This window comes from Lampetra planeri, chromosome 34 (assembly GCF_965212315.1).
Source record: "Lampetra planeri chromosome 34, kcLamPlan1.2.h2, whole genome shotgun sequence".
Classification (NCBI taxonomy): domain Eukaryota; kingdom Metazoa; phylum Chordata; class Hyperoartia; order Petromyzontiformes; family Petromyzontidae; genus Lampetra; species Lampetra planeri.
Genome location: NC_136140.1, coordinates 5,172,460 through 5,316,638, shown reverse-complemented (window position 1 = coordinate 5,316,638; position 144,179 = coordinate 5,172,460). Strand labels below are relative to the sequence as shown.

Sequence of the window (144,179 nt, the reverse complement as noted above, 5' to 3'; positions counted from 1 at the left end):
AACGAGAAGCGACGACTCGGCCGTGGTGGTGGTGGCGACACTGCCACCACGTGTGCCGTGCCGATCCCTCGTAGCTCGTGGGTCCTCCTGACGGCGCTTGCTGCAATGGTCTGTTGTCCGTCAGGTGCGGGAGATCCGTGTATGTCCACGCATGCCTTCGTAGGCTCCGCCAGAGTCGGATTGAACAAAAGAAATCACCGGGCACGGGCCGTCAGAGAAAATTGTGCAATAAATGTGTTGAAAACTGCCGTGTGTGTGTTTTTGTGTGAAACGGTGATATACTTGAGTGGAAAATCTCGATGCAGAGACGTCTTTTTGGCTTCAGTATACAATTGCGTGAAGTATCAAAGCACGCATCTGCCCATAGGCACGTTCAGTTAGGGCCCGTGCTCAGCATTGCTGCTGGATGCATTGTGCAAGTAAGTTCATTTTCATCGCCCACCGTAATACTACTCGTCAGTGTGGCTCACTGACGAGTCCGCATGAGGCTGAAACTCAATGGCATTATCCCATCATGCTGCAGACTGGCCCAATGCCTCTCTCAAATGTTCGTACGTCAAATCGATGGCATCGTTTCGTCGTTAAGTTAATTGATTTCCACACACACACACGTGTCTCACGCCGACAGTGATTTAGCTCGCTAAAAACATTCATAGCCACGTAAACACTTACACAATTTTTGACGATATCTGTCATTGCACGATATTGTGCGTGTGTGGGTCGTGGATAACATACATACCTAAATAAACATGGGGAAGTGTTATTTCCACATCAAATTGAACATTTGTGCTATTCGTCGGCATATCAGCCTCCAGAACCACCGTTCAACGGCAGCATTTGTTAAAACTGACAAACTATGGACTGGTTTTTGCCGTCTGGGTCTCATCAGGAGAGTAAATCTCGTTAAAATAAACACTGCTGTGTTGCCAGTTTCTATTGGCAAGAGTACTCCACTTAAGCTATGGGGCCTAAACAACAGCATTGCACTAACAACTCCGTTCACTGTTGTGCATTTGATAACTGCGATAGTGCCATTTGTTTAGCAGGCCTGGCTGCTGATGGGATCTATAACGTCTAAAGCAATCTTTCCGAGCTTTCTGATCAAACATGCTGCTGTATCATCTTTGGGGACCTTTTTTGGCAGGATCAAGATGATGAAAAAATGGATCGGCTTTACCCTTTCCTCGAGGTGTTAAGATGTTCAAACATTAAATAGACACCTATAACTTTATATTATTTGTCCATAAAGCCAATTTGTCAGTTTAACACGTAGGCTTTCGCGACCAATATCGTCCATAATATAGGTTTTTTGAGTTTTTGTTTAGATCGCGTAAATATAAATGTGTCGTTAAACCCGCCACCACCCGACACAGTCAACTAGTAAGGGTTGTCACGTAAACAGAACGTGCCAATTCGTCACTAGTACAGCACACCGGTGTGTTGGAGAGCCAAGCCACAACATTTACAATCCGAGTACGACGTTTCGCCAGTAATTACAACCAGCTTCATCAGGTGGACAGCCACGATTTGTGGAGAAATCCTCCTGTTTCGTTCCTGAAATAGAGGGATAGATGTGATGACGTCACTTGTCACAGTTAATTTTTTATTTTTTAAAAATTGTGTATGTAGAGATGGACTTGTGTCGATTTTATACGTCTTACAACAACAACAATAACAATGTATAACGCGCGCAATTTTCACTTCCCCAAAGACAGCGACCCTGAGGTGTGGAGCCCAGCCCAGTTCAAATCATCGTCATCAGAAGCTGCTTTTGCTTCATTCATTTCCTTGTTTCATTGGGCACTCAGCGCTGACAAATGAGACGCGTAGCTCCATTAGAGGAATACATATTCTTTGGTTATTTCGGTAAAGTCACGTAGATAGAAAATAAAATAAAAAATTAAAGCAAAAACCCACGACGTAGAGTGATAAATCCGACACGTGTAGATCTTGGGCCACTCCCGTTATTTCACCGATTTGCTGAGCGATCTTTGACGGACCGAAGCATTAGGGCCGCGTCACCGATGCCGCGTATTCTTTCACCGAGTCTCAATTTTTAATCGCTGTCCGCGTTCCTTTGTTTTCTTTAAACCCCGTATTTGTACAGCTGCCGCCCCTGCAGCGGCTCGCGTGGAAACGGACGTTTGTTAGCATTAAGTAAAAATATTCCTGCTTTAGCCTGAACAACATGTCAGTGCGCTGGCGGAACATCGCCTGGGGCACTTTTGAACAGTTACATTGACAACACTTGCGAGCGCATGAGCGCTCGGCTATACCCGGACCAAGCGAATTAAACACCCAAAGCAATGGTTGGTATTCCCTGTCAAAGGGATTTAACATCGATGTGCGTTGGCGCACAGCGGCGCGCCTGTTCTACGGCCGTTGCGTGATGCCTTGGTACATTTTTCGAAACTCGAGGCCACTTTTATGAACACGATTGGCTCGAAAATTCAACTCCAGCGACACGGCAGATTTTATTTTAAAGCCACTTTTTGTTTTAACTGAAATCAGTTTTTGCCAGCGAGCCCCGTGTGCAGTGGGCAGTCTTGGCAGAGGCTTCTCCCGCACTCCCACTGGGCGCAGTTATGCAGTCGCGATGGCCCCGCAGTTGCTGTTCGCTTGGAGAGATCACGTACCGGAAGCCGCAGTGTAATTTGGAAAGGGCATTTTGACGAGGCTTGCGAGTCCTGGATCATCAGGAGGAGGAGGAGCGCTTTGCCGGCACATTCAGCCAGCGCGCGGTCTTTACGACGCAGCGAAGAGCGGGCTGTTCAAAGGCAAAGGGCAGGAGTGGCCGCTCTTTGGGATTTTACAGAGCTCGCATCATCATTCATCAGCCATGATTGCTGCTGGATGAATGAAGGCCCTGCCCAAGCCTTCGCTCTATTTAAACTAGTTTGTATTTTATTTTACCAGGTAAGGCCAACTTAAGCTACATAGCTATTTTTCAGAAGCGACCTGGCCACAAATGATAGCTCAATGAAATGGCTTATCACGCGGGAATTTACAGCAGCCGCGTACTCTAAACGCACGCTTCTAAATGTGGATGGAACAACCGAAGGACCTGGAGAAAAATCCACGTCAGCACGGGGAGACACACAAACTGCAAATGTACAGCAGGCGTCAGGGTCAGGATCAAACCCACGACCTCCTGTACACCAGGCGAGGGAGATAACATCTCGCCACCGTGGCACCCCAAATTCACCACGCACCTGCACACGAGCTTGACGATTCATCGCACCATCACTACGAGGATTGTCCTGGCGAGCTCGTTTCTCCCCTCTGGCTGCAACTCCGTTGTTAGTATTCACACCATTGGAACCTCCTTTGCCAGTAGCAAAATATGATAATTGTTTTTTTTACCATTTTATCTGGCAATAAAACTGACACCTTTTTAAAAATCAATTTCAAGGACAGTGCATACATTATTACAGTTGTGTTTTTTTGTTTGCATTCCGACCGCAGGTATTGTGGTCAATGCAAACATGACTCCTTGTAAAAAACGTGTCAGTTTTGTTGCCAGATAAAAGGGTAAAACATCAATGATCATATTTTGCTACTGGCAAAGGAGGTTACAATGGTGTAAATGCTTGCCCCGAGCTCTCATACTCTGATGGTGCATTGTCCTTGAGTTGTGCTCCTTTTGGCGTCATCTGGTCCAACACCATGTGAGACTAGGCTCTAAGAAAAGCTGTCTCGGGTGTGGACCAATCAATTTCAAGGACAGTGCATACATTATATTATCAGAGTTGTGTTTTTTGTTTGCATTCCGACCACAGGTATTGTGGTCAATGCAAACATGACTCCTTGTAAAAAAGGTGTCAGTTTTGTTGCCAGATAAAAGGGTAAAAAAAAATTATCATCCGTTGTTAGTCTCAACCACTGGTCAGCGTTCCTTCTTGTGATATGTGTTGGATGAAAATACACGGTATGAGCGACTGTTTACACTTAAATTCAGCAATGCATTACATTGGAATAAAGAGCACTTATCCATTTATATAGCAGTTATAGCACTTGCCACATCACTGTCTGTATCAGATTGCCCTGAATCTAATTGCAATAAGATTATATACATTAGCTATACACTTTATTTAAAGCCAGTTGAGAGCTCATGGAGATCAAAACTCTCTGATTTATGGGAGACCTGGGTTAAACAATAGTAAACATGGAAGTTATAGAACGCAATTACAAATCACAGAAAATAAATTACTGGATGGCCCCAATCGCGTGTCTTGTTGGTTATGGAGGTTGCTTGACTAAACTTCACCAGGCTGGTATGTCTGTATGTTGAACTTCTTTCGCACCGTACATGGCCAACTGTTTTCATTGGAGGTGGTCAGTACAGGTTGGTAAAGGGTGAGGTACTAAGATAGGTTCAAACCTTACTCACCACTGATGTTAGCCGTGGCTGGGAATTCAACTCAGGAATTCTGCTTCACAGTACAGCGCCTGTACCACAGTAGGACTACTGTTACACCCGTGCACTGTACATATTTAAATACACAACGCGATAAAAAATAAAGTCCCAAACCACAGAACAAAAACAGAAAAGTAGATGCATTGAGTTCAAGAATGTAACTTGAAAGTGCAAATCCAGTGTTCAACAAGGAATGCTAATATGAAGAAGAGAAAAAAAATATCATGGGAATGGAAATAATAATGCGTTGGGGTGTTTTGGAAATGAATATCCAGAGGTATAAACATTTGGCCAGTGCTTTAAAAAAAAACATTTATAAATTCGGAACGGAGAATTTAATGACTTTTTTTTAAACTACAACAAGGTCGACATTGTTTATAAGTATAATGTAGAGACATTGTTAATCCATGCAGAATGAGCATTGTATTAAAAACATAATTTACGGATGAATAATAACTACGTCATTGTTCATGGAACCAACACTGAGTCAAGGACTCGTTTTCAGGGGGGCCCTGCTACATTGAATTTGAGTGTTTAGAAGTGAGAAAACTCACGTGCGCTCGGGGGGCAACGCTCCATCCCCGTATAGATGGAAACATATGGCGATTAGTCAACCTGCTGCACTGCCTTCTGCTGGTGAGCCAGGGTATGGCACTTTCTCGACGCCCATCAGAAGGGAGTTTGACAACATCTGAGTACGATTCACCAACCCTCGCTGACTCAATCCACAGTGCTGTGTCACAGGCGTGTGCCACCAATTTGTATCGACCCTTGGGACATGGCAAAGGCATTTGGAGGCAAGTTTTAGGCTTCGCAGGTTTGTGGAGTTTAAAGTCTAATTACTTGACCGTGAAGGCAATGCATCAGATAAAACGTTGAAGATAAATGTGCACGTTCAAGTGTTTGATGTATTGGCATCATATTGATAATAAGAGGTAACAAGCTACATTTTACAGCACATTATGATGGACAGAATAACTCGTATCTTACATGGAGCGTGTACGTTAAACAGTAATTGACAGCCCTTTGTTAATCCACTGCTGGATGAAGACATACAAATGCTGCCTTTTATGGGGGTTGTTTAACCATACTTCACCACATCGGTCATTGTGGTTTTGTGGATAGGATTGGGGCCAGGACAGGTTTAGATTTCACTCATCGCTGATGTTGGCCGTGACCTCTAATTGACTACAATTGCCAGATTTATTGCGCAGCGTGTTAACCACTGCGCCACCGCTCCACCCACTGGAATAAATACACATGTAGCGAAATAATTGTTTACGTAAAACTACGACTTAAAAGTTCTCACGGGCAGAATTCAAATATGTGTGATTTACTCTACGTATAAAACATTGGCGAAGATCAATGCATTATCGTGGACAAAGGCGCTGATGCTACCACACCTCGCAAACGCGTTTATACCCTCCATAAAATTGCACAGCTGCTGCACAGTAGACGCGTGACCTCCGAGATCTGCCCTGATCCGTATCCCACCATCTGCTCTTCGGTCTTCCCCTGGACTCTTGGAGACCATTCCAATGCCTGTCTGCCTGTCTCGGTAATTATCAGCCCTGTCCCGTTCTGCACATGTACGTACTAGCCAGTGCAGCCAGTCAAAAAATTAGAAACTTAATTTTTACTTAAGGTGGAGAAAGCCGATGAGCAATGAAGCTCGTTTTTACAGATGTCCAGTCGGGGCATAAAAAAATGGTACAGAAACAAACAATGCAAAGAAAAACGATTGGAGTGCAAAGTACAGAAAAGGAGAGCAAATCACTAAAACTAAATACATAAAATAGATAAATTACACAAGTTAAAATTGAATAAGTGCACCAATTCCAATTTTTTTTTGGCAAGGCAGCAAACAACAGCAAGAACAGTCCCAGACCACACCAAGACAACAACACAGTCAGTCCTTCAATACAATTTCACATTTTACGACACGTGGGTTAGTATGAAAGCTACAAGTCACATTTGCAAATGCGGTTGTATCCAGCACTAATCTTCTGCTTCACGATATTTTTAGAGAGAAGATTTACGATGTTAAGGGAGGACACGATGTTGTTCCAACACTTTGGTGCTGCATCGGCAAAGGCTTTGCCATCGATTCTTATTCGTGGGATAGTTTAAAGGGAATTATACGGACCGCTTAGGGTTCCTGCGTTTGACAATTGGGTTAATGAATTAGCGAAGCATAGCGCAGATTTGCCAAAAAAGGATTTCATGGACGGACAGGGGCATAGGTCTCTCGCATTAATAATCATTTTAGACAGAATACTCAAAACATTACTGTTGTTGCACATGCGAGTGGTGAATAAAATAGTGTTATTGCCTGTCATAAACCTGGATTGCTCAGAGTGTGCGGTGTATAATTTACCGTCTACTGTGAACGTGCACGAGGCTGTGTGTGTGGTCTTCGGCAACATTGATTTACATAGACAAAGCGTGGCGTTTGTTATGTTCGGGACAAGTAAAAACACGGGGTAACGCTGACCCAGACACATCAGTACATATTGGCCTGGATGTTGTGTTCTTACTTGGCACTGTAGAGGTGTATACTAAAAAAAAGTAAACCCTTGTTCACGTGTGTTTACTTACTTACTGAGATTTAATGTGTCATCTTGGAGGTGGAGTGGTGGCGCAGTGGTTCGCGCATTAACTATCAGAATCCAGCGACGCTTTGAGTTCGATTCCTGGCCACACTAACATTGGTGGTGAGCAACATCGGAATCATTGGGCCTGGGTGCCAATAAATCGATATGAATTGACCAGCATGACAAAACACGGCTAAACTAACACACGGGAAGGCCTTCATCCAGCAGTGGACAAAGAGCCGTACGATATACCATCTGTTCTCCACGTGGAATCCAGTGTCAAATCGGGAGGACACCCTTATCGCCCTTCATATCCGTTATACCATTAACTAATTGCATCCGTAATTAACTCATTGCATCCGTAAATGTACAAACATCTGCAGCACAGTCTACCCTGTACACACAATGCCCGACTATACCTGCAATCCGGCATTAAACAGTTTCGTGGAAGGCGGTATCTCCCGTGTGTGTGGTTGGTGTTGGGATGCGGTTTAATACAGGTATTGTGGTTAATGCAGACATGATTCCTTGTAAAAAGGTTTCAGTTTTGTTGCCAGAAAAAAGGGGAAAACCACTATTATTATATTTTGGTACTGGCAAAGGAGGTCTAATGATGAGATAAATGTTTTTATATTTTTATTTAGGGCCCCTTTATAACATATGCTACAGGCCCCGCACTAACTTCATCGGGCACTGGAAGAAGGAGACTGTTGTGATCTTTGCTCATTGTCGAGGTAACACCGAGGGGTTACATTGTTTTCGTACACTTTGTCGCGGGTGATTAAATCCCCTTTGTCAGTCAACCCCGAGCACAATAAAACATCCCAGGCTGAGCTGGACTCGCTCAATGCGCATTGAGTCCCCCAAACTGGTTTGCCTGAGACATTTCAAAGGGAGTGTGGGGTTTGGGCACGTAGAAAGAAAAAACACTCAGAGGGTGGCACGTGCCACACAGCCAACGTTGAACACACTATAAACACGTGTTAAGCACTCGACAGTGGGCGACAATGCAATCTGCTGTTGTCTGTCGTAAATTTAGCCGTTATCTCCCCCGAGAATGAGGAAAAGCTGTGATTCCCATCATTATTGTGTTGCTACATTAACCAGCCTCTCTCCACCTACTGTCTACGCGTTGATATATTGAATGAAGCGACGCAAATTAGCAGATCGGTCAGCGTGTGTGTGCGCGCGTGTGTGTGGGGAGCGGTAGTGTATTTGTTAGCGCTACGCCGCGCTACGAACCCGTCGACCCGAGTTCGATTCCCGCTCACGGCCACCAACACCAGTGACGATTATTTGAACCGGTCCGTGGCATCACCTAGGTCGACTCAGCCTCAAATGAGAACGCGGTGCGTAAACATCGCCAATGGGGAGACAAAGGCGGCTGGGCGTGGTGTTGGGTCAATCACCCCCTCGTGTGCCGTGCCGGCCTTCACAGGTGCTCGCTAACAGCACTTGCCCCTACAGTCTGTTAAGACCGATCGACCACTCCCACGCCCCCCCCCCCCTTCCGCTTTGAGACCCCCCAAAATGGGTATTGTATCCATATGTTCGTCGTCCAATCCACCCCCGCACCTCCGATTAGCACGGTTGCCTACGTACGGTGCGAAAGAAGCTCGACATACACACGTACGATACTTATCAGATAAAACACACTGAAAGTTGAGCGGGGCTCTATGTAAAACGCTTGAAATTTCGGGACTAGCTCCCGCCACTCGGGAAAGTTTCTTGATTTGCCTTTGACTGGGCCGTTGAGCTCAACTCGCCGAGCAAAGTCTGAGTCCACAGGTGAGGGAGACATCTCCATTGGAATTCGCATTTGCTGGGGGGGGGTTTGTTGTTGCTTCCCCGGGAAGAACACTTAGATTCATAGCCTCGCCTGCACGAGGGTTGGTTGGCCCGCGTTCTCATCATTGTTGGTGCTGCAATAACATTGGCAGAATAAGCTCTGTTGAAGGCAGACAAAATGTTTTGAATAGCTAGACCTGACCCCCCCCTGGTGGTTTATGTGTTTTGACAGCAGAGCGAACGCCTGCATCGCAGTCCACCCCGCCCCCCCCTCTTTAATCTCGGTGTTCATTTGTGTTTTGGCTCCGCCGTGTACGTAGACCAGACATTTCTCACGTTGCCCCACAGAAATTATTTTGGCTTTTATATATATATCAAACATATAACCCCCCCCGCCCGCCTCCGCCTCCATAGCTGCATTCGCCTTAAATTTCGATTTAAAGCTTTCGTGACTGCAGGAATTCATCTTCTTGGTTCTTTCGGTAAAGTCACGTAGAAGGGAAGTAATAAAATAATAAAAATAAAACATAATAAAATAATTCTCACGGCGTTTCGGCCACAATGCAAGCAGCCGTCCTTAGGTGAAGAACAGGTCTGTCGACAGCGTCTGAGAATTATTTTAATATGTTTTATTTTTATTATTTTATTACTTCCCTTCTACGTGACTTTACCGAAAGAACCAAGAAGCTGCATTCGCATTGCTTCTTATTTTGTATGGCGGCGGCGGCGGTGGGAAGTTGATCATCAACTCTTTGTTTGAATATTCGCGTCGAGGTTGGAGGGTGAGCCAGTCGAGGGCTTCAGGAGGTAGCCTCCTGGCGAACGAACGCCATGGGCGCAATGTGTCACGGTGCGCTCCACGGTTGCAGATCGGTGGCCAGGGACGCGCGGGCCGTTGTGGATAATTTCTCGCTCCGACAAAACCCCCCCCCCCCCCCGTCATTTTTGCCTCGCCTAATAGGGAACGCCATATTGAGAGCAGGTGCTAGAATCGATTCAACTTCGTCGCATTGTGGTGAACATTGCGGCGAACGACGTGGGCTCTAGTGGCTGGAGATGGATCGCATGGACTCACGTAATTCTATTCATGTATCGTGGACTTGAGAATCGACAATAATTGATCAATCGAAGCATCTCCTGTTTAAAAAAAAAAGTATTCGAGGGACTTGCGTCTGAACGTGAATCTGAAGGCAATTACTATTCTCAACAACAAAGCTCACATTTCACATTGGTCAACTGTCTTGTCAGCTGTAGGCGTGCAACTTGCTAGAGCCATCTATGTTTTTGGTTCACGTTCATCCTGTACATTTGAAGCATAGCACCTGCGTTTTAGTCTGACGCGTGACAGAACCAAAAAAAACAAACAGACGCACACTCGGAGAAAAAAAAACACTTTCGGATCTCGATTGGCAAGCGTGCGAGATGTCAGGCTTAACGACTCTCTCTAAAGGCTGGCCGCTCTTCACAGAACCCCCCCCCCCCCAGATCTTCTTTTGAAGCAGTGCTCACCGCACCCAAAAACAGGTTGCACGGAACCGTTGCGGACACACAAACGCCTTTTTTTCTCTCTCTCGCTCTCTTTCATTTTGATGCCCCGTGTGCACGGCGTGGCATGCCGGTGGTATAATGTTGCACGGAGGTAGGGTGGCATGCAAGGACGGTGTAGCGTGGCACGCCCCGTATCGCACGGCACATTTTACGTGGAATGAGTACATCCTCAGATATAGGGGCGGCGCAGTAGTTAGCTCATATCGCGATAAAGCGAGTGACCCGATACGTGTGGCGAGTGATATCCGAGCAGTTCCTGAGGCTCCGCCAACCCACGCCGCCCACCCCCCCCCCCCTCAACATTCAACCTTCGAACAACTTGGTGAAGTATGGTGAAACAAGCCCCATGACTTGAACGGCGTGAAAGTTACAGACTGTATTTAAGTGAGAGAAAACATTGAAAAGGATAAACCGTCACCAATTTGAGTCATATTTCGTCACCAGCAACATTAGCCATTATCAGTCCACTGCTGATTGTAAACCTTCCCAAGCCATAGCTGCTATCTCTCATGATCCTGTGATGCAAGAACCCATCCAGCACCTGCTCATGATCTGATCCCATCACCGAAAGTGGTAATTTAATACAGTTCACATGCATCTTTATTCTAACTTAACAACACAGCTGAACGCGTGCGCTTGGACAATTTCCGCATGTCTGACAGGATCTGCCACAATGATGTTTTTTTTATTTCTTCCACCAACCCAAATGAATCCTTCAGTTACACCACAACAACAAAAACACCACGTGATCGCAAACACCTGATTACTCAAATTGACGGGTATTTGCCGCCTCTACTTGATAAGGGTCCGACGAATCGAGTTCGATCTTTCATCTGACAGGTAAGCCATCCGGCGAAGAACATCTGCGGAGGGTTTAGAGGCTTTGTTGTGTCATTCAAAACATCGCTTAGAACTGGATGCTACAGTCATGGGCGAACATTTGCGGGGGGGGGGGGGGGGCATGCCCCCCACCCACCAAACTGGACACCTTTAATAATTTATTTTCAGTAGTTTACAATAAAGAAAAGCTAATGATGTATACGCACCCGCGATTACTAATATGAGGGACAGACAAAGCGAACCCCTGTCACCCTCCAACCCCACCAATCATGGAAGTGAAACTAATCTGCAGCCATGGCCACGGTGGTTATATTTTCGGTGGTTTAAGCAAAGCGTGAACCTCTTTTTTTCACGAGTTCTCACGTGATCGACTGGGGGGGGGGGGGGGTTGGCTTAGATCGCGTAAATATATAAATGTGTCGTTAAACCCGCCGCCACCCGACGCAGCCAATTACTAAGGTTTTAATTATTGATGATATTGGTCGTGAAAGCCTACGTGTTAAACTGAAAAAAATGTGCGTTTTTACTCAACGGTCGCACAGGGCAGCGTTAAGGATGTGTAACGGGAGTGTTTTTTTCCATCTCAAATTGATTTGGGTGACTGAGTCATAAAATGGGACCTCAAACTGCATGGATGGCCAGGGAAGAGGTTTTTTTATGGTAAATTACAAAGGGTTTATAGCGTAAAGCTTTGTGTATTGGAAAAAAAATGCTCAGAGTTCCTCTCTAACTTCTCCAAGAAATAGGTCTTTGAAAAACACTGGCAAAATGCCTCTATTCATTTCACCATTTAACATCTGACTGTGGCCAAACACTGACTCATGAATTAGGGCCTGTATTTATTTTTTTGCTTAGCCTTGAGATCTTTTTTTTGTTGCTTAAAACTGCCTTGTTGCGTAGTGCCTGAAAACTTAACTGCATGCAAGACAAAGTTCACCATGTAGCCTTTAGAGACTGTTAGGGCAAGTGCTGTTAGAGAGCACCCTGTGAAGGTCGTAACGGCACACGAGGGGGTGGGTGGCCAGCACCACGCCCAACCGCCTTCGTCTCCCCAGTGGCCATGCTTACACAGGTACTCGTTTGAGGCTGAGTCGACCTAGGGGAGGCTCAGGACCGGTTCAAATAATCGTAACTGGGTGTTGGCCGTGAGCGGGAATCGATCTAGGGTCCTGCTGTTCATAATGCAGCGCGCTAACAGCTGCACCCACCACTGTATCCATATTACACACACACATGCCTGCACGCGTTTGATGGAAACTGACTATGATGCATCCATGAGCGTTTTGAGTGTGATTTTTCTCTAATTAAATTGGTGCTGCAGACACTGTCTCCTCTAATTTCTTACGGTTTCAGATGGCTGGGCTGAAAGACTTAATGGAGTAGCTTGAGCATTTATAAATTGTGCCTTGTCGCAATCAACTCTGCAGTGTGTCCGTATGTATATGGGTTGTAGCAATCAACTGTACAGCATGCGTGTGTTTTTATATATATATGCATGGGCATACGAGTAATGGAAGTGTCATGGAAGTAGAACAATACAAGTCTATGTTGATTAAAAATATATATATATTGTTGCAATGTATTTTTCTAATTAAATAAGGAAGCTCCACATATATATGCCAAAGCTGCTTTTTTAAAGTGACTCAAGCGTGAACAGCACATTGTGACGTGGACAGGCGATGGTAGTAAAGTGACTAGATTATTTAATGAATCTGTGCAGCGCTTATAGCATTAGCCCCTTGTACGAGTGGATTTTTAAAATCTATATTGTAAACTGATTTCTAAACCACGTGCTGAACACTTTTACATGGAATCGGTCCAATATCCCCAATACAACACCCTCCTGAAACATTATCTTGAGACTCAGTGAGATTGTCCGGTTTAAATAAAGTTGAAAAATTATCGTTGTTCCAGGGATATGTTCCTGATTTTTATTTATTCATCTTCAAACAAATCCAAACCCAGGCCTAGGTATGACATTTTGGTGGATTCCATATTTCTTTTCGATTTCGAATGATCCGAAGAAGTGATATCACAAAAAGTGGCTGCTGATGCTCAGGAAGTGATACCACTTCCATATTTTTCTGACCAAATGTGCCATTGCCTGATGTTATTTGCACGAAGCGCTACACTCATGTTTTCTTAAATTGTCAATATGTAAAAAAAACCGCTTACAAACATTTTTGACACGTGGAATTTATGCTAAAAATTAAAGCTCCATTATTAATATTGGAAATAATTAAAATGATTACATTTTGTGCATAAAGACTGGAAGTTATTAAAATGTAATTAATGAAAATAAAATACAAAATGGAGCCTAAAAATCTGATACGTGAAAAAAGAAAATAAATCAAAGCTTGTCCCTATTATAAACTATTGAGGCTGCATACTCACAGTGTTCTTCAGCTAAGTGTGGGAAAAGCACCAAAATGTTTCAGTTTTGTTCGGCAAGTGGACATGTTAATTCACTCACTCACTATCTCTCATTCATTTCCTCGTGGTCAGTGCAAGAGTGACCATTTCTGGTTATCTCACTGCGCCATGTCCTGCACTGCGATCCTCTAAATCCTCGGTGTGTGTGTGATGGAAAGTCCTTGGAACCAGTCTGACATCAAATCTCGCGTGCTCTCTCTCTCTCTCTCTCCAAATGTATTATTTCGTTTACTCGTGCTCAGCACAAAAGTGTGTTGTCGAGCGCTTGACGTTTTCCGGCGGTCTCGTTGTGCATGCCGTGTCCCGGGCACTGTGAGTCGGGCTATGTGCGTGATGGCAAGTCTTTGAAACCAGCCTGACAGCAAGTCCTGTGTGCTCGCCAGCCAGACATCTCAGGCGGCCAGCCATGCACCATTGCAGAGGCTAATAACGCTTCCTCTCCCATTTCTCCATCCGCTACTTCTGCAATTCACTTGCATCTCTCCAAGCTAAACTAAAAACCCATTTGTTATTATTTCTGTAGCTATGCAACCTGCTGTGTGTATTTTCTTCTTTACATACAATATATATCAATTCCGGGCGGAGCAATCGAGGAGTTGTTAGCACACTGCGCTATGAACCCAGCCACGTGAATTTGATTAATTTCTAAGCACGGCTAAAATAAGTGACGAGTGACATCTGAACCAGTCCTGGGCCACCCACTTCTCAATGGCTCTATATGTGTATATTTTTAAAAAGTGTAAATTCTTATTAGAAATTCTCCTTTTACCAATCTCGCACGAACAATAAGGTGCATAACTACTTCAAATGCATCTAGATTGAAAACCCATTTCCTTAGATCTGCTTTTTGTGTTTCGTTTGTTCTCCACCCCCCCCACACCTCCAATTAGCACGTACAGTGCGAAAGAAGTTCATACACACAAATTAAAATAAATTAATGTACATACTATAAACGTGCACCGCCCATCACTAATGTTGGGGGTAGAGAGGTGGTGTGGCAGTAAGTTCACACACTGTCCTATATGAAATCACTTGGCTGGGCCCTACCATCGCCAACCCACACTGACCAGCGTGGGTGGTGTACAACTGAGGAACGAGCGTGTGGGGAGGCATTCCTCCAGCAGTAGATTGACAATAGGGCTCTAAATTAATTCACATAATTATGAATGTGTGTATCAATTCATATAGACTGTTGATGTCACAAATACACGCTTTTTTATACACAGAAGGTCTCAGGACAGGGATATTTTTCTGAGACATTGTTCAAATATAAACAATGACCTATCCCAGTGGTGAACATCAAATAGCAGCAGCAAGGTGTTATTTGCCCTTAACATCGCTCATTCACATTTTTCCGAATGTGCGTCTTCAAATTACAGGCATATTATATCCGGCCACATTTTCGCAGCCGGAGAGAGCGGGCGGCTCGCAATTGGAAGGTTTTGAGTTCAACTCCCGGTCGGACTCAGCACCTTCGTTCATCCAGGTCCAGAAGAATGATCACCACTTTGTCGAGAAGTCAACAGAAGTTAGAAGTTCAGAAGTTAATTTCCACCACCACCACCACCACCACCACCAACTCAGGGCTGCAAACAGGAGATGAATGCCGCCCAATGTTCACTTGCAGTGAAGAAACCACTTTCAACACTTTGGCTAACATTTATAAGAATGTGGAATGCGTGTGCAGTCTAAAGTGGAAGAGCTGACAACCTGACCGAGATATAGTTCAGCTGGTCAAGTGGAAGAGCTCTGAATAATGAGGCTGTGAGTTCTAATCCCAGCAATGATTCACTCGGCTCTATCACCTCTCAGGTGTCGGTGAAATGTTTCACCCTCGGTTTAATAGAACGCATGCAAAATAGGCACCTGTCACAGAAATGTACATTTTCCACTATCCATTTCAAATCACTTACAGAAATGTGGATTGCCCAGTGCACATTTGCACAATGATAAAACTGACTTTGACAGAGAACGGTGGCTTTTTTTCCTTCAATTACAGCATTCATACTTCATTTGCTTGTTTAACACTTTAACAAACTCGGCCAACTAGGGCAGGAATGACGATTATTCGCTGGTGCTGCATGGCCTGCTCAACAGATTAACCCAGACTCAAATTAGAAACTAAAAGAGAAAATAATTAAGTAAAAATAAAACATAATAAAGGAACTGTTTTCTTTGGCCATCGCCACTCCAATAAATGCAAGCACAGTTGTAAGAGGTTTTAAAATGTCATTGCAGCATTAATGCTTGTCTCGTATAATCGTTTTAAATAAAAAAAAATTGGGTGTGGATGAGACATTCCATAAAAAAAACTCTTAAAAAATAGTCGATGCCAAAATCGTTCAATTTATCACATTTTTTTGGAGAACTCTCTTGGAGGTGAATGGGTGATTCAGGGGTCAAAGCTGAGTTGGCACTGCTGGGATTCTGGGTTTGACTTTAGGATTATCAGCCACCCGTGAATGAACCGGGTTGTCAAGTGTAGCGAGTTGATGATCTCAGCTGGGTCACCGATGGATGGCTGCCTAAAAAAAACTCTTTCACATTAAATTCGTTTTTTCCCCCAACTAAATTTGTCTAAATTCAGCTCAACTTCTTTTTTTTCAAAGTATTGCTTTAAATTCCAATTAGTTCTGACTCAACAAGGGTTGTAAGAAAGTGTGCTCCATAAAACATCCGGATAACTGAGGTTACTCGTAGAGGTCTCAGAGGTAGTTCTAAGATATCACCTTCACGGGCCATTGCGTCACATGGTGCGTGTCACTGTTCTGTGAGACTTGCAAATTGATGAATCCGTTTCACGAAACAATGCTTAAATAAGGCACTGACTCTCTGTTCAATTCACAAGTGGAATAAAGAGACAAAACTAAATGGATTTGAGCTGTCTTCTATTTTTAGTGTGTCACCACCTTCTCAGCATAGTGCGTGTGTGTGTGTGGTGACACAGCTTTTGATATAGTGATGCGATTTCAGGTCTTGTGCCAATCCACCACAGCCCGCCAATGTTTAGAGGCAATGTAACGATGATTGATCAACTAAATTGTATTTGTTATGCTCACAATGCACGCATCGAATCTCACAATGCATGTATGAATCAAGCGTTCACGATTCATACAAATTACATCAAAATGACACGCAAATGCTACGTTTAGGGCGAACGACGCGAACAAAACTGCATCGACGCGACGGGATAAAACCGAGACGCGAAAAAACACGACGTGATGAAAAGCACAGACGAACACAAAAAAAATCACGAAACGCGTCGATTCATCGTCGCGATTCAAGCGCAACACATCGCCCGGCGAAGCTGGGGGAGACCCGGGCCCGTCCCAGAGGAGGAGGATGCCGCCTCCGATGATAGCAGTTGTTTCTTGCTGTAGTTGTCCCACCTGATGACGATTGCTTGTGTTGCGATCGAAACGTCGTGATTTGTTTTATTTTATTTCTAACTACGTGACTTTACCTGAAAGAACCAAAGAGTAGGAAGAGAAAAAGCAAAAAAAAAAACGCTGTGGGGGGCGGCTTTGGGGGGGCGACCCGAAAGACCCCTCCCCCCGCCTCCCCCCGCCCCCTCCCCCCGTTTCTCCCTCCACCACTCCCACCCTCCCTCCCTCCCCCCGCCTCCTCCCTCCCCCCGCCTCCTCCCTCCCCCTCCTTCCCCCTCCCCCCGCCCCTCTCCTGCCGCCTCCTCCCTCCCCCCGCTTCCCCCTCCCCGCATCCCCCTCCCCTGCCCTCCCTCCCCCCGCCGCCCACTCCCCCCGCCCCCCCTCCCCCCGCTCCCTCTCCCCCCGCTCCCCCAGCCTCCCCTTTACCCCGCCCCCCTCCCCCAGCCCCCTCCCCAATGGAGATGACTCGATGTGCGGCAGCCGAGTAAATCTGCCTGCCCGCGTGTCTCCAAGTAAAATAAACGCGTACCAAGTCTGCGACGCGGTTGTTCTATTGAGGGTGTAATGCTGTAGGAGTCGGTCACTTATCTAAAACAATTATTATTTCCACGCCACTCCATCACTTATGAAAACTATTATTTATGTCGCCCCCCCACCGCACTCACCTCCCCTCTCCTCCCCGCTTCCACTTATCAGCATCAGGAGTATTCCACCGATTAGCACGGCTGGCTACGTGTGGTGCGAAAAAAGTTCAACATACATACAAAGACAACGATCCCCCCCGTATAGGCTTCACAGACTGTTGGGGCAAGTGCTGTTAGCGAGCAACTATGATGGTGCGAACAGTACACTGGAGGGGTCGGTAGTGAGAAACACGCCCAACCGCCTTTGTCTCCCGAGTGGCGATGTTTACACACCGCACCAGGTACTCATTTGAATCTGAGCCGACATACGATTTCCATCCATGGCCAACACCAGTGACAAGTGACATCAGAACAAGCGTTGCCCATCCGCCAACCCTCCTACGCCAAACCGCACTGACCAGTGTGGTGAAGTAGGGTTACAAAAAGGCATGACTGACATAGTGTGTGGAGGCCTTCACTTAATGCTGGATTAAGAATGGCTGGAATTTATTTTATTCTGTCAGCACCACGGCATTAAATGATGAAATGTGCATTTGGTATTCTCCCAGCGAGCAATCCATTACCCAGTGGCACAGAACTTTTCCGGAAGATAGCATCACAAAATGGCTAATAAATGATGACTACAATGGACCTTTTTATCCGCATGAATAACACACATTTTACATTCCTCGTTACAGAAAAAAAATTGTCTCATGCCAGTAAAATGAAAAATATTAAATATCAGAGCATGAGTAAGCCACATCAAGTGAAAGACCAAATCTAGCCCCGTGAGTTTTATTTGTTCATTCTCTTTGAGACCATCATCTCTGATATATTTGAGAACCCAGTTTATACACAGGCAGCGGCTCAGATTGTAATTTAGATCTCAATGGTCCTGGCTCAATACCCTCATCTACCCGGCAGACTCTCAACAAACTGACGATGAGTATAGAAGGGGAAATGTAGATGCGGTGATTCACTTTTTTGTTGCTATTGGAAATTTGTGGATTTACAAAAGTCAAGACTGCATGTCGTTTGGGGTCCCCTGGCTGGTATAACAACAGTATTTCCTGCATAGTAGTAGAAGGGGGTTGCATTAACTTCATTTACAAATCCGTGGTTTTATCATGATAGTGGGCAGGGTTTGTTAGATTGTTTCATTTTGTGTGGAATTGGGCGGGTTTTTTCTCAGCTGCTGTGCACACATAAATATACTCTTTGGTTTAGTTTTTTTCGTTGCACTAAATTTTGGTGATATTTGGCCAATTTTGCCTACAATATTGGGCATACTTCAGTGCGTTTTCTTTTTTACACACAAAGGTATTAACATCGGTGGTGAATGAAAGAGCCCGGGACTCCCTTCGACAAATTGCACTAACCAGCCTGGTGAAGTATGGTCAGACAACTCCGATAACTGGTAAAGGCCTTCATCGAGCAGCGAGGCTGTAAATTGTGTAAAAAAATGAACTTCAGCGTTGGTCGAATACACTTATACGCGGGTTGAGTCCATTCTTTTAACAAATAGAAAATAATTATTTTACTCCTTGTCGCCACTAGATGGCATTCATGCTAGCGTTATGGCTGTTTCCCCCAGAATGACGCAGCAATGGTGGTACGTGAGCTTGCAAATGAAAAATGCCTTGTTTGGGTTACATTGTGTAAATGTGCCTGTTGCATTAGCCACGTTTTCTTGGGTAATATCCCAGTAGCTGTAAGCCCGCACGGCTGGTCCTAACGTGCACTGTGGGCAAGGGGAGATGCAATATTAATGTGTAGGGCAAGGTGAAATACATAAAACTATAAACTATTTTTTTTTATTTTACCAGGTAAGTAAGACACACTAGGCTATATAGCTCTTTTTTCCAGAAGCGACCTGGCCACAAATAATATCCTAACGAAGTGGCTTATCATGTGGAAATTTATAGCAGCCAAATACTCGAAATGCACGTTTCTTAATGTGGAGGCAACAACCGAAAGACTCCGAGAAAAATCCACACGACCACGTGGAGGGAGAATATGCAAACTCCAAATATACAGCAGGCTTCAAGGTCGGGATCGAACCCACGACCTCCTGCACACCAGGTGAAGTAGTTAACATCTCGCCGACAACCTGGACTGCAGCAGAGGTGGAATATAATACTGAAGTAATTCAGGCCCATAATTCAGCTAATATGGCCAAATGGAGAACATTTAGAGTTGCTATTGAATGGATTTTGCATTTCGTTTTTTATTTATTTAAAAGCAACCTAGTTTTTGTGAAATTTTTTGTTCAATTTTTTAAAATTAATTTAAAACATAACCGCCGATGATGATAATAATGATGATGATGGGATGGAGTCGTGGTGCAGTGGTTAACATGCCGTGCTTCGAACCCAGTGACATGAGGTTGAGTCCCCAGCCGTGGCTAACGTCAGCGGCGAATGATATCTGAACCGGTCCTGGGTATTTCTCCTTTATCAACCCACATTTATCAGCGTGATGAAGAATGATTAAACAACCCCCCTCCCCCATAACCAACTCAGTATGGGGAAGGCCTTCATCCATGCGAGGATTGACAAAGGGCTTTAAATTATAACAACCACTGGCCACCACCCCTACCACTATGAATCATTAACAGGAAACAAAGTGAGATCACTGCGTTGTGGTTTGGTGGTTTTGCGAAATGTTCCCTAAATATATTTGGACAAAAAAAAAATTAGCACGGCCAAATTGACACTTAGCTGAGTGAGAGAATGCGGAAATTCGGCTGAACAGCTGCAGCGAAGAGTGCGTTTCTTAACGGGTTGACCATGAATCGAGTAACTGAATATTGTGACCAAGATTCATGTAGTAGTAGCCTGTTACACGCTCACACGGAAAGCGTCCAAAAATGTGGTTATGGTTTGCTGTGCGCATTAAAAACACACACACACACACAAAATTTCGACTTAAAGCTTTCGCGACTGCAGGGATTCATCTTCTTGGTTCTTTCGGTAAAGTCACGTAGAAGGGAAATAATACAATAATAAAAATAAAACGTTATAAAATAATTCTCACGACGTTTCGGCCACAACGCAAGCAGCCGTCCTCAGGTGAAGAACAGGTCTGTCAGACGCTGTCTTTCCGACAGACCTGTTCTTCACCTGAGGACGGCTGCTTGCGTTGTGGCCGAAACGTCGTGAGAATTATTTTATAATGTTTCATTTTAATTATTTTATTATTTCCATTGTACGTGACTTTACCGAAAGAACCAAGAAGACACACACAAAATGTTTCCTTTTCCCGTATTTGGATATAAACGATCCGATTTCTCATCTGCCAATTTTATGAATGACAGCCTACAGATGTTGTTATCTCAATGTCTTTCTTCTTCTAACGGTTGCAGACCGCTTGGGAAAGCAATGACATAATTGGCATCGCTGAGATCAAATGTGCTTTTTTCTTCAAACTATTTTAAGATAACATAACACTGAGCGTAATGTACAGCCGTTTGACGGTCAACTTCTGGATGAAGTCCGCACGCTGCTATGCTGGATAAGTGCAGCTGTTTGACCAGACTGGACCACGCCGTTCAGTTCATGTCGGGGAAGGTGAGGTAGAGACCCCAAGACTCGTTCGGACATCACTCCCCATCGATGTCAGCCATGGCCCCTTCGAAAGCACCTTTCACCCGGAGATCACAGGTGGTTATTGTGCACAGCTGTCAAATGTAAAACAATCGGACTCGCCAGCAGAGACGACGTCGCTGTCTTGTGAGACATTTTGTATCGCTTCACTGCAGCAATTAGTTTTTAATTTGAACCAGTGTCATCCTCGACACGCTATGATGTGTGTGATGAGAAAAAACAATTCCAACCCTTCCCAACCGTGAAGCGTGTCTGAAGGTTAATTGTTGACAGCTGATTTTTTAAACGTATAATTTTCAAAAATATCTATGAGCGTTTGAGCTTCAAAGAAAATGTTCCATTGCTGATTGTGGACCCCCCTCACCTCCCCCACCCACTACCCCCTCCTCACCTCCCCCACCCACCCCACCTCAGCCCTATCCTCCTCACCTCCCCCCACCCCACCTCAGCCCTATCCTCCTCACCTCCCCCCACCCACCCTACCTCACCCCTACCCCTCCCCCTCACCTCCCCCCACCCCACCTCACCCCACCTCACCCCTATCCCCCTCACCTCTCCCCAACCACCCTACCTCACCCCTACCCCCCTCACCACCCCCCCACCCACCCCACCTCACCCCTACCCCCCTCACCTCCCCCCACTCACCCTACCTCACCCCTACCCCCCCTCCCCTCCCCCCACCACCCCACCTCACCCCTACCCCCCTCCACCTCACCACCCCCCACCCACCCCACCCCACCTCACCCCTACCCCCTCACCACCCCCCCACCCACCCCACCTCACCCCTACCCCCTCCCCCTCACCTCCCCCCACCCACCTCACCCCTACTCCCCTCACCACCCCCCATCCACCCCACCTCACCCCTACCCCCCTCCCCTCACTTGATGAACATTCGTGAGGTGGGTCGCGGCATCTCGGGTACCGAGAGAAACTGTGGAGGAAGACCTTCATCCAGCAGTGGATAAACAATTTCCGATGAGGATGATTCTGACGATGTTTGCTCTGAGAGTAAACGAGAGAGTGCGGGGACACACTGATGAGCGGTTGGGGTTGCTGTGTAAATGCCATAACCTGTTGGGGTTTTTTGACAAGCATTTTCGTGACAGGAACTATAGAAACCAAAGACTTTTCTTCCTGCAACCCTTTTGTATCCGCTTCACCATTAACCCAGCTGCAGCTTGGAAATGTGACTCGGTTCCACGTTTATAACGCACAGCTGTTAAACCTTGTAACTCTTCAAAGGCTTAATAGAATTCGTAGAATCGGGCGTACGCGCCTGGGTCTCAGAGGGATGGTTGAAACGGAGGTGTGTCTTGTCAGTAAATTGTCCATTCGCCAGGAAAACTGGGATTCGGATGACACGTGAATTCGATGACGAAGAGCTGGTGAGGTGGCTGGGTTCTTCCGAGTGGAGGGCATTGATGAGGTCCCGGGTTTGAAGGCAGGTGTCAGCTGCCTGTGATACCGGATCCTCAGGTGGAGGGATTAAGCACAGTGTATCCCTGGATACCCCCTGTACATCTCAAGAGAATGCCGAAGTGAAATATGCCAATGAAGATGGTCTGAGCCCAGTCGCAAATTATTGTGCGAAAAAAAAAGATTCTGACTTTATAAATTGGTTATTTCATTTGGCTCAGTTCCAACTGACAATTGAAATATTGCTTTTACTATCATGCTACGAGGATTACCTTCATACGTAGAGTTGGTCGTTAAAGCGCTGCCCTCCACTTAGTGAACGGGTAACTCTGTGATATCCGCTTCTGTTCGCCCAACACCAATCGTGAAACACTGCCCTGCGAGAGACCTCGTCGCGTGCACACTCTGGATAAAATTGGCGGAAAGACGACGTACAATAACAAGAAAACAACGCAATCTCGGTCTCGGCATGACGTGGCAAGCGGTGTTACCGAACCGGCGGCTGGAGCGCGGCGGTCTTATCGGTGGGGGCGTTCGCCCCAGTGTCGGATTATCCTCGTAGCAAAAGGAGCATAATGCTACGGACCCCGCACTTTCAAAGGCCCCGCGTAAAATGCTTTCAAGCTAGCAATTCCGTTCCAGTGATTCAGCACTTGCTCTATTACTATAGTACTATACTGCCTTCATTTTTTTTAATGAACGAGTGGGTGTTTAAGGTTAGCGATTTGTCGTATCATCTGGCTGTGTAGCAAATTAAAAAAGTACAATGACTTTATTATGCACGTAAAAAAATGTGTTATAATATTTACGTGTTTTTATTTATTTAGGGCCCCTTTATAACATATGCTACAGGCCCTGCACTAACTTCATACGGCACTGGCTCGCCCTGCCGTGCCTTGCAGGATTGGCCACTGGCTGACATTGACAAGGGCAGAGAGCAATGGGCACAAGAGCGCATTAGCAAACGCGTGCACGCCGTGTCTGTCAGAGTTCCGAGCGCAGGAAGCACACCAAGGTGACCTCGACTCTCCGTGTTTTTATTCGCCTCTGCTGGAGTGCGTGACCCGTTTTCCTTTTTCTTTGTCTTTCTTCGGCAACAACACGGAGCTGTATTGTTCCCGACGTCTTTGTTACACCTGACTAATGATGCTGGAGAGGTTTAATGTTGTTTAAGGGGGTGGATGTGCTCCGTTGCTATTTTTTTTTGGACACGGCCCATTGCAGTTGATGGAAAGCCCGGGCACTCTCATTAGCTGTGGTGCTGCAGGTCTCGCAAAGCCAGAACGTCAGTAGCCGCATCACTCATTGAACCGTCGTGATAAATTATATTTTATTTGTATTTTATTTTTCTACCTACGTTACTTTAACGAAAGAACCAAAGAGTATCACTCATTGGGTTTTTTTTGTTAATGTGTGTTGAGCTTCTTTCACACCGTACGTAGCCAATCGGAGATGCGGGGGAAGGACAATACACCAAATACAAAAAGCAGTTGTAAAGAAATTCATTTCAATCTCGATGATGATTTAAAAGTGCACAGCTCCAGTGGCTTCCTGACATCGAAAGGAAGAGCGTTCCAGACGGCCGCAGAAGCGTATCTGAAAGTGCGCGACAGCGGCTGATCTGACCGTAGGTTTTTGTGAACGTGCACTCGTTCAGATGCTCTCCCTTGGAACTCGGGGATCTTTCTGAACGTCTTCCAATAGCTTGTACACACGAGTGTCCACACACACACAGGGCCTCATGTGACTCCATATTCGCGTACACGCCCATGGGGTTAGTGCCGGATTATCCTCGTAGCACAAGTAGCTACACACGTGTAGTAGTTACACACGTGTAGAAGCTACACACGTGTGTAGCTACACATGCTACGGGCCCCGCACTTTCAAGGGCCCCGCGCTAAATTCTCTCAAGCTATCAATTCCGGTTCAGTGATTCTGCACTTGCTTGATTACTATAGTACTATACTGAATTCAACTCTTATGAACGACTGGGTGTTTGAGGTTAGCGATTTGTCGTATTAACTGGCTGTATAGCAAATGAAAAAAATACAATTACTTTACTGTGCAAGTTAAAAATGTGTGTTTTAATATTTAGGGCCCCTTTATAACATATGCTACAAGCCCCGCACTCGCTTAAACCGGCACTGACATGGGGCTATTCTGCATCGAGCCTGTCCATGTTGCGCTGTATATATTTAGAAATAAATAGATAAGCACCTAGGTTACGCCACTGTTGCCTGGTTACATATTTGTTGGCTCTTCTGAGGTCTTCGTTTATAGCCAACTGCATGCAAGATTAGTTTTAAATATATATTATTTTGGGTAACGGGATAAACATTAACGCGCACGCATTTGAATTTGAATTCGCTTGCATGGCGCCGCCGTTACTGGAGCATCACATTCCCCATATGAGCGTGCAGTTTTACACACAAACTCCAGCCTGGATGTACAAAGGCAAATAGAGTTTCACACGCGAAGCCCACACATAGACCGTGGGAGTAGGTGCCCTTTGTCGAGATCCTAATGACCTCGGCACGGCGCGCTTAGAGGACGATGTGCCTGCACGGATCCCGGCCGCCTTTGTCTCCCCCAGCGGCGATGTTTACACACCGCACCAGGTACTCATTTGAGGCTGAGTCAACCTGGGGGAGGCACAGGACCGATTAAAATAATCGTCACTGGTGTTCGGCCGTGAGGGGGGGTAATCGAACCCACGTTCGCCGGTTTCGTAGCGCAGTGCGCTAACCACTACACTACCGCTCCCATTATTGCACCAGCACGAGCAAAGCCCAAGATCCCCCGTATAGCCTTAACAGACTGTTGGGGCAAGTGCTGTTAGCGAGCACCTATGAACGTCGACACGACACACGAGGGGGTGGGTGGCCAACACCACGCCCGGCCGCCTTTGTCTCCCCAGTGACGACGTTTTCACATCGCACCAGGTATTAATTTGAGGCTGAGTCGACCTAGGGGAGGCCCAAGACCGGTTCAAATAATCTTCAATGGTGTTGGCAGTGAGCGGGAATCGAACTCGGGTCGTCAGGTTCGTAGCACAGCGCTCTAACCACTACACGACTGCCCCCCCCCACACACCCACACCTCCACACCTCCACCTCAACACACACAAGTACACACGCTTGGACAGACCCTGGCTTATTGGCAGTCATCATCCTGCAGGCTGGGTATAGTTTACATGGGCAATGAAAGAATAATTTCCTGGTTTGGAAAAAAGAGAGAGAGAGAGAGAGCGAGGGATAATTTACTGCACAATCGTCGATTGGACTTCCTCTGTTGAGTGAAATCAACAGGGCCGTTCAATCTACACGTGTAACTCGGGACCCCCTTTTTTTTTTTTTACAAATTTACTACCAAGTGGAAGCAACATTCACTGCAGGGGGTTGCTGCCGTGGCGTTACGGGTGAGCATGTTGGACTTTGCAGTCCAGAGGTCACCGCCCTGTGTTAGATCTCCCGCCGTGGTGGCTGAAAGGAGCATCACCATAAACCATCAGGCGAGCTTAGGTCATCCTTGCTGCGGCTTTCGGCTGGCCATCGAACAAAGACGGTCGCTGGGTCGCGCGTTTTCAGATGCGCTTCTGCGGCCGTCTGGAACGCTCCTCCTTCCGATATCATGAAGCCACTGGGAGTTTACGCACTTTTATATCTTTATTGAAAATTCACTTCTTTAGCGCTGCTTTTCGTCTTTAGTTTGTTGTCCTTCCACCGCGCCTCCGATTAGCACGGTGGGTTACGTACGGTGCGAAAGAAGTTCAACATAATGCAATGGTGGAAGTTTGCCGTTCCGAAATGTTCCTTCGCTTTAGTCCATCCGGCAGTGGAATTAAGCAATACCGCAGTCGATCCGCAGGTCACGTGTGGTGGGGTAAACAGGAGGGTGCTTCCACGTCTGGCGAGCGTTTGAGAACGACCTCTGGATGAACGCTCTCGGGTCTAGAGAGAGCTTCTCTCTCACGGAAGACTTTTTGCTCGTGCTGGTGCGAGCAAACACTGGCAAGTGTGCAACTTTAGCTTCTACAGCTTTTTTTTTTAATAAACACTCATCGATGGAGTTGACCAAACATTCCAATACAAGACCACAGAGCGTGGTCCATCGTAGGTGCAGGATTTCTGGCTGCCTTCCAGCTTGTCGGCGGTTTTCTGTGCACCTCTGTGAGAAATCCGAGCGTTGCGTTCGAGGTGCAATTTGTGTGAATGACGCTCTTTATATATACACACACACACCCACAATATTAATTTCGCAATTCATTGCCTACATAGTTATGTTTTTGTTACACCAAGAATCATGCTGCAGCGCTTCTTAATTAACAGTCTTTGAATGCTTCTGTTTTGTTTTCTGTATTGCCCCCCCTCCCTCGACCCCCCTCCATCGCCTTTGACCCGACAACATGCAACTTCAGTGTTCTGTGGCACATCAGACAGAGAGAGTACGAGGTGGTGGAGGGGCTTGTGTTTTTTGGGGAATCTTCTGTTGTGCTAGCCCTCCCTACCTTTGAGCTTTAAGAACATTATGTCAGGGGCCTGGCTGTCGAGGCTGTTTGTACACACAGACACTTAATGAGCCGTGGGCTATTCCTCGCCACGCTGATGCCCCCTGCCAATGCCATTCGTTCGGCTTAAAGTGAACGCAGATGTAAGATACCTCGCACCTCGTTGCAGAGGCTCGTGGTTTGTATCCTGTAGGCCACTCTAGTTAATGCTGTGGAGCACATTAACCGTAAACAAAAAAAACACGCGCCATCTGCTTCACGGCGGATGTAAAAGTTCCCGCGACACCGTTTGAAGAGGAGTACGGGATCGAGAGTCGCGGTCCAAATTTGCCAAATGTGAAACATTTTAGCTCGCAAATGAATCTTGATTCGCAAATTAATCTTGATTGGGAAACACAGCAACCGTATAACCCACATGATAGGACACTTCTGAGAAAGAGTATTTAGACTCGGTGAGGCTTTCCTGGGTAAAAGAACGAACGGTAATTGTGTTTACAATACTCCATAATCAACCAAAAAAAAAAGAGGGGGGAGCCGTACCATCCTGCCGAGGTGAGTTTGTCCCTTGAAATAACGGCGGTTGCACTGACTGTGAGGGAGGAATAGCGGCCATGGGTGGAGTTTACGCGGGGAGGGGGGGCACGGGGGGGGGGCAAACGCCCCTCCCAAACTGGACACCCTTATTGATTTATTTCCAGTAGTTCACAATGAAGCAATTTTTTTTGATTAATGATATGCACCCACGATTCCTAATGTGAGGGACAAAGCGAACCCCTGCCCGCCTCCCCGCCAAATATAGGAAGTCAAACTCCGCTCGATGACAGCCAGAGATGACATCCACTGTGCAAAACAGAGCAAAGGAATCAGCTTGTGTGCTGCTGCTAGATGGATTGTTACGTACGGACTTTTTCCGCGCCGTACGTAGCCAACCGTGCGTATCGGAGGTGCCGGGGGAAGGACAACAAACTAAACACAACAACAAACTAAACACAACAACAACAACACGCAGTTGCAAAGAAATGAGTTTTAAATTTAGTATAGTAGTGTAGTGTATAGTAATGTAGTGTGTTGGTATTGTGGTTTGTATGTAGAACTTATTTCGTGCCGTACGTAGCCAACAACAAACTAAACACAAAACGCAGCTCTAAATACATGTGGTTTTCAATTGAAAGATTGGAGGATTGTGAAGGCTTGGGAATGCATTTACTCAGCAGCAAATTGATAACGGCTGATGGTGACCTGTTTATGCTGCGATTGACTTTTTCGCCTTGCGTACAGCAGAATTTATAACGATAAGTGACAAACAATTCGCAATTAACTTTTACGCGTCATTGTTTTTTTTTTATTGTGCTGACACAGCCGCATCATTTAAGGGAAGTGCTCTTAGCAATAACGTTTGTAAACCAGCTGTGTTTGTATATCGAGCTTGACTCTGCTAATGCAGCCCAGAGTGTAAAAAAACCGGCCAAAAGTTTGCTTGCTTTAACGCTTACCGCCGAATAATGTGATTCTACAAGGCCAATCGATCGATAGATCAAATAAATATTTAACTTTCATCTGGACATACTGAATGAAGGTGGATTTATTTAAGACTGAAATTTTTTCATTAATCACTTTGGTGCCATCGAGGGCTATTAGGTGGCTAGTGAGCCCCATCTCACGAGCACCCTGAGAGCTTCCCCACTGCAAGCAGCTGCACGTTCCATTGACTTTCATGCGGCAATTCAAGTGGTATTTATTTGGCATTAAAAAAACGCTGTTTGTTCTAGGAACTTGTTTAACAAGGAGGCCTGAATTCTTGGTGCTAAACTACATGATCTCTGAGAAATGAGACGCATGCATCTCATGCTTATGTCTGGAGTGAATCTACACCAGGCAAAGTGCATCCTACAATCGCTCCGTCGATGCCACCGCATTTAAAGGCTGCCTAAAACAAGTAAAAGGGAGCTCCAGAGAGCCACTCTACAGAGTATTTTGTCCGACTAGTCCACTGGCCATACGTCTTAGAAGAGGTGAAAGTACCCACATTTTGGCCCACCACACGCTACCTGCCGATACCTCAACCGTGCTGTATCTATTGGTACAGTTGGGGTGGGGTGGCGGGGGAGGCAGTGGGATTTAAAAAACAACTTGCCCATTCATCTTCTTGGTTCTTTCGGTAAAGTCACGTAGAATGGAAATAATAAAATAATAAAAATAAAACATAATAAAATAATTCTCACGACGTTTCGGCCACAACGCAAGTAGCCGTACTCAGGTGGAGAACAGGTCTGTCGAGGAGACAGAGTCTGAAAGCTTTAAATCGAAATTTAACTTGCCCATTGTGTTAACTGCCGATGGGCTCTAACCGGTGCCCTTGCAACTGGATTTCGAGTGCAGCGTGCTGACCGTTAACACCACGGCGGAAAGTCCTTGTAGAAACAGGAGCTATTTTTATTTCGGCCGAAGTTAAGCACGGAAGGAATTGGTTTACAGGGCCTTATTAATGCCAACACGAGCTTACACCGAGGCAGCCCCACGTGCAATTTGCGTCTCATCCTAACGCCATAAAGGCAACGCGCCGGGCCTCGTGGGACCCAAGTCGGGGGGGGGGGCGGCAGAGAGATGACAGCTGTACCGCCAATGGAAAGCCCCACGTGTTTGTTTAGCGTGCGAGTTGGTGAGCAGAGAGGTCGGGCGGGTCGACTCACAGGATCCGGGCCAGTGGGTCTTTGATGAGGGGAGAGGAGCTGGTAAGGGAACACTGGCGGTGCTGTCTGGCAGCAGCTCTCCACACTTGCCAGGTGTTAGGGCACCGCATCCGCGTAGTCGCGGCTGACCCCCCTCACCCCCCTCGGGAAGCCTTCAAACGGTGAGCAAACGCCGCGAATGCTGAGCAGGTCCCCATGTGCTGCACGCGGTGGGGTGTGATCACGGGTGAAACAAGCAAAACGGTCTCTTTCCGAACCGTAAGCAATTTGTTTATTGACTTTTTAGTGATCGATCGGAAGAATACAATGGGTAGGGTCGCCTCGACACATAATTCGCCAACTAATTGTCATCGTCGTCATCATTAGGTATGGTCCATCCACTGCTGGATGAAGGCCTCGCCCATGAGATCGCTTTCCCTCATGGTCTCACAATGCCACAAGCCATCTTAAACTAAAAAGTATTTTTTTTTTATTTTGCCAAGCAAAGCCCACTGAGCAATATAACTGTTTTGATCAGAAACGACCTGGCAACAAATGATAGCTCAACGAAGTGGCTATATACGTGGACATTTATAGCAGCCAAATACTCTAAAGGCAAGTTTCTAAATATGGAGGGTAAAACCGGTGGAGGACCCAGAGAGAAATCCACGTGACCACGGGGAGAACACACAAACTCCAAATAGACAGCACGGGCCAGGGTCGGGATCGAACCCACGGCCTTCTGCACACCAGGCGATGTAGTTAACATCTCCTAGCCACCGTGATGATGAGAGAGAGAGAGAGACACCGCAAACTCTAAATACACAGCAGGGGCCAGGGTTGGGATCGAACCCACGGCCTTCTGCACACCAGGCGAGGTAGTTAACATCTCCTAGCCACCGTGGCACCCTTACTCCTGCACTTGCACTGACATCTTCGCTCCGTCTCTATGGCGGTCGTCATCTCTGGGGCGAAATTCCTCCGTGTCTTTTGCACCCCCCCCTAACTATTGTGTGTGGGGGGGGGGGGGACTGGAGAAATGAACTCTGCTGGGATTTTTTTATCGCGATTTTCTTTCAGGGTGAACAATGTGCACCGACGTGCCGAAAGTGAACGGGGAGCTTCACCACCACCACCACCACCACCGCGACGACTACGACATCGACGCAGCCACCCGACTCGCCGGTGCCAAATGTAACGGGGCGAATGAGATCGAAGCCATCGCCAGCTTCGCAAACCACAATCCCGCCGCAAAGGCGATGGCAACGACAACACCGACGCGACGAACGGCAGGGGCGACGGGAAGCAGAAGAGCAAGAGGTGTTTTGTTTGTTTGCCACGCGCAGTGAAAAAGGCAACCAAAACGTTGCGTCAGTTGAACTTCTTTCGCGAAACCCGACGTGGCCAATTGCGCGAATTGTCAGTTTAACACGTGGGCTTTAAACTAGAATTCGAAGCTGTCGTGACTGCAGGAATTATTCTTTGGTTCTTTCGGTAAAGTCACGTAGAAAATACAATCAAATAATAATAATAATATAATACGACGTTTCGGTTGCAACACAAGCAACCATCATCAGGTAAGAATGAATGATACAACCCAGACACGGGAACAGCATAGGCAAACATACATGCAGAGAGAGACACACACAAAGACACACAGAGCGAGCGACCAAATATTATCCATTAGAGGGTTTTTTGTTGCGTGCTAATTATATTCATTCTTCAACATTACAGTCATTGCCCGGTGAATATCCCTGATGTGCATTCGAGAGACCGGCCTGTTTTTGATTTGCAGTCTCGTGCGATCGGGGGGTGGGGTGGTGGGTGCCTCGGCATCCCGAGCGCCTGTGCCCCTTTGATCCCGTTCCGCCCTGCAAAGGAGTTTTTTTTTGGGGACACGTGCGCGAGGCGAGCAAAATCGATCCCTGATGGTGCCGCGTATCCGACGACGTCACGCGCGATCTCGTCAGTGACGGGGGGCGACGGGATCTGCGACACCGTAGCCGTGGTCGGGAGCGCGATCGCGCTGCTCTGAGCGATAGATGTGTACCTGGACAAAACCGTGGCGAGTCGCGCCTTTGCGAAGTAGGGCTCTCTTTCGATTTAAAGCTTTCGTAACTGCAGGGATTCATCTTCTTGGTTCTTTCGGTAAAGTCACGTAGAATGGAAATAATAAAGTAATAAAAATAAAACAATTTAAAAGAATTATTTTATTATGTTTTATTTTTATTATTTTATTATGTTTTATTTTTGATAATTTTATTATTTCCATTCTACGTGACTTTACCGAAAGAACCAAGAAGATAGGGCTCTCTTGTTTCAAACCGTGCACATCATAGGGCCCCTTTGCGATCATTTTTTTAAATTTTCAAGGCTTTGTCCGATTTGGCTGTAGGGGTGAATCCAGGTGGCTGTGTTTTGAAGGCAGCATGCAAAGCTTCGATCTAAAGCACTCTTTACTTTCTGTTTTATACGCGAAAGAATATGAATATCGAGTAATTGTGCAGTGGTTAGCGCACTGCGCTATGAACTGGCAAATCCGAGTTCAAATCTTGTCTACGGCTATGAGTGATATCTCAACCGATCCTGCACATCCCCTTCACAATTTGCCAAATTTGGTGAAGTATGGTCGCATAACCCCCATGGTTAATGTTGTGTATAGAGTCCTTCATCCAGGATTGAACTGGCAAACAGCTCTACAGGAACTCTTCTACCTACGAACATTCGATTAAAGAACTTTCAGAGATACGAACAAACCTGACCGTATGTTCAGTTGCCTGTTCGGACCGAGAGTCGTAAGTTCAACTGTTGCGCAATAAATGGTGGTGGTGGCATCTATATTTCCAGAACATGAAGAATTAGTGGCATCTACATTGTCAGGAGATTATACAACTTTTAAAGCCATTCCCCATGTTTAGTGCACATGCCGTTCAAAATGTTTCGAATTGGAAGGAGTAAAGTTGGACTTACGAACAAATCTATATATGAACAGATTTCTGGAACCTAACTCGCTCGAAAGTAGAGGAGTCCCTGTAATAGATGTTATTTATGATTATACCGATAGGAGTGGGCGTGGAGAAAGAAGACCTTCAGAGGCAGACCCCATAAGAGTGGGAATCCTGCGATGAGGAAGCGGATATCGTCTTCCAATACAATTAGGATTCTTATTTTCAGATAGGTTTTTTAATGAGTTACCATTAATTCTAGATTTGAAGCTTTCGTGACTGCAAGCATTCATACTCTTAGGTTTTTTCGGTAAAGTCACGTAGGTAAAAGTTTTAATTTAAAATTAATAAAAGTAAAACGTCGTGATTTTTTATTTTATTTTTATTTTACTTTTATTAATTTTAATTTTAAATTTTTACCTACGTGACTTTACCGAAAAAACCTAAGAGTATGAGTTACCATTAGCTTGTAACAAAATTAATGTTTTTTTATTCATCGTATATCATTACTTATTTATATACTGTACGTACGTTATTTAAAGATTGTCTGTGGAGAGCAAATGTTTATTTCTCAATGGAAGCATAGGCCAAAAAGCCACCAAACAGCTAAGATGGTAAACCTGCTATCAATTACGAACATTAAACAATTCAACGGGTAACTCTCGCCGTTAAATTCACAAGAATAAAAATAATAATGTAACTTCCCACGCTGTGTTAGTCATGGGGATTATTTGACCATACTTCACCAGGTTTGTCAGTGCAGGTTAGCTAACGTGGGAGTAGAGGTGGGGGGGGGCAATTTCACAGTACCGGTTCATATATCACTGTTAATGACATTAACCGTGGCTGGGAATCGAACTCAATTTGATGGGTTCACTAATCACTGTTCACCTACCCAAAGAAGTATATTTGTGCGTAGATACATAGTAACAGTACGCGGCATGGAAACAATTTCGTTCTCACGGGGAACTTCGCTGGCAATGGGCCATGATATACGCAACATCCTAAACTAAGAACTAAGCTGAACCATTTTTATTCAAACGTAGCTGTTTTTCAGAATCGACCTGGCCACAAATTATATCTCAACGAAGGAGCTGATCGTGTGGAAATGTATAGCAGCCAAATACTCTAAACACGTCTTGATTCTAAATGTGTGGGGGGGGAGGGGAAACCGGAGGACCCAGAGAAAAATCCACACGAGAACGGGGAAAACGTGCAACCTCTAAATATACACTCTTAGGTTTTTTCGGTAAAGTCACGTAGGTAAAACATTATAATAAAATAAAAATAATAGAAATCAAATAAAAAATCACGACGTTTCGGAGACAATACAAGTCTCCGTCATCAGGTGGGACCGTCACAGCTAGATTTATTTTTATTTTATCATTAATTTTTTACCTACGTGACTTTACCGAAAAAACCTAAGAGTATGAATCCTTGCAGTCACGAAAGCTTCAAATCTAGAATCTAAATATACAATTGTCAGCGTCGAGATCGAGTCCACAACCTCCTGTACACCAGGCGACGTGGTTAACATCTCGCCACCGTGGCGCCCCTGCCTTGCTAAACGGCGCGACTCGTTATCTGGAGCTCCGATGCGACTGGTACTGAATGACACAGCGTCAAAACGTGCATTGACATTGGCCAGGGATGGTAAGAATGCGGGTAATTATTAAATATTGTGCGAAAGGGATGATTTACAAGGCCGTCACCTGCATGCGTTACCACGCTCATCATTCACAATCGCAAGACAAGGGGTGTTTTGTGTGTTTTGACTGCTTCCAGCAGGTGGCTTTTGAATTTCAAGTCCATTTGTCAATGTTTAAAATTCTTGCTGAAAGTTATGGGAGACGTGAATTGATTTGGAATTTGGACACTTTGCCGCTTAATGAATGCGATTTTTATTTTTACATCGATGGCTCTTTGTCACTCTACTGCTGGATGAATGCCCTCCGTGTCGGTCGTGGGGATTTTTTTTTGTTTAAACCAAACTTCACCGCGATGGCCAGTGTGGGTCTATGACACGCGGGGAGGGAGGTTGTCCAGCACTTGCTCAGATGACGTGGAATTGAACTCATGTGACTGGGTTTATAGTGCAGGGCGCTCCAACCAGTGGAGTCTTATCACTCACTTTCTCCCAGTGGTTCTGAACCTCTGTACGATGGCAGCCACTCCCCCCCCCCAATATCAAGCCCCCACTGGTCCTCCAGTCCCCCTGTCAGCCACCACGCCTTGCCTCTGGTCACTGAGTCCGCAATACACAGAGAGGTCACACGTGTACTCTGCAAGTCAACGCAGTGGTAGTTGTCTCGCGTTGTTTCTAGATTTGAAGCTTTCGTGACTGCAAGGATTCATACTCTTAGTTCTTTCGGTAAAGTCACGTAGGTAAAAAAATTAAATTAAAATTAATAATAATAAAATAATAAACTCACGACGTTTCGGAGGCAACACAAGTCTCCGTCCCACCTGATGACGGAGACTTGTGTTGCCTCCGAAACGTCGTGAGTATATTATTTTATTTGTATTAATTTTAATTTCATTTTTTTACCTACGTGACTTTACCGAAAGAACTAAGAGTATGTCTCGTGCTGTGTCTTGTTGTGCGTTTGTTGCCCCCAACGTGGCGATGACATTCCCCGGCAACTATCTCCGCGTATTCTGCACGGCATTCATGCCGCAGTTTGCGTCCCCAAGCCGACCCACCCGGCCCCTCCACCTTAAATAGTTTGGGGGTTGAGAACCATCAACGATGAAATTTCCACCGTTGCCATCCCGAAATATGTTAGCAGATACTCTTGAACCACTTCACGGTTGAAGACGTAATTTTCAACGGGCATTTATGTCCCAGGCACAATTCTATGCTCAACAATAAAATATTTAAAAATTATCATGAATTATTCAGCTGCTTTTCGATTTAAAGCTTTCGTGACTGCATGGATTCATCTTCTTGGTTCTTTCGGTAAAGTCACGTAGAAGGGAAATAATAAAATAATAATAATAAAACATAATAAAATAATTCTCACGACGTTTCGGCTACAACGGCTGCTTGCGTTGTAGCCGAAACGTCGTGAGAATTATTTTATTATGTTTTATTTTTATTATTTTATTATTTCCCTTCTACGTGACTTTACCGAAAGAACCAAGAAGATATTCAGCTGCTGTTTAATACACATCTAGGTTGTATCCACACACACACACACACGTACTTATATGGTAACGCAAGGTATTTTTAGAAACATGGAATTTGATGACTTTGCCAGATAATGACGATTGGGAGACACGGGCTGATGAAATGGCGCGCCGGGTGGGTGAGTGGTGTGCGCGCGAGTGTTTTTCATATTTGCTCTCGCTCGGCTGACTCTTTGAATGAATCCGTCAGGAATTTCGTTGCCGGTGTCTGGGTACGTACCGCTCCGAAATTGTTACGGCTCGCAGGAATGTATCGCGAGAGCTATTCGATCGGACGGGGCGTGAGTTACGAATGAACACAAAGTATTCTAGACGGCTTATTAGGTGGCATGCGCGTGTGGATTGTGTCCTCCCGGCGTCCCAGATTTAGAGTAGATAGTATATTATTTTATTATTTTATTTATCTCACTGCTTAAACTTTCTTTATGCACATGAAGGTGAGGTTTCGATTGAAAGCTTTCGTGACTGCAGGGATTCATCTTCTTGGTTCTTTCGGTAAAGTCACGTAGAAGGGAGATAATAAAATAATGAAAATAAAACATAATAAAATAATTAAGTCACGTAGAAGGGAAATTATAAAATAATAATAAAACATAATAATTTTTATGTTTTATTGTTTTAGTATTTATTATTTTATTATTTCCCTTCTACGTGACTTAATAAGAATTTTATTATCTTTTATTTATTTTATTATGTTTTATTTTATTATTTTATTATTTCCCTTCTACGTGACTTTACGAAAGAACCAAGAAGATGAAGGTGAGGATTAAAGTATTTCAGTAAAAAAAAATAAGCTTTGACAAGCGGTTTCATGGGTATGCACCACCCCTTTCTTTTTGAAATGTTTAAATAAGTGAAAAATTCGTGGCCCAAACCGCAAAAATTCTGTTGAAGCAAACATTGCTCGTTTGTTTTGCGGGACTGTCATCACAAAACAAACATCTACAAAGCATCCCCGTTGAGCAATTCGTTATTCGCGCTCCTGCAGGTGGATACAATTGCAGCGATGCAATTACACGTGCACAACATTGCTGTGGGAAGGGCTTCCTCCAGACCAGGCAAACATGCGACTCCAGAGCCGCATGCGACCCTTTAAAAACTGCGTCGTGACGTTCTCCATTAAGGACCATCGCCGTCTCGTGTGGACATCGCATTGCTGCTCTTGAAATGTTGAGTTTTTATTTTTTTTACCGAATTCGAAAAAAACTTGCTCCACTTGTTATTTTGCTTGCCGACCTCTGCCCTGGACAGAGCTCTCGAGATAAGCCCCCCTGGGGGGGGGGGGGGGTGGGGGTGTATATTGGCCTACTCTTTCACGCTGGCCTTGAATGACGTTGGCGTGAACCGCAGCTAATCGCACCTTGCGCGATCTGCGAATCGACAAACTGCGGCGTCGCAAATTGTACAGCTGTGAGTGGACAGTTTCAGTTTCATTTATTGTGTATAGCCCTGTGAGCCATTCGGCTCTTGAATCGGGTGCAACCGCAACAAACAAAACACATGCACAAGAAAACATCTTAAAGTGACTATGTGCAAACAGAAAATCCAAGAAAAAACTGCAAAGTCTTCCAGAAAAAAAGCACCATACACCAACGCTGTGTGCAAAAATTCCAGTGGGATGCAAGTCAAACAACAACAACAACCACAAGACAACTTAGTTTAAAGCCATCATTCTAACTCCGTACTACAACAAACAAACATGGCCAAACCAAAAAACGTTTCGAAATCACCAAAATAAAGGCATAAGCAATGTAACAGTGATCATAGGAACTGTGACCGAAATTTCACAATAAACGACATAAACAACCTGTACCACCAAAACCCTGCAGCCATAGCTGGCTGCATTAGTCACTTGCACCATTGTGTCAGGAACCTGTCTATTGGTGTGATTTTTGTTAATTGTGAACTTACTAAGCGATATCAAGCACTGGTAAAAAAAAAAGTAGATTGTTTTTGTTAAGATCACATTCTTTTGTACTGGAAAATATTCACGCGGTAATGTGTTCCTCTGCGCATTCTGATCCAGCCCCTTGACGGAGGCCGCTGGGTTAACAAATATTTGCTCTAGGTAATTATAATTACAATACTATGACTCATTAGTATGCTTTTGTTTATAAAGTTCCCTACACACCAGGGAGCTTTACACGTAATAAGCGACTTACATCACAGCTTAGGTCGCACATTCGAAAGGGTAACCCACAGTGGCAGCTGCCTCTGTGCAGCACAAGGTGATTCAGCACCCGACCAGCAAGTAGGCAATAGTCTGCCAGTAGGGGGGTGGGTGGGGGGGGGGCAATGATTGCTAAGTACAATCCCAATTGGGTAATTTGCGTGTAATTCATCGAATTTGTCAAATTTGGCCCGTAACGCCGGCACATTATGGCCTACTCGTTTCGAATAACATCGGGGTTGCGTTGACAGCCACTGTGAGGCATATAACGCGTTTGTTGTGATTAATTCACCCGCAGACGATAGCCAGGGTGGCCTGCAGCAAGCATCCACGAGGCGCGTCCGCTGGAACATGTCGCTGCCACGTGACCATCACGTCCCCGTCTCCTGCTGCTGATGTTTCCACGGCCTTCCTCTCCGTCCTGCCGTCTCCTCCCCTCCTCGGTCGGTCAATCGGTCTCTGTTTTTTTCTTCTTGGTTCTTTCGGTAAAGTCACGTAGAAGGGAAGTAATAAAATAATAAAAAATAAAACATAATAAAATAATTCTCACGACGTTTCGGCTACAACGCAAGCAGCCTCTGTTTTCTTCCACGAGCGCTGATGCCATTGATTTGTTTTTGCTGGATTTCTGTTTGGTGGCAAAGCGTTACCTGGACGTATACAAAACTAATCTGGAGAGAGCCAGGCTCACAGAGGGGGAGGGCAGCAGCTCTCACCGTGCTGTCTGACTTTCAGCTCTCTGCTCTTGTGCCCACGTTTGTTAAATACAATTCCATCCAGTTTGTGCAAACGGCTGTTGAATGATTCTGCCTTCATTGCAGGAAGGCTCCGTTCGAGTGGCATAAGCGGTGACCTGTGGCAAGGAATGCCCTTGTGTCGGTCTGACAACAGCTGTTCAGCATGAATACGCACGCTTTGTGTACCGTGACCTGTACTGCTTTGTTCATTATCATCACGGTTTATCCACTGCTGGATTAATCCCTTCCCAATGTTGTGACTTCTCTTGTAGTCTCGTGATGCTAGAATACATCTAGCTCATGCTCGTAATCATGAATAGTTTTTTTTAAAAGGGTGCCGTTCACATAGAATCATCGAAGAGCGCTTGACACATCTCATCTCACTTCAATAGTTCTGTTATAATAAGTATTGTAAGCCACCTATTTATCTATCCAGGAAAGCCACATTGAGTCAGAGGACTCTTTTTCGGGAGAGTCCTGCGTTGGGCTTTTATTTTAAGATATGTCAGACGAAAGAATGTTTATTCGCGTGAGGGAAAACTGAAACAACGGGAGAAAACTCACTCTGCATCCCCGTACAGATAGAAACAGATGGTGATCAGTCCACTTGTCGCCCTGCCTTTTCCTGGCGAGTCGGTGTATGGCACCTCGACCCCCTATGGGAATGAAGTTTCACAACATTCGTGTGATCCACCAATCCTCGCTCACTCCACAGTGCTGGATTGCAGGCGCGCGTAGCCGCCACCACCGCCCGGCAAGTGACTTCAGAAGTAATTCTGGGACACACGGAGCCAACCTCACGACCATCCTGCCGTGTTTACTTCCACGCATGATCTAGGCAGGGCTAGGTGAACACTCTATGAATTAAAACATGTTTTTATTTAACCAGGTAAGGCCCACTGATCTATATGGCTCTTTTTTCAGAAGCGATCTGGCCACAAATGAGAGCTCAACGAAACGGCTGATCGTATGGAAATTCATAGCAGTCAAATACTCTAAACGCACGCTTATAAGTGTGGAGGGGAAAACCGGAGGACCTGGAGAAATTTCCATGCGACCACGGGGAGAACATTGGGTCGGGATCGAACCCACGCCCACCTACATTCCTGGCGAGGTATTTAAGATCTCGCCACCGCGGCACACTCCACCTCGACCGCCACTTCGCCCGGTGACCACGGGGCAATTGGAGAGACGCTGATGCAGAACGAAGTGCTTACAAATGTCAACGCGCGCTCCATCTCCTCCGTGACGCGTGACCTGCAGCAGTGGACCACGTGGACTTCGGGACTCCACTACGCCCGTGGGCCACACTGAGCCCTGCGTGACCTTGTCAAGCAAACCCACCAGTCCCGTTGATTTAAAGCCAAAGTCGTCAGCCACTGAGCGAGCGTTCGATTCACGTTTGCCCGACGCGCGTTGTTGACGCGGCTGCGCCCGAGGCTTGGCAAGGGCAGGGTTCGTTTCGCGACCGCGTTGCGATTTCTCGAACGCGATGAAACTCACTTTTAGTGAAATACAGGAGATGAACAAGCCAGTCCATTCATGGAGCCTCCACGTTGTTAGGGGAGGTGATTGTCCACGGAAAAGGGCCCACGCAGACACAACAGCGGTGTCCTCCGACCAAGCGCACGCTGATCACCCTGGTATGCCGCCTTTGTAAAAATAACACTTCTCTGAAAGTATTTGTTGCCAATCTTTCCTCCCGAAACTACACAGACGTTGACAAAGCTGCGTGGCGAGATTCCTCGAGATTTGTTTGGATGGATTTTGTAGTTGTTCCTGCAAACGTGCAAAGTGTCCGCGGGCAGACGGGCAGATTTAATATTTCCCAGGCATGGCAAACGAGTATCAGTTTCCTTAAAACTCTACGAGAAGGCAACATTGGGTTTTATGCTCAAAAATTCGGTCCGGGCGTCTTGAGAAAAGCCACTTGCATGCTGTGTGGGCTGCAACAATGGAAAGGGAGGGGAGTGTGGGGGGGGGAGGATTAGGAGGGAGTGCTCTGCTCGTGCGCTTGAAATTCAATAACCGTGGACGGTGGGTTCTCATTTGCCACGAGGCCATGCCACCCCCCCGCACGTCCCCTGTTCAAACACCCCCCCCCCCCACTCGCCTTCTTTTAATCAGGACAATCACTGCGATTGTTATCACGCTCAGCGGATCGAGTGGCCTGATGAAATTCGTGACTTTAATGCGACGGTTTTATGCTCAGGCCAGTGAAGGGCGACGCGAGTCGCCGTTTTTTTTGGGACCATTGTTGGCGCGTCGGTCGGTAAACCTTGTCAGGCACCTTAACCCCCCACCACTTCGCTGTCTATTTTTTAAAGCGTTGAAGCAAAACAAGCGAGGGTCGTTACCTCACAGCACAATAATGGCTTCTTTATTGAATCAAAATAAAAATGCAAATTTGTGAAGATTTTAAGTAACATAATAAAAACGCAAATGATATGCCCTCTGCCAAAATATTAGTCCCTCCGCCTAGAAAAATAAAAACAAAAAGTATCCCACCAGCCACATGGCCTTCTGGGAATGCATAATTTCACAAGCATTGGTTTAGCACAAGCAAATGGGAGCTTAGATATCATACTGCAGCTTAAGTGAAATGCGGTTTGGATCGCGCATTTGTATTTATGCTATCATAATAATTAGACCCTTTTTCCCAAGAGAGTCCTGCATTAATGTTTGGCCATTTCCATTTACGAGAAGAAATCGGAATGCTCGGACAAAACTCGAGGTGGTAAACACCCACGGCTCCACACGAAGAGATTCAAGCATCCGTTGTTGGACTGCCATCTGCCTACCGCCTCACAGCTCAAATCTACCCGGAGCTGTCATTCCCAGGTGGTCTCTCATCCAAGCACAAACGAGGCTCAACCACGCTGGGCCTCTGAGATCTGATGAGATGCGGTGTATTAAGGGGTGCCGCGGTGCATAAGAGTGCGCAAGAGCGAGAGAAGTGCCATTGCAGATCGCGAGCACGACCGCGTGAGCATTAGCTACTATAATCACCCAGAAATGTCTGTCCGTCCCGCGCGTGACGGCACTCCACATGAGTCCCTCCCCGCCCGCGTGACGTCACTCCACATGAGGCCCAGCCCCCCCCCCTCATTAATATTCATGAGCGGGTGACGTCACTCCATATTCCGCACCCCTCCACAATAACCATGAGGGGGTGACGTCACTCCACATGGGACAACCCCCCCCCCCCCCAATAATCGTGAGCTGTCTTCTTGGTTCTTTCGGTAAAGTCACGTAGAAGGGAAATAATAAAATAATAAAAATAAAACATAATAAAATAAAATGGATTTTATTTTATAAAAATGGATTTATAAAATGGATTTTATTTTATGTTTTATTTTATTATGTTTTATTTTTAAATACCGAAAGAACCAAGAAGATGAATCCCTGCAGTCACGAAAGCTTTAAATCGAAATTTAAAATCGTGAGCTGGACAATTTTTCTATTGACTTAAAGCTTTCGTGACTGCAGGAATTCTTTCGAACATGAATTTTTCTATCGAATATTCCAGATTTACCGCAAAATACACTCGTCTGTCGACGGACAAAAACAAAAAATCTACTTCATTTATTAATTGCCATTCCCCACGAGACAGCCGAAAGTCCATTGTCGTGTCGCAGCAGCAGCATTCGTCACCCCCGAAACTCCGCGCTGCTCCCGTCCCTCGCACCCGCCCGCCTCCTCCTCTCGCCGCGCAGAAGTGCGAATTAATAATGCAAAGGGCTTGCTGGTGGGTGGGACCCCATGGCGGCGTCAATAATTGCCTCGCATTGAACTGCGAAGCGGCGGTGGCGGTTTGACCTCGTAAGCAAGCGGTGGGGCAACTGCATCTGCCGCGCGCGCTGGCCTCGAAACGTGGAGACGCACGCACAGTTGAGTGTCTTGCGGAGCGCGACATTTGCGCTGCGAACAAAACGGCTACTCGACTCGGTTCATATTCTTGGGTTTTTTCGGTAAAGTCACGTAGGTAAAAAATTAAAATTAAAATTAATAAAGTAAAATAAAAATAAAATAAAAATCACGACGTTTCAGAGGCAACACAAGCTTCCGTCTTCAGGTGGAACCGTCACAGCACGCTTGCTGTATCAAGTAAATGAGAGATTCCAAGAGATACTACCCCGTATATATACTGGTTGAGGGGGGTGGATGTACCAGGACAGGCCCCCTTTTAATTATTATGGTAAGGTGCGGCTAGTCTACATATTTTACTTTTATTAATTTTTATTTTTTACCTACGTGACTTTACCGAAAAATCCTAAGAATATGAATCCTTGCAGTCACGAAAGCTTCAAATCTAGACTCCTTGCACGAGACGCCGAATCCATTCGGAAATCTCCCAGAGCCGTGAGTTGTCGCCCCGTGTATCAGAGAACGGCTGCAAAGGAGATTCTTTTTTTTCTGTCTCATAGTACTTATCCAACAAAAATGTTTTTTCAAGTGAATTTCTTTCATCGATTATATTGTAGGAGTTGTACTTTTCAGCACGCTATTGTGATACTGTCTCATAACAGTTAAACTGATAATTATAATTTTGAGAGGTAGATTTAGCCAACTTACGTATAAAACCAAATGTATTATTTTGATTTGAAGCTTTCGTGACTGCAGGGATTCATATTATTGGTTCTTTCGGTAAAGTTACATAGAAGGGAAATAATGAAATAAAATAAATATAAAACAATCAAAATTCTCACGACGTTTCGACTGCAACACAAGCAATCATCATCAGGTGTGAAATCCACAGCAAGAAAATTTGAAAAACGTGGATTTCACACCCGATGACGATTACTTGTGTTGCAGTCGAAACATCGTGAGAATTTTTTTTGTTTTTTATTAATATTATTTTATTATTTCCCTTCTACGTGACTTTACCGAAAGAACCAAGAATACAAATGCATTATGTTTTTTTTGTGGGCCTTCGTGGCAAGTCTGAGACCATCAAGTTATTCAGGATCAAGTATAATTTTTTTGCGTTAGATCGCGTAAATGAAAATGTCTCGTAAACCCACCTCCACCCGACAGTGAACAAAACGTGCCATTCTATTACTACTTCAGCACACCCATACCCACAACATGTGCAACTTGAGTATGACGTTTCGCTGGTGATTACAACCACCATTGTAAAGTCAGTTTAATCACAGCATTGAAGCCACGATCTCAGCGGTGCTGACTCAGCGGTCTGGCCTCTGAGCCACTGGATCACCTTCTATGACTCATTTTTATTGTACCTTACAGAATTACAGATAAACATAGGTTACTAGGTGAACCCAGTGAACCCACCCATGGTGTATGGGGTTTTCTCGTTATCTGGTTTCCTCCTACAGCAAGCAAGCAAATTATATATAACATGGTGAGAATATGCTGAGATCATCCTCTCTTTCAAGGCAGACTTGCGTCATGAAAGCAACAGCGCGAGTAAAAAAAACATTTGGAGCAGCATTTTAAGTAAATATTTTCAAGAGAAAGAGAGATGTTCCAAAGCAACAATTTAAACCGAGAAGAAATGGACAAACATCCGAATGTAGGAGGAGTTTGAGAGTTTTGAGAGCAGGTGAGGCTTTTGTTAATAAAATAAATGACAAAAAAAATTAGGTCGGTAGGAGACCATGGAGTTCAGAAGTCATTTTGTCAACGGAGACCTGAAGTTTAAGCACATACGGTACAGCAACACCACAAACGCATTCCCACGTGTAATCAAAAACTAAAAGTGTAATCAAAATAAAACATCCCATGACATTATTAAAAATAAATATTATAAAACTAAAACAAGAACACACGCGTAACAATGCGTTGGCATTTGTGCTCTCCGAAGGGTACGTTGGACCATTGGTTTGAGATAAGCGTGTTGTGAATGTGAGCATGTGTTTGTGCAGGAGCTCATAATAATACGAGTGGCTGCTTTCACGGACAAGGTGATGACAACCACGCCACGTCGCGTGTCTGAAAGCAGAAAAATAAGAAACGTAGTCATCGCCTTTTATTTCCTCATCACTGCATCTGCTCTAGCGGTCCTTACCATCGAATACATTCTTGATTCAGGCAAAACAAATTTGGATTTCTCATGCGACTGAAGTCAACGAAAACTTTCCTCAATGAATATTATTATTATGGTGGCCTGTTATCCAGCACTGTGGAGGCAGGGACGGTTGGTGGGTCTCACACAAATGCTGGGAAACGTGTTTCCCATGGGCATCGAGGAGATGCCATATCCTGCCTCGCCAGGAGAAGGCGGTACAGAAAGTGGACTAATATCCATCTGTTTCCATCTGTACGGTAGAGTGTTGCCCGCCCCCTCCCCCTCGTGCAAGGCGAAGGTTTTCTCCCACACTCGCATGAACACTCATCGTTAATTGTCTGAAAACATCTTAAAATAAAAATCCAAACCGTTTCCCATCTCTCCACCCTCTGCCTTTCACAACCGGTTTGGCCTATGTTGACGGTGTGTAAGTGCGTCACAGCGTGATGTATCGGGCTCTCACATAGTCTCGATAAAATACGTATTTTAAAAAGCTCAATGTAGAACCCTCGTAAGAAAAAGAGCCGTATGACTCAGTGTGGCCTCCCTGGATAAATAAACAACGTAAAGAAATACAATTAATGCAGAACATCAACATTGTGATGTGACAAACAAAAAAGCCGCACTCATGAAAATAAGCATCGCATCGGTTTGATAACGGGTAGTTTATTTTACCCAGTATGACATATATGTATAACGATGAAGAGTGTCAGTCCAAGGAGGGAACGTGGCGAGGGAGAAAACGTGTGTGTAAGACGATCTATTCAAGTTGAGGTTTTTTTCTTCCCATGACATATTTGTAAGCGAATAGGTCCCAGCCGTTCCATTAAAGGCTTTAAAGTGCGTTGCGTGCAAGGGACCAAAACGTGAGTAAAGAATAACCTCCTCATGACTCAGACACCTCCCAGGCTTGCTCCACAGCCCAGGGTCAGAGTCTCTCCGAGCCTCATGTCATTTGAATTGGTCACAGCCCGTATTGAAAACGGCAAGTGTTTCAAATCACACGGTGCCTCGGTAGTCGTAGTTTTGCCACCTGTCCTGGGGTTTCTTTCCCAGGATCGTCTACTTTTCGAGGTTAGCTGCCCTGGGAAAATCTGTAAATCTTCCACCCCAAAAATTTGCACCGTTAAAAGTCACGGTTTTTCGTCAGTTACTTGAAGTTAATGTGGGATGTTCGTCTTCCCACGATATGTCCCCGGTGTTTTTGTACTCACCGTGTGTCTCAAAGAACACGTTTCCCAGTTAAATCAAAGGCGCTTAAAACGACGTCGTAAAGTGTAATTGGCCTCTGTGTAAGGAGAGGTTCCACGATTATAAAGTGAATTCACAGTGCTGGCTGTGGAAATCATCGACACGAGACCGAGTGGTTCGCCACGTGTGGTTTATTTGTTTGTTTTTGTTGCCCGGCGGAGTACGGTTAAGGGAAATTCATCAGCAACGACGCAATTCATTTACTTGCGTTAGCCGTGCCTTATAGTGTAGCTCACAGCTTTGCGTCCATATACAGTGAGTCCATAGATCGTAACACATTTGGAATAACATTTCAAAGAAATCGTTTCAAGAGGACGACTTGTTCCAAAACAACGGTGATACTAAGTAGACGCATAATGCAAAAAAAAACCTACCCTTATTTAAACAGCAATTGGCCAAGCATCCAATTGTAGCAAGACCTTTTCGAAAACTGACTAGAGAGCTGGTGAGGATTTTATTCACAACATTTCTCTCGGTGAGCCATGCCCTTTCTCAAAGACGTCAGCGATCATTGCCTTCCATTGAGCTCTGTCCACGGTGACACCCAAGAACGTTGCATTAAACACTCCTTCCCCCCAGTTGTATGCAATTGTTCACATTGCTCATCTAGTGAATTCACTGTCTTCCCCGGATTCTTGTACATCCGATTGTCCCAAACAAACATTTTCTATTAAGTTCCTTGTTTGCTCATGATATGTCCAATAAATATAACCTGCCTTTCTCGCGGTAACATACATGAAAATAATCTATTATACAAGTCAACATCTGCACGTCACATTAATATGCACAACGTTACACTATACCGCTGTGCACGTATCGTCATGGTGAGCAATGGTTTATCCACTGCTGGATGAAGGCTTTCCCAGGCCGACGTAATGCCTCACGGTCCTGCAATGGCACGATCCATCTCCTGTGCACGAAGCGACGTCATCGCTCTCGCTATCTCTGCGCAGGTCAACGTCTCCAATTCAGCTGTCATTCCATCGCCAGGCTCGTCCATGGGCAGCTATCTAAAACTAACTCAACAGTTTGTTTTCATCTTCTTGGTTCTTTCGGTAAAGTCACGTAGTAGGGAAATAATAAAATAATAAAAATACAACATAATAAAATAATTCTCACGTCTGAATGAACGCTGTCTGTTCTTCACCTGAGGACGGCTGCTTGCGTTGTGGCCGAAACGTAGTGATAATTATGTTATTATGTTTTATTTTTATTATTTTATTATTTCCCTTCTACGTGACTTTACCGAAAGAACCAAGAAGATGAATCCCTGCAGTCACGGAAGCTTTAAATCGAAATTATTTTATTATGTTTTATTTTTATTATATTATTATTTCCCTTCTACGTGACTTTACCGAAAGAACCAAGAAGATGAATCCTTGCAGTCACGAAAGCTTTAAATCGAAAGTTAGTTTTTAGTTTTTATTTTATCAAGCAAGTCCCGCTGAGCTATGTAGCGCATTTTTCAGAAGCGAGCTGGCCACAAATGATAGCTCAACGAAGTTGGCTTATCGCGTGGAAATGTATAAGACCCATATAGTCTAAACGCACGTTTCTAATTGTGCAGTGAGAAACCGGAGGACCCGGAGAAAAATCCACGTGACGACGGGGAGAGAGATATGCAAACTGCAAATTTTCAAGCCGTCAGGGTCGGGATCGAACCCACCACTTCCTGTATACCCGGCGAGGTAGTTAACATCTCGCCACCATAGCGAGATGTCCTGCACAAGTCCACTTAATTTTCTTTACAATCAATATTATGTCTCCGATTGGCTTAAGTTCACTGATCCACGTGTTCCTATGTCTCTGTCTCTCGGTGTATTTTCCAAGCATTCACCATCTCAGTGACTCTTTATGCCCTTTTAAACTCTTGATCCATTTGTCTTGGCTGTGTCTGTGTTACATTTTCCCCGTACATTATTATAGAGTGTGTGTCCGTGAAGCGTTTTGCATGATAAAATACGTATGTAAGCAGACGTTTGAACTATATGGATGAAATCTGGGCAAAATATGTGTTACATATGAATGTTAGATATTTTATAAGCTGAAAGACTCTAGAGATTCTTCAACAGCGTGCAACAGAAGCATTGACAACAATCAACATCGAACACCCGAGACCCTCTAAATCTTTGCTGAGATGTGAGTCGCCAAGCAGCAGCAAGAACATGTGGTATGTTAGACATTTAGAGGGACGAGACTCACCGTGCTAACATCCTCATACGACCAAGTGTACAGTTTCATTGACCTAGCTGAAACGGCTGATAAATCATTACTCTTTAATCGAAGATGATACCATCTTTAATTCAATTATTATAACGACAACAAGAATCGCACTGCTCGTAAGTAATGGTTGGCGAAAAAAATTTGACCTTTTCAATTCGCTTCAAACAAACGGCGCCGTAGTTCCGTGTCCGTTTACCCAAACGGACATCACGTTTCATTCTAAAGGAACAAACATGTTGCCCGTTTTAATTCCATTCGACAGAGATTTGGATGGGAGGATAGCGATGGCACTAATCTGCCATAAGATGGCTTAGAGCCCATGCAGCGCATCTTCTCTAATGGGCCGCGCAGAATGCGTTTCTGCGGTAACCTTGTTAGGCACGGATTTTTAAGGGTAATGCACTTGGATGCACACATGCTACTCGGGGCACTTAGCAGATTCATTTAGTGTTGACAAATCCATTCATAATACATATGCGGCTGGGTGGGTGGTGGTGGGGGGGGCGAATCTATACAGAAGCGAACGCAATGGAAATGTTGGTGTGCGGGTTTACTTTTTTTCCGCCCCTCTTGATGCCGCCGGAGGGAAGGGCACGCACACACAAAGCCCGCGTGTAACACTCCCATGCGTCAAGGGGCCAACGTCAAGGTTAGCTACAAACTCACGTCCGTGGCAGAGAGGAATCCGCAGACTCACTGCTGATCACCGACAGTAGCAGCTCACCTTCTGTTTTTTTTCCTTCCCCGAAGCGAATTAGATGTGATTTTCAAAGTGGAATGAACTTAAACACGTCGCCGCAGACAGCCAGATAAACGTTGTATTCAGATTATACATTTTGTGGCTTGGCTTTCCAACACCACCCGGTGTGCTGTACTAGTGACGAATTGGCCACGTTCTGTTTACGTGACAACCCTTACTCGTTGTCTGTGTCGGGTGGTGGCGGGTTTAACGACACATTTATATATTTACCCGATCTAACCCCCCAAAAAACCTGTACTATGAATGATATTGGTCGCGAAAGCCTGCTACGTGTTAAACTATATTAATGTCGAGTACCAAAGTCGCATATCTGACTCGCCGGGGGAATGCGGGGGGGGGGGGCTGACGTGTCTATATATCGGCGGACATACGATGTGGTCGGACGCGTGAACGTCTGTGTTACTAAATAACAGTGGCACCAAATTTCGATTTAAAGCTTTCGTGACTGCAGGGATTCATCTTCTTGGTTCTTTCGGTAAAGTCACGTAGAAGGGAAGTAATAAAATAATAAAAATAAAACATAATAAAACATAATGTTGTTTTATTATGTTTTATTTTTATTATTTAAAAGAATAAAAATAAAACATAATAAAACATAATGTTGTTTTATTATGTTTTATTTTTATTATTTTTTTACTTCCCTTCTACGTGACTTTACCGAAAGAACCAAGAAGATGAACAGTGGCACCGCCACGCGTGCGTGCGTGTGTAGCAAGTGGGTCGCTGGGCAGCAAGGAGGGCGAACCGCTTCAACCGTCGCGCGCTGCTGCACCGGACATTGGCCGCAGTGAATGTGCGCGAGATTTAGGACGCGTTATTGGGTGCGGAAAAGGTCTGATTTGTGAACATTTATCGCAAATTGCAGCGCACGCCCTGGGCGGTTAATTAAGTCCGGGCGGTATTTATATATAGCGGGCAGATAAGCGACGTTGTGTTGCGTTACCTATCAACGATTTATATATATTTACACAATTTAGCAGAGCACTTGGTTTTGCTTGACATCGTCACGTGCTATCCACTAAAGCACGCGCTACCTTGATTCACTTTTTAGAAAGAAGGAAAAAACAACGACAGACTTACAGTGTTGTGATGATATCTAAATCCCACAGTGGCACTTAAATGAAATGGAGCGTATTGCTTAACCTTGACCCCTTTCCCTTCACGAGCTTTGTTCTCTTGACGACCGCGTGTCTTGTCTAATTTGTTTCCTCGCAGATGTTTTTTTTTTCCGAAGCCACCAACGGATGGTTTTTAACCCAGCCAGAAGAAAAAAAACCTTAAAAAACCCCACGTGACTCATCCGCGCGACAGACAGAACCGCCGTTTTCACGGATGCTCATCAAGTGATGCACGCCCATCGCACACGACGGAGATGAATGTGTCCCAAGTCAACGTGTGCAGGCATTCGCCGTGGGTTTAGCGCAGAGGGCAGGCTTGAGCAACATTCGTAATTCAGTGCAATAAATAAAATCATGTCCTGTGATATTCCCTTGCAGAAGGATTATGATGCAATTTGCATCATTCATCGAAGTGTGCTTTGGTAATTTTTTTGCAATGTATTTTGAGAAAATATATGAAATTCTTAACAAATATAGAACATTAAATTTTATTGTTTTATATTTTTATCTTTTTATTGTTTCCCTTCTACGTGACTTTACCGAAAGAACCAAGAATATTACATGTTTTTGTATATATATTGTAATACAAAAATAACAAAAACGTAAGGCTCATTGTCAAACCAACTGCTGGATGGAGGCCTCTCACTACGCCGTGTTGTTGGTCTTGTTGGATCACACTTCACAAGACAGGACAGCGCATGATGGTGAAGGAAAAACCCAGGGCCGCTTTAGATATCACTTGCCACTGATGTTAGCCGTGTTCTAGAACAAGACTCAGGTCGCTAGGTTCACAGCAGGATGCCACAACCACTTTACATGTATATATATATCGTTACTGTACAGCCCTTTTTGCTAATCCACTGACTGATTGAGGGCCATCCCCACACCGTGTGAGTCACGGGATTATTTGACCATACTTCACCACGCTGGTCAGCGCGAGTTAGTAAAGGTGGGGAGCGAGAGACAGAGCACCACAATAACATGATGGTCACCCATCCGTGCGATATCCTGGCTCAAACCTGCTTAGCTTCCGAGCAGAGATCCGTTGAGATCGGGAGCATTGCGAGTGATTTGTTCAAACGCGATGCAGCGATCTAGAACAACTGGAACAATATACTTGTGCATGTAGATCGCACACTACGGCATCAGTCGAGTGGATGCCCAGTTTGTATTACACGCGTGTGATGATTGGAGTGCAGGGAGAAGTCCTTGCTTGCTCTAGGGAAATCGCACGTTTGCCTACACACAGAGGAGTGCAAACACCGCGGTGAAATTAAGCCAAAGCTATGGTTAGAAAGTACTTTGGGCAAAATGGCCCACAGTGACACGTGCCTCACGTATTATTGGATTGTTTTGATGAGAAGTTCACACGTCAACGACTGGATTAAGCAGCGAGGACAAAACCAAACACAGAAACATAATCTCAATGTTCATGATATATTTAGATTTAAAGCTTTCGTGACTGTAGGGATTCATCTTCTTGGTTCTTTCGGTAAAGTCACGTAGAAGGGAAATAATGAAATAATAAAAATAAAGCATAATAAAATAATTCTCACGACGTTTCGGCCACAACGCAAGCAGCCGTCCTCAGGTGAAGAATGAATGACCGTCCTCATCTGAGGACGGCTGCTTGCGTTGTGGCCGAAACGTCGTGAGAATTATTTTATTATGTTTTATTTTTATTATTTTATTATTTCCCTTCTACGTGACTTTACCGAAAGAACCAACAAGATGAGTCCATGATATAATTTGGGATTGGTGGCACACGCCTGCAATTCAGTGCTTTGCAGTTCAAGGGTTGGTGGACCACATATAATGTGTGAATACTTAAACATTCTGGGTTGGCCAGGAGATTCCAGTACACCAATTGGGATTGTAAACCCATCTGTGCGCGATAACCTCACGTGTGTTTTTTCTATAGGTAATCTGGTTTCCTCGTGCACACGCAACATATTAATAAAAATAATAATTGCCCGAATATCGCAATATAAGACTCTCCTGCAAAAAAATATTCCTCATTCTGTAACTCAGTGAAGCTTTGTTGGATAAATGAATAATGTAAATTTCCTCAAGGCCACTAGATCCCATAGGATACATATTTAACAGACTCCTACAAAAGCCAAATTGAAGCAGTGAAGGGCTCTTCCTGACCAGAGGAGATTATGAAGCTGAGTGATGTTAAATGACTGAGCCATCGTGAGCGAAGATTAGATTCCCCTTGTTTTGCGGGAGGACTCACATACATCTCTTCCCGATAAAGAACGTCATCATCACAGGCACGAGTTAGACACGTTTTTTGTTCGCGTCCACATTCTATGCCATCCTTTATTCCTCTTTTCAAGCTAATTGCTCCGACCACTTTTGGTTTATTGCGGCGGTTGAAAAAAAACATGCCGTCGTGTTGCGCCGGCTCCCAACATAATCGGAGGCTTTGTGGAGTGGTAGTGCCAGTCTCCTGGTGAAACTTCCCACAGCCGCTGTGTTTTTGCTAATGAAATAAGAACAAGCTGAGGAGCACGGCATGCCAAAACGGCGAGTTTTGGCAGTGAGTATTTTACCTTAATTAGTAAAAAAAAAACAGAAAGGAAAGAGCGCCGAGCTTCAAGGGACGCATCGGAGTGAAGAGGAAACATCATTTAACAGAAACATACGTTTCTCCGTGAATAAGGATGTTTGAAATGGCTCGTTTTGTTTTATTAGTTTAAATAATGTTTGTGGAGAAATATGAAGCAAAAGGGAACGTGGAGGAGTGAGCCAAAGCATTTGGAGGCATTCATCGACGAGTGGACTGAGAATAAATTATTTTTGCATGTGGACATCAGACAGCTGGATGGATGGTCTCGCGTGCCCGCTGTTCACCATAGAGCCATTTTGCATATGTTTGACAATGCCATTCCCACAACCAGGATATTACACAGAGCATGCTCTATGTTGTAAAGTGGACGTAGATCCTGAAAGAATGAGGTTATTTTGTGGGCTAACTTAAATGAAACTTGTAAAAAAAAAAATCGGGACTAAGTTACAAAAATAGACTGTAGAGTTATCTAAGGTTATCCAGTTCACCCTTGTAAAAAAAAACGAAAGGTCACCAAACTAATAATGTGGTTAAAACAAGGACATGTTTCATAAATGTTGCACAAACAACTAGCAGCGGCGTACATGCCAGATGATTATTTGGCAGTAGGAAAACACTTTAGGCCAAAGCCCTGCTCCTCAACAGGAAGAGGACAGAGAGATCGACCGACTCAAGAAAAAAAAAGAACTCGTGAAAATTTAGGGTGAACAACTTTCAATCGGCAAATTAGCAAATTTTCCATTCAAGTGGGCCCTTCATTCCAAACCCCGTAAATGCACTCATGTTGCGTGTCTACCAACGCCTCCGGGCCCCGATTACACACGCGGTATCCGCGTGTCTGATACCCGCTAATGACCAGATTACACACGGCTGATGTGGACGAGGCAACCCCCACCCCGCTCTGCTGCCATCTGCTCACGCCGCTCATCCCATCAGGAGCTCTCCATCCTCAAGAGTCGACCCGACATCACCGCCTCCTTGCCCAAAGGGCCCCCCCCCCCGCCCGCCCAGCCCAGTCTGCCATAGCGGCAGGCACTTGCTGCTAATGCTGCTGCTGCTGCGGGGAGGGTGTACGTCGGAGAAGTGCTGTGCGGGCTTGGTTGGCTGGGGTTCGGGTGGGGAGGTCGGGGCAGGGAGGAGTGGGGTGGTGGTGGTGGTGTGTGGGATGTGGCAGACGCTGTGGGGTGGAGCTGCTCTCCCTTCTCTCCGAGCCTCGCAACTTGACTTCTGGTACAGTAGGAGCGCTGCCCATACACACACACGCGCACGCGCGCGCGCGCGAGGGGTATCTGTCGTCTCGTGCGTAGGGATTCGCCGGTGAGCCGGGGTAGGTGCGAGACGGTGTTCCGTGCGCGCCCCTTTTGTCACTCGCGACTCGCGGTGGTGCTGCCCGAATTTTTGAGAACCCTGCTTCGGGAGTTTCTTCGAAGAGCGAGTCAAGGTAAGAGGGCTGTCGGCCTCTTCACTCTGTGATAGAATAAAATCGAGAGTTACCTTGCTTGCCTGCCTGAGTGCCTGCTGGAATTATTTCAATTTAACGGTGGACGAAGGATGTGGAACACACGCGCAGACGTGCTAAGCGGGCTGTTTCGTGGGAAATACTGTTTTAAGAAATATGTAGACACGCGTATGTATGAATAAAGGTATGTCATGTCTCTTGTGAATGCTTTACAATCTACGTTATAATGGAATGTGAATATGGCCCTTCGGTGATGTTGATAAAAACAGCTATTCCCATTCATTACGAGTGGCTTAAGGGGAATTTTAAATGTGTGTGTTTTCAGCTTTTCAGAAATGTATATTTCAAAGAAGTTAACGTGATTTCCCTGCTCATATGAGCACGGAGGTATTTGGTGCGCTTCTCCTGTTTACAGGCATATGGCAGCGAAGAGTCTATTCACAGAACAACCACGGTTGACTTCCTCCCAAAGTGGTACTCGTTTTATCAACCACAGAGGGATAATGGGCCGAATCAACCCCGGACTAGAGATTTTAACTCGAAAACTTCCAATTGCGTACCGCTCGATGTGCCGCTGAGCCAACCACCGTTCCATAGCGACACCTGGTTGGAAAGGAAGCTCATGAAAGTATTCTTGATTTATATAACATTAAATAGACCGTGTTTAATAACTTGAGAATCCCACTCAAGTGTTCACAACAGCAGGGAACTCTTGGAAAAAAACCCACATGTCTTTCCTTCCAGCAGGATGGAACGCATTGCTCACAATAACAAACAGGGGTTTTCATTGCAAATGTGTTGAATAAAGTATGTATGTGGAACTTCTTTCGCACCGTACGTAGCCAACCGTGTTAACCGGAGGCGCGTTTATATGCGTGTGCAATGTGCGTCAAGATGTATAGAGGTTTCCATGATCCGCACGGTTGGGTATAAATGGCTCTGCGCCCTCACGAAAATGATGCATTCATGCTGTGGGGGCGGGGGGGGATGGTGGCTCTCTCAGGGGCATGTGTAGAGGAGGGAAAACCCAGAGCAGTCGAGGTGGCCGCTGGGTCTAACTAAGCCCTGTCTGGCTCGCTACGGCCTCGAAGGCCGTGCCTGGCCGCGTGCCAACCAAGCCAGCGCACCCTTCACTAATGGGCACTGACAGAGCAGCGCAGGGCACGCCGGTCCCGCATTACGTGAACAAATGGCACGGTCCTAATCGTGGCAAATACAACGGCGAAGCGCAGCCGATCGTTGTTTTTGTACTTTGTGTTGGTAGATGTTCCATTCTTTTTTTTTAACGCCGCTCCTCCTCCTCCTTCTCCTTCCGCCCTGTTTCACACCGCCCTCGGCGCGTCCTTTCGCTCGCAAAAGTCTGGGGCTCTCCTTGGTTCTTTCGTTAAAGTCACGTAGAATGGAAATAATAAAATTAAAAAAATGTGACATAATAAAATAATTATCATTATTATTTTATTATGTTTTATTTTTATTATTTTATTATTATTTTATTATGTTTTATTTTTATTATTTTATTATTTTCATTCTACGTGACTTTACCGAAAGAACCAAGAAGATGAATCCCTGCAGTCACGAAAGCTTTAAATCGAAATCTGGGGCTCTCTTTAAGTCGAACGCGCGACGTTGTTGTTGTTGTATGCCTCGAGCTGGGCTCTCCTTGCAATCCGCGTGTTCGTCACCGCCCGCGCGCTCCGCAGTGCTCTCTGAGTTCTGCATCGCTGAGCTGGAATGAGTGTACGACAAGCCCCCTCCCCCCCCACACCTCCCCACAGCCATGCATTTTAAGTGGCTTCGTATTCGTAGCCGTGCCCACCTCGCAACGATGATGACCCCTGAGCGGTGGTGGCAGTGGTGGTGGGAGGCGAAAGCCAGGGCCGTTAATTAGATTGAGCGGCCGTTCGCCCGCCTCCCCCATTAAGAGTTGTTGTATACGCGGCTGGTGGCCGTTGTATAATGATGCTCTTGCTGCTGCTGCTGCTGCGTTCGTTAACGTGAGCGTCAATCTCAGCACGCTGTCTTCTGTTTAGAGCACTCTGCATTGTCTCGCCATGCGCGTGGGCGTGCGTTGGGTACTCGGAAGGAAAAGCGACGGGACGTGATTTGATTTTCTGCACTTCATTTATGGACACAGGACGCTTTTGTAAGTTTTATGGTTTGCTCGGGATGAACTTTAGCCTTTAGTAAACTTGAACTCGACTCCTGTGACACTGTACGGTACAACATTGCAATGTATTTGTCATTAAGTCCTCGTGCAAATGTTTTGAATTTGCATGCACGTAATTTGGGTGCAAGATGATAGCATAAATACAACTTTTTTTAGCGTCACTAAAGTAGTTACATTTTACAGATTTATGGAAGGGTTTATGGTGCGTTTGGGGCCGTTTCACTGGAAATAAGTTCAACATGCATACATACCGACAAGATTTGCATTTTTTCCACATCTTTAGCTCTCAGTTCCTGAAAAAGCTCCCAGTGCGTGGGAGTGAAACGTCGGACATAACGCTGAACCAGCATGCGGACATAACGCTGAACCAGCATGCGGCACGACCCGTAAACACATCGGTACAGCTATGCAGCTCAACCCGCCAAAACCCACGCTCCGTATTTCTCCTTCACATTTTAGATGTATTCAAACACCACGTGGGCGACACGCCCGATTGTGAGCACAGCAACGTTGCCCCCCCAAACCCCCCCAACAATCTGACGAAAATAAACATCTGACCAACAAATCAATCGGGCCCCGTACTGCCGAACGTTCACCAAAAAGGAAGCAATGAGACAAACACACCACCTTGATGACGACCATGGCACAGCAGCAGTAGCAGCAGAAACGCAGATTCGGTGTAAAGGGCACACCACGCACACGGAGCATGTTGCACGCAGCAGGAGACAATCATCTTCTTATGAGTCTCTACAAACGTCGACACTGAATCGTGGAAATTTGCCGCGCGACAATGAGACCCATTCAGGCTGCTGGTCTTTTGGAGGTCTGCGTCGATCAAACGCCGGATGTGTGTGCGCGCGTGTGCGTGGCTCACGGTTGCTGATGGTTTGCCGTTAATGATGGTGGTTGCACAAATACCTGCCAACTTTGCTTCGCTCACCTGGTGGAGGTGTGGCGCTTAATCCGCAGTTTCTATTGTCCTCCTGGGTACAGGTGCGTCCTGCTTGTCATAGCTTTTTCGCACCCGCAAGGGCGAGTGGGGTTTATTTTATTGTTTATTTTTTAAAATATATGTCTGACTGGTGAAATAGAATGACGATTACTCAAGCACGCACCGTAATAGCTTATGCAAGGGAAGATTATAGGCTTGTTCTGGTTGAATAGCTGCAGGTTGTAATTAAGCCATTTTTGAAAGGCCATATCCATCTGACTTACATCGCGGAACCGTGAGAGAAGGAGACGACTTTGAGAGGCCTTCATCCAGCAGTGGATCGATCGTGGCTGACGATGATTGGTCTGAATGACAATGCAATAAGGCATGTTCAATTAAGCCTTAATCATTTTTATTGTGTACATCTTCAAAACTATTGTCAAACCTCAACTGCAGAAAACTAAATAATAATGATTATTTACTGCCTGTTGAAAATCCACTACTGGATGAAGGCCTCAGCATGTTGTATCGGTGATGGGGTTGTTTTGCCACGCTTCACCATGCTGGGTAGTCCGGCTTGGGGCAGGAGGGGCCCGAGTTCAGTTTCAGATATCACTCGCCAATGATGTTAGGTGTGGTCGAGAATCAAACTCAGGTCTGGAGCACGCTTTCCCACAAAAATCAGAAGAACCCAAACATTGCCAATAAGCCAATCGGGTTAATATTGTCTATTGTTGCAAATAAGCGACTGAAAATTGCCGCGATTCAGTGCACCAGCCATTATGCCACTGCTGCCTTCACTGACTTAATAGGCAGCACTAAGGACTAACACATGACCCCATTATAAATATTTCTGCGCCAGTGCATCCATCCGATTTCCATGACTATTTTTAGGCGAATGCAAGCCGAAAGCAATCGATGAAAATGCGCGAGGACTTACATTTTTAATGCACCTTTCACCGAATAATGCGAGCATCTGTTCGCTTACATGCTTACGCGTGCACACACAGACACATGATGCATTTCGCCGACACTAATTGCAGGTATCCTCTGTCATGTGCGCCAGAACGCTGCGACGCGTTCAGGTCGGGTACAACAGGAATCCTAGCACTCCTTAAGTGCCTACTACATAACAAGCTCAGATGCATTCCAGTTTCAAAGTGGCTATCAGGAAGCCTGATCGAAATTCCAAAAAAAAAAATGCTTAGGCCCGAGAGGGCCCCCCTAGACTCACTATAGCTTGGGCCACTCCGAAAATAAACCACAAGGGCAAGGGGGGTTGTGTGGGCGAATTGCTCTCTTTGCGTAAATCGAGCTGCGAACGCGTCCGTCTTCCAGCTGGTGATGTCACTGCATGCAAGTGTCTCGCTCGTTCCGTGTGACTTTTGAACCGGTGGCAATTAGATTATGTCATCTTCCCACGCGTGTCCATGTCACTCGGTTGAGAATGATGAACCTCACATTTATCTGCCTGTGATTATAGACTGCATTTGCGAAGAACGAAACCCCCCACCCCAAATTAGCATTTCATATAAGTGGCAATTTTAAGATGTGCCAATTGATGGCTATGTTTAAACGAGACCATTTACCGTGGGAATTGCTAAATTACCTTTTCCTGCCATTACGCTAACTGGCACGTAACTCCCTTCTGTGACTAGAACACATTTCTGAGCAATAGCTGCCTGGCATGGGTCATTTAAATGATTATGCGACATTTTCTATCAAGCACAATACGTTACATTGCAACACGTTAATTCAAAAGTCACAATTTCATTTAGCGTATTACTGGAGCAAATTTATATTTATTTTCCTTGTGGTTCAAATAAAATGCAATTTTTGGATTTAAGCAATACCCAACAATGCAAGCGCTATCTCAAGATGTTGTACATAAGAAGGGCAAAACACTGGGGGCATATTTCATCTATAGGGAGAAATGGCCCTTGGGTTATAAGCAGAGAAGAAACAAGGACAGTGTTGAAACTGAACTTAAACAGGGGCAGGGAGTCGACAGCATGGATGGCTGGGGGTGGGGCAGGGAATTCCAGACCGTGGGTGCAGCAGAGGAGAAGGAGTAATAGAATGACATTCAACATTCTCCCACAGTTATCAATGTCACATTTTCACAATATGACATTGCTTCGTGTGTAACCCAAGCATGTTGACCGCACGGCAGCGTCTTGATGGAAAGGCACACACTGTGGCTTTTGTAGTCACGTGTTCACCTTAGTTCCAGCAGTTAAACGGTGCTTCTCAAAGTTGGAGAGCACTGCTTCTAGAGTGTCGCAACTTACAACTTACCTTTATGCTATATTAACTTTATACTGCATTAACAGTGTACTTTACGGTAAGAGTTGGCACGCAAGCATACTCGCTCATACACAGACGACGCATTCTATGTGAATGAGCAGAGCGATTTTATGTTGGTGAATTGCTGTTCAGCTGATGCGGGGCTCAAGAAATAAGGAGCAGAACTCGAATGAAAAGTACTTCTTTTTTGTGCTTTAAGCAGTGTAAAGTGGCAACGCTCCAATTTTGACCCTTTTGTGCCGTGTTTACTGGCATTCAACTACCACTAATAATAATGTACAGACCCTCTGTTAATCGACTGCTGGATGAAAGCTTCCCCCACACTCTGTCAGTCGTGGGGGTCGTCGTTTGACCACAATTCACGATGCTGGTCAGAGCCCATTGGCGAAGTGGGGGCCCAGAACCACGTTTCAGGGTTTTAATCAAAACTGCGATCGGACATCAAACTCGCATTGCCTGGGGTTCGTAACGCAGTGCGCTAACGGCAGCAGCAGCAGCCACACAGTGGCGGTGACGCCACCACGGCGCCTGTGCCAGCCGAAGTGCACTTTTAGGTCACGTGAAAATGTCAAAAGACTCACCGGCAGGTGCCGTGGGTTGACGGATTGAATGATATACCACTGTTCATACTCTTAGGCTTATTCGGTAAAGTCACGTAGGTAAAAAATAAATTATAAAAGATAAATAATAAAAATAATAGAAGAAATAATATGAATAAAATATTTATTCTATTATTTTTATTATTGATGTTTTATTAATAATTTTTACCTACGTGACTTTACCGAAAAAACCTAAGGGTATGAATCCTTGCAGTCACGAAAGCTTCAAATCTAGAATTAATACCACTGTTCCACACACTCCATCGCTCATTGGTAGTCATGGCGCACTCTATTTACTCGTAATTTGCCAAAATGAGGAGCTTTCCGCAAGATCTCTCTTGGCTTAAGCCGCTCTGCCAAACACGCGGCGGTACAAAGTGTAGCTAACGTGTTTTGGGTGGTATGAACGTAAATGGCACGAAGCGACGTGGGGGCCAAAGTACAGCTTGTTTTGTTGTTTACGGGAAAATAAAGCAATCTGCTTCCAGGTTACAACTGATGTCGTATCGTATGACTACAGGCTGCCCATTGTTATACTCACGATACCCGAGGACTTGGCTGTATTTATGTGTTCCTTAGCAAATCTGCTTTCAGCAGTTTACCAGCTAAACATTTGTCCCATTGCCAACCGAGAATGGCATGTATTTTCACGATCATACTCTGCTTTGGAGAGCTCACGTTGAAGTGATGCTACGGCACACTTGAGTCGCGTCCAAATACTTTTCTTCCTGTTGTTGACAAATGTGACCCGTATTTGCCGGTTGACCTTTGCAAGCAACATTAGTCATTAGCGGAATGGCAAGTCGAAATTCCATATTAGGGTTTTACTGATTACCAAAGAAGTGATGTTTGCTTTTGAAGCAATTCTTAATCATATGCGTGGGCGCGTCTTTGTACTTCTCCAATTCCACCCCCCCTTTTAACTGTTCTGAAATAAATAAATAAATACAGTCACATGCTGCGTTCACGCCCATTGCGTCAGTGTCCTTGCTATGATATCCTCCCCTCTTGCTTCCCTGTAAAGTCACCGTTCCGTACTTGCGGTGTTCCTTGTAACAAAAAAAATGTGGCTCTTAAAGTCTGTTAAATATTGGATATATGGCTCACTGTACAACCCAGTGAGATCTGAATATCTCATGAGGTCATGGTCTGGATTTTATCCACAATTTATCTTTTTTTTACGAGAGATGATAAATTATGCGTGTTATATGGTGTATGTTTGTTTGGGTTAATTCTTCTTTCAAGCAAAGCACCCTGGCGTCAATTGCAGAATGTTTGAACTTATTTCGCACCGTACGTAGCCAACTGCTCTAATCGGATGTGCGGGGGAAGGATAACAAACTTAACACTAAAAGCAGTTATAAAACTATTAAGTTTTAATCTAGAAATTAGTTTTTAGTCCAGAAGCTGTGTAACACAAAATGCCAGGGATTGGTGCCATAGCGATCTGATTCTTTGCCGATGTTTACGAGAGATGGGCAATGACATTGTGACCTTTTTTGGCATTTGTTGTAATGATAATAACATTAATAACATGCGAACATCACGCGTGCGATTTTTAAGCCATGCGTCAATCCATTTCTGGATGAAGAAAAGGTTCCGTTATCATTGGCCAATGATGTTGGCCACGGCAGAGATTCAAACTCAAGTTTGCTGGGTTCAAATGGTGCAATGCGTGAAGGACCGCTGGACTGCTCCACCCCAAGAATAATGGCAATTATTTACCCAGAGAAGCCTGTGTAAATAATTGATTTACGCAGGCTTCTGCGGCCATCTGGAGCGCTCTTCCCTCCGATGTTAGGAAGCCACTGGACTTATATGCACTTATAAAGCATTTAGATTTAAAACTCACTTCTTCAGATCTGCTTTTCATGTTTAGTTTGGTGTCCTTCCCGCGCACCTCCGATTAGCGAAATAAGTTTAACATACATGCAGACTCTGTCTACTCGACAGACCTGCTCTCCACCTGAGGACGGCTGCTTGCGTTGTGGCCGAAACGTCGTGAGAATTATTTTATTATGTTTTATTTTTATTATTTTATTATTTCCATTCTACGTGACTTTACCGAAAGAACCAAGAAGATGAATCCCTGCAGTCACGAAAGCTTTAAATCGAAAAATACATGCAAGACTCATTTTCAGCAAGTTCTTGCACTGGGGATGTTTGGCCAATACAATTAGTGAGTGTTTGGCTCTGTATGGGAGGAAGTTTGGAGTACTGGGAGAAAATCACACCTCCTGGCCACCGTGCAGGCCCGCAGCTACAGCACCTGGCATGACCTGGTGGTCAACCATTTGGATACTAACCAGAAAGAGCTTGATTATGTAGAAGGCCAATTGCCTGGAATGTTACCTATCATATATTATGTTCCTTTCTAAAGCCATAGTGTTATTGACGACAGTGTTGGATTTGTTTGTGCTTTGCGCCTGTTTACCAACTGCCAATGCGGTATCACCAAATAACAAAATACTAACTGGGCTCAAAATCGGCTTAGCTTCTGAGATTCTCAAATTTGTATTGATCTGGTAGAAATAAAATCAGAAGGTCATCATCGCAGAGATTGCTCGTACCCGTTGTGCCTTCCCTGCCATGCTCTCCCTAAAAGCTGCCACAATCCTCGCTATTTTCAGGTTTGAAAGAAAACCATAAAAATAAAACCAATAACAACAAAAGACCACTCCTAATCGCCAAGTGCGATACCGATAAGCTTAACAATGTCACATTGTGGGAGCGTGAGCTGTTGTTAGAATCACACATGCTCACCAAAGACCTCTGGGCATGCCAGCGTTCTCTGACCTCCCGTTCTTCTTGGTTCTTTCGGTAAAGTCATGTAGAAGGGAAGTAATAAAATAATAAAAATAAAACATAATAAAATAAAATAATTCTCACGACGTTTCGGCTACAACGCAAGCAGCCGTCTTCAGGTGAAGACGGCTGCTTGCGTTCTTCACCTGAAGACGGCTGCTTGCGTTGTAGCCGAAACGTCGTGAGAATTATTTTATTTTATTATGTTTTATTTTTATTATTTTATTACTTCCCTTCTACGTGACTTTACCGAAAGAACCAAGAAGATGAATCCCTGCAGTCACGAAAGCTTTAAATCGAAATTTGACCTCCCGTTGTTCGAAACCAGCGCGGCATTCATGCGTCCGTGATTATTGCTCTGACTTTGCTTGGAATTTTACATCGGAGGGAATCTATCAAGCTGCGCCATCATGTTCATCAAGCAATGATCTCCTCTCGTCCGTTGAAGTGACCTCGGCAGTAGCTCTTTGACGTTATCTTCCAGGGCCGTTTTCCCACACATGCTCATACACTGCTAGTTATAGAGTTCCGAATGGAAATCGCTTAAACTCACGACATTAATTCTAATCTTGTAATAAATAAATAAAACATTTGAGGAAATTTTTGATAATAATTAAATAGATATAGAAATACATCTGTCACTTCTTGGCTAGGCCCCAAAGATACAAATGCAACTCAATTTTTTTTTCTTGTTTTGTCTGTTATCATCATGACTCCAACACAAGTTTGACACTCAGAAAAAAATCATTTAAAGTTATGCTCAGACGCGCCACCCATAGCTCACTCTAAGTGATGTTAAAATGTTATCGACTGCCATGCCAGTGACATTACTAGAGCGCTACAACAGCGTGCCTGATCACAATACTAAATGCAATTGTCTGATTAACGAAGCTTCAACCTTGTGTCAGATAGATAGCCTTCAAAACACGACCCACGTTGTTATCTACACGATAAGAGATTGTTCTTAATTAGACTGCCTCTTCCTTCAAGCAAAGTGCCCTGGCACGGCTTTCAGAGGTTGTGACACACCAGAGGGCACAGGGGAGGATGGACTGGTTGCCATCGTAGTGATTGTCACTTCCTGCCGGGTAAGTTTTGCCTGGAGCGGTGCCCATGCAGCTGCCACGCGCGATGAAGACGATTGCTGACAAGTGGAGGAAGCTGATGGGGGAGGGAAGGGAAGGCGGGCGGGGGGGTGAGCACGTGGAGTTTTTGTTTGCACGCCGATGGCTCCCTTCAGTGTCAATGAAGTCAGTCAAAGCCAATGGACGCCCGCTGGCCGTGGCACAGCCCCCGTGGCGGACGTGCGAACGTTGGCCCAACGGTCTTAATCAAGTGCAAGCGCGACGACGTGGGGGGCAGAGGGGGGGATGCGACGTGTCTGGTAAACGCTGCGTTGCCATCCCACGCCGTTCAACGCAGCCACCTCCGCCTTGCTCCAGCTGCTGCAGCGGATGAGGTCCGTAACCCCCTGGGCAAGGCCTGCTTTCTTTGCCTAGGTATCGTCAGCAGAGGCGTGCTTTTTTTCTTCTTCTTGGTTCTGTCGGTAAAGTCACGTGGAAGGGAAGTAATAAAATAATAAAAATAAAACATAATAAAATAATTCTCACGACGTTTCGGCCACAACGCAAGCAGCCGTCCGCAGGTGAAGACCATGTCTGATGACGGCTGCTTGCGTTGTGGCCGAAACGTCGTGAGAATTATTTTATTATGGGTTTCTTTTTATTATTTTATTACTTCCCTTCTACGTGACTTTACCGAAAGAACCAAGAAGATGAATCCCTGTAGTCACGAAAGCTTTAAATCGAAATTTAAGAGGCGTGCTTGTTATGCGAGATGTAATCGGCAAGAGCACTCCAAATAAACTATCACTTTGAGAAAAAAATCAGATTTGTAGCATGCAGATGTTGCTGAGCACCCTGCGCATTGTGATGCACGACCTAGGGAAGGCGTATTCCTGTAACTTGTCAACAGAGACTGAGCGAGTACGTCGACAATGGGAAAGGGTTTGAGCATGGGATGAATGAGATAGCACACAATCGGGTACAGCCAAGTTACAGCATTCTAAGTTACATAATGTTTGGTGTGAGATGCGATCCACATGTAGACATCCTCGAAGGAGGGTATGCAATTGTGCTGTACATTTTCTGACTTTCGCTGGGCTTTCGTTAAGAAATTAGAGAAATAACGAATGTTATTTGTAACAAAATTGCCCTGATTTTATTGATTTAAAAAAGTAAAAAAAATAACTATCTTCCAATATCGAATCCTGTTTAATGGTTACTACTGGAGTCGAGGCAACTCACAGCAACATGAGGGGCCGTCCACAAATGACGTCACACACCTGGGGGGGGGGGGTGTCAGACATTTGTGACGATGTGTGACGAAGGGGGGGGGGGCGGTTTGAGAAATGTGACGTCACATCAAAATGCGCAACTTTAAATAAATATAGACAACACGTTCTACTTAATTAAATAGACTTTTTAATAGATGTTTTCTCCTACACCATCAGAGTGCAGCGCCACATTAAATACGCACTACAATGACAATAGTTTAAAGCGATTTGATGCATGTTTTTTTTTGGGGGGGGGACAGAGCTTTGTGACGTCATATTTGAGGGGGGGGGGGTCTGACCTTTTGTGACGTCGTGTGACGAAGGGGGGGGGGGTCAAAAATCGTAAAAAATCGCGTGACGTCATTTATGGACGGCCCCTGAGGAGATATTTCTCAAAAATTTTGGTTGTGAAGGGCAGACGTGAAGATGCACGGTGAGATGATGAAAGCCATCGCACATCGTCAAAACCACATCGCCTTTGTAACAACCCATGGGGAATGAACTGCAGGAAGACGATTAAACGCTTTAATAATTCACGTCCAAGTAGTTCACAGAAAAAGAGAGAATATGTTGTTGGAGTTAACACAGCTGGAAAACACACCAGAATATGGGTATCTTGGGCAAACATTTCAGGCCAGATTATGATCAAAGTGAGCTACATTGTCTTATTTAACTTCTCATATAAATTAGTTTATTTAGTGGTAATACTGTTTGATTAATGAAGGGCTTGTCTGTTATCCAACAGATACTGTGAGGTAATAATTCAATACTCTATTTCAAAACTAGTCAATGGAAAACATTTTTTTAAATGTGATTCTCATCAGGCCACTTTGTGTTAAGTGCAGTCTCCAACTCTTATACTGGTAGGAACCTCCTGTTTACACCAGCCCACAGGGGATTATTGTGTCTGTCCGTCCGTCGTGCGGAGAGGGGCTGGGTGGGGAGGGTGGGACTGGGTGGGGGTGGGAGGGGTGGAGCTGGGTGGCGAGGGGCTGGTCACCCCGTGGTGCCCTTATAAATCTCAACGTTTAACCGACTCACGCCGGCTTGTGCCCGCCCTCACAGTCGGGCATATTTGCGGAATACACCACGCCGCCGTTGACCCTGGCCATTGACCGAGCAACCCAACGTTCCTACCAGCTCCCTCCGTAGGAATGTGTCCATCCTATCTCTTTGACCCCTCTTTATTTAAGTGCTATCAAGAATGGTCATTGTCCATAACATCACCTCATTAGATATTTTTTCTTTTAAGGCCACAGTGTTATGTCGATGTAAAAATGTTGATGAAATTAAAGAGGTGCACATAAGAAGGATGAAGCGATTTTTTAAAACGCACATGTGACAATGAAAGCAACATAGTAGCAATGCACCTCAAAAAGAGGTTGTTTTTTTACTGAGTGGGCATTGCATACTGTGGCATACGTACTCTGACAAAGAACATGGAACAAAAACGGAAAGGTTCATCGAAGTGGCACAGAGAGATTCAAATTTATTCACTGTTGGAGTAGATTGTGTAGGTATAGTGTGAATTTATTGACTATAAACTTCCACCAACCTGACAAAGGCCAATCAAATAAAAGTTGTCAAGAGCGCAAATATGGCAATTGGTTTATTTTTGTCAGCAAACCAGAATGTTGAAAATCAATATTTTGACAATTTGGCACACGGAGATGCATGCTGGGAACTGAAACTGGGAGGACAGAAAGAGGCACGCGTGGGTCAGAGTAGAACCACAAATTAGTGGCATCACATTGAATGTCAAGGAAAGAAAGTGGGCTTGGGCAGCACACATCTTCAGGAGGCATGGTGGCTGATGGACAAGACTGGTCATTGAATGGCAGCCGAAAGGGAGAATTCCTGAGAGGATTGCAATTGCAGTGACAGATTGGTGTGATCAGCCAGCGCTGGAGAGAGATGGATTATATGGCATCTACAAACCACGAAGGATGGTGAGCAACTCTGAAGGTCTTCATCCAGCAGTAGACAGATCATGGCTGTTGATGACTGGAGTCATATACTTCGCTCTACACACAGTTTTTTTACAGACGTGTCTTCATTACAACTTGCAATTTGTCACGTGTAGCTTACGTCAACTTGAAACATATTAACTGCACCGAAAATCAATGTATTAGCCAAAACATAAAAAAAAACTTCTAAATAATTGTTGTGCTCGAGAGTAGGCGAAGTTTTTTTGGACAGCCATCTACATTTTCAGCCCCATCTGTCGCTGTTCCAAACGAACTTCTTTCGAATAAACAATAACGGGGCCAAAATGCACAACTGCGTCACGATATCCATGATGGACGGCATGACTCCGAGGAGACGACACCCCCCCCCCCACTTGCCATTTGATACGGGCAGGAAAGAAGGGAAGCTATTTAATACGTTGGCGCACGAAAAGAATGACCTAATGCAGTTAATAACTCATGTTGGCGACAACAACGACTTACATATGCACTGCTATCACACATGCAGGGCCGGATTACCGCATGGGCTTGATGAGCTTACAGCCTTGAATCTCGAATTTTGAGGGCCGGGCCTCCACCACATCCCATTTACATGCACGGCTCTGTAACGGTTGAAACGCAATACTGTAAGCACGATCATTCCTATCGGTAATTACTGCCAGTTACGCGCCGAAGTGTCCCGTTGAACTTTGATTTAGCTTCACCATTCGCACGCCACTTTTACAAAACTGGAACTGAAGTGACGGAGCTTCATGACAATCGAGTGGCTTGGCGTCCGCGCACGTGTGAGGGCGAAACTGCATAATAATTTAATATACCAATAGTGGCCCCCCAAAACATATATATTATCCCCGGCCCCCCCCCTACCCCTTCTGGATTACAGGAAGGCAGACGCTTCCTGCGAGGGAATGGGGTGGGGGGATTACGGCCGTTGATGTTGGAGGTGGCGCTTGAAGCGACCACGCTCATCAGCGATGTAACAACAGTGCGAAGGAACGAGGAACACGGCCAATAACAAGAAAAAAAGCAACAAGGCCAATAAAAGCCAGCGTTGTGCCAACGTGCAGCATCCTCTCAAAGGTTGTGTCGCAGTAAAATGTAACAGCCATGTTGACTCCGGAACAGACCTGTGTAGAGGTCAGACTGACATTAAAACAACTTGTAGCTCTTAAAGCTCTATTACCTGACAGGGGTGGTTTAACTTTGTTTGCCCCAGTGATGCTACTGGGCTCTGTTAAAAACTTTAAATACGTCTGCGCTCGTATGAGGTTAAGGGATGCACCCACCGTTCCTGTTCGAGTAATATTTGTGTTTCGATGTGAATGCCCATTGTGTGAAATTACAATTCATAAATCCCCTTTGTTTAAGCTAATTGATGTTGTAAACTATGGGATATTATTCGTTAAGTTGGTTGATGCAACTTGGCACTAATTAAGAAAACAGAGGCCTTCTATCAAGGATCCGAGTTAAAAGTGATTCATACTTAATATTTTGTCAGATTGCCACGTAAGGAAAATGCCAATGTGTGTCGTACACCCTCCTTCCACCTGACACAGCCAACAAAGTTGTCACTGAAACAAACGTGCCAATGTATTATTGCATCAGTACACCAGTGTGTGAGAGAGAGAGCGATCCGCACACGTTTAACAATTTAGCAACGAGCATCTACAAAATGGGACCTTTTTTGCCAGTATCAAAAATAGGGTTTACCCTTTCTGGCAATAAAACAGGTGTTAAAATGTGCAAACACTAAATATCAACATTTTGCAACGAATTTTGTTTGCATTAACCACACGTACTTGTCGCGGACATGCAAACAAATTGCCTTCTTTAGGACCTCGTCTCAACAGGCCCTAGTCTCAACGCTGTCTCTGGTGTAGGCCAATCCGTTTCAAACACAATACCATATATTGTCAGAGCGCGTTTATTTGCATGTTCACCACAAGTACGAGTGGTGAATGCGAACTTGAATCCTTGCAAAAGGTTTCTATTTTGTGTTTGAACATCTTAACACCTGTTTTATTGCCAGAAAGGGTAAAACCCATTCTTATTTTTCACATAATTCAATAGACGTTTCGCTGGGAGTTACAACCAGCATCGCCAGGTGATTTCCAGAATTATAATAAAATAACATTGGCCGCGAAGGCCTGTGTGTTAAAATTTCCCGAGTCGCTGTGTTGGTGGTGGCTTCTTCTTCTCTGCTGCCCCTACAGTTCCCCCCCCCCCCCCTATCAAAAAGCCCCTCACGCCATGCAGGTCAGAGGGTCTATTTGACCATACTTCATCACGCTTGGTTAGTGCGGGCAGGTAACGTGGGAGGGCAGGTGAGGGCTGCTTCACATATTGCTTTGCCACTGAGGTTATCCATGACCCTGAATTGAACTCAGGTTGCTACCGCAGTGGACTAACCGCCGCAGCACCACTCTCTCTGTACGAGACAAGATCACTGAAAACTATAATCACACGGGCAAAGGCACCTAACAGCTATACTTGAAACGTGTGGAATGCCTTTAGCAACCAATCAAAATGTGAATAAATCTTTAAGGCTCTGTCTACAATGGCCACATTTGGTGAACTGCATGTAACATTCCTCCCAGCTGTAATAACGGACTTGTATTTGTGCAACTTGCAGTGCCCTTAAATAGAGCAACGTCTTGGCTCAGGTTGTACAACCTAGCTTCGTTATGCGTGGCATATCCAGTGAGTTGTATTTATGGATCCTTTACGCAAGAGACGCAATTGCGGCTTAGAAGGCATCGGCAAAAAGTGACCGCATCTGTGCGTGCGTGTAAGCATGGTGCAAATTCTCCGCTGTTCCCACAGATAAACGGAGGTCTGCAGCCAAACAAATGCTCTTTGTACAAGTCTTATGTACAGCCCTTTTGTCAATCCGCACTACTCGATGAGGGCCACAAAGGTAATCGGGGCTGTTCGACCATGCCATTATACCATTCTGGTCGGTGTGCGGTGGTCAAAGGAGAGAACATGACTGGTTTAAATGGCATTCGCCACTGATGTCAGCCGTGGACGTTATCTCAAATTTAGGTCACCGCGCTCGTAGTGACGTGCACCAACAGCTGGGCCACCACCTCTCTGCGGATAGAGCGTGTGCATTAAATGTTTACATAATTAAAAAGAAACCCTGCGTGTGCGTGCGTGTATGGGGAGTGGTAGTACAACGGTGAACCCGAGTTCGATTCCGGCTCACGGCCAACACCAGGGACGATTATCCGAAGCGGTTCTGAGCCTTCCCTAGGTCGACTCAGCCTCAAAATAAGTACCCGGTGCGGTGTGTAAAAAAGTATCGCCACCATGGAGACAAAGGTGGTGCCGGCCACCCCACCCCCTCGTGCGCCGTTCCCGCCTCTATAGGTGCTCGCTAACAGGCACTTGCCCCGACAGTCTGTCGGCTACACGGGGGATCTTTGTCTTTGTTCGCGCGCGCGCGCGTGCGCGTGTGTGTGCGCGCGCGATTGCCTTTGCGTGACTGGCATGAGAGCGACGCGATAGCATAATCAAGTCGTGTGTCAGTCACCACTGGGCGCGCGTTGTCTCCCGCGTGGGTTGGCAGGCATCGCCGCAGCGCGGGTGCGCGTGACCCTTTGCGTCATTTTTTTTTATCTCTCCCAAGGTGGCCGGTGGGGGGGGGTTGGGGTTGGGGTGGACCCTGTGCAGCAAGGACCCCATAACTCCGTCAGCCCTCGCCGCTTCATTCAATCGTGACCCACGACGTCCTTACGACTGGTTGAGTGATGCGCGGTGCGAGGGACGTGCGGTTCCCACTCGGGAGGGCTTCGTGTTCTTTTTTACCCGTTGGGTTTTTGTTGTTGTTTGTTCTGTGCACAATACACATGCATGTATATTTCAAGGTTTGTTTTATAGGTCCATTAAGAATCTTTACATTGTAATTGATAGATGGGAAATGAGGTGGGTAAATAGGTAGGTGGGTGGGTAGATAGATAGCTAAATTATTAAATGGGTACATAGGTAGATAGGTTAGTGGGTAAATTAGTAGTTACGTGCATAGGTAGGTACATAGGTAAGTTGGTGGGTAGGTTAATCAGTGGGTGGGTGGGTAGGTAAGGTGGATAGGTCGGTATGTGAGTGTATAGGTCAGGGGTCGGCAACCAAAATAACAAGAAGTGCCATTTCTTTCCAATTCGGTACAAAATTCAGTATTTCAAGAGCCGCAATGCATCTGAGTACATACTGTACTCACGTACATATCGTCAAGAAGCAGCCCGTAAAGAGCCGCATGCGGCTCCGGAGCCGTAGGTTGCCGACCCCTGGTATAGGTGGACTAACAAACCAGGGTCTGTAGCGAGCACAAGTTAACGTTCTGAGCAACAACCAAACCAACAGTGTTCTTGCACAGGGTTTGTGAGCACAGGCTCACGTGTTGTTCTGGTGAACATGCGCGTTCAGGGACGCACACGACCCTGCGTGCAGACACAAATGGAGGCACGCGTGCGATGGCCTAATGTAAGCACACGGAAGTGCAAATAAATCCATCATCTTGTCGACTCCCCATGCACAAAACTTGCACATGCAGAGATATGCAAACTACGCTTGCAGTCACCGTTTTAAACAAAAACAAAGTAAGAGGCACATCAGTCTGCAGGAATGTGTTTACATGAAAAGCATTTTAGATCTGAAACCATTTATCTATTTTTTACATAATAGTGACATTGGAATATTCTATTTAGCTGTGACTACACTTTAACAACTTCGAGTGTTTCTAAAGTACTGGATGTGTCATTAAAGTAAATTGTTATTCACGAACACTTGTACCAATACAGCAGAAAAATACACTCATACAACACCTGCAGTATTTTCATTCTGCAAAGCAAGAACATTTCATTGAAATAGATGAAACAAGTAAATTGAACTTTAAAAAAGAATGGAACTACTTTGGAACATTTTCAGCTGCCAAAATAAATATAACTTTGCCTTTTTTTTTTCCATGGATTGGATATAAATGTTGATCTTTGTCCAGCCGAGTGCATTTTAGATCAACAATGAAACAAGTTACGTGTTAGAAACACATTTTTCCGGCCAGGAGAAAAAAAAGTGGTTCAATGAGGAATGAAGAGGCTTTCTCTGCAGTCTAATTAGCAGCACTGCTTCACTGTTGTATTTCTGGAAACAAGTTTTGCTTTTTTTTTGCGCAGGCGCCGTGGCGGCCAGAGGGCCCTGAGGTGGCTGGGAGATGTTAACTACCTCGCCTGGTATACAGGAGGTCGTCGGTTCCATCCCCACCCTGATGACTGAATATTTGGAGTTTGCATGTCTCTCTCCCCGTTGTCGTGTGGATCGTTTTCCGGGTCCTCTGGTTTTTTCCTCCAGATTTAGAAATAGGCGTTTAGAGTTTTTGGCTGCTTTAAATTTTCACTTAATAAGGCGCTTTGTTGAGCGATCGTTTGTAGCCAGGTCGTTTCTGAAAAAAATATCTGTATAACTCGGTGGGCCTTACCTGGAAAAATAAAAATAGTTCATTAGTTATTTTTTATACCTGCGGTACAACCAAAAAACACATCAGAGAATGAATCGTATTGTTCAAAACGAATTTCTACACAAAGCTTTGCATACACTTCCTCACAGTTCTACGTGGGTGATTTTGAAATCTTACACAGCCACATGGGGTTGGTGAGGGGCTTTTGATGAATCACGAAATATATCCACCCTCTGCCATGTGCTCCGCATGATGCAAGGAGGTGCTAGAGGGTGAGCTGCGTGTCTACAACATTCTCACCCACTCCGGATTAATGGATTTGCACCACGAGACCATCACAAACCGCGCTGTCTGCGTCGGAGACGAGGGCAAGGGGGCGGCCAGCGATATCATGTTGACTCGTGTGGATTTACTATTCACACGAGGTGGCGAGTCATAGGAGCCTGCATTGAGGCATTACTTACAAAAACCCAAGCGTCGTGCAACTACGGTTGCCACCTGTCCTGCTTTTCCTAGGATTATCCTCTTTTGATCTCTGCCTTTTGAAGCAGCCGTCCTGGGAATTCTGGAAGCTTTTTTCTACCGGACATGAAACAACCCGCTCCGTGCAATGCGTTTACGCGCAGTTCGGCACCCTTTCCGGCATTCCGAGATATTCTGTACTCCAAGGCATGTTCCGGTTTTCTGTACCTCAGAGGTGGCAACCCTATATGAAAGGCGGAAGGGGAAGCGAAGAATCGCTCCGTTACTCGATGACTCCTTGACCCAAGGCGACACGAGGCGCCAGTTCACGTGGCGAGCTGCTGAAATGTGAAGGCTATAGCTTTCCCGAAGCGGGCTTGAATTTAGACATCTGGGGGCCGGGCAGGCAGGGGGGTGGGGGGGGGTGCCAGTCCTCTCAGCGTTACACGAAAGATGAGCTCAGAGCGGAGCTGAGAAAAATTAGGAGGCATACGCCACAGAGAGGCCCCCAACGGGATACATTCGACTTACCTTCGGCCTCTTTGAAAGTTAGCCATTTGCGTGGAGCAATTGCAGCGCCCCGAGCGTATACCCTGCCCGATAGAGCCGTGGTGCCGCTGGTTCGCACACCGTGCCACGAACCCAGGGTCTGTAAGGTTCAAATCCAAGGTCCCGGGTAATTATCGATGACGAGGTGCTATCCGTACGAAGCTTGGACACCCCTCTACACACCTCCGATGAGCACGGTTGGCCACGTACGATTTTTAGGGATGGCTACGTACGGTTCGAAAGAAGTTCAAAATACATCCGTGAATGATACTTACCGACGTGGTGAAGTATGCTCAGACATCTGCCAGGACTGGTGTGGGGAGGTTTTTTTCGTCCAGCAGTGGATTGACAAAGAACTGAAAATTAAATTGACATACTCTTTGGTTCTATCGGTAAAGTCACGTAGGTATACAATAAAATAAATTCAATTCAATCATGACGTTTCGATCGCAACACAAGCAAGGGTCATCAGGTGGAACCGACAACAGCAGTTGTCCTGCTGTATCGGTTCCGACTGATGACGGCCGCTTGTGTTGTGCCCGAAACGTCGTGATTTAATTTATTTTATTTCTACCTACGTGACTTTACCGAAAGAACCAAATAGTATGGATCCCTGCAGTCACGAAAACTTCAAATCTAAATAAAATTAACATTCATATTTAAACAGTCATATGTAAATGTCGCAGTATGGGGGGGGGGGGGGCGGTGGGGAGTGGGGTGTGTGTTAGCAAGCGCACGTGATGACAGCAAAAAAAGGAAAGATATTTGTAGGTGTACATGTATGTGGAGTTAAAAGGACAGCTGTTATGGGCATTAGAGAGGCCTCACAAAAATAGTCCTGTCATCGCACGCAACCGGTAGTGGTGGTGTAACGGTGCGGGAGGGCAAAGGTTCCTTCTTTGCGAATGTTTTGATCCACAAAATGACAGCGATCGTGCTTGGTGTCTCTTCGTATGGAAGACAAGATACTTTGGTTTGACACTACTTACTGTGCACAGTTTGAACATGTAGTTCAAGTGTTTTTCTAATTACATTTTTTTGGAAATATATACACTTTTAAACGCGTTTATAATTTTGAGGACTTTACTGTTTGTGGTGAAAACGTGGTTATTTTGGCACTTACGTCTTGTGAATGAGGCTTTAAAGTTGAATATTGCTCTCTGACCAACGGCAATAAATACAAGCATCGATTTAAAAAAAAAGAATTCCCGTACAATCCTACGCTATTGCAATTTTCAAGTCTTGTGAGAGTGCGTGAAATACAATGCGGCTGGTTATAGATGACGTCACGTAGATAGAAAATTAATAGATCACGACGTTTCGATCGCTCAAACAAGCAACCGTCAACAGGTAAAACAAACACAGCAGGAGGACTGCTGACGTTAGCATCGAAACGTCGTGATCTATACATTTTATATCAACGTGACTTTACCGAAAGAACCAAACAGTATGGATTCCTGCAGTCACGAAAGCTTCAAATCAAGATTTATATGAAGCTTTTGTTTTATAGCGGTGAAGACAAAAAAAAACGGTTAAATGTTAGGAGGTGCATAGGATATCACTTTAGCAGTATTACTATTATATCATGAATGACTTCAGGCCATGACTTCGGTGGCCACGGACATTGCACGTAACATATAAATAGATAAATGAATAAGCAAGTTGAAACATTGTCCGCCTCAAGTGGCCGTGCGAGACTTTTTTCGCCCCCTCCGAGGAAGATGAAGAAGAAGTTGAAGGTCGCACGCCACCTCGAGTTGCGATGCAAAGAAGAAATGTACACTCGAGCGGAGAGAGAGAGCTGGCAGCAGGTGCAACATAATTTTTTGCTTGTTTATCGACAAACGATAGGGGAGCGTGGGCCAAAGGGCAGACAGATGCTCCCACCTTGGGGCGAGGAGTTGTCGCGGCCGGCTGGGGATCGCTCTAGGGGTATAAAGCTGTGCCCAGGGTTCAGGCTGGCCATAACCGCTGCCTGCGGCTGACGTTGTTATCATTGGGGACCTTTGGCACCCTAAAAACTTTGTGTCATTCGTTACTTGACGAAAAAATGTCGGCGGAGAGTTGTTGTTGTTGTTGAGAAGAGATTTCATAATCCTGTCGGATTTGTTGCCTTTTTCGGTGAGTTGCCTGGCGCGCCTGCAAGGGTGAATTAAAATCTACTCCAACGGACTTTTTTCACTTTTACTCTTTCTTTCTGAAAGGTTCATGTATCATCAGGTCAGCACCCCCGTGGCCCAGGTTAATGGGCTGTCACTGATAACGAAACCCTGACGAGAGGAGCGTAAATAAAAAAGAAAATCCTAGGAAAGTGATGAAGCGAAGGTTATGAATCAAGGTGTCGCTGTCACAAGCCCCGATAAAATCTCCACGATCATTGGGTGTCCCACAGGTCATGTGACTAGAGCGCCCCTTTTTTTTCTGTAGAAATATTCCCGCTTGATTTGGCCAAATTCCTTTGCACAGAAACCCTCAGAGACATCCTTTTAAAGGAACAATCCCTGCCAGAGCCTTTAAGTAATTCAAACAATCTTAAAGGAATCAAATGGGATTGTATAGGCGTTTTGTGTTCCTGTCAGGGCCAGAGAAGGGCATTTTTTAAATACCGCAATACTCTATACATCTAGGCTTGTAGGGCAGTGTTGTTTTGCATCATTTTTTTTCGTGCAGAAACACCGCATGTTATTTTTTATTATGAATGTAATACACGGAAAAGCAAAAGAAAAACAATGCAACTCACAAAAGATCAGGATTTGTCGTTAGTTGTCAAAGTAGCCTCAAGCGCGACCATATCTGTTTTCTCCATCTCGATGCGTAATCCATTTTGCAAATCCCTGAGACCTTTCTTGGCGATTGTTAAAATAAAAATAAATAAGTACATGCATAACTTAATCCAAGGCATCTCAGAATGTGATAATCTCCTCGAATCCAGACAAGCATTTTTGGGCCATTGGATGTCAGCGAATAACATTGCTATCAGGGCAATTTCTACGAATAGGTAATCGCAGTTGCTTTCTCAGCAGGGTGCCAAGTTGTCTGACATTACGCACATGACAATTCTATGGATTTTTGGGCAGCCTTTTCTCTTGACTGAAGTGCCCTCTATTTTCCCATCAGCGACTCAATGAATGCCAAGGCACCTTGTGGGTTGAAACACAAACAACGACGCTTTCGGACATCAACAAGCAGCTTGTTATTGTATGTACTGTATGTAGAACTTCTTTCGCACTGTAACGCAGCCAACTGTGACTAATTTGAGATTATTGTGCGGCTCCTTGAGTCCATTAGGTCATGGTATCCATGGTAATTATTACATTGTACGCACGGTGCCTGTGGCACTAAATGTACTAATGGACATTAATTCATTGTCAATCCAAGTGGGTCAAACATAGTACCCGCCATTCAGGTCCATTTGCCTAATGTTTGCAGTCACTCCCAATGAGTGTGAGGCATTCCTCTGGGCTTTTCCTTCCATGTCAGCGGCACTGTTGTTGTTATCTTAAGGCGTACCGGCTGAAAATAAATACGATTAATAATGATATAAAACATTACCCAACGTTGGGTTTAGAGCCAAGAGCACAACCACGTTTCCCATCACGGCGTCCCCTTTCCCAGCACGGCGTCAATCCCCCACCCCTCCCTCCTCCCCCCGAGGTGAAATTGTACATGGACTGAATTTTCTGGTTAAATGGGTCGCTTCGACCTTCCAATGCCCTTTGTTCAGCCCCAGGATGAGCGTATGATTGATCGATCGACTGACACGATGGTATGCGGTGTTTTCAGTGGAAATTTTGGCCTCTCGCAAATGTGTTTTTTTTCTTTCTCCTTACGGGCATTCGCCCGCGCAGCATGGACCCAAGTCTGTCACGTGAAAATTTATATTCCGCCAAATACTTTAAACGCGCGATTCCAAATGCGGATGGGAAAACCCAGAGGACCCGGAGAGAAATTCACGCGACCACGGGGAGAACACGCAAACTGCAAATATACAGCAGGCTTCAGGGTCGGGATCGAACCCACGACTTCCTTACTCTTTGGTTCTTTGACTTCCTGTATACCAGGCGAGGTAGTTAACATCTCACCACCCTGGCATCCGATGTGTGGCGACCTTCTTGGCCAGTGAACTGAAACGGCATTGTGTCCGATGTGCTGTGAGCTTCTATGCCCGTGAACTGAAACTTTGTACACCATGCCGGACAACAAGCGGTGTAACGACGCATCGAACCACCCACGACCTCCTGTTTCACCAGGCGAGGTAGTTAACATCTCGCCACCGTGGCGCCCTATGCCTCGCTCTCGTCGAGAAACGCAAACGCCTCTTGCAGAACACCATCCCACCGCCTCTCTCCTGTCAGCCGTTATCACGGCCGCGAGTATTGAACGTGCAAATTCATCCCAGATTATTGGTCGGCGCCTCTTTGAAGCTCGCTTCTTGGAAAGGGTCACTTTAATTAAACATGCCAATCACGTGGGAGAGGTGCATTAAAGCAAAACCGTTGATATATTCATTGCGTTCGAATCCACCAACGTTTGGATCCGCTACCCAGAAGGCACTTGCATAATAGCGTTCCGCTACAAACAGCCATGCACGGCTCTCAGCGGCTGCTTCTTTGCCAAATTAAATTGACATTGTACAGAAGAGGTAGGGGAAAGGGTATTAAAGAATTAATATATAATACGACCGGCTTTAAATCACGTGCACAGACACGCATTGTACGCGATAAATTTAATATGAGCGAGTCACGGCACATTTTGCTACCTCAGTGTTAGACACGGTGGATCGGCGTTTTTCTCAACGGCGGTGGTCGACTAATACGAGCGAATAAAACGTAGCCGCTGGAAGGAACGTGCCTTTTGTGATCACGGACATTTACCAATGGTCTCTCAAGATAAAATGTTTAACTGTAATTCTATTTTTGTAAGCGGTTCTCTCTGAAGTGACCTGGGTGTATTTTGTTTATTCCCCCGGGTCTAAGGAGGAGCCGTCGGTACCAAAAACACGATTTAAAAAAATGTGAACCCCTCATGCGAACATACATCAGACGATATGAAAAAAAATAAGCACGCGGTGCTGGGTGTAGAAAATAAAAGACCAAGGTCAAGCCAACAACAAAACCTGACTGCAGTCCTCCAGCATCCTGAAACACGGTGTTTCCATCCCATTCCTTCCTGTGAAATTGACAGACCTTAATTCTAGATTTTAAGCTTTCGTGACTGCAAGGAATCGTATTCTTAGGTTTTTTCGGTAAAGTCACGTAGGTAAAACATCAAAATTAATGAAAATAAAATAAAATTACAACAAAAATCACGACGTTTCGGAGGCAACACAAGTCTCCGTCATCAGGTGGGACCGTTGCCTCCGAAACGTCGTGATTTTTGTTTTTCATTTAATTTTATTTTCATTAATTTTGATGATTGACAGACCTTGAACACCTGACCATCGCCATCATTAATGTGGCCTCGTGCAATGCCTTACAATGGAATACATTGCATGTTGAGTCTCCAGAAGGCGGCATTGTTCATGATGGCCGCGAGGTGTTTTTGGACAGTGCTTGCACACCACGGCTAAGGCAGCCTCTTGATTTAGATTTAAATACTTTTCAATTGCACGTGCGGCTTAAACAGTAGTAGACCATTGGTCAAGTACAGTACTAAATCTTGACTTAAAGCTTTCGTGACTGCAGGAATTGATATTATTTGGGTCTTTCAGTAAATTTCGATTTAAAGCTTTCGTGACTGCAGCTTCTTGTTTTTTTCGGTAAAGTTACGTAGATAGGTTCAAAGAAAATAACAAAAACATTTATTTGAACCTATTTACGTGACTTTACCGAAAGACCCAAAGAATAAGTCAGTACTGTATGTATATTGAACTTCTTTCGCACCATACACAGCCAACCGCGCTATTTAGAGGTGCAGGGGAAGGACAACAACTAAACTCAAAAGAGCAGTTTTCAAAAAATATATAGTTTTCAATCATTTGCTGTTCGACGAGACGCTCAGTTCCGTGATAAGATCGCAGTGATTTCCTCAAATCCCCTTTCCGTAGTTTTTGTGTTGTGCGAGGGCTCAGCACGGCAGCCTAAATGGGATAGAATACCGGGGACCTAACGTTTGCATACGGGCAGTTTCTGATGTCAGGGCTCAAAGGGTTCGCCAATTTATTTTGCTCTGCGCCAAAGCTGTGGGTCGACACATATTTAAATAACGTCACCATATTTTATTGAAGTGCCCTGCACGGAATGCCGCACCGAAGCCCATAGCGTACGGGTTGCCATCGAGACAATGTTCTCCTCGGGCCCCCCGTTGCCATAGCGAGTGGTTGCGCTATCGTCTTCCCCTTTGTGTTCACACACTTGAGGTGAGACGGAGCAAATGATTTAGTTATTCCCTCAGCCAACAGCGACGTGACCCCTCAACTTCTTGCCGTCACAATTTGCCTGAATCCCGAGAGGGCCCTACCGAAAATCCTGGGACCTGCCAAATTGCGTGCTTAATGGGTGGTTTCCAGAGCACATTGACCTGCTTGGCTGGCCGGGGCAAACCGCGGGCTTGAGAGCGCGCACACGCACGCGTCCGATTCCAGCCAAAAAACTCTCCCCGTGGCTTGCGGAGCAGGGCGAATAATTGCGAACCAATGCCCCTTCCCCGCACCCCCGCTGTTTCTGCTTGCTTGTTGGTGGGATAAGTGTGCCGAAACACTCGGCGGAGCTTTAAGTCCAGTGTGGTTAGTCAGAGAACCACGTGGTGGTCCGCCGAGCCGCGCCAGGCTTGGCTCGGCAGGGAGAACGCGGGGCCAGAGGACGCGAGGCTGTGGCCAGCGGTTTGAGATATTGGGCAAGGGAATGGCGGATAACACTAACACATTTTTTTATGGGTAGTAAGTGTTATTTTCTAATTGCTTATGCCTCAAAAGTACAGAAAGTGGGTATTATTCCCCACAAACTTTGCTTTTGTGACCAGGACAGTGATATTTAGAAATTTACCTATTTTCAATGAGAAAACGGTCGAATTTGTGTCTTTTCGTTCACAAAGTCAGAAAAAACAACATACGAATCAAAATATGTATTTATACTAAAGTAATAAAAAAAATGACTACAAAAAGATTTAGAAGTGAGTAGTTTTTCGAGATTTTTCGAGGTAATAATAACGATTATTATTTGTAAATGAAAGAGAAGCAGCCAAGGTGGGAGGGAGGGAGCTGAAGCGAGAGAGGAAGAAGCCGTAGGCAGGGGTGGGGGGGGTGCAGTGCAGCGGTATCCACGGGGGCGGACGCGAGAGACCGAGGCAGGGAGAGAGGAGGAGGAGGAGAGGGGGGGAGGCTGTGGCGGCAGGCCGCCTGGAGACTTTGGGATTTCCGGGAGCGTGAGCGGCGTGTGCCGTTCTGCCAACGCGCCAGGAGCGCCACTTGCGTGTAAAAAAATGGGTTTTTTTCTTCCCCACGGCGAGTTTTCCCCGCTGCGTTTGCTGCGTCCAGCACTCGCGCGTAAGCAATTTGGGAGTTTGATTGCCTCTTCGCCACACGCGGTTCCTGACGCCCCTGTCATATCTCCACGTCAATTCCACGCCTCGTACGCTGAGCGACCGCTTTTGCCTTTCCATGAAAAAATAAAAAATCTACTTTTTTGCCGTCTTGATGTTTAAGCTTCAATCTTTTTTTAAGCTTCTCTTTGCGTCGCGTAATTTCAGACGCGGGTCTTTGCCATCGTGCGAAACAGGCGTCAGTGTGTCGTTTGCTCACAGATCGAGTGAACGCGTTCATCAACAGCTGACACCGAGAAGCGATGAAAAAATGCATTCCAACCGCTCACTAATCTGCTGTTAATGTTGCGCGAATGTTTACCAACGATCACACTGTAATCGGTGTTCTCAATTGTGGTAATCTGTAATATCAAACACGTAACTATATTCTCTTCAGTCCATAATTGTATTTAATAACAAGTTTTCCTTTTTTTAAGTATGGTAAATATACACGTCTGACGAGTAACAAACCTCACCTTTGTCTGCGCGTGAATATTTTTGTTCTCCGTCTGTCAATTTAATATTTTTTTCCCCCCTAAAATAATTATTGCAACCATTCCCGTTAAAAAGCTGCGAAACCTCTTGCGCTATGCGCGTTTCCTTTTACTGGAAGTCGGCGTGAAGGGAGCCTGTGTGGCGAAATCCGCGGCTTCGCGAGACGTGTCCATCACTTGTCGGCAAGTGCCGGGGGGAAAAGGAAAAAAGAAAGGCTGCAGCCCTGCAAATTGCTCATTCCTTCGCACTTGTAAATGGTGCCCACGTTGTTCAAGGCTGTCATCGGCTCCGCGACATGTTTAGCGAACACAAACATCGAGTACTGGCTGACATTTGAACCTATCGAGGAAGAACCTTTGACAGCTTTTTTATTTGTTGTTTTTATTTTCAACGTCCCCCCCCTCTCGCAACCACCCCCTCGTTCACCCCCCCACCTCCACCCCCTCGTCCACCCCCCATCCACCCCTCCCCCCCTCGTTCACCCCCACCTCCACCCCCTCGTCCACCCCCCATCCACCCCTCTCCCCCGTTCACCCCCACCTCCAACCCCCCCTCGTTCACCCCCGCCTCCACCCCCTCGTTCACCCCCCCACCTCCACTCCCCCCACCTCGTTCACCCCCCACCTCCACTCCCCTCGTTCACCCCCACCTCCAACCCACCCCTCGTTCACCTCCCATCCACACCCCCTCGTTCACCCCCACCTCCACCCCCCCCCCTCGTTCACCCCCCCCTCCACCCCCCTCGTTCACTCCCCACCTCCACCCCCCCCCCTCGTTCACCCCCCCCTCCACCCCCCTCGTTCACCCCCACCTCCACCCCCCCCCCCCCCTCGTTCACCCCCCCCCTCCACCCCCCTCGTTCACCCCCACTCCACCCCCCCTCGTTCAACCCCACCCCCCTCGTTCACCCCCCACCTCCACTCCCCCCACCTCGCTAACCCCCCATCCACCCCCCATCCACCTCACCATTCAGCCAGGACACTCAAACGTGACATTTTTGAAAGTATTGAATGTGTTTTTTGTGCAAGTGCCTTGGCTTTTTGTGGCCAAGTTCTACCGTCGCTGTGGAGCAGTCGGAATGGACCACCACAGTCAGAATGCGTCCCAACCTTTCCGAAATATCCCCACACAACCCCCTCATCGTTCAGGGCTGAGGAGACAGCTGCCGTGGCTTTCAATCGCAGCGTGCATTTTTAAAAGTTTTTTTTTACAATTCTGAATTAAATTTGAAGAAAAAGCAATGAACGAGAAAGAGAGAGAGAGAGAGAGAAAAAACAACAATGCAAAAACATAGGGTGTTTGAAAGCATTTAAGTCAATTATTATTCGAATAGAAGAATTCAAATTTGATTAATGTTCGAAGTTCCCTTTGTCGCGCCGGTCTTATGCCGAATTAAAGCTTTTGACGAACGCATTGTGCCCCGATTGTGAGAAACATTTCCAACGCAGCGCGAGGCTCACAATTAAGCCTTTCACTTTTGTTGTGTTGCAACATCGGAGAACGCTGCCAAATTTCTTCCTACACCCCCCACCACCACCACCCACCCACCACCACCACTCCACGCTCCCTCCTCCTCAGTCAGTGCACCGCGTCTGTACGTGCCTCCCTCATGCATTCCTTCCATGCTCTCTCCGCCGAAGAGTCGAGTCTCTCCCAGGGCTATATATGTGCTGACGTGAGACGATGACTCCGCCATGCCCCCGCCCTGTCCTCTGAGTAGCTGTCGCTCCCCCCCCTCTCTCCGCCCCGTGTGCGCACGCTGCCGACAGACGGAGGAGCGAGGTCTTGGCCGGAAAGATTAGCAAACACGGCGGTGGCGGCTGAGATGGACTGCTGCGGCGGGACTGCTCGATCGACGGGGTCAAGGTGGACTTGGAAGTTGTCCACCTTCACGACTCTGCTCCTGCTGAGCGTGGCTGCGGTGCGTGGCCAGGCGAGCAAGTCGTCGATTCCGAGGATCAAGCTGTCTTATCAGGGTACGCAAATCTCCCTCTCACCCCCCCCATCGACAACTCCGCTCACGTTTCGTATCGCGTTTCGCGTTTCACATTCGCGCCCGCCGCGTGTAAAAAATAACAACGCCAGCCGCGACGGGCGCCGCTTTATAGAATAATGCCGCGCCGTTGTCGGAGGGGGTCCGCGCGGATGTATTTGTGCGTGAGCTCGGGAGATATGAGAGAGCGAGAGGGGCACTGTTTTGTTGGCGAAGTTTGTTGAAAGTTCCTTTTTTTAATTAATGTTGTTTTTTGTAAACTTTTTGAACGGAGTTTTTTTTTATGAGCTTTTTCGAGATTTTAGTTGAGGCTCTCCAGCTAAGGTACTGAATCGTTTACATCCGTACATTTTTTAAGACCGCCGTTGGAAACAAATGTCGCAGTTTTTATCTTCACGTGATTCTCGCATTCTTCTTCAGCTGTATAACAAATTAATACTGACGTTTAGTTTCTTATCAATGTTTTTAAGACTACGGTATGCAACAAAAATTCAAGCAAAGAGCTTCACTAAATATTAATTTTTAAAAACGCATGGCAGAGGGAAATTGAATAATTTTCCAGAATGAAAAAAAAAACTCTTACATGAATTATTTTCTCAAGATTAAACGCAATGGCTTGGACCTCTATCGGTACAAAACACGCTCACTTCAAAGAAAGACATGAAAGGGATGTTCGTGGTCATTGCTCGCGCTTCTATTCTTAGGTTTTTAAACCAAGGCATGCGGCACATGTGCCGCTACCCAAACCTCCCCGTGCACGGATTCTGACATCTGTCCAAGCTAAACTGGGTTTTCGTTTCATTTGTGCATAACAGCACTAAATCTAACAAATCGGAGGCCGACACTAAACCGAAATGTTTTATTGTTATTGCGAGTCTTATCTGGCCCATAAATATGCACACTCTTTATAAATCCTGAGTACGGCGGGGTGTTTATGTGCTCGTGCGTGGCGCTCCATATTTTTGGGGTTTGATCGCTATCGAGACGTTCCACATAACAGACCATTTGGCACACTGGCGCAAGCTCATAAGCAAGCTGATGAAAACGTGTGCTTGTTTAAACCTCGCGTAAAACGAATGTGCTCCGGCGAGTCACCGAACGATCACGGCGCCACACCTCGCGGCCTCCTTCCCGCTGTCCGACTCTCTCGCCGCAGAAAAGATTCGCGACAAAAGCAGCAAAAAAGAAGCGCCCCTTTATCTGGCCGTGCAGAGCGGAGACGGCTCTCGAAGCCTCCTCACCACAGTCCCCGAGATGTGCGATGACAGCGACTTAGTTTTGGCGTCAAGTCTTTATGGAGCGCAAACTTAGAATGTCAAGAGTTGGCACGGGTTTGAACCCACCCCCCCCGCACCCCCCTCCCCCCCGTTACAGGCTAATCCTTTTGTTATCGCAAGTTGAACGTCAATTGACGCTCTCGATCTAAAAGGACCCAATCTAAACGGACGCCCGTCTTTTCCTTTTGCTGGTGGATAAACATTGAACGCCATTAATGGGCGACCGCTTTTGTTGGGAATATTTATGCGGCCTCGCTCTGCTCTTGCCACTATCAATGTAAAAAAAAATAGCGATACGCGCATTATTATCTCTCACTCAGTTTAACACGTAGACCAATATTATTCATAATCAACGTTTTTGGGTTTAGATCGCGTTATTTATAAATGTGTCGTAACCCTCCACCACCCGACACGGCCAATCAGTAAAAAAGTGTCACGTTGACAAAAGACAAATAGTTCACACTCAGTGTTGCTGCCGCACGGTGCGATGGTTCACACACTGGACCTTTAACTCGGAGGTCGCCGGTTCGATCGCAAGGCACAGCAGTTGAAACAACGGTGCAAGTTTATTAAATTCCCTCACCTCTGTCCATCCAGAGGTGGGAGGGCGGGGGAGGGGGATGTGTGGCAGGGTAAAGTGTGGCCATTTTCACCTCTTACAAGTCTGATCGGCGTGGACGAGTAGGCCAACAGGAGCTAACCAGAGCATCCGCTAGTAGAGGCCCTTCTGCCAGCAGTGGCGTGAGCGAGAAATTGCAGGGCTGCGCCTTTACCAACCTCGTATTAAGCATTTGATTGGTTGGGGGGGCGGGGTAGGGGGGCAGTCATGCTGCATTGAGTAGCGGCACGGCCGTAGGCATCTGGCAGCTTGAGTTTAATTCCCACGAGGGCTAATATCGGTGGTGAGTGAGATCTGACCTGGGCCAACTCCCTTTCACCGACCTGCACTGACCAGCAATGCCGATGTCAGGCCAAACAATCCTTACACGGTGTGAACTGGCTTTCACAGAGCAGTGTATTGAGCAAGGGCTAAGTGTTATTTAACCTTATGATCTGCTGTAAAGATAAGACTAGAACAAAACAACACCATTCTAGAGACAAAAAGCTGAAAAGTAAAACTTTTACTCGGTCTCAAAATCGGTGACTGTAAGATCTGGGTTTATGTCAAGGATAAGCCATAGATTTGTTTTTATTGCCACGGTCTTGTTCAAACAACCTTCATACAATTATTTTACACAACACATTTCTGCTTACGCATCTCATTTCACGTTACGCATACTTCGTACAAGCTCCTTTATGGGTCCATGAATACAGCTCAGAATCATTATTTGTGTATTTTGCGTTATTACAAAATAATAATTCTTCTTCGGGTCTTTCGGTAAAGTCACGTAGATGGTTCAAAGAAAATAACAAAAAAAACTACGACGTTTCGATCACAACACCAAGCATCCGTCATCTTTCCTCCTGATGACGATCGCTTGTGTTGTGATCGAAACGTCGTAGTTTTTATTATTTTGTTTAAAATTAATAAATCACGACGTTTCGATCGCTCGAACAAGCAACCGTCAACAGGTGAAACAAACACAGCAGGAGGACTGCTGACGTCAGCATCGAAACTTCGTGATCTATACATTTTCTATCTACGTGACTTTAAATTTCGATTTAAAGCTTTCGTGACTGCAGGGATTCATCTTCTTGGTTCTTTCGGTAAAGTCACGTAGAACGGAAATAATAAAATAATAAAAATCAAACATAATAAAATAATATAATTTCAAAATAAAATAATGTAATTATTATGTTGTATTTTTATTATTTCATTATTTCCCTTCTACGTGACTTTACGTGACTTTACTGAAAGACCCAAACAATATGAATTCCTGCAGTCACGAAAGCTTTAAGTCAAGATTTACATTATCGTTATTTTGACGACAACGCGTGTTTACCTTAGGAGGGCCTCACCGAGCCTCAAGATTCTTTCTCAGCGGGGAATCCTGACGAGTTTTTGTTCAGTAGGAGGCGATGTTGCTGCTCTGTGTGATCCCAATTGTGTAATTTGCAGGTAACATGTCAGCATTTGCAATGATTGGCCAATATCAGTTACATTTCATGGGTGGGGTTTTTGGCTATGGGAGGAAAATAGACCATCTGGTAGAACCCCGTGCTTTGATGCACGAGTGTTACTGCTGTACCACACTGCCGCACAAATATATATATCCTTCATAATTGTTGATCCACATCACTTGTTATTTTTTATTATGCTTATTGGTTTTCTTTGAATAGCCGTGGCCAATATCCAACTCTGTTCCACGCAAGCAATCGTTTTTTTGTTATCATATGGAATGCATCATTTTGGAAATGCCCATGCATTAATGTCCAGTGCAGCAATTAGGAAAATTCAGATGGCACACATGTGTATAATAAGTGGCTAATTGCGTGTTTGTCTGTGTGCATGGATGTTTTACGTAGAACTGCTCTGAAGCCACTCCACCAATGTTAATGAACAAGATATCATTATAAAGCTGCTTGCGATACGCAGTCCGTCAAAACGAGGTTTGAATAACTATTTTTTTAAACTTTGAACTATGACCTGATTAATTGGGCGCTTTAGCCCTGGCATTTATGTCACCTCTACCATTTTCCATAGCCATTCGTGCCACGTGTCCCCGTTTCAAAATCATTCGAGATCAGAATCAAAATCAAAATATTTATTTACACTAGATGAATCCGATGAGCTATTGAGCTCCTTTTCACAGATGTCCAGAAAGTTAGAGAGGTGTGTGTGCGATGACATTGATTAGGGGTGTATATGAAGTGGTTGGGGTGGTCGTTGTTGAATCTGGTGAGTGTTGAGCACCACGAGTGAGGAGCAGGGGTTAGTGGTGACTGTCTTACGAGGGTTGTGTGAGAGTTACGTCACCCTCGACCATCGGACCAGCTGCCCTTTGGCTGGCAATAACACAAGACTTGAGCACATGCTGCTCATTACACACTGGTCTGTGCTTGTGGGTGAGTCACAATGACAGTGTGTTGCCAGTGTGGCATCGAGGTCTGGCATTTTGACTAAATTGTGGTCTTCAGTAATGCACATTAGCCCATCCCGATATGAGCACAGCTACAAAAATCCGCGGAAGCAAGAGCTGCTTGTGGCAAAACACATTTGACTCGTAAGACTCATGGAAAGTCCTGTTCAACTGCTCATCTTGACAAACTAACTGATCCGTGTTCTTCCTCTATCCGTTTCTGCCTCCCATTGCACTCAGCAATTGATTTGAGCAACCCCCCCCCCCTACCAACCGCCCCCTTTAGCAACTGCGAAAGTCATACATGTGTTCGCCCACATTTAAATAACAGTACCTCACTAATAAATGTCAAAAATTCAAATGCGTGACATTTCCGTAAAGGAATTGAGGGCTTCTTTGGATTTCCAAGGCTTGGGCATGAGTCACACATTTCCAATGTGAGGATGAGGCATTTGATGGGTTTCTTAGTCCCAAACACAACTCCCACACAAGAACCTCAATTAAATATCAACAGCCTGTTGTGGTTGCTAAGTAGAGGGAGTACTCAGCCACGGTTCATACGGAGGTTAAATGTTTATTAAGATGGAGTGGATTGCATATTGTGGCCAAAAAAAACATATTGCATTTTTTGTTTAATAAAGTTATTGTCAGCCGTGTTTCCATTTATCATACAAATTGACAATTACCTTGGAAGAGTTTCAATCAGTCTCAAGATTAATTTTCAGCAGGGATCCTGCGTTTGGATGTTTGGTCAATTCGAGTGATGAGTGTTTTTATTTCACGTGGGAGGAAATCAGAGACCACAAAGACAACCCACGCTCAGGAGGAAGTTATGCTAAGCACTGTCATCTCCTTAGCCCAACGCACAGCGCCACGCCTACAACACCTGGCAAGCCCCAATGGTCCCCCCATCCAAATACTAACCAGGCTCAAAATCCGCTTAGCTTCTGCGATATGAAGAGATTGGTCATGCTCAAAATGCTCTGGTCACAGACATCTTTCCGATAATGCGTGGGCCAATATTTATCCCATCTGTTTCAATTTGGTTGTACAAAACTGATTTACTAAGAGGCAATGTTTCACAGCAGGCAGTATTGCATTGCCTCTTGCAGGTGTTTACAGCGTTTTGGTTATTGCAGAGAACACAGTCGGCCTTAAGGTCATCCGTCAATCAAACGGAACACTCGGCGAATCGTCCTATGTACACGGCATACAAGACGGCATGAAATAAATGCGGTTTTTTTTGTTATCCGATTTCGGAGAAGCGCATCTCAACAGGAGCTTTTCCCGGGTGAATGCCCAGCATACAACCGTGAATTCCATGCGGTTGATGTCATAGCGACCACATCGCAACCTGTTCGACCCCTCCCCCCCCCTACCGCTGAGATTTGTTATGAACCCAGCTGTGCGAATTCAACAATCTTACTTCTCAGAATTCACGATGCACCCGAGATTTAAGCCACGGTCTTAAAACTATCGTATCGTAGCAGGTTTATTTGCCAGGCTTATTTCGTTTTACAGCAGCCTTATAATGTTTACATGCTTTTTTTTGTGACTGATCGTAAATGATAGCAGAACCCTATAACAGGAAATGGAATGGGGTCACTTCTGTTGCTGGCATACGGAGCTTACAGTGAAAGGGCTCTGTTTGTATTCTCCGAGAAAGCTTTTGCATCAGATAAATACAATTTAAAGAAAATATATTCAGTTGCGCCTCCAGGAAGAGAGCCAATCTTTCATTACCTCTGTATATACGTTTACAATGATCGTTTTATACGAGTGTATTTTATTTGTATAAAAATATATGTTATTTAGAAGTTTCTTTTCACGCGGAGGTACAGAATGGTGGTAGTTATTTATTGATATTACCTAAAGCGCCTCACAACAATATAAAATGATTGTACCATATTGTCATTTGCACTGGTGAGGTTCCATGATTTAGAGTGAGTGCTCTTCCCAATAACATCTGATGATATAGAGGGGCGAGTGAAGCCCTTTGGACTGCTTTTGGAAATATAAAATTGATCAATAAAAGCAACATACCAAACGTGATGAAAGAACAACATTTAATATCCACGCACAGTACTCACGCTGACACATGTGTCAGAAACGTGAACGCTGATAAGATTGTATCAAGGAGCACGGAGAGATGCATGCTGGGAATTCACCTGAGAGAGGGACAGATACAGGAGCCCATGAATTAGAAAGGAAATGTGAATTGTAAGCATCTACAAAATGCGGTCACTTCCCTTGCTCGGTATACGAAGCTTACAGTACTAAGGCTCACGGTTAATAGAGGTAAGTGGGCTTGGGCGCAGGGCATGTCGCTGGAAGGGACAACGACTGATGGATGAGACTTGCGATGGAATGGCAGCCAAAAAGAGGGAACATGCCTGAGAGGACAACCACTGCAGAGATAGATTGATGAGATCAGCACTCGTGCAGGAGAGAGATTGATTATTGTTTCCTAAGACCGTGCAGGTGGTGGCGAGGTGGGTGGGGGGAGGCCTTCATTCAGCGGTAGAGAGATCGTGGTCCCTGCTGTAGAAGATGATGACTACAGAACAGAGGTCAGTCGATGTTATTAGTTTACTACCCAAAATATTTTTTTCACAATTTACTATTTCTGATTTCACCATTGAGTCATTGCTCGCTATGCGGTGCCTTGCTTGTGGAGTTTGAAAATACGGGGGGGACCTGTAAAATGTTCAGCGGAATGAAGCCCTGGGGCAAAGCTGTGGTCTCTACATCCCAAGGTTTTCCCCTTGGTTTGAAACCCAAGCTGCTCCGCCCGTGCTGAGCTCTGGGAACAGCAGTGAACACGGCACCCGGTTGCTTTCAGCTGTGCGTGTATTTTGTTTTACGTCCTGCACCAACGAAATATAACAGATTTCACGACAGTGTCCGCGAAAAGAGGTCACTGTGCGAAGGGCAAATAAGCCACCTGCTCGCAGACACTTTCAAGGTCCTTTACAGCAGCATGTTTGCAATAGGCGCGTAAGATGTCACCATCCCCTCCCATTGTGATGCAGTGGATTGTCAGAATTGATTTCATCACAGAGAATAAACTCGGGAATTAATATTTAATTTCTCGCTTTCACCATCTCATTTATAATGCTTCTTGCTTTTTTTTCTGGCTCATCGGTACAGCGTCGTTCACTCCGTTGGCCTCCATGGATGAAGGCACAGCCGCGTAATTACTTATCTCACGCCGTTGCTGCATGTAATTTGCTTCAATTGTTAAAAAATACGTTCTCATACGGACGATTTCATGGACGCATTGTGAGTGTAATTTTAATTGAGGAATCGATTCCTTGTAACATGCCCTGAGTGCATCCGTGCGTAGTTAAGAAGTGTATTTTATTGAAAGATAGATTTGGGCATCCGCTGAATTCAAGCGATGAAATTAATGCGTCGGCGCGGATTTGATGCACTGCCGATAAAATTACTCTGTAACTTGAGTTGAAGAAAATATCACCACGTGTTAGTTATTTTTTCCCCAGCGGTAGAATCACGTGCAAAGTCTTGCCCGCATCAAATGATTGTTTGTTTGTTGAGTTTGAGAGCCAGCTGGCCAGGACTAGGCAAGGACATAGCCCGCTAATCACCCGGGCAACTGGAGAGAGCACAGACTGAGATATTCCTTCACGTATTACTCTAAAACAGGCAGAGTTTGACTCGTATGTTTGGGGGGGGGGAGGAGGGGGGCAGGGGTTCGTCACTCACATTCGGAATTGCGGGTGCATATAAGTAATTAGTTTTGTGTCTTTATTGTAAACTACTGAAATTAAATTAATTTAAGGTGTCTAGTTTGGGGGGGGGGGGGTGGGGGCAAAACAATGACTAATAATAAAGAATGCACAAGTAAACAATTAATAAGATTTAAAATAACATTTAAAAAATCTTTAAATATCATCAAAGATTGTGTTACTGTCTGGGGCACTATTCCAATATCGAACGGCTTAAGTCACTAGCAGAGCCCGACTGATACCGGTAGAACCAAACTGGTTCCCGTGACGGAAAAGTGTCGCAATTTAAGTACGGTGGTCAAACGCCATCCATCAGAGGGTGTGGTGCACAAGGGAAACTTTATCTTGAGATGACAGAAATTTGGGTTGAACAAAACCCTACGTTTAACCAGGATAGTTTCTTGTCCTTCTTTCTGCTCAGGAAATGTCATTCCAGGAGCCCAGTCAGGTGCTCAGTAAATGTATGAGATTAATACAAATATGTGCTTACAATTACGCAGGAATTCATACATCCAAGCGGCACCAATGCTATGGATGTCTTGGTAAACATACGAAATAATGGACGTAAATAATCGACACCCCTTTGTCAAACCACTGCTTGGTGAACGTGGGTGTTATTGGACCGTACTTCAACATACTTGTCAGCGTAGTTGGCGGAGCTGAGATGGAGGTGCAGGACTGTTTAAGATTATCCCCCGCTACTGATGTGACTCGTGACAGCGAATCAAACTCGGGTTGCTGGATTCATAGAGCAGTGGAATATCCACTCCACCACTGCTCCACCCCACTCCTGTAAAATTAACAGATATTCCTCAATTTTGTCAGTGATTTACATTTTGAAATCCAATTGCAGGCACTACATTCCAAGAATCTGCAACGTGTGGAAATGTGTAATCAGAGACAATAACTGTATCGTGGGCTGGCAATGCGTCAAGAATGTGAGATTAGGAGGCTTGTCAAGGTTTGTTTCATTTGTAAGAAAGGGACGGGCACACGGGGCAGACCTCAGGGCGAATGCAGCGTGTGGAGAGGACTCGTTAGGGTGGCTTTGAAGCAAACAAAACAACCCACTGGGCTCCATGGAGGTTGGGTGACCTTTACAGAGAGAGTCCCCCTTTGAAAATGAATGGTCAAGCTAAATCAAGGGTATCTGACGTGAATTTAAAACTTGGATAATAATTCACGTATCTATATTCTAGCATGGAAGTGCGAATGTCAGGTGCTTCATGTAGTGAGCTCACGAAGTCTTCACTGCCTTTTTGGTATTATTGAGGCAACTAACTACAGGGCAGGAGGACGGTGTCCAAATAGATGTATGACTGCATCCTCGTCCAATCTCGGAAGCTAAGCAGGAAAAAGAGTCTGGATAGTGCCTGGATGGGCAATCACCGTGCATACAACAGGTGTTGCAGGCTGCTGTGGGCTATGTTGTGGGCAGCAGAAGGCAGCCACAATCATTATTGTACTGTGCCCCACGTCAATACTCCACACGCTCAGCAACCCGCGATGGCCAGCGTGGTGAAGTTATGGTGAGCAGTGAATTGGGAAAAGGGTGGAGAGATGTTTATTACCTCGCTTGGTATGCAGGAGGTCATGGGTTCGATCCATGACGCCTGCGGTATATTTGGAGTTTGCGTGTCTCTTTCCCCGTGGTCACATGGATTTTTCTCTGGGTCCTACGGTTTTTCCCTCCACATTTTAGTATTTGGCTGCTATAATTTTCCACTTAATAAGCCACTTCATTGGGCTTTCATTTGTGGCCAGGTTACTTCTGAAATAAGCTATGTAGCCCATTGGACTTTAACTGGTAAGATAAAAAATTATTTTGTTTTAGTTTGGTTGGACAGACACACCCTAAAGCTGCAGAGTGCGGGAATCCATGCAGCCTCAATATTAGCCGACAGTCACTTTGGAATTACCACCTTCACCTCCATTCACAGTCTAGGCAATGGAATCTGAAACATGAAATAGCCGGCACACTGCTCAGCAGCTGGAAGCCACTTCTTTAGAGGTGATTAAACCACGCGCGTATATTTTAACAAATATTTAGACAAGAAAATATCAAATATCTTCGCTGCCCTGGGTCGATATTGTTCTGAATGTGAAGTAAAACAGTGCCCAGCGAGGGGGTTATTGGGTTGCGTCTTACTTTAGACTCGGTGCTTGCCTCAGGTGGTAAGTAAGCTGCACGGTGGTAATCCTTTCGACAGTCGGCGCTTTGTTATAAATTGTGTTAATAACTATCACATGCGGCGAGAGTTTTGGGGCTCCGTAGGCCCCGCGCTGTTAAGCCACGGGGGCTAATGCCCAAACTTTGTTCTGCTCTCTCCGAGTTCCTGTCATGAACTCTGACCCGGAGCCGTGAGTTCAGGCAACATATTACGTCCGATTGCCACGCTTTTACTTTTCTTCGAACCGGACTGAGCCAATGTCTTTGAACTTTACCAACAGTCGACTGTAGTTAAAAAAAAATGGGGGGGGGGGGGCAGGGGGGGGCATGTGTGGAATTTGGACTTGGCACTCCGTGGCCTGTTTTGCCATGAAGGGTTTATGGGGAGGGATAAAGTACAGTGGCAGCCCACCGTCAAACCTGCGTGCTAACTTTATCGTGTTTTGCCAAGACGCGTTAAAATGTATACGCAGCATCGCTCGCCGCTTCAAAGGCGCGTGTGGCGAAAGAACGCCGAAAAGACATTTGCCGTGCACTTTTTTTTGTTGTGCACTGCCCACGTGTGCCATTTTGCGAACTCGCTACCATTTTTAATAAATGGCACCTATGATATTCTTAGGTTTTTGTCGGTAAAGTCACGTAGGTAAACATTTTAAATTAATATCGTGCTGTGACGGTTCCACCTGAAGACGGAAGCTTGTGTTGCATCCGAAACGTCGTGATTTTTATTTAATTTTTTATTAATTTTAACTTTTTTACCTACGTGACTTTACCGAAAAAAACCTAAGAATGTGAATCCTTGCAGTCACGAAAGCTTCAAATCTGGCACCTATGATAATTGAACTCGCGGCGGATGTTATTGTGGGCAAAACAAATATTTGTTTGGGCTTCCCGATTATGGTTGATGGCAATTGCTTCCAAGGGCTTCGGCAGCACAACGCGATGATTTGACGTTGCTTCTCTTGTTCCATATGCAGCACCGTAAACAATTCCACATGCCTGTGAGCCTCACATGTGGTCCGTTGCATTTAAAATGCAGTGTTATTTACAATGCAGTGTTATTGAAAGCTCGCTGCAATGGGTGCCCCCCCCCCTCAAAAAAACATTGGCGACCTCTCAACAAGACGATAACTATTGCACTTCAATATTCAGAAATGTGGAATGCGGTCTGGTAAAGATATTGGCTCTTGTCATATCTGCACTCGCTCTTGGAAGACAAATCCAAGAGCTTAAATGCATTTATGTGGAAAGTTGAACAAATCTCTGTTAAATGTGTCTAAATGGTATTTTTCCATTTGTGCTCAACTTTACCGAAAGCAATAATATAATTCAAGTGCACATATTTTCTAAAAATGGAGTTTATATTGCATCAATCGAATAAATGAAACATCACGTGTGTTAATGAACCACGGTCCATGTGTACTCGCAATTTTAATGCAAAACTGCTCCACATGAAGCCCTTTGTCTATCCTCTACTGCTAGATGAGATCCTTCACACACACACTTTGTCAGTCATAGGCGTTGTTTGACCATACTTCACTAAACTGGAATAGTGTGGGTTGGTGAAGTGGGGGGGGGCAGTGGGGTGCCCAGAACTGGTCCAGATATTATTTGCGAACATCATAAGCTGTGGCTGACAATCAATCTAAGTCAGGTCGCAAGGTTCGCTGTCATGTGTGCACAAGACACCGCATAATTGCTAACCCACGAAAAGGAGCATTGTACTGGAATATAATAACTGCAGCTGAATAAAGACTGGGGGAGGTGGGAGGGGGGGGGGTACTCCTTACATGTGATATATTATTGGTATTATGCTAAGCGCCAACCTCTGAATGGTTATTGTATTTCAATGCAAAAATGATGAAAGTTAATTAATTAATTAATTTGCTCATTCATTCCTACTCTCAAATTTCAGAGAAATTCCAGCGAATATGAAAACAGGGTGAAACGATTCAGCTGTGGAGCTGTGTGGTGTGCATTTGCAACCTATTTCATTCAAACGATTTAATGTAACGTATGAAAATAAACATAAAATTGGCATAGAATTACACGAATGCCAGATTTAATTCCATAACGAAATACAAATTAATCTGTGCTCTTAACGTTTTTAATGTGGTTACCTATAAAAGTCTTAATGTATTTGATCATAAAGCATTGTTAAAAAAAATTCCCTTGCATATTATGACTAACATTATACTTTTGTAGAAATAGACAACATTTATATTTGAAAGGTCAAATGTTTCTATGGAATAAAATATTCAGAGCTAATTGTGTGTTTTTGAAACTCCAACATGTTATGGAAATGTCGTCTCGCCAGTGTGGAAGAACATTCCAGATGTTGTATAGAGGGGTGCTCCAGAGCTCCGGCTCGTGGAGGCCCTTCCTCCAGCAGTGTCATGAGCAAGACATTGCAGGGCTGCACCTTTACCTTTGCCCTATGTATATACAATATATATTTCAGAAAAATAAATATGACTCTTCTTTAAGATCATGACTTTTGACACGAATATTTCGCATTAAAGATGTCCCATAACATCGCCGCGTTGGCAAAGGAAGACCAGTTGGTTATATTTATAGAAATACATTTCTTGACCTATTCGATGCCCTGGTGTGTCTCTACTTGCTTGGTCACAGGGGGTTGGGGTAGGGGAAAGTTCACATTTTTCAACGGCCCAAGAAAACACGGCACGCCCCACATGGCTTACTTTCCCAATAGCACCTTCGCAGTAATTCATGCCATCCGTCCGGCTCTTGAGAGCCCTGTGCGAATTGCACGACTATTAGCCTGCCCATCTTTTTAGAACCCTACTTTGCGTTTAAAAAAAAAAAAAATTTTGAAGGTTTGACCCCCAAACAAACCAAAAAAATTCTATCAAGGCTCAGTCATGTGGGCCAGCTGCTTAGTCGTATAGATTACGTAGTCGCAAGGCCCTTCGAAAGTCATGGCCAGGTCAGGAAGGAGAAAAAAAAACAACAACGTATGAGCTCATTCCTATCTCCGCAAAAATAAATGATCAAGGAGTAGTAGACAGCCGTGGCATTGTGTACGATGACTTGTACTGAGATGAGTCTAAAAATAATCTTTCCCGAGCCGACACATACGCTGCAGGGGAAGGATTAATGAACGTGGATTTATGTTTGTGCATTGTTTTCGATGTTTTTCATAGACGGTTTAAATCTTGCTCCGATTTCGATGTGCTTCATTGTTCTGCGTTATGTTGCTATTGCCCCCCCCCCTCCATCTATTGTCACGTTGGTGACCCGGGTCACTCTTTGCTTATCCTGGGGCTGTCGAATTCTCCCGTGGTGAAAGCAAAACAATTAACTTGAATTTGATCGTGCCCACCGGTGGTGACCTCTTTGTGCCTTTTGCAAAGGACGCTTGTAAACACACAGGGCATTATCCTGCGGCGAGCCTTGAAGCGTGAGGTAGATTAGTTCTCTGTGTGTGTATATATATACTTGAACAGTGGATATCACATTTACAAAGGCATAATACGAGAATGGCACATTTTACAAGAAAAGACATGGTGTGTTTTGCTCTCAAAGTTGTAAATGTTTAGTGAATACATGGCAGAAGTTTTGGCATGGCACGATGCATATTCATCGATTAATATGGATTCTTAAGCTCCCATTACATGCTTCGAATCGCGTGTGTAACAATCGGCGTTTTTCAATGCTTTCTCCGTTCACCCCTACAGACACTATGAATGCTACCATTCACCGTAATGTAAAGGAAGCCACGTGCCATGAAGACGGGCCATTGGTCGAATCGTCGCCGTCCTTTTAAGGCCACAGTGTTATTACGAGTGTGTCAAGTTTCCTTGTTAATTGTTCCTGTGCACCGCTGCCAACACATCACCTGAAAAAATTATTTGTTTCACGATTTCTTGAATTGAGTAGCCATCTTGAATTGTTACAATTCATCGAATTGTTTGGGGTGGATGGGGGGTGGGGGGTGAATATTTCCACCTCTATCTCTATGTCAGGGTTGAAAGTAATTTAAATAATACAATTAGGCTTACTTTGAGGTGAATTCTGCATTTATTACATCATGTCAAGGAGGAGTGGAGGTGCATTGGTTCGCCAACTGCACGGTTAAACCTTGTGATCTGAATTCGATATTTAGCCGTGTGTAATATCATTGGCGAGTAATATCAAAACCGGTCCCGACCTTCGCAGATCTCCAATGACCAGCGTGGTGAAGTATGGTCAAACAACCCCCGTGACCAACATGGCGCGTGGAGGCATTCATTTAGCAGAAGGTTGACAAAAGACATTTTTCCCTTAAACATCATATTAAAAGTGAGCTGATGCTTGGGATTCCTAGGCAGTATTTAAAAAAAAATCACTCTACGTCACGTGGCTCTCTGTATAATTCAATCTCTTCATCAAAACTTTGAGACTATCCCATGCTGCTTTGGCAAATCTCAGACATTAAACATGGATAAGTTAATTTCCTGCGTGCCTACCCATTCTTCCACATCAGAAGCTCTCTTGACCATGAGGCTCCCTGTGTCTCTTCGATTGGTAATAACGGAAAAAATAATTGGCGACCCCATGGCTCTCTATTTCAATGCAGATGGTGCTTATGGAAAGTAGGACACATACATTTCGATTTAAAGCTTTCGTGACTGCAGGGATTCATCTTCTTGGTTCTTTCGGTAAAGTCACGTAGAATGGAAATAATAAAAGACTCTGTCTTCTCGACAGACCTGTTCTCCACCTGAGGACGGCTGCTTGCGTTGTGGCCGAAACGTCGTGAGAATTATTTTATTATGTTTTATTTTTATTATTTTATTATTTCCATTCTACGTGACTTTACCGAAAGAACCAAGAAGAGGACACATACAGTGTCGACTCTTCTTTTTGTACTAATTTGAAATATTCCAACGGACAGTCATTTCTAAATCCACTGCTGGATGAAGGCCTCCACGTGGCGCGTCGGTCAACGGGGTCACTTGGCCGAATGCAATCACCCTCGTCGGCGAAACGGTGGGCCTGAGGGGCGGTTTGTAAATCGCTCTGACCACTGACGTTAGCCGTTACCGGGAATCAAACGCAGGTCGCCACTGCTCTATTTGTACTCACGATACCTGTGGGCAGTGTCTGAATTCAGCTTGTAATCCTCTATATAAGCACGGACAGTGGGCCTCTTGTCAGCGGGTGGTTTTAAACACATTCCTGCGGAGGGAGCTGGTAGGAACGTTGGGTTGCTCGGTCAATGTCCAGGGTCAACGGCGGCGTGGTGTATTCCGCAAAAATGCCCGACTGTGAGGGCGGGCACAAGCCGGCGTGAGTCGGTTAAACTTTGAGTTTTATAAGGGCACCACGGGGTGAGCAGCCCCTCCCCACCCAGCTCCTCCCCACCCAGCTCCTCCCCCCTCTCCACCCAGCCCCCCCCTCCCCACGCACCCAGCCCCTCCCTACCCACCCTCCACACCCAGCCCCTCCCTGCACGACGGACACAATAATCCCCTGTGGGCTGGTGTAACCAGGAGGTTCCTACCAGTATGAGTCATCGTTCCTTCATGTTTTCCAGCTCAAGGTTGAAAGTGTGAATGCATGAGCTCTGTCCGTCTGTCCTTCCTTCTGCCTGCCTGTAATGAGGGGCCACGATAACACTCGTAAACATGGTCGAAAATGAACAAGACTTTATTTAAAAGTTGTGTTACTAGAAATAATATACCTTATGAACAATAAACTGGCCAAATTGATCAAAGGCTTGCCCAAAACTAGTAAACAAAAACCAGTGCTAAAAGGATTTCCCAAAGGCATTGCCAAAAGGAGGCATGCATCTACGACTCCAGTAGACGTCATTCGACGTGAAATCATCTCTCGACCTCGCACGTCGTGCTCCAGGTGACACTATCCCGCTGTGCGACTTGCAACGCAACATTACCACCCGTTAAATACTTCTCACCCACGTTTACAAGCGTCAGATAATGCAGCGTGTGCTTGTTTTCTATTATTTCTTTCTTCATTTTTTTCACATATTCACGCGCTTGTGGTCGTTTTGCCGTTAATGGCTTCAACGCTGCCCCTTTGTTCCGCACAGAGCTGCAGGCGACGAACAGCACATGGAGCTTCGGCGGACTGTACGACACGGAGAGCTACCACCCCTTCCTGATGGACGAGGAGAGAGGGCAGCTCTACCTTGGCTCCCGCGACTACCTGTTCGCTCTCAACCTGGAGAACATCAGCTCAGACCACCGAAAGGTGACCGCCGTCCGTGCACGTTAAACGTCGGCCACCATGCCAAACAACGTGCAGCGGCTCTGGCTCGTTTGCAATCCGCCGTGGTCGACACACGCGGAGGTGAAAGGAGGAGAGCGTTTAGGAACCTTGAAACAAAAAAAACGAGGGTGATTTTGTTATGAATTCTAGAGCCAATTGGGAGGTATGTGGAGAGATTTCACGGTTGGTGAAACGCGATCGTCACCGCAGACATTCCTTTGGTCGTTATTGAGTTCACCACCTTTTTGTGTTAATTCATCCACGGCGGTGCAGTCGGTAGGCTGTGCCGTTATTAGGGTGTGTGACTCTCTAAGTCGGAGGGTTGCGAGTTGAAAATCCTTGGTAGGGATCGACTCAACTCATCTTCCCTCCAGGGTTGATGAAATGAATACCGCTTTTTTAAAATTTAGCACGCCTTATGCTTATGGCATAAGCAACACATTGCTCACATCACACTGGTGGGGAAAGGTGAGGGGCAAACTTCTGATACAAGCACGCTGCTTTGGATATAAGCACAGCTGGCCTGTCTGCCAAGGGGTGTGTTTACATCCTGAATCCTCTATATTGGTAGTTGCCTCTATTGTAAGGATGTAGAACCTCTATCACTTGCTCAGTTTGACAGTACCAGACCACTTTGTGTGAGTTTGTAGCCATGTTGACTTTTGAAAATTAGCATCGCAGTCTCACCAGACACAGCCATATAATTTGGTGAAACGATTTTGGGCCCGACAACACTTATCTGCACACGCCCTCTTTGACAAACAGGTCCCTGATGCGTTTGGTTTTAAGGATCAGGCAAAGTCTTACACACATGCACATCGATTTTGGTTTAATTGCAGTAACTCTCGATGAGGTCTAAGTGTTAGGTGTGTTCTGTGTGTGTGCAATACTAAAATCTCCATATACTGTACATGTATTGCCGATTATTAATCCACTGCTGGATGAGGGGCTTCCCTTGTAGGGCAGGTATACGGAGGTTATTCGACCATATATGACGAGGTTTGAATGATCCCTTCAGTTACTTCAGATCGGGCTAAGCGTTAGGCTCCTTAAATTTCGATTTAAAGCTTTCGTGACTGCAGGGATTCATCTTCTTGGTTCTTTCGGTAAAGTCACGTAGAATGGAAACAATAAAAATAATAAAATAAAACATAATAAAATAATTCTCACGACGTTTAGGCTACAACGCAAGCAGCCAAGCTTGGCAGTGTTTCATTCTTCACCTGAAGACGGCTGCTTGTGTTGTAGCCGAAACGTCATGAGAATTATTTTATTATGTTTTATTTTATTATTTTTATTGTTTCCATTCTACGTGGCTTTACCGAGAGAACCAAGAAGGTTAGGCTCATTTTTTGTGTATGTCCAATACCACGATCTACGCCTACACGTATAGCCGTTTATCAATGAACTGCAGGATGAGGGCCTCCCCTTGCAGTGTAGGTCATGGAGGTTATTTGACCGCACGCAATGAGATTGGAATGATGAGTTCACAATGCTTGATAAGCCAACCACGGGTGACTGTCCAGATTCCAAACCCAGGTTCTCACCATTGGCTGCCTCACTGTTTCCACCGCATAGCCACCTGGCCACCTAATTAAACCCACATTTTAAGTAAAAAAATAAAATAAATCAAATCTACATTGGGAAACTTGTATTACAGCGTACAGTTCATATTGTTTTATTTTCTCATGTATTACAGATTAAATGCAATTTACCTCATTGGAGTGTGTTTGATGGCAATGGCTTTCATAGCAATGTTTTCATATGGAAGCCATAATAAACCGCTATTATGCGTACACTGATATGTATATTCTTTGGGTTATACAGCAGACACACAGATGTTGTGTGATTTGTTCATTGTACGACTTACAAAGAAAAGAAATAATATCCAAGTCCAAATTGAGGCATGTGTGCTTTAAAGTAATGCTGGGCAGACCATTTTTCCAAATTAGCTTTTTTAAGTAACAAATATTTGAAAGGGCCTTTAAAAATTATATTTGTGTGTGTGTATTTGTGTGTATGTATGTGTGTGTATGTGTGTGTGTATATGTGTGTATGTATATGTGTGTGTGTGTGTTTCAAAGGTTCCACAGGACAGTGTTTCATTGCAAAGTTTTACGATTAAAAGTAACAAAAAAATATATTGATGATGAATATCTGCCTATTGCTGTTGGGATAATAGAAATATATATTATTCGAATGTCAATATATTTTTTTTATCAGGACTCTGTACTTTAAAGGATATTTATTGGGGCCTTTGTAAAGGGCCCGTATGGCACATTACGATGTACAGAAGGTGTGTTCATTCTATTAAAGTCTATATTTTTTTGACTTGAACGTTAAAATTATTATTTTTGCGATCTTGCATAAATGTTAAACCCCCTTGTGAGTCTGTAGAACGACTAGAATTGCAAGTAGCTATGGTATTGCACGTGTGCGTATGTGTGTGCTTCATTGACCATAAAGGACTTATTATAAATTATTAAGGAGGGCCTGCGATGATTTAATATCTGCACGTGTTTGTAGGTTGCCCTTTTGGGCGATGATTAAATATGACACCCTGGTTCCATAGAGTCACGGATTTGTCTGGCTTACTGATTTCTGGGCATTGTTAACATAGCTGCCAGGTGTTAATTCAGTGGAGAAAATAACTGCGGGACGTTCCAGGCACGTTTCAAACAGCCTTTGAGTGCCCTTTCAACTTGGGCTCAGCATGTCAACCAGGTTGGACTGAAAATCAGAGAAAGTAGTTGCTCCCCTCTGTTGACAATGCTCATGAAGTATTCTGGTGTCGGATGCACTCGGATGAACTGACTTTTTCATCGGCGTATTCAGTTTCATGAAAGCATCACGAAATATTGTTGCGCTCCATTTATATGTTCATTTTATATATATGTATTATAAAATGAATGCAGGGCGGAATTCTTTTTCCCGGGGTAAAACGGTGACAGTGATCAGGGTGAAATTAAGTTTGATTCCAGATCATTGCTCGTGTCAGTCGGACTCCGCTACACCGACCCACCTTGATCAGCGTGGTGAAGTACGGTCAAATAACCCTTGTGACCAACGTGTCACGAGGGGGAAGAGGGCGGCTTGATCCAGCAGTGCGGTGGACAAGGGCTGCAAATTATAATCGGATTAATATTTTTTTTTTTAGTTTCTTTTTTTACAAAACTCGAGCCTGTTACAGCCCGTCACGTAGCTCGCAATCGCAAGATTTCGAAGAATCGTCCCGATACAACGGAGCCGCATATGGGGGGGGGGGGGGGTGCTAAAAGGAGTGGAATGGGGCCTGTTGCCCCAACTAAGTGATGACATCCAGTCGAGGAGATGTTAATCAGATTCATTCTTTTTTTTTTAAATGTATGCTCACGGTGTGTCATTTACAGATAAGAAAAATCGTTTAACTCTTGCCATTTCATTTTTTTGTATTGCTTTCTCTCCGGCGCAGATTTTCTGGCCCTCGGCGAGCGAATGGAAGGACGACTGCAGAGCGGCCGGGAAGGACCCCAAAGTAAGTGGCTCACATTCTTTGGTTTTTTCGGTAAAGTCACGTAGGTAAAACATTTTAATTAATAAAAGTAAAATGAAAATAAAATAAAAATCAAGACGTTTCGGAGGCAACACAAGCTTCTGTCTTCATGTGGAACCGTCACAGCACGTGACTTTACCGAAAAAAAATCTAAGAATATGAATCCTTGCAGTCACGAAAGTTTCAAATCTAGAATAAGTGGCTCACGTCCCACGGTGTCCACATGGAGCCAGCATGGCAGGAGCGAGCAGCTCCCTCTTATAATTTGTCTGGCGCCCAGAGCAACTTATATAAAGGGAACTACGTGTGGTTTCCGTGACATAATGTACGCATTCCCATGGGCCACGCATTACACACAGATGCCACAGACGTGCTGTGCCGTCCATCGGGAGCTTGATAAATGTATGAAATTCTGATCCACTTTAAGGCTGTCCTCTCTATTATAACTTGCAGGCCCAAGTGGCTACCTTTTGTATCCTCACTCATTTTTAGCAGCAGATGAGCAACAGAAGTTCAAAAAAGACTGCTATAAGTGTGTGGGTTCTAAATCATACTTAGACATGTTACCAGCATTATACTTTTAAAAAAACACATTACACAAAAAAAACATATCGGATGAATAATGCAACATGCTTCACATTATAAATTGAAGTATATTAAGTCACGATTCAAAAGTAAGTGCCAAGTAAGTCATAATGAGTATATTGATATTTGCTTTTTAAGAAAAAATAAATATATTACATACACACATACACAACACTATTCATAGTGGACGTTGAAACTTTCCAAGGAAGGAAAATAAGAGTCAACGTCTCAAGCAAAAGGGCCTTATGTCAGGATTTGCTTGAGAAGAAAAAAAAGTAGGAACCAGGAAATTAAAATAAAATATGAAATCAAAACAGTTTGGGTTCAAGCTGTGTTTCTTTACACAATGTGAATGTGTCGGCTGGCCGGGCGGGAGGGAGGAAAACGCGCGGCTGGGGCACGGCAGACAGGACACAGACGATAATGGACAAGAGCGCGGCTAACGATTCCGCGAGGGAAGAGGAATGGAAGACTACGTGCGGCGCTATTGACACCGCGTATAGCGGAGGGATTACGCTGTCAAAATGGCTAAAGCAACAATCAGGCGCACGTGCGTGTGTGTGTGTGGGAGTGGCGACAACGTGCAGAGAGCGTGGTGTCCGAGCGAGTGCGATGGAGACGAGATTAAAAATAATGGCATTGCTTATTTAGGATGGTGTTCATACACGGGGGTTATGGCCTGCCTGCCTGTCTGTCCGCTTGCTAGCTTGCTTTCACTCTGTGGGGTGCAGTCAAATTGTATTCCGAGATGGTAACACGGTGTTGCGCGCACAACGAGATTACGATACGTCGATGCAAATTAAATTTCAATTGCGCATTTGCATCGATTGACGTCTGGTCCAATTGAGCTGTGCAAGTCAACTTCAGTGGTAATGAAGTGCAGTCGAAAGCTATCGTATTCACGCATCTCCCTATTCCTCTGTGTGGCATTCAAGCTTAGAAGCTATATACTGTAAATCTAAATCGTATTGTTCTGCGGGGCAGCACATTGCAGCTTCCACAATTTATTTCCTCATCGGTCAGTCTCTATCCGTTGCTGGATGAGGTTTCCCCGTGAATATTGTGTTGTCGTTGCCGCTGGTGTGAGCAGCGATTCATCCCTCCACCGACACCATTGGCTGTATGTATGAATGTTGAACTTCTTTTGCACCGTACGTAGCCAACCGTGCTAATTGGAGGTGCGGGGGAAGGACAACAAACTAAAGACAAAAAGCCGTGCTAAAGAAATGAGTTTTCATTCCAGATTATTCAAAAGTGCATAGCTCCAGTGGCTTCCTAATATCGGAAGGAAGAGCGTTCCAGACGGTCGCAGAATCACATCTGAAAGCGCCGTGCGATGCAGTGGTTGTATTTGTTGGATGGTTAGCTAAACGCCATTGCAAAGGTGACCGGAGTTCGCGTGATGGTTTATGTTCCGTGACAAGATCCTGCAAGGCTGTGCAGGTGACCCAAAACGGAGAGCTGCAGCACTTAAAGTGATGCTCTGAGACAGGGTGGCAACATTTTAATAAAAGTTTCCACTGTGTGAATGTTATCAATTCCAACAAGTGCAAGGGCATTATCAAAAATAGCAGGGCACTATAAATATAGAAAAAAAGTACACGGTGCTCTTTGATGGAGTCAGATGTTGATAAAAGACAGAACCTTGAGTGGCTTGGCACTGGCAAGCACTCTGTTTTGAATGAAAGCAGACTGAAACTAATCTCAAGAAATGTACATGCATCTCGAGCGTTTTTGGTCTCATATGACAATTCACATTGCTTTGGGCCAAACTTTACCTTTTAAATAAATGTTGGTGTGGATTTCATTAAAGGTGGTTCCATTTAATGAAATACTCTGACGCTTCATATTGGATTAAAATATAATGCAGTATATTCTACGTGTCAGCAGTCTAAGAAAAAGGTATTTAAACTGCTTAGGTTCATCGTAATGACCTAGACAAAGAAACATTTATGCGTAGAGAAGTGTCACTGCAATTCTTGTGTCAACAATCTTTGTTGAAATGTTACACAGAACTCTGGTGAAAGGTCAGTGGCACCTGATAACCAAAACTGTCTTAGGGTATAAAACGTTATTCATTCAAGTGGGGAAAATAGCATTAGACTGTTAACGTGCCCACTGCCCTTTTCTTTGCAATTCTAACACTCCATAAAACACAACAACCGCACAAAATTACTTAATTCAGGCAAACAACATCGTAACATTGGCCCCGACTGGCAGATGCGAGCGTGAACACCCAATTCAGTCAATTGATGAATGTATCCTAGGTGCCTTGATTCGTCAACGTAAGAATCAACGTTTTTCAATGTATGCGTCTAATCGGTTCACATGATCTCTGTAGCCACTCGAGGTACTACCGTTCATCCAAATCTCGACGATGAATGGGGAGGGGGGGGTGGGGATTATTCCACCTTTAAAATGCGTCCTCTTTGAATAATAACACGACGTCAAAAAATCCATTGCATTGTAATGATGCTCTTGATATTCTACACCAATTCACCTGGACGGTACATGCACGCAGTCTATACACTGTGTTTAAATATTTCTGGAGTATTCCTTTTTGGCACGAACTCTACTGGTGCCAATAAGTCAACAGTGTGTGTTCGGGCATCTGTTGAAAATGAGTTTGTTGTAATTCTACGTACGCCAATTATAAATTATTGCTTTCATACGGATGCAATGATTTATTATTCACACGTGCCGCAAACGGCCTTGCCGAGATGCTTATTTAGCGGCATAATATCCCCACGTGCATCCAAATCGTCAATCAAAGCACGTGTTTGCACTCAGCTCTCTCTGGATCTGCTCGCGTCAAATCTGCACGCCGCTTCTCGAGTGAGGGGCTGGAGTTGACATGTCCGACTGGTGTCATCCCCCCCCCCCCCCTCCAGGCCCCCCCCCCCCCTTTCGCGGTGGAAAAATTTGCTCACTCAATTTGTCGCAAAGCGCTCAGCCAGAAGCTGGGTTCACTTTCGGAGCAAACCGGTGAGCCAAAATGAGCGTGTTTGTTTTAGCGCTGCCAGAGGGTTGGGTATGGATGAAGTTGAGAGGAGGGAACGTGCTTGCCAAAAAATATTCTTAACTTTTCGTAAAACCTTACAGTCCACAAGAAAATCAGGGGGGGGGGGGGATGGAAGGAAAATAATTTTCCGTTCCACCGTGAATGAGCTGTCACTTTGTTAATCCTCGTGCCTAAATGTGTCCATAGAAGTGTTTTGAGGACTAGTACATTCAGGAAATCGGCTGCGAGGTCCTTGGAGACGTAAGTGGCATTTGTCCGCTATTCGTGTTGACGCGGTATTTTGCTGGTTGGATGCGTCTGCTGGCGAGAGTTGGCGCTGCAGCGTTTTCCACGCCGAAACTAAAAAAATGTTAAGTCAAAGCTATCTTTCCGACTCATTTTGAACGTGAAGTTGGATGACTCTAGGGCCACGGGTCGTTTTTATATCTGATAATTTGTTTAGAAGGCATTGAAGTTGGGGGGGGGGGGTAATCACAAAATTGGATGCCATTCAACTTCAAGTTTTAAGTCACCATCTACGTTCCCATCAACAGACTAAAGTGACAGTTGCACTTGCCAGGCTCTCTCAGGTCACTCACCAGAGTCCAGCTTAACCACATCTGCATTTGTGCAAGTCAAGTTTCTGATGTATTCGCCGACGCTGCATCATAGCCACACAAAATGAAATAAATTCCTGTCACTGGTTGCTGGGGGGGGGGGTGGGGGGCAGACTATGCAATCTTCAAACTAAGACCGTTTGGCTTTTATTCCAGCTCTTAAGCAGAGCTGGGGGGAAAAAACACCTCTGCCTTAAGTTACACTTTAGCGCGACTGGGTAGTGTGTGTGTCAGGGCGGATCTGTGACTGGGTTAGTGTGTGAAAGAAGCGAATGTGTGACTGGGTTAGTGTGTGAAAGAGCGAATGTGTTAATGCTTTTAAATCCAACCAGGCCTGACCAAAACTGGTGGGGGGGAAGGTCGGACAGTCTGGCAAGCTAAAATGCCCTTTTATATTCGCTTGCAAGGCTCCAAGGGCAAAACCTAATCCGGCTTCCCACGGTCCATCTACCTTACTTGGACGCACCTGCATTCAGGACCACTGCCTTACTCACATAAACAGAGGCTGTGAAGGGCTCTTACTGATGAGAAATTCTGCAGATGCTCCATGCACAGTGCTCGCCCGCCCCATAAGGCCCCGGGAGAAGGAACGCGAGGAATTGCAGAGACCAAAGCTCAGCTTTAAAGTGTCACGAGCCCCGTTCTCTCCGCGGTCGGCAATGCGTTCATTGTTTTTTAGCGTCCGTCTGTGCCCTACTCGAGAATTTGTAATTGTGACTGGAAGCAAAGTGGCATTGTTGGGGGCTGGCGGGGGCGTGGGGAGGGATGCGGCGAGGAGGAAAAGAGAGGGCCCGATTTTGGGTGGCTTGAATGACAGGTAACTATACCAACACTATGGCGCAAGGCAAACAAAATAATACATAGCTTTCCCACGGCAAACCCCAGAGTGACATACGAAGTCCTTGCCCTGTAATGTTCCAAGAGGGGTGTTTTGACCCCCCCCCATCCCCTCGTGCCTCCAGGCTTGCTCTTGACTTGGCTGGAGTTGAACAGCATTTCTCTTATTTTACTGCCTTTGAAATGAAAGATTTATTACATTATTTAAATGTGGGGGTAGGGGCGGGGGAAACCCAGACTCCCAATGTAACTGGAGAAATCAATGAGTGAGACAGATCGACCTGTGGCTCTCGAGTACAATAAGCTAGTCTCTACCACTATATATCATCATCGCCGTCATCAGCCATGATCAATCCACTGCTGAATAAAGGCATCCCTAAGCCATCCCCATCTCTCACAGCCCCGCCATGCAATAATTATACTGGTCAACACACTTTTTCTGGCATAAGGTATTCCAACGGTTTTAAGGTCATTTGAGATATCAAATATTGCATTTTCAATAAAAACTGCAGAAGAAAAATATTAAATAAATGTGGATATCTACATAAAATTATATTATAAACACACTATCCTAAAATACAGCACCATGTTTTAACACTAAAGCAGTCACTGACTCGCAACAACTTGCAATCATAAGTGACAGAGTTAATTTTGGGTAAAATCAATGAAAATGGGGTATGCCGATAGCATAAATATGAGATGTGATAGAGCAAATCTGAGATCAGATTTGGAATCGGCACCCTCAAATTAGTCTAAAACAGCTGCAAAAGTCCAGGCCAGAAAAAAATGTTTTTATTGTTGACCAGTGATTTTTTTGTTGACCAGTGTTATCCGTCAAGCAGATGCACACGTGCAGATGTCACCGCTCCGTCTCCACGGCAGACGCACTGCTCGCGCACGGTCCCCACCCTTTGGTTATTCTTGAACACCAGCCATCGTCTCGATAAGAGACGCGTGCTGTCCTAGCCTACTGACTTTTGTAAACGTTTGTGAAACAGAAAAAGAAGATAGCTGGACATCTGTGGACATCGGATGTGTAGCTCATCGGATTTCCTCCACTACATTCTGATTAACGGTCAAAATGATGTTTTTAACCTTCTTGTGACAGCGATTTGGATGTATTACACGGAATATCAGGATTTATAAGGTCATACAGGGCACTTGTCTCTCGACAGATCACCATTAAATGGTTACAATCCTCCAGGAACTCACAATTTCAGCAAGGTTTGAGCCTGGTTATTACTTTGATAGGTTACCACGGGGGTCACAGCGTGTTGCAGGCGTGTGGCTAGCAGGTGGTCAGGAGACAGCAGCGTTGTGCTACCTCCTTAGATGCAAGGGTTGTCTCTGGGTTCTATGGTTTGCTCCCACATGCTACGCATGAATGAACTTGTCCAAACATGCCAATAGAGGACCATTCTTAAAAAGAGCCTTAAATCTCAGGCTATTCCTGGATAAACAATGGGGATTATTATTTTTTTTTATTGTGTTCGCATTTTGTGTGGGTTATCTCGATATCCTGGTTACGTTAAGAGAAATGCAGACACTCATTAATGAAATTGGCTACACATCCCCATTGCAGAACTCGCCCGATAAAGTCTTGAGAATCAGCGAGGCTTTTTGGCATCATCTGTCAAGCGCTCCCATTTTTTTTTCCCTTGTTTATTCCATGGATGCAAAACACGGAACACGCGAGCGCGGCATCGTATAAATAACAATCGAAGTGAACGATTCTTGGAAGAACGACGTAAAAAAACAAACAAACAAAAAAACCAAACCCGTCGCTTCGGCGGCTGACCGCGGGTGACGGCCGTGCGTTGCAGACGGAGTGCGGAAACTACGCGAAGGTTCTGCACCACTACAACCAGTCGCACCTGCTGGCGTGCGGCACGGGCGCGTTCCATCCCGTCTGCAACTACGTGGGAGTGGGCCGCAGGGCCCGGCCACAGGTATGTCTGTCTGCGGAGACGTCTTCAGCGATGATGCCCCCCCCACACCCTTCCCCCGCGCCTGCCTGTCACCTGATCGCCGACGTTGCTTTCCGCTGCGACACGGCGCGTCGATCCCGAAGTAGCGGACGTCTGCAGCTTGCGTGGTCGTTTTTATTTTTTTATTTTTGTTTTGTGGAGGTTGGGTGGTGGGGGTAGCGGGGGGAGTTCAGGTGTTGAGCCTGGGGCATGCGTGCTCGGTTAATTTTGGAAAGATGTGGCTGGGCTGTCATATGTGAGGCACATAAAAAACTGGGGACGTGTAACGGGAAGAAACGACAACCCCACGCTCTCACGAGAGAGGAGGACTCCATATAAATGCATCGAAGCGAGTAGCGTAGAAATATATTTTTTTGGCACGGGCTTTTTAATGTCCTGCGCATACATACGGATTCCCCAGGACAGCTGCCTCGCGTAGAGGACAATGCGAGAGAAAAACCAGGACAGGTGGCAACCGTAGTTGTAGCGGCGGCGGTGGTGAATGTCGTTTCCTGTGGTGGTGAATGAACCGAATGCAAAAGAGACGCCCTTCCCTGAGTCACAAGCTCCCTCCACCACCACCTCCACACCCCTCCCACCCAACGTCTTCCACTTGCAGCCTCATTCGGACTTCTCACAAATGTGTGTCATGCATTCCTTCCTTTTTCCTGCCCCTAACATGCCAGTATTAAATTTGGAAATGTATATTCACAAAGCGTTAAGGGTGATGTTAGTGGGGGGGGGGGGGGGTGCAGTGGTTCGTGCTTTGTGCTATGAAATCCACGACCCGAGTTGGATCGCCGGTCACGGCTAACCCACTCGTGACCAAATGCCCTCTGAACCCTTTATGAATCCTCACACCCATTTACCATCCCGTACTGACTGGCATGACGAAGTATGATCAAACAACCACCATGGCAGCAAAGGCATGAGGAGGCCCTTCATCCAGCAGTAGATTGGCAAGGGCTGAAAAGTTAATTTTAGTATGCTAAGTTTAAATCTTATATTTCAAAAGCGTTTGAATTGACCGACCTTACAATATTTATTTCTTCTCATGTACAGCAAATGTTCGTCGAATAGAATATGTTCCTGGCCTTTAAATATCTTTGTGAGAATAATGAGTTTAATATCCAAATAATGAATGCATCTGTAATAGGTTTACCCGTTGTTCATTGATGTTTTTTGCTCATTACTAGCTCATATATCACTGTGTCCCATTCCACCTTGGCCCACATTACAACCCAGCACGGCAGATACACACACAGCTGCATCACTTCCCATTCGAGATAGGAGCCCTATCTCGCGAAACTTTGGAGAGCAATTCGTGTCCCGTGCTAATTGGTCTCTGGAGGAATGTGTTTGGGTCTCCACATCGCAATGCTGTTTCTCATCTCGTGCTGGGCTATTTGAAGGAGGCCCACACCGGCCACACCAAACGGGGGCCCAGCCAATGCGGTGGAGGAGCCCCTTTTACTTGTGCAGGCGGAAGGCCAGTTCACGGACACAATGAACAATATTGGTTTGAGCCCCAACTCATTCTTCCAAAGCAGAGTAAAATGCTTCTGGTACCAAGAAAGAGGGTGGCTGTCGTAACCACGAATAACAAACTGCTGTAGTTTTTCGGCAAAAGTTACGTTTTTTTTTTTACGTGGCTGTCCTGTGCAATTTTTGAGAAGCCTTCTCCAACGTAGAAACAATTGAGTTGCCTTTTATTATTTACATTTTACTTGTTGTTAAATATGCAGTTATATATAGCATAGTGTCCCACTAATGAGGTGTCATTCTGTGATCGTACAAATGGTAAGGTAAGGTTCATTGTTAAGGTAGCCTCGTGGTTAGGTGGCTAATAAGTTGGCAAAGCAATGAGCCAGTGGAACTGTTAGATCCTAAATTGGAATCCAGAGTACCATCTGTGATTGAACAGAGTCATCAAGGGTAGCTGTAAGGACTAAGACAAATGTATGTGTGTATGTTGATCTTCTTTCGCAGCGTACTTAGCCAACCCTGCTAATCGGAGGTGTGGGGAAGTGGAAGGAAAACAAACTAAACACAAAAGGCAATTCTAACTAAATGAGTTTTCAATCTAAATTATTTTGAAGTGCATAGCTCCAGTGGCTTCCTAATATCGGAAGGAAGAGCGTTCCAGACGGTCGCAGAAGCGCTTCTGAAAGCGCGCGATGCGGTGACTGTGAGGATGACCGGAGTTCACAGAATCTGGTTTGATTGCTGTGCAGTGAATGGCCTCCATTGCAGGGCACGTCAGAAGGGGCACTACTCGGTGTGCATGAGGCAATTGAAGAGTGCTCGGTCTTCCAGTGGTCGTTCTCTAACTGCAGTGAGCAGCAATTATGAATGGAAACATGTCATTGGGAGAGATAGAAAGAAAGAAGAAATATAGACAAATAAAATAATTTTCAAAAAAACTTAATTCGGGAAGCCAGTTAAGTCTCAACAGTCACTTCGGACGAAATGCTAAAACGGTGTGTGTCCTAGACCAGTGTTTCTCAACACTAGCCCTCCCAACTCGCCACTATATCACTGTCTACGATTGCCAACCTTAAGGTTGGTTGATTTGCATCAAAGGGTAAAGGTGCAGCCCTGTAATTACTTGGGCACACCACTTCTCGCCGAGGGGGCTCCGTTGTGAAACACTCTCAAGAGCCTCCCCGTCCACAGAGTATTTGGCCTACTCGTCCATGGTGACCAGACATATTGGTGGAGGTGGGAGTAGTCACACGTGACCCCCTCCCACACGTGGTGACCTGCCAAGAGTCTGTGGTGCACCAAGTTTCTCACTGCTGGGCAGACACAAAACTGGGGGATTTAAGACATTTTGCCCAATGTTTCAAAAATGCAAGGAAATTGAATATATAGAAACGGGCCTCTTGATCGCGAGCTCAGTTTGCTAACAATTGCACCACGGCAACTCTTCCGTATGGATTGGTAATAACAATAGAGGTGGGCACAGGTGGTTCAGGAGGAGTTGAGACACTGACATTTCGACCCAAGTTAACGTCGACCACAACAGCGGAGAATCCCACTGAGTATCAGAGGTCGCAAACGGGTTTTGATTCCTTTCCCGTACCCATACCCGGCCGCACCAGGGTCGCAAATGGGTACCCGTACCCGTACCCGGCCGGGTACGGGTTTACCGTTCCCTACCCGTACCCGTACCCTACCCGAAATGAGTGACAAACGGTTACTCACCAGTGACTCACGGCCTACCCGTACCCGTACCCGACCGCACCAGGGTCGCAAACGGGTAGCCGGGTATCGGGTAGGGTACGCGTATCGGGTACCCGGTTGCGACCTCTGCTGAGTATACACACTGGTCCACGTCTGCCACCTACTGGAATATTATACGCAGTACAACCAATGTGCATTTAACGCGAATATCTCTCGCCACGCATACATCCATTGCAGGCGGTGTGCAATACTACTACTAATAATACAAAAGATAAAGTAATTAATCGTGGAGTGATTAATCGATTAAAATAACTTACTGGTAATGATACGTGCATAGATTCATGTATATACCAGTGCATTCACAATGTATACATTGTGTTATATATGTGTGAATGTATAAGTATGAAACAATAAATCACTCCAGCTATTTGATGGATTGTCACGATTCAGAGCTGTGATTCAATTATAATTTAAACTTTTATTGTTTAGTTTTTACCGTCTTGTTTATATTGTTTATCATTTTGGCTGTCTCCTTTGTGCAGTTTTGTTCATGCCTTGAGCCTAATTGTAACAACAGCATACACATTACAATTACACATATCGCAACAATTGGAATCAATTTATAATAATGGATCGATGCATCATAACAATGGATCGATGCACCCTTTCCTGCACCTCTGATCAGCACGGTTGGCTACGTAATTCAGAATACTTAAATATGTACCTTTAGGTGAATAGAACAGAGCAAATAACATAACAGGACAGACAATACTACCGCAACAGTGGAGCCTCAACACTTGCACCTCTGGAAGAGAGAATTGATTATCGAACTTGAGACGTAATGCTGAATAGCTAGAGGCGTTAATCATTACACTTCAAGCTCAAGAACCTATGTTGCATCCCCTATTTCCCGGTCTGGTACAGCGGTAGAGGGCGCGGTTCACAATCAGGTTGGGAATTAAAAAAATCTCAGTCGGAGATTGACTCAGCCCTTCACCTCTGAGAATGTTTGGTGGAAGTCAGGAGCGGTTGTGCTATGGAAAGTTAGCAACGTGGAATTTCCACCGATGGGTCATGGCTGTAAGTAAGGAGATGAGCACCGCTCCCAATCTCAAACCTACTCGTGACGTTACCACGTGTGTTTTTTATTTCAATCCAGGACCGGGAGTTTCACATGGACATCAACCACGGGGAGGGAGGAAAGTGGAAAAGTCCATTTGACCCCACGATCCCCATCGCCTCCATCCTCGTGGGTGAGTCTCTGCCCTGCATCTCCTCTGTTGCCCCTATAGTCTGCAACTCATGTCTCCCAGCCATCTCCCTGCCAACTGTTCAAGTTCCATGCTCCAAGACCTTCCGGTTTTCCACTGCCTACGATGGTTTAGAGCAGCGGTCGGCAACCTGCATCTCTGGAGCCGCATGGGGCTCTTTAAGGAATTGCCACCTTCTCATATTCACATGTATTGCGGCTATTGAAATAGTGAGTATTTGGCTCCTATAAAATTTCACGTGACAAGCCACTTCGTTGAGCTATCTCTTGTGGCCAGATAGCTTCTAAAAAAAAAGCTACATAGCTCAATGGACCTTACCTGGTAAAATAAGAAATAAAAAGTTTAGTTGGTTTAGACTGCCTTTCTCTCCTTGTGTTTCACGCCACTGACGCCACTGACGTGCATGAGCGACTCCCTACGCCCAATTCGTGCGCGTTATACATCTGACAAATAATACAGAACGAACTTGAGATGCAGTTGCATTCAAATGATATAAAAACACAAGCTCGATTTATTGTATTTCAACCACAATTATTATATATAAAAAAAAACATTTTCCCAAGACGCAAGGCTGGCTATTGTTAAAGGCTGAATAAGATTGCACTGGGACTGAGGCACATATGCCGTGATGGTAATGCCTCACTGGTTCGCATTCATTCAACAAGGCGCGGTGTATGCAATGGAGTTTGGTAAATCCACCGCAGGTCATCTTTTCTATTATGCACAAGCGTGCAATGTTTATTTTGGTTATATTCGACAACAATAATGATTTGCATTTATATAGCGACGGAATGCCACGGGGCCTCAAGGCGCTTTACAAACATGCTCGTTAACTAGAAAAGGAACGGAAAGTGATGAAACTAAATAAGAATAAAGGAATTGTAGCATTGGGAAAACAGCAGGCGGTGGAAATTAACACTCAGTCACCACGTACACAACGACACAATATGTAGGGGAATAAGAGCCCATGACTATCAAAAAAAACTAAATATATTTTTAACACCATTGGAACCTCCTTTGCCAGTAGCAAAATATGATAATAGTTTTTTTACCCTTTTATCTGGCAACAAAACTGACGCCTTTTTTTACAAGGAGTCATGTTTGCATTGACCACAATACCTGCGGTCGGAATATTTTTTAAGGCAAATTAATCGGTCAGGAAAATGGGTACATAATGGCCAACTTTTAGCAATGTGATTTTATTATCCAAAGAATAATCACCGAGTCAAAAGGCTCATTCAGCAGGGACATAGATTAAGGTGCGTGGCCATTTATTCTCACCCCCGGGCATATCTTTCACGCGGGAAGGAATCCCGAGTTACGTGGAGACAACCCACAACCCCCATTCGACGATTTACACTCACGAGGTGAGCGACCGCACCACATTGATACTAACAAAGACGGGGGGCGGGTGGGGGGCGGGCGATCGTACCAAATGTAGAGGGAGAGCTGTTCAGCGGAATGGCGACCGACTTCATGAGCCGGGACTTCGCGATCATCCGGAGCCTGGGAAGCCGGCACTCGGTGCGCACCGAGCAGGACAACTCACGCTGGCTCAACGGCAAGTTCACAAGGGTCAACGCCCTGGTCATATGTTATAAGTTCACAAGGGTCACCGCCCTGGTCATATGTGATACCCGACACCCGTGTAATCTTTGCATTTGCTCATTTTTTTTTTCACCTTCTTCACATTTTTCCATTCTTGTTTTTGGTAAGCTTTGTGTTTTTTTTTTATATTCATATTTTGTGGGTCGTTCGGTAAAGTCACGTAGATAGAAATAAAAAATATCACGACGTTTCGATCGCAACGCAAGCGATCTACGTGACTTTACCGAAAGAACCAAGAATATGAATCACTGCAGTCACGAAAGCTTTAAATCAGGTGTTCATGTGTTTAAACACCAAATAGATACCCTTTGCAAGGCATCAAGTCTGCATTAAGCACGTGTGCTTGTGGTGAACATGCAAACAAACATTCTCTGACAATACATGGCATTGTCTTTGAAACTGATTGGCCTTCACCAGAAACAGCCATCTTCATGGCCGAGTCTCACCATCAGTGTCAGAGCAGAGAACAACGCCAAAAGGCGAACAGCACAAAGACAATCCACGTATCGGAGCATCTATAGCTCGGGTTGAGCATCTACCGGCAAAAAAGGTCTCATTTTGTGCCAAAAGTAAGTTGTCCTCCGTATATTTTTAAACAACGGGCGGCACGTGCATCGGCGGGTGGCCACCACCGAAACTGCTCGGCTCAACATCCGGGCGGGCGGTGGAACGTTGTCCGTCGCAGAGCCCAAGTTCGTGGCGGCGTTCTGGGTGCCCGAGAGCGACAACGCCGACGACGACAAGGTGTACTTCTTCCTGCGCGAGACGGCGCTGGAGGGCGAGTTCGCCGGCAAAGCCACGTACTCGCGCATCGCTCAGCTGTGCCGCGTGAGCTGCCCACCCAACCACCACCACCACCACAACAACAACTACTACGTGGTGGTGACATTACCATGGCGCTTCGCATAACCTGTCAGCCCACACGGTTTACCCCGTAATCTTGTACGGGGAAATTGAGTTTTCAGGGCCGTACGACGTACAGCCGTTTCAATACGGGCAAAAAAAATTGTCTATTTTGTGTTTCTACCTTGTGATGGGACTTTATAGGATAAACGTTGACATTTATAAGAGCACGTGGTGACCAACAAGGTCTGAATTGGTCTGTAACAAGGTAGGGCACTGATAAGGGGTTGACAGGTATGCGTGCGGTGCGAAACAAGTTCAATTTGCATCCGTGCCGTACACATGCCACACTCATTTAACGACTGAGCAGAGCTAGGGGACGCCCGGAGCCAGTTCAAATATTGTTGTACGCGAATGTAACTCGGGTCGCCGGGCTCGTAGCGGCAGCTGGGCTAACCACTGAGCGCGCCACGCTTGCTGAGCCCTCTCCACCCCGCAACGGGCAATGCATGAATGCCGACGCCGTTCCCCTGTGCCGCACGAGAGGGAGCTGTTGCGTGCGCGAGTGGGCTGCCAGCCGGCCGGCCGACCTTTTGACCCCGCCGTTCGCATTCCTCGCGGCCCCCGTTGCTTCTGCAGAACGACATGGGCGGCCAGCGGAGTCTCGTGAACAAGTGGACGACCTTCCTGAAGGCCCGGCTCATGTGCTCGGTGCCCGGCGGCGGCGAGGGGGTGGACACTCAATTCAACGAGCTGCGTGAGTGGTCGTGCAACTTCCACAGTCTAAACTAAAACGATATATATTGGTTTTTGTTTTTATTTTACCAGGTCAGGGCCCACTGAGCAATAGAGTTCTTTTGTTTTTGACGGCTCAACGAAGTGGCTTATCACGTGGGAATTTATAGTAGCGGCCAAATGCTCTAAAAAGGCACGTTGATTTTAAATGCGTGAGGTGAAAAACAGGAGCAGCCACAGAAAAATCCACAGGGCCACTGGGAGAGAGACAAGCAAACTCCAAATGTACATGCATTGATGAGCTGTGTGAGTAGCCGTGCAGCTGCTCCCCGGCAACTTCACAGTCTAAACTAAACTAAAATCATATTTTATTCTACCAGGTGAGGCCCACTGAGCTATAGAGCTCTTTTTTTATCCCCAGAAGCGACCTGCCCATCACGAATGGCGACTCAACGAAGTGGCTGATCGCGTGGGAATTTATAGGGTCAGCCAAATACTCTAAACCCGAATGTTGATGCTAAATTTGGAGGTGAAAAACTGCAGCAACCGGAGACAAATCCACACGACCACGGGGAGAGAGACATGCAAACTCCAAATACACTCCATTGGAACCTCATTTGCCAGTAAAAATATGATAATGGGTTTTTTACCCTTCTATATTATTATGTGCACTGTCCTTGACAGTGCATACATTATCAGAGTTACGTTTTTTGTTTGCATTATGACTGCAGGTATTGTGGTCTATGCAAACATGACTCCTTGTAATAAAAATGTGTCAGTTTTGTTGCCAGATAGAAGGGTAAAAAAACCAATTATCCAAATATACTGTACAGACATCAGGGTCAGGAGTCAACATCTCTCCACCGACATGAGCCAGTGATTGATGGCGTGCGCCTTCGTCAATTCCGTGTGCCTAGCATGGCGATTGCCGTGAGCAAGTGTATCCTTTGCCCAAGTAATTCATCCAAATGAAAGAGTTCTCCCCATGTCCCATATTGTTCTTCCCCGCAGCTCCCCGCACCTCTGATTTGCACGGTTGGCTACGTACGGTGCGAAAGACTTTCAACATATCCGGCAACAAAACTGACACCTTTTTTACAAGGAGTCATGTTTGCATAGACCGCAATACCTGCAGTCATAATGCAAACAAAAAACACAACTCTGATAATGTATGTACTGTCCTTGAAGTTGATTGGTCCACACCCGAGACAGCTTTCCTTAGAGCCTAGTCTCACATGGGGTTGGACCAGATGACGCCAAAAGGCGCACTTTTTACTGGCAAATGAGGTTCCAATAACGTTCAACATACATGCACGAGATGCACTGCTTGGGTTGATGGTTTAACATTCGGTGTTTTTTTTCTTTCTGCGCAGAGGATATCTTCATGATGCCAACGCGAGATCCCAAAAACCCCATCTTCTACGGGGTCTTTACAACTTCGAGGTGAGCATCTTTTGCCGCCACTTACAAGATTCCCCGGCTTTACATAGATCCTTGTCCCAGCTCAAGCCAGCAGGCACAAAGTGCCTTGAACGAGCAGTTCTCCGTTCTTTGAATCTGTAGTGTCACATCACCTGGACAATATTTATTGCAGTCTTTTTGATACATTTTTTTTTATATAAAATACATTTTACCCAGACCAATAAAAATTAAAGGTTCTTATATTAAACTCGATTTATTAGAATTATTGACAAATGTACCCAAGCTTTCTTAAATGTGATACTTTGCATAATTGTCATTATGTTGTACATGCTTCTAACCCAGTTCTCCCTTGGAAAACAGATGTTTAGGCTCAGTGGGCTATTACCTGCTTATAAATAAAGTACTTAATACTCATGCCACTTCCTTCCAGCTGGCTCGGGAGGGGAAAGCTGAGACCCACCAATACACCCGAGTCGGTTAATAGGGATCAGCCCTTGGGCAATGGCAGAGCCGGGATTTTGAGGTAGGGGGGCAACCCCTCCAGCAATGAAAAATGATAGAGGAGTTGTTAGTAAGGACTTGTCCCTTGCTGTTTATTCGACGCGTGTGCGGCAATGGCGCAGCCATCGATCGAGGGTCGAATTCCAACCGCGTTGTGTGATCGGCATCGCGCTCGCTGAAGATATGCCTTCAGGGAAGTCGTGTACTGTATACGCAACTGCGCACAATTCTGTGAGTCACTTATAACCGATTTGCCGTTACTTATTGCCAATTATGGACTCAGACTATTGTCCTATCATCTCATAGAGTCCCTGGCACGTAATACTATGCTACACAGTGACAGTGGGGGTCGCAAAATGCCGATTTATTACTAATAAACCCCAATGATCCGATCGAAATTAGGGATTTCGATCGGATTATTGGGGGGGCACGTGCCACACCCCCCCCCCCCCCCCGGCCAGTTGGCCGCTCTCAAATTCCATGTGCCAGCTGTTGGCTCTGCTCGGCTCGCGTCCCGGACATCATGAGTTGTGTTATTGAGACAATTATCCCTCCCTCATCAAGGGACCGTGCTATGTAATTATTTAGGTGAACATTTTTTCGCCCACGTTTGTGATTTACTGTGGCGAGGCGTTTGCACGGTGAACAGCGGTAGAGAAAAGTGGGAAAGTATATGAATGTAACTGTTCGTTTACCCTCATGACGACTCAAGCACAACCAAAATTATTGGTAATGTAAAGGATAATTCGTCAGGAGGCTTGAGGCTTGGGTATGTATGTGCCCACAGGTTCGCTCTTAGAGAAACTATTATAAATAAATGCAGCAGGCACAACTAGAATCTGTGTCGATGTCAAACCCACGTGTGTGCTTCCCAGTCCCATTTTCCAGGGCTCGGCTATATGCCAGTACACCATGGCAGACATCAGACGCTCTTTCCTGGGACCGTTTGCCCACAAGGAGGGTCCCAGCTACCAGTGGGTGCAGTATCAGGGCAAGGTGCCCTATCCCCGCCCCGGCACGGTGAGTCACCCCCATCCTACGCTCATCATCAGCAATAATTAATCTTTATACCGCACCTGCTATCGCGTTCACCGGCTGCTCGAGCAGCCATCTCCACATCAAGCCCACTGTGCTCACTAGGGGCAATGGGAGCTCGTTAAATGCATGTAAAGATTGGTCGACAAGAAGGGCAATGCAAAACAAACGGGACAAACTGGTATGAAAAAGGCAAAAATAGAGTAAAAATGTAAATGCTAATGCGCACGTTACACGCATTGTATCACCCGTATAAAACTCTGCTCTGTTAATATCACTCACAGGTTAATGGCATGCATAATGAAACCGTAAAGAATACAGAGGAATTCTATATTCTACTTTTGTGGGCCTCCAACGTGGGATGACAATTCAGTATGAGTATTTTCATCTCGCGTAATCAGTGCAATTGAAACAAAAATTCAGATACGAGTACAGCAAAAACTACACGTAATTACACACAGTATAAAAAACATTCGTACCTAAAAAAAAATACTGGGAAGATGGAGATTGCAGACCGCGTAACCGTGGCCACAAACTCATTGGCACCCACTGCCATCCACCCCACGCCCACCGACCCCTCCGCCCCGAAACCGCCAGTGCCCGAGCAAGACGTTCGGCGGCTTCGCGTCGACGCACGAGTACCCCGACGAGGTGCTGAGCTTCGTGCGGAGCCACCCGCTCATGTTCTCGCCCGTGCACCCGTCGAGCGGGCAGCCCATCGTGGTGCGCACCAACGTGCCCTACCGCCTCACCCGCATCGCCGTCGACCACGTGGAGGCTGACGACGGCGCCTACGACGTCATGTTCATCGGCACCGGTATGACGCTCGCGCGCACGTTAGCCCGGCAGCGCCCGGCGGCGAACGGCGGCTTCAGGGTCATGCGGAGCCGGCGAGCCTCCTAACTTTGAGAAGGGACCTCCCAAAAAAAATATCTGACGCTTTTGTTGTAGCGGTAAATGCCCACTTTTGTAGGCCAGTGCTTTTGCTCACTTTGCGCCGCATGGGGGTACGCTGCAGATCGGGGGTCCCCTAGCCTAAGAGGACTGCCTTTAGAGGTGGTTTGTTACATTATGGGAACAACATAGGTACAAATATTGGTATTGCCATAGTATTATTAAATGAAATACTGTAGTCCTCTGATAATGTTTCATGCGAAATCCTCTGGGTCATTAGGTAATTAAAGCCCTCGCTATCATTGTGTCTTACTGCCAGTTGCGTGCCGCAATTAAAATCAAAGTTTGGTTAATTAAAAGTTGTATTTATCTTTACAATTCGCACGTCACGTTTAAAAACTAGAACTGAAAAAACCAAGGAAGAAAATAGCAACGGAGCGCTTGGCATTCGGCATGGGTGTTACTAATGTAGTGAAGGGGAAATATTGAATTGAGTATACACAGAGGGTCCCACCCTTCCCATCAAAGTGGTGGGACCTGGGCCTACGCAAGTTGTGCGCAGTTTGTCTCGACTTGCCGAGCGGAAACGAACATCCCCTCTGATTATGGGACCTTTATTGCCAGTAACAAAATACAAGAATAGGTTTTACCCTTTCTGGCAATAAAACAGGGAATCCTGTCTGTATTAACCACACGTACTTGTGGTGAACATGCAAACGAAAACATGCTCTGGTAATATTTGCATTGTCTTTGAAACCAGAGCTGATTCCTTGAAAAATAATTCTGTTTGGTGTTTTAACATCTTACGACACCTGTTTTATCGCCAGAAAGGGTAAAAAAAAAACTATTGTTACATCCCCTCTGACTCTGCCCTCCCTACCACCCAGACGTAGGCACGGTCCTGAAGGTCGTGCTGGTGCCCAAGCAGACGTGGCAGGACCTGGAGGAGGTGACTCTGGAGGAAGTGCAGGTGTTTAAGGTACGGCAGCGTCCTCGTCCGCACCAGGTGCTCGGTGATTCATGGCAATTGGTGGTCAGCCACATATAGGGTGCTTCGAAATTTTGTTTTTTAACACTTCTGAAAATTTGCAACAATACTACAGGAAATGTGCCTCCAGGCTCTGGAGACCACCTTGTGAAGATTCCAGGCATGTGTTGACAATGATGGTGAACAAGTGGAGACTCTTTTCGATTTAAAGCTTTCGTGACTGCATCTTCTCGCTTCTTTCGGTATAGTCACGTAGAAAGAAATAATAAAATAATACAAATAAAACATAATAAAATCATAAAAATAAAACATAATAAAATAATTCTCACGACGTTTCGGCCACAACGCAAGCAGCCGGCTACTTGCGTTGTGGCCGAAACGTCGTGAGAATTATTTTATTATGTTTTATTTTTATTATTTTATTATTTCCTTCTACGTGACTATACCGAAAGAACCGAGAAGAAGTGGAGATTCTTTGACTTTTTAAAGCTATTAACATACATTTATTATCACGTTACAGTGTATTATCCGTTCTTTTCCCATTAAAAACGATAGTCCCATTTAAGTGTTAACATTTTTTTGAAGCCCCCTGTATTTTGAAAAACAAATATAGTTGCTACCTTTTCCACGGAGCAAAACCCAGACATGTTTCTCACTCACCCTTGGTCTACCAAAATTGTGCAGGATGCACTGTAAATTTGGACATTTGCACAACTGGGCTTATTAATGATTAATTCCTGCCATCTGAACACACGGTTTCCACCTGTCCATGGCAAACCCGAACAAGTGGCAACTTTACACATAAGAGTCTAGGACACCTTTTTCGACTCAAGCCTCGAGTCCTTTGTCAGCCGGAAATGGCACTGATAGCGAGTGTTGATATATGTGGTCAACCTGCGATGTCCTAATTGTGACTGCGGTGAAGAACCGTCCATGACTGGCATCCCTGATCGCTGCGCCGCAGATATATTTTGCACGAACTACACGAGGCACAAATGGAATATATCCGGCAACCGCAGATGCCATCGAATGTCTTGCCAAACTCAACATACAGTTATAAACTCCGTCCGTTGCTTATCAAAGCCCGTATGAACAAAAGCTTTTACGTGATACGTAATCATTGTCGACATTGGTAATCAGTGGCGAACTGTATCGTGGCTTTTGCTGTGTCTGTGCAGTGTTAGATTTTTGTTCATCGCGTGTCATGGAAAAGCGGACAATTTTATGATTGCGACCGTTATTTGTTTATCTAGGAAAGCCTTCACGACTGTCTTTTTTCAAGAGGGTCCTTCATTAAGATGGTTGGCCAATTCCTTCCTGTGTATTTTCTCCATGTGTGAGGAAACGGGAGTGACCGGAGAAATGCCACGCGCATGAGCGTATCACACTAAACATTCGTGCAAATAATAACCTTCATAATCACGTGCATTAAGTATGCAGGAAAGCCTCAACGAGTCTCAATAATTTTTTTTTCAGGAGAGTCAAGCAATTGAGATGTTTGGCCAATTGCAGTAACGAGTTCGTGGCAAGTGGGCAGGCACCCCGCACCTCCGATTATCACGGTTGGCTACGTACAGTGTGAAAGAAGTTCAACGTACATACGAACCGGAGCACACAGAGCCAACCGCACAGATGGATTCAATACACTTGCCATGGTGTTATCTCCTGCCCACTTTGTCTCATGGATTTAGCTAACACTTGCAAAACGTACGTCTGCGGGGTATGATTATGTTGGCCCGATAACATAAACCCGATAGGTTGTGCGGCTGCCAACAGTGCTTAATTTGTTTGAGGACCGTGTAATGTAGATTTATATTAAAATGCTTTCGTTAACGAGCTCCAGTGTAATGTTTATTTTTGTCCCCCTTGTTTGCTTTAGGAGCCCATGCCGATTCTGTCAATGGCAATATCACCGAAGAGGGTAAGTGGGGAGATCGTGACCTCTGCTGAGACGGAGAAATAAACTGCGCTTATTAAACTTGAAATTACGGCTGATGCGGCTCTTTGTGAGAACGTTGGCCGCCTCGGGTTAAACGCGTGAGAAAAAAAGTCCTTCGTGAAATAACCGACACGCTTTCCTGTGGGTGCTGGAAGAAAAAAAAAAGATCTTACGATTGTTAATTTTAATTCCGCTTATTATAAGCGATTTATGGAAATGCCGAGATTGAGTTTTTAATTTACTGATGGCTTATCAAATCCACTTTTGGAACCATTCCTATGTCAGTATTAGGCATGGAACCAGTGATCCCTCCCCCAACATCAATTCAAAAGACATGTAACCAATCTGCCCCCGCAATTACATTCAAGAACTCTCAACGTTGCGGTGAATGTGCCACGTCTCAGTGGCTGCAGGGGTGAAAGTTCACCCATCACATAGGACATACGAACTGAACAAAAGTCAAATTCTCAAACGCACGATTCTACGCTTGTATCACGAGAGCTAAAATCTATTCTAGTCGATGGGGGTCAGTGCATTAATACGTGGAGAGAGCTGTCATAATTCAGAGTTTTCATTGCATTCAAGAATTAGCTTAATTATTTGTATGTCATGGAATCTCGTGGCTCATCTCAACGATGTGTTTCGATTCCCGGGAATCCAGTGGTGTAGCCGTCGAGTACATCGGCGGTGCAACTTCACCAGCACCAGGAGTGGTCCATGGGCCAGAGAGGCCCAGGTTCCAGGCAGCAAAGAAGGGCGAAATTTGGCAGGACATTTCATTCCTTGCATCAGGCCCCATCGTGAACCACTCTACTCTACTGGGTGGTTACACCCACCTATGTTTTCCCACCTGATTACAATTAGCATCACCCCCCCCCCCCCTTATCTAACATCAGCCATTTGACCACTCTCGGATTCGCGCCATTGCCGGCGGCGATTCCACCCACGTGAGAAACGGGATCCTTCATCGCGGTGGCGTTGATCCGCAAGCCAACCACCGCAGCGCGGTGCCGGGCATCGGCGCTTCGATCTCCTTCCCTGCCACCAGAACCGGCCCTAGACCTTTGGGGGCCCTAAGCAAAATTTGGTTGGAGGCCCCTTTGATGTATGATTTTTTTCACCCACTAGCTAGCAGTAACTCTAGGGGGCCCTCTGCTGGCCACGGGGCCCTTTGCAATTGCAAGGGTCGCTTAGTGGCTGGGCCGGCTCTGCCTGCCATGTGACGCTGTGCACGTTCTCTCCCCGCGAGCAGCAACAACTGTACGTGGGTTCGGAGACCGGCGTTACTCAGCTCGCCTTGCAGCGCTGCGGCATCTACGGGAAGGCGTGCGCCGAGTGCTGCCTATCGCGGGACCCGTACTGCGCCTGGGATGGGAACTCGTGCTCACGATACTTCCCCTCCAACAAGAGGTGCGCCGGCCACGCCGTCTGGTTGGAGGGTTTTTAGGGCAAGGGCGGTGGTGGTAGGGGGGGCGTTCTCACTCGAGGGCCAAATCGGGACCTTCAGATACCTTTGGCAGGCCACACATTTAGTTCTTACCAAGCCTTCATTACGCTACGTATGTACGTTGAGCTTCTGTCGCGCCGCGAGGTAGCCAACCGCGCTTATCGGAAGTGCGGAGGGAGAACTACAAACTAAAGTGTAAAAAAAAGAGTTGTAAAGAAAATTGTCTTCCATCTAGATGTTAAAGTGTATAAGGCTCAATGACTGTGTAGGCTCAGAACTACAGTACTTTAAAGACAACTGGTGACTTGAGTGCACTAAAATTATAAAGTGTTGCCCGGTCAAAAATATTCCCCGCTAGTACCCAATAAGTGTAGCTCATATTCTTCGAGCGATGGATAAATATTGTGCGTGGGCTAATTCGAGCGCACCCGTCTATGGGGTCATGGGCCAGATGAAATGAGGCTGCCATCTCACCCCCCTGCCCCACCCTGCATTATGGGTTGAATATCCTAGCTGAAAAGTATGAAAAGTGAAAAGAAGCCTTGGTGAAGCATCATGTGGGGTTAGGGTTCAGGTTAGAGTCATTCGAAAATCCAGTACGAGTTGTTGGTTGACTAGTTTGTTAGTTGTGGCGTGATGTTGACTCCCTCGCCCGGTATGCAGGAGGCCGTGGGTTCGATTCCGATCCTGACTCATGTATATTTGGAGTTTGCATGTTCTCCCCGTGGCTGTGTCGACTTTTCCCCGGGTCCTCCGGTTTTCCCCTCCACGTTTAGAAACATGCGTTTTAGAGTATTTGGCTGCTATGAATTTCTTCACAAGCCACTTCGTTGAACTATCATTGGTGGCCAGGTCGCTTCTGATGAAGAGCTATATAGCTCAGTGGGCCTTACCTGGTCAAATAAAAATAGCAAATCGTGTGGTCGTTAATTGTAGATCTTGCCCTTGGTTGGCTCGAGTGCTTCTGCCCGCCATGCAACTCACCCCTCCCTCCCACTGCGTTGTACTATCTTTAGAGTGTTTGGCCACTTTCTGACATTCACAGAGCACGTTCTTGCCACGATCACTCGGTGGGGCTTCTGTGTCTCATGGGCAGAGGCTGGTTCGGGGAAATGTTTGAATTCTATTCCAACAAATAATTATGTGACAGACAGATGATGGGCCCTACCAAAACAGAGGGCAGTGTCATCATCATGACCTTGTTTATTGAGCTAACAGACATGATGTACGCGTCCCAGATAAGTTTATTTTCCTTCCTGGGTTGGTGTCAACAGTTTTCATCAATTCAAATGCATGCTTGTTAGTTAGAGGTATACAAATAAATCGCAGTATCAAAATGTGCATCCGTTGCTCTGATACCAGTCTTTCCCAGTGTAAATGTTTACAGGTGTTCTTGAAAAAAAATACAGTTGCTGTTTTAATTTAATACTGTCACCCTTCTTACCTGCCCACCATCCACCCACCTATCTCCCTACTTACCCATTCACCCACCCATTTACCCACCCACCCACCTACCCATTTACCTACCCACCCATCTAACTACCTACATGTGGAAGGCACTTGATAACTTTGGTTCTTTCTGCGGTTCCCACCTACAGGCGATCCAGACGTCAGGACATCAGGAACGGAGATCCCATGACCCAGTGCTCTGACCAGTTCCACAACTGTAAGCAAACGGTCCCACACACACACCCACCCACCCACGCATCCCACACACCCACGCATCCTACACACCCACCGCATCCCACACACCCACGCATCCCACACACCCACGCATCCCACACACCCACGCATCCCACACACCCATGCATCTCACACACCCACGCATCCCACACACCCATGCATCTCACACACCCACGCATCCCACACACCCACGCATCCCACACACCCACGCATCCCACACACCCACGCATCCCACACACCCACGCATCCCACACACCCATGCATCTCACACATCCACGCATCTCACACACCCACGCATCCCACACACCGCACGTATCTTCCACTGCCACACGTCCGCTGTTAAAGCGCGCTCCGCGTGCTTACACTTGGCCATAGGCGCTCTTGACTCTGGGTGGTTTCCCATGAACGTGATGTTCTGAGCATTTGTATCACTTGTCATGTTTTGCGTGCGTTCTGCTTAAGTTTTCATGGTGTCTGTGGGGGGGGGGAGGAGTGTTACCACTTACAATGAGAAAGCGCGATTCAACTTTTGATGAGTTTCATTGAGTGTGAATCAGCGCCAGTGTTTCGATGTCTGACATTGCGCGGTTACGTTTGCCGGTTTCTGCGGGCGCTCGGGAGGTTGCGAGTTAAAAAAAAAATCTTAAAACATATTTGGATTTAGAAAGTGTCCACACGTCTCAAGATGCTGTGCGACAATGATTACGGGCAGGTGCAAATTAAAAAGGTAAATGATACGTGTAGCTTAATTACCCCGAAAGTCTCTTAATATCCCTTCTTCAGAAAGATTATGCATTGGGATGTTTGGCCAAATTCATTTTTGTATTTTTGCACGTGAGGGGAAGTTGTAGTGCCGAGAGAAAACCCGTGCACAGATGGGATCATAAACCACCTTGCAGCCCAGCGGGGTTTGGGAGTTTCCACAAATCTATGAGATCACCAACCCTAGACCCCAGCCAACACAACCACAGCAATCAAGTGACATTGAGAGTCAGTTCAAATATTCGTATTTAACATTTTTGCTCTATGTATTTTGTGCAATTCCACGATTGTTCCACCATTCGAGTGCTTGCGGCTTGCTGCAAGTGTTTAACACAATGCTGAGTCCCTTGCTATAGCTGATAACGACCAAATCACTTAACGACCGTCTTTTGGAACCAATAGCCTTCGTTAGAGGGGTTTTACTGTACTTGCTATAAGTTTTTTAGTACTTAATGCTGAATGTGTTCAACACTTTATAATTATATTTGACAGTTGATGACAGTGTTTAGTGCTTGTTGAGCATTTCAGCATGTTTAAGGTTTACTCTTGAATGTTTAACACTGGATGTTGGTGTTTCGCACCTGCCATGTGTGAATGAATGTTTAGTTTCTAACACGTGTACTTTGTGCATAGGATTAATGATACGAGTGCATAGGCCCCCGCTATCAATGCTTTGCACTTTGATGTCAGCATTTAGTAATTTATACGTTTGATGCTCACAATGATCGTTCAGCACTTTTTGTGTTTCGCACTTGCTACGGGGTATCTGGTGTTTGCGATGAGAATTTTCTTCTGAGTGCTTGCCGAGCTCTGATGATGATGTAACATCACCATCATCATCAGAAACGTGTGGGAGACAAAGGCCCGCTGCGCAAGCCATTGTCCACTTGCCACCGCATTTCAGTCCTCTCGTATTGCGCACAGTCTGTTCTCCTATAACGCCGCTCGTTGAGATGTAACGCGACGAACGTATCGGGGAACACATCTTTTTTATAACGCGGACGCGAAATGGATATAACGCGATCAAGTGAACGAAACTACGTCGCGCGAGTAGGCGTGAGCGGTCCTAACGGCCGCCTCCGCGTAGCATCGCACGAGGCGGGATGCTGCTGGATGCTTCTTGATGCTTCCCACACGCCTCAGTCTTTGTTCAGCCTGCGTACGCATCTCACGTGTTATCGTGGATCGTGCTTTACTCTATATTATATATTTTTTAATATATATACTGTATATATAACGCGATTTTTCCATAACGCAGTACACTTCAGGAATGCAACTACCGCGGCACAGGAGAACAGACGTGTACTTATAAGCACTTATTAGTTGGCGCGTGCTCTTTGACCGCGAGCGTTCGCCGCCCGTTCCCCGCTGAGTGTCTGCCGTGTCACCGCGGTCATCGTTCACCGTTCGCAGACAACCCGGACGCGGCGGTGTCTGGCGAGAGGGCGGTGTACGGCGTGCAGAACAGCAGCATGCTGCTCGAGTGCGCCCCACGCTCCCGGCAGGCCCGCGTCTTCTGGCTCCTGCAGAAGGGACAGAACATCGAGGAGCGACAAGAGGTGGGCTGAACCTCTCACCGCACGTGCGTGCGCGTGCGTGCGTGCGTGCGTGTGTCTGTGCCAATGTCTGTCTTTCACACCGCTCTATTTATTTGTTCGTCCGTTCCTCGGGATGTGGATGTCGCTGGTGAACAAGCATTCGATGCCCTGTAGCCGATGTAGTGCGGGTCCTCCCACAATGCTGTTCGCTGCGGAGTTCGAGGGTTCTCTCCCAACGGCGGTGAAAGAGGGACAATGTGTCCCAAGTTAGGGGCGGTGCGTGACCCAGAGGGGGGCTTCTTTCGCACCGTACGTAGCCAGCCATGCTAATTGGAGGTGTTGCCCTTGCCACGTGGCTTCTGCTGGTCAGTGATAGAGGTCTCATGTTTGGGAAGTGCTTATGAGTTGCTGCAGTGCATCCCTGAGGTTGTACGCACTGCAGCCACAGGACACTGGCACGTGGGAGGAGGTGGACCTTCACACTATTTGTGCTGTAGTCTCGGGACCAAAAGAACCCCACCCCCTGCGATTTCTGCTCAACCGATCGTGTTTATGCCCATCAGGGGGAATGAGAGGGCTTGTCACACTTGATAACGGAGTGAGAGAGGCTTCAACGCGGTGGTGCTTGTGATGTGGTTTCTGATCCCAGAGAGCCTTCATTATGCGATCTAGTGCCACTTAAGCAGTAGTGGGTGCACAAAACAAGCGACGGGTTGTTGACACGTGGACATTGCGAGCAGCACATGGGCAAGCTCCGTTTAACGCGCTTCGCTTCCGTGTGTGACATTTGTATAAACCTTGCGAGTAGGCACTGAAGACGGCGATAGTCAATCAAAGGGACGTGAGTAATCGTCGATGGCAAGGAGGGCATAAGTAATTTTGTTTCACTTGCACTCCCTTTCCATGCTTTACCCCCTTGAGTTTCCCTGATGATTCACGCCCGTGGGTGCCTCGCCTGTGCGGTTCTGGGTGGAGTCGCTGTCGTTTGTAATCCCATTGTCGCGAGTGCGGTGTGGAAGTTGATTTTGGGCTTCCCCATGGTCGGCTCGGCCTTAACAGCACACCCGATGTGTGATGCCACGACGTCGTCGGTGGTGCTGGTCGCGACAGTTTGTGTGTCTCGTGCAGGGGTCTTCGTTTTTCGCGTGTGCCTGTGTGTGCCTGTGTGTGCCTGTGTGTGATGTGTGTGCATGTGTGTGCCTGTGTGTGATGTGTGTGCCTGTGTGTGATGTGTGTGCATGTGTGTGCATGTGTGTGCATGTGTGTGCATGTGTGTGCATGTGTGTGCCTGTGTGTGCATGTGTGTGCATGTGTGTGCCTGTGTGTGCATGTGTGTGCATGTGTGTGATGTGTGTGCATGTGTGTGCATGTGTGTGCATGTGTGTGATGTGTGTGCCTGTGTGTGCATGTGTGTGCATGTGTGTGATGTGTGTGCCTGTGTGTGATGTGTGTGCCTGTGTGTGCATGTGTGTGCCTGTGTGTGATGTGTGTGCCTGTGTGTGCATGTGTGTGCCTGTGTGTGCCTGTGTGTGCATGTGTGTGCATGTGTGTGCATGTGTGTGCCTGTGTGTGATGTGTGTGATGTGTGTGCATGTGTGTGCCTGTGTGTGCATGTGTGTGATGTGTGTGCATGTGTGTGCCTGTGTGTGATGTGTGTGCCTGTGTGTGCATGTGTGTGCATGTGTGTGCATGTGTGTGATGTGTGTGCATGTGTGTGCCTGTGTGTGCCTGTGTGTGCATGTGTGTGATGTGTGTGCATGTGTGTGCATGTGTGTGCCTGTGTGTGCCTGTGTGTGCATGTGTGTGCCTGTGTGTGCCTGTGTGTGCCTGTGTGTGCATGTGTGTGCCTGTGTGTGCATGTGTGTGCATGTGTGTGCCTGTGTGTGCCTGTGTGTGCATGTGTGTGCCTGTGTGTGCATGTGTGTGATGTGTGTGCATGTGTGTGATGTGTGTGCCTGTGTGTGCATGTGTGTGCATGTGTGTGCCTGTGTGTGCATGTGTGTGCCTGTGTGTGCATGTGTGTGCCTGTGTGTGATGTGTGTGCATGTGTGTGCATGTGTGTGATGTGTGTGCATGTGTTTGGTGTGCTCACTGGCGTGCATACGTGTGTGTGTCTGTGTGTTGGTGCTCGCTAACAACACTTGCCCCAGCGGTCTGTTGAGGCTATACGGGGGATCTTTGTTTGTCCGTGTTTGGGGAGCGGTGGTGTAGAGGTTAGCGTGCCGCGCTACGAACCCGGCGACCCGAGTTCGATTCCCGCTCACGGCCAACACCGGTGTCGAAAATCTGAACCGGTCCTGGGCCTCCCCTAGGTCGACTCAGCCTCAAATAAGTACCCGGTGCGATGTGTAAACATCGCCACTGGGGAGACGAAGGCGGTCGGACGTAGTGCTGGCCACCCATCCACGTGTAAACCACTCGTTCCCCTCCACGCCGCGCCAGGTGATCCCAAGCGACCGGGCGAGCGTGACGGAGCAAGGCTTGCTCCTGCGCACCCTGCAGCCCGGCGACTCGGGCCTCTACCTGTGCAAGGCGGAGGAGCACGGCAGCTTCGTGCAGACGCTGGCGCGCTTCTCGCTCTACGTGCTCGACGCCTCGCAGCTCGAGGGCGTGCTGCTCCTACAGGACGTGAGCCGGGCCAAGGGCGGGCCGGGCGACGCGGCCGGTGGCCCCGGCCAGAGGTCCTGGTACCGCGACGTCATGCAGCTGCTGAACCACGCGGAGCTGCGGCCGGGTCTGCGCGAGCTGTGCGAGCGGTCGTGGTGGCGTCGGCAGCAGCAGCAGCAGCACAGGCCACGGGTCGTCCTGTCGCCCGGCACGCCGCGGGCGCACCCGCAACCTCGCCACGTCAAGTCCAAGCAGCTGCGGGAGCTGCACAGGGCTCGCAACCGGCGCACGCAAGAGAACGACAGGAGCCCGCGTAGCGTTTGACGCGACGGCTCTTTTCCCTCGTCCCCCTGCGCCCCTTCTCTGCCGTTGGTCCCCGCCGAGGAGGGCTCGAGACGAGTGACTCTTTTCCGTTTTGTGTTCTCGGTATTTGTTTTGTGGAGCGCACCACCAACCGATAGGGACGGGCGAACACAGCAGGTTCATTGCCCCGAGCAGGTCGATGATTAAGGGTTCCCTCGAGCCAAATGGTTGCGTACTGTTTTCGTATTGCAGGTGCAGAAGAACCGCTTTCGACCAGTCCTCACATCCACCACCCCCCGCTCCACCGCCATATCACCCTGTACCAACCAAATTGAACGTGCCATTTTCCGTACGGCCGCTGGAGTGCCTGTGACCATGTAACACTGCTTTTATCTGGTTCATCAGAGCCACGCCGTGTGCACGCTGCGCTGGAAACAAAGCCACACACACGACGGCGCGTATGTTGATTGCGAAAGCTCAATTGTATTTGAGCGTGGGCTTCTTTGGTGGTACAGGTGATGATACGGCGTGTATCCATTCCGTGAGATTTGGTCAAACTCGACGATAATATTAAGGTGCTTTTATTTTTGCATTCGAGGGCCACAGCAGTTGAAAGGAAATTTGTTGCTGCACAAAAAGGGACACATTTGGAAAGTGAAATGCAAAATCATGTGCGGTGTTAAACGCAAGTAGGTCGTGCACCTGCATGGATTTCCACAATTTTAGTTGTCTTTTATTCCCAGTTTAATGACTCTAGATTATTTCAAACATACGTCGGAATCATACGTGTGTACGATGCCCTGAGTTCCATGTAGTAGAGTGTCAATTATTACTTTTCAAACCAGTTAAAATCAAATTATATTGAGAGGAATAATCCCTCATCAATGATTTAGTCGAGCTTTCGTGCGCACCTAAAGTAAAAACGTCTCATAAACCGCGATAGTTATCTTTTTCCCTAAATGAGTCATTGTAAGCAACTTGCACGTTGATAACTTGATAGCAAGTGGCGATAAATAAACATCTCAACATAGATTTATTTTATTTTTCTAAATGAATGTTCCATTTGCAAAGAAGATTATATACGTGACTACGATATTAACGGGTGACAAAAATGGACCCCCCACCCCCCCCCCCCCGAATTAAATAAGTTAACGACACGAGCTGTGTGGTCAAAGGCACGAGAAGCATAACTTTGCCAAATACCCCTAGGACCAGCGAATTGACATGGGCCCTGAATCTGTGTGTACGTGCTATCATGCAGCGTTGGGCGCAACTGTGCGTTTTAAGGTATAAATGTTCACTCTTACAGTACTATAACCACGTGTCTCTTCTCTCATATTATCATATACAGGGCGTCCGTACGCTTGTGCAGTGACGATGGCAACGCGTAGGGCAGTATCAGCCACGTGCCACTAGTTCAGTGAATCGAAGTAATAATCATTTGTTTGGAAAATAGAGAGGTTTACCTGTTTTTAAAAGCTATAGCGTCGATGTCGTAATTTATTCAACTGTAAATATTTATACTCAAGTCTTGTCAGTGCCACACCAGTTCACATGCTCCCGTTCATTCTTGGTGATTTTCTTTTGTAGTTTGTTTTTGCTTTGTTCATCATACTTGTCACGTGAGGGATGCTGCCAGTGGTGTAAACGGTTCGCACACTGGATCAGCAATCCGGAGTACGCCGATTTCATTCTCCCGACACAGCAGTTGCAACAATAGGGGCGGGTTTCTTAAATCTGCAACCCCCATCCCCCCCCCCAACCCACCTGTGTCCCACCCAGCACGATCAATGGATGATACATCGTAGTTCTTGAACAGCAAGGTCACGTGATGTCGGGTAAAGTGTGGGTACTACAGAATCCTTCCAAGGTGGCTCGCCAGCATGGAAGCGTCGGCCAACATAACCCTCGAGAAGGACTCTATTAAGCGTTCCCCGTAGCGGTGGCCCTTGCCAGCAGTGGCATGAGCGAGCAATTGCAGGGCTGCACATTTATCTTTTACGGGCATGTAGTTCCTTATCTAGACATGTGTACGACAAGTGGTAAGACGTTTATTAGGTTTATTTTTACACAAATTCTAAATCGGGTAAAGAACAACAACAACAACAAAACAACCCGCGCATTTTGTGAAATCAACCAAAGTGGAAACGTTTATCTTGCGATTACGGTCGCCGCTGCTGCCTGCCCTTGTGACTGGTGAGTGAGGTTGAATGAAATCTTCAAGGGTCATCGCTGGCATCAACCTTTACAACGCAATGTTTTTTTTTAGCACATTTGTTTTTAAAGTCGAACGTTCTCCCTTGCAGACGTGTAGCGTTTACTCACTAAGACTGAAGGTGCAGAAAGACCGCATTAATTCACTTTGACATTTTAAAAGCATGTGTGCACAGTCAAACCTATACACTCATAATGCACGCTTGCTCGTAATCTAAAACAGCATGATTTCAACCTGTCTAAACACGCATCGCCAATTTCTGTTTTTTTTTTAAGTTGAAACGAGTTGTTTCAAAAAAAAGTTTTAAAATTCACGTTCGAAACGTTAAACCTTAACATAATACTAATAAAATGATGTTAAGTTTGCCAGCAGGGATTTAACAACGTTTGATTCTAATTAAGCTTGTTTGTGTAAATATGATTTGTTGGAAACTGCCAGTGACACGCGCCTTTCTCAGAACCCAGGCTGAAGATTCGGTGCCATTCTGCCTCTACCAAGGAAGGGTACCAACTCTTAGAAGACGGGAGGAGAGTCTGTGTAGACTGCCTGCCATCCTTACATGTCCAGGGTGTTCAGACCAACTTCATCCTTAATGTCTGTGGTTGTTGTCAAAGCATTGTGCGGAATTAGTTGGACAGCAGAATTGCATTAATGCCGGCTCCGTTTTAATTTGGCATTTTTTTCTGACCCGCGTTGGGCCTAACCTTATGTTTGGTTTAGCGTATAACTGGGCTAGCCTGCTGTTACACAAGCGATAATTATTATCAGTTCGATTATGTTCCCAGTGTTGCCGATAAACGTTAAGTGATGGGTGGGGCTTGGTGACATCATCGGCATCATAATCCGCATCTCACTGGGCGAGGCTTGTGGGAGGGTTCCCATCTTGCTGACTCTAGTTTAGTCGATCTTAACTGTGGGACGCTGGTTCTCATGCGCAGGCAAAAGAACAACGCAGATCGATTGATTGAGCCTGGAGTCACGGTGATGCATGAGCCACATTAATTGTAGCCGCAACCTCTGTGGGATGCCCTCGCTCGAACGTTGCCTTACACGTAAACTACAGACACGCGCTTTATGGAGTTTAATAACATTACCAAAATGTGTGTCTTTGCATCCACTGTTTCGGGTGATCCAATGCATAGATACCGAAATTAAATAAACGGAGAAATTACAGAGACAACAATATTATAATTTCAAAGCTTCTGTATGTTTCGCCACCACCAATCTCAAGATACACATTCAATCTCTGACCACTCTCCTCCATTGCTACGTGGAGCCGTCGCTTTTGCAATGCTGCATTCAATCGCTTGTTGAGATGGAAGGAAGGTGGGCGTCTTTCGGGGTGAATGAATCACTGGGGTATCGATACATGGAATTGCCCTGTACATCACGTCGTTCGGAGACTCCAGGATGAAGGGGTAAACTGTGTTTGCCGGTTCCGCAAGGTTTGATTCATTAAACCACCAAGGCTGCTGTAACGATATTCCCATCGTTACATCAGATGATCCCGTTGTGAAGAGCCTTGATGTTGGAGCTGACCACGAGGGCAAAGCTATGTTGGTGTATGGTACGTGTCAGGTTTTGTACGGAGTGATGCATAACCTTTCCATTTACTTTGAGACGTGCTACAAACGTTCTGGGGGGTGGTTAGGGTTGTTTTGTACATGGAAAAGATAGAGCTTTTTAACAATAATTTTACACTTATTTCTGTCCCCCTAAATGTTTATTTAATTAGGCGTGCAACTGTTTTTCTTTTAAGGTGTTGGTATTTTTTGTTTGTGTATAGGTTTTGTTTTCAAGCGGTACTAGACAAATCGATTTTCTATTTATTGTAAATACTCTGTAGGACAGCATTGCTTTTGGACATACTCGGTTGAAAATATATTTCACGTCAAACAGAAACTGTTAAAACGAGGACAAAGTGGTGGTGCTCGATACATTTGGCCACAAGAATGGGGCACTGCTTCAAAAATAAAAAATTAAACCCAAACAAATATTAAGAGGCCAAAAAACGTAACATTTGTTATGACACAACATCAGCTGCAAGTAGATTATGTCCGTGTCATGCAGAGTTAAATGGCTTCGGAAACGAATCTCATATCGTTAATGCTGTTGATGCCCTTTTCGCTTTCTTCGCTGCGCTTCAATCGGAATGAAGATCCAAGCCCACGTTTGTATTTGCAAACCCCTTGTTTAAGAGCGATACTCTCCTGACACTGCTGTTCATCCTCAGCGCACGGAGAGCTTGTGCAGGGAAGAGTCTGCAATAGCGGGAGAAGAGGTTGGTAGGGCACTTCGTTCGGGCTGGTGGGGGGGGGGGACAAGATGAAAAAAACCTTTGCTGATAAAGGCGTCCACAGCCAAATCACAGAAATGCCACTGCGCTAGATTCTGAGACATTTTCAGCTGTGTATGTCTTAAGTAAAATTAGATGACACACATTTAAAATATATATCACAGTCATGAACTATAAACAAGTAACGTCCTAAACCGACTAACACGTGTTACAAATGTTCATTCATTGTCCGGCTCCTCATAACCACAATGAACTGAAGAACAAAAAACTCAATAAAGGCTTTTCGTTGTTACCATTCTGTGTGTTACGCGTGTGTCTATGAACAGCAGCACTGCAAATGTCCGAAGGGTCATCTTCCTCAATTGACGATGGGACTAAGGAGTCTGCATGATTGCCTTCCGTTTAAAATTTTATTTTAACAAAAACACCAATAATAATTGCAATTATCTACATAGGAAAGCCTAGGTAAGTACGGTAATGTTTGAGGAGGGAATAAGCATTGTGATTGTTTGAGCACCGGTACCTTTCAGGGGCGTTTGTGAGTGGGAATAAATTGAAGGGTCTGGAGAAAACCCATGCATGCAGTATCAGAATATTTATTAATACTGGAGGAATCCTATGAGCTATAAAGCACTTTTTCACAGATGTACCGTGGGGCCGGGTCATAACGTTCCACCAACAAACAATACAAAAACACGATAGGAGTGCAAAGTATAGGAAAGGTAAGCAAATCGCTCAATAAAAAAATACAAATAAAACTAAACTATATTCTTGGTTCTTTCGGTAAAGTCACGTAGAAGGGAAATAATAAAAGAATAAAAATATAAAACAAACTTTTTATTTTACCAGGTGAAGCCCACTGAGCCATTCGCTTTTTCAATTGCGACCTGGCCACAAATGTAAGCTCAACGTAGTTGCTTATCATGTGGAAATGTATAGCAGCCAAATAATCTAATCTAAATCGAAACACACGTCTCTAAATATGAAGGGAAAAACTCCACGCGACCATGGGGAGAGAGACACGCAAACTCCAAATTAACAGCAGGCGTCAGAGTCGGGATCGAACCCGTGACTTCCGGCATACCAGGCGAGAAAGATGACATCTCACTCAACACTGACATCTCCTGACCACAGCTCATACTCGTAGCCCTCACGCCTACAACACTGCCCACGTCTGGGTTTGCCACACAAAGACAAGGGGGCAAGGGCTGTAAGCCAAGACCTTTGAAGGCTAGAAGGGCATACAAGGGGGATGGTATGGCAAGCACTATGCTTGACCGCCTTTGTCTCACCAGTGCCCATGTTTACACACTGCACTACAAACACACACACATTGTGCGTTTGACCTGGTCACAGGAGTTCAACAACAACTGTTATGGTTCAGAGCATTGCACTTGAGGACACTCGCTTGTAATGTTTCGGAGCAATAAAATTGTTTGAAAGCCGCCTTATTTATGAGCCCTCGTGTGTGGCAGGAAAGCCCATCTGGCACGAATCGCGCAGAGGAGGAAACAGAAGATACCATCGTCTACACAACAACGCACATTTTAAAAACTGACAGCTTGGTCGCAATCCAATTTTTTTGTTGCCAAAATAAGGATCAGTTGAGTTGAACCCTGGGTCAAGTGAAAATTTTTGCGAGTTTGATGACACAATTCTGGCTTTTGAAAAAATCTTTTGTGGGGGCCCATTGGACCAGCAGCTCCATTTTTAAGTTCTAACCGTCGAGTAAATGCTGGTTAAGGTATTTGACACTCGTGGTGAGGTGTTTTTCCTCTTTTTCTTCTTCAAAGTTCGCCCAATTTGGCCACAACCTCTTTATAGTGAGAGCAGAATTCATCGATGGACGACGAAGGTGGATTGCACCATTGCTCATTCTGTTCAGTGTTGAGCATTCGCCTAACGTTTCTTTAACGTGGGCTGCATCGTGCCCTCCTTTAGTTGTTGTACGATTGCCCCCCCCCTCCTTATACAAGGTCATGCTGCAAAGTTGATGCTCTGACGGGTTTCTTCATGGAAGTACATATGCCGATTTATTATTGCACACGGAGAATATAATTTTAATTTGTTTTAGCGCTTGTATGCACTTGCATTTAAAAGCGTTTAAGAAACTGCACGTAAATAGACTAAAAACTATAAAAAAAATTATTTTACCAGGTAAGGCTCACTGAGCTATGTAGCTCTTTTTTCAGAAGCGACCTGGCCACAAATGATGGCCCAACGAAGTGGCTTATCGCGTGGGAATTTATAGCAGCCAAATATTCTAAAACCACGTTTCTAAATGTAGAGGGAAAACCCGGAGGACCCGGAGAAAAATCAACGCGACCACGGAGAGAAAGAGAGACACGCAAACGCCAAATATGCAGCATCAGGCGTAAGGGTCGGGATCGAACCCCCGACCTCCTGCATACCAGGCGAGGTAGTTAACATCTCGCCACCGCGGCACAAAGGGGCATTGTTATAGATTACTGATACTGTAAATATATATTTGTATCTTGTCTACCATTAATCACGAAGGAAGCGCTATTTCTGATAACACCTGGTAAAGCGGCAATGTTTGTGTAGTAAGCACGCCCTGTTAATGAGAGGTAGAAAATCGAAAGAGGTTCAAGGATTTTTTATTTAAACAATTGCTGCAGTTTTCCCCAAGTCTAGGCCAATAGACCAATGGGAAGTAGATCAATACATATGTAGATACACTGAAATGAGGTTGCTTTATTTATGTTATTATCCAAAATGCCACTCAGTAGCGATTTTTTTTTACATATATTTTGGCTACTTATAACTAAGCAACCTCTTGATACACTACATGCATTTAAAACAAAACTGCTATTTTCTTTATTTATGTTATTATCCAAAATGCTCCTCAGTAGCGATTTTGTAAAATATATTATGGCTTTCCTCTTCTTGGTTCTTTCGCTAAAGTCACGTAGAATGGAAATAATAAAATAATAACAATAAAACATAATAAAATAATTCTCACGACGTTTCGGCCACAACGCAAGCAGCCGTCCTCAGGTGAAGAACAGGTCTGTCGAGAAGACAGAGTCTGAATGACACACTCCAGGCTTGGAGCGACTATTTAAGCTGGGATGGAGGTGGGAAGGGCGCCTTGACAAAATAATTTGCATATCAAGAGGAATTTAGCATATTTATATTATGGCTACTTAGAACTAAGCAGCCTCTTGATACACAACATGCATTTAAAAAAAACTGGTATTTGCAGCCAAGCGGCAAGGGATTGTTACGATTGTGTGTGTATTAAACGGTGAACACGACAGAAGTTCAACGTCCATACAGCACGGAGACGGGAGCAAGCATTGCACAGACTCTCAGCATGTCACGTGTCTTAAGCTTCCACCGTCATCGTTAATATAAACACAAAGTAACACGAATAACAAACCTTTCAAAAGGATTTCTCTGCAGTTTAATTTTTGTTAAATAAATAAATGAATGGAAATGAAAAAAAACTATCTTTGTTAAATAACCGCTCAGTTTATTTACGTTGTACTTATTTTATTAACCAAGGCGATGTTATAGTGTATCCACTTCAAGAGGTTGTACAATGTCACTTGCAGAGAAAATCTCCAGGAGGTTTTTGCCTTTCAGATGTTGGGATGATTCACTTTTGGAAACGTCTAAAGTTTGCAGTACAGTACCCGAAAAAAATCCACGTGAACGAGTGGATTACATGCGAAGAAGTAAACATATCCATGAATAATTTTCTACTTCCCATTAATTAATTTCCACGACAGTGCCTAATCACCTCTCAGCCCAAAGCATTTGGGAATTTCATAAAACGATAAGATTTGCCAACCCTTTGTATTCAAAGCACTGCATTACAAGTGTGCCACCTCTCTGGTGATCTTTTTTCTATTTGACAATTTTCTGTATTTTCGTTTAAGTAAATTCGTATGTAAAATGGTATTTATATCAAAATTGTGTTTGGCTATGTAACGATATAGTTCGGCTCAGGGCTAAACATGGGCAAACGTTTGCGACCTTCTCGGGATACAGCAAGATTAAAGAAAGTTGTATTGTATTGAACTTATTTCGCACCGTACGTATCCAACCATGCTACGTTCTGGCCTTTAGAGGCCCTAACTCAATGTAAGCCATTCTAATGACCACTGGAAAAGCAGTGCATTATGACTGCACGTATTGTGGTCTATGCAAACATGACTCCTTGTAAAAAAGGTGTCAGTTTTGTTGCCAGATAAAAGGGTTAAAAAACAATTATCAATGATCAGACTGGTCGTGTTTATGAACTGGTTGAATGGGGCTTGGTCTGCATTACCTTGACAAGGGCTTACTGGGCGAAGCGAGCTCTAACGAGGCTACCACGGCCCTGTTCAAGGATAAGCGTCAGGGTGAATAACTCACTTTCCGAATAAAGCTACAAACGTTTAGCTTCGTCGCCCACGGCAACCGTCGTCATGTTACTATAGGGTCAAGCCTAAAGAGACGCGCAACCAATGGCAATCTCTCACAATAGGTGAACTTCAGCGCTGAGGTTTTTTTTGGTAAATAAAAATGTATTGAGCGAGCCACGAGGGGGAGGGGGGGTGTGGGAGGGGTGTGCAACTTCCTTGACAGGTGAGAGTGGCTTAGGCGGCTCGGACAGACAGCGAACGTGGACGTGTAGGACCGGAGCGTTATGTGGTGCGTGGTGCGTCAGATCCCTTCTCTTCGGAGAAGGAAGGGGGGAAGAGGGGGCTGGGGAATAAGGGGCCGTCCATAAATGACGTCACGCAATTTTGGACGATTTTTGACCCCCCCCCCCCCTTCGTCACACGGCGTCACAAAAAGTCAGACCCCCCCCCCCTCAAGTATGACGTCACATAGCTCTGCCCCCCCCCCCCAAACCATATTTCCATTTTGAAAATAAAACATACTTTAAATCGCTTTAAACTATTGTCATTGTGGTGCGTATTTAATGTGGTGCTGCACTCTGATGTTGTAGGAGAATTTTTTTTTTATTAAAAAAGTCTATTTAATTAAGTTGTCTATATTTATTTAAAGTTGCGCATTTTGATGTGACGTCACATTTCTCAAACCGCCCCCCTCGCCACACATCGTCACAAATGTCTGACCCCCCCCAGGTGCGTGACGTCATTTATGGACCGCCCCTAACTCTCAAGCTCAATCAAGTAAACTCAGGGACCCTGGAGTGGCATTCACGAGGGGGCCCCAGATCTGGGTGAACTCTCCTCCCCTATTCCTCAGTGTCAGGTGTTCTAAAGATGCTCGGGCGAATGGGGATTTATGCCAGAGGGTGAATGAGAGGGGGGCCCGATGATTCTTCCAGGAGCTCAGGATGGTCTTTCTAACCGCAATGTTAAATGCTCGGAGAAGGGTGTATTGGTGCCTGGTGATACCTCGGGGTTTAAGGGCCAGGAGGGAGGATTCAATGGCAGGTGGTATCTCGGTGCCAGACATCACGTTGTACAGATCGGTTATTGTTTCATCTGATGGTGGGACAGTCTCAGAAGGCGTCAATGTACGTTTGTATGGTGCCCAGGGTGCACTTAGGGCAGTCTCGTTGATATGGTCTAGGACAGGGGTCGGCAACCAAAATAACAAGAAGATCCATTTCTTTCCAATTCGGTACAAAATTCAGTATTTCAAGAGCCGCAATGCATCTGAGTACATACTGTACATACGTACATATCGTCAAGAAGCGGCCCGTAAAGAGCCGCATGCGGCTCCGGAGCCGTAGGTTGCCGACCCCTGGTCTAGGAGAATTAAGGCACCCCGTTGGTTAGTGAGATATGTGCCGTGAAGGAACTTAAATTGAATGGTCCTGAGAGGGAGGGAGCTTAGACCTTGCCGGGAGTTTAGTTTCCAAGACTCCGATGGGATCGGGTGGCCCAGCCCCCGCCCCCCCAGTGCCCTGGTCTTTGGTCTCACCTCGGTATGGCCCTGGAGTAGGAGTCGGAATGCCTCGGAGATTTTATAGTTGCGCCCTCTCCTCCGTCAGCCCTACCCATGTCGGGTTGGGGGTCTTCCGGAGGTCCAGCGCCGAGTGTTTAACGAACAAAAAACGCAGC

The 144,179-nt window shown here is 45.6% G+C and overlaps 1 protein-coding gene across 4 annotated transcripts; it reads left to right on the top strand.

The window, feature by feature from the left end:
* Positions 1-53,963: 53,963 nt before the first annotated feature.
* On the top strand, positions 53,964-138,424 carry LOC144730057 (semaphorin-3A-like). 4 transcript variants are annotated; one of them, XM_078610578.1, is made up of 18 exons: positions 53,964-54,055; positions 83,641-83,847; positions 100,139-100,299; positions 103,769-103,831; positions 110,713-110,838; positions 115,202-115,295; positions 116,755-116,874; positions 117,607-117,749; positions 118,404-118,521; positions 119,873-119,942; positions 121,298-121,442; positions 122,055-122,274; positions 123,239-123,330; positions 125,219-125,260; positions 126,531-126,688; positions 128,324-128,391; positions 130,584-130,729; positions 133,151-138,424. In XM_078610578.1, the coding sequence occupies exons 2-18, from the start codon at positions 83,697-83,699 to the stop codon at positions 133,637-133,639; spliced, it is 2,406 nt and encodes an 801-aa protein (XP_078466704.1). In that variant the 5' UTR covers positions 53,964-54,055; positions 83,641-83,696; the 3' UTR covers positions 133,640-138,424. The 4 variants fall into 4 exon arrangements, with proteins under 4 accessions (XP_078466704.1, XP_078466701.1, XP_078466703.1 ...); XM_078610575.1 differs by lacking the exon at positions 53,964-54,055 and adding an exon at positions 54,058-54,266; XM_078610577.1 differs by lacking the exon at positions 53,964-54,055 and adding an exon at positions 71,040-71,139.
* The last annotated feature ends 5,755 nt before the right edge of the window (positions 138,425-144,179 follow it).

Bases quoted from the DNA above. Each gene is read 5' to 3' on its own strand.
- LOC144730057 (XM_078610578.1), top strand. From the start codon at position 83,697: ATGGACTGCTGCGGCGGGACTGCTCGATCGACGGGGTCAAGGTGGACT. The intron at 118,522-119,872 runs GTGAGTGGTCGT...CTTTCTGCGCAG, and splicing joins CACTCAATTCAACGAGCTGC to AGGATATCTTCATGATGCCA. The intron at 123,331-125,218 runs GTACGGCAGCGT...TGTTTGCTTTAG, and splicing joins AGGAAGTGCAGGTGTTTAAG to GAGCCCATGCCGATTCTGTC.